Source organism: Berghia stephanieae, chromosome 1 (genome assembly GCF_034508935.2).
Source record: "Berghia stephanieae isolate SIO BIC M18660-M18661 chromosome 1, UCSD_Bste_1.3, whole genome shotgun sequence".
Lineage (NCBI taxonomy): Eukaryota > Metazoa > Mollusca > Gastropoda > Nudibranchia > Aeolidiidae > Berghia > Berghia stephanieae.
Window position 1 is genome coordinate 135808731 of NC_088360.1, and position 107500 is coordinate 135916230.

General features: G+C 36.9%; 3 protein-coding genes across 4 annotated transcripts; 1 reads left to right on the top strand and 2 right to left on the bottom strand.

Annotated features, from left to right (window-relative positions):
• Nucleotides 1-31677: 31677 nt before the first annotated feature.
• Nucleotides 31678-57119, bottom strand: LOC144963283 (protein KRI1 homolog). The gene is made up of 17 exons (XM_078897165.1): nucleotides 56972-57119; nucleotides 55449-55501; nucleotides 54114-54210; nucleotides 53107-53194; nucleotides 51521-51607; nucleotides 49824-49917; nucleotides 46985-47065; nucleotides 46448-46548; nucleotides 44184-44313; nucleotides 42653-42751; nucleotides 41826-41987; nucleotides 41235-41340; nucleotides 38608-38720; nucleotides 37513-37621; nucleotides 36560-36672; nucleotides 34742-34908; nucleotides 31678-33971 (listed from the first exon to the last, which is right to left on the bottom strand). The coding sequence occupies exons 1-17, from the start codon at nucleotides 57087-57089 to the stop codon at nucleotides 33041-33043; spliced, it is 2649 nt and encodes an 882-aa protein (XP_078753291.1). The 5' UTR covers nucleotides 57090-57119; the 3' UTR covers nucleotides 31678-33040.
• Nucleotides 57120-61328: 4209 nt separating this feature from the next.
• Nucleotides 61329-81234, top strand: LOC144963285 (solute carrier family 35 member F6-like). Its single transcript, XM_078897169.1, has 14 exons — nucleotides 61329-61423; nucleotides 62391-62482; nucleotides 63535-63602; nucleotides 63987-64042; nucleotides 64875-64936; nucleotides 66506-66589; nucleotides 67264-67395; nucleotides 68460-68554; nucleotides 70720-70764; nucleotides 71272-71452; nucleotides 72651-72733; nucleotides 73256-73298; nucleotides 74029-74126; nucleotides 76016-81234. Exons 1-14 carry the CDS (start codon nucleotides 61329-61331, stop codon nucleotides 76124-76126), a joined length of 1245 nt encoding a protein of 414 aa, XP_078753295.1. The 3' UTR covers nucleotides 76127-81234.
• A 5136-nt stretch (nucleotides 81235-86370) lies between these two features.
• On the bottom strand, nucleotides 86371-100510 carry LOC144963284 (very-long-chain enoyl-CoA reductase-like). Of its 2 annotated transcripts, none has more exons than XM_078897168.1 (12): nucleotides 100486-100510; nucleotides 100281-100331; nucleotides 98743-98794; nucleotides 96939-96983; nucleotides 95409-95512; nucleotides 94805-94917; nucleotides 93905-94010; nucleotides 93312-93384; nucleotides 91333-91376; nucleotides 89885-89942; nucleotides 89068-89202; nucleotides 86371-87588 (listed from the first exon to the last, which is right to left on the bottom strand). In XM_078897168.1, exons 1-12 carry the CDS (start codon nucleotides 100489-100491, stop codon nucleotides 87461-87463), a joined length of 915 nt encoding a protein of 304 aa, XP_078753294.1. In that variant the 5' UTR covers nucleotides 100492-100510; the 3' UTR covers nucleotides 86371-87460. The 2 variants fall into 2 exon arrangements, with proteins under 2 accessions (XP_078753294.1, XP_078753293.1); XM_078897167.1 differs by lacking the exon at nucleotides 100486-100510 and adding an exon at nucleotides 100456-100485.
• Between the last annotated feature and the right edge of the window lie 6990 nt (nucleotides 100511-107500).

Sequence of the window (107500 nt, forward strand, 5' to 3'; positions counted from 1 at the left end):
GCTCATTTGGTAGAGTTCCAGTTATCCGATGGACTGGCAGAGGCAGAGAAATTTAATGTGGTGATGAGAAGGAAACAGGGGGTCCCAATAAATAGCTCATTTGGTAGAGTTCCACTTATCCGATGGACTGGCAGAGGCAGAGAAATTTAATGTGGTGATGAGAAGGAAACAGGGGGTCCCAATAAATAGCTCATTTGGTAGAGTTCCAGTTATCCGATGGACTGGCAGAGGCAGAGAAATTTAATGTGGTGATGAGAAGGAAACAGGGGGTCCCAATAAATAGCTCATTTGGTAGAGTTCCAGTTATCCGATGGACTGGCAGAGGCAGAGAAATTTAATGTGGTGATGAGAAGGAAACAGGGGGTCCCAATAAATAGCTCATTTGGTAGAGTTCCAGTTATCCGATGGACTGGCAGAGGCAGAGAAATTTAATGTGGTGATGAGAAGGAAACAGGGGGTCCCAATAAATAGCTCATTTGGTAGAGTTCCAGTTATCCGATGGACTGGCAGAGGCAGAGAAATTTAATGTGGTGATGAGAAGGAAACAGGGGGTCCCAATAAATAGCTCATTTGGTAGAGTTCCAGTTATCCGATGGACTGGCAGAGGCAGAGAAATTTAATGTGGTGATGAGAAGGAAACAGGGGGTCCCAATAAATAGCTCATTTGGTAGAGTTCCAGTTATCCGATGGACTGGCAGAGGCAGAGAAATTTAATGTGGTGATGAGAAGGAAACAGGGGGTCCCAATAAATAGCTCATTTGGTAGAGTTCCAGTTATCCGATGGACTGGCAGAGGCAGAGAAATTTAATGTGGTGATGAGAAGGAAACAGGGGGTCCCAATAAATAGCTCATTTGGTAGAGTTCCAGTTATCCGATGGACTGGCAGAGGCAGAGAAATTTAATGTGGTGATGAGAAGGAAACAGGGGGTCCCAATAAATAGCTCATTTGGTAGAGTTCCAGTTATCCGATGGACTGACAGAGGCAGAGAAATTTAATGTGGTGATGAGAAGGAAACAGGGGGTCCCAATAAATAGCTCAGTTGGTAGAGCACTCTCTTCACAATCAAAGAGGGCAGTCGAGATTTTCTTTTTCTGACACCCCCCCCCCCTCCCATTATTGTCCACCCAGAAGTAATTGAGTAGCTGGGTCTGATAGATTTGGCGGCGCGGAAAGTACTTTGCGATAGACTAGCGTCCTATCCAAAGGGTAGCAAGCAATTGTTATTGTCCGTTTCGCGCTATAGAAACCGGGATAAACACCGGCTCCATGGGACTAATGGTTTTTTTTTAAGGATTAAGCGCGGAAAGGAAAAGGTGGAAGTGAACTGGGCATGACTTGAGGAGAGGGCAAAGAATCGATTCTGCCTTGATTTTGGGATGGATTCTGGATGGAAAGAGAGGGAAAGGAAGGCCCCAAAACAACATGGTGCTGGATGGTGGAAGAGGAGAGAAATGAAAAAAAAAAACGTGCTCAATGCGCTTTACAAAGGCTCTCTGAGGACAGCAACACGTAACATGAATTAAATGGGCATGTCTGTCTTGAGGAGAGGGAAGAGGATCGATTCTGCAGTGACATTGGGAATTTGATTCCAGATGGAAAGAGAAGGAAAGGAAGGCCCAAAACAACATGGTGCTGGATGGTGGAAGAGGAGAGGAATGAAAAATAAACAAACGAAACGTGCTCAAGGCGCTTTACAAAGGGTCCCTGAGCACAGCAACACGTAACATGAATTAAATGGGCATGTCTGTCTTGAGGAGAGGGAAGAGGATCGATTCTGCAGTGACATTGGGAATTTGATTCCAGATGGAAAGAGAAGGGAAGGAAGGCCCAAAACAACATGGTGCTGGATGGTGGAAGAGGAGAGGAATGAAAAATAAACAAACGAAACGTGCTCAAGGCGCTTTACAAAGGGTCCCTGAGCACAGCAACACGTAACATGAATTAAATGGGCATGTCTGTCTTGAGGAGAGGGAAGAGGATCAATTCTGCAGTGACATTGGGAATTTGATTCCAGATGGAAAGAGAAGGGAAGGAAGGCCCAAAACAACATGGTGCTGGATGGTGGAAGAGGAGAGGAATGAAAAATAAACAAACGAAACGTGCTCAAGGCGCTTTATAAAAGGTTCCTGAGCACAGCAACACGTAAACGGATCGATTCTGCAGTGGCATTGGGATTTTGATTCCAGATGGAAAGAGAAGGGAAGGAAGGCCCCGAATGGTGCTGGATGAAGTTAGTGTGTTTCTACAATGCCATCCATGTCTTGGAACCGTCATCGCTGTTATTGAGCTTTATTATTGGGCTTTTATATAGCGCAATATCCACTAAACGTGCTCAAAGCGCTTTACAAGGGGTCCCTGGGCAACAGCAACATGTAACATGTAGGACATGACGCATGTTAGACGATATTACAGGTTTTTTTCGGACAGAGACAACGCTGTTAACGGCCAGGTACTCATTTTACACCTGAGTACGGTGAGAGAATGTGAGAAAAGAGCCTTCTCCAAGGACTCAACTATGCGCCAAACGAGGCTCGAACCCAGGACCTTCCCATCCGAAAGCGAGTGTCATACCACAAGACCACATAGCCGCACATGTTACATACCTTGTAGATAGAAAAATATGTAAATTCTTCTATTAGACCTAAGGGGGCAGCGTGGCTCAGCGGTAAGGTTTTTGCCTCGCGCCCGAAAGGTACAGAGTTCGATCACCTACCGCTGCGCTGTTTGGCCTTGAGCAAGTCACCTCACCCTAGCTCAATTTGCGGCGCTGCACTGCGGCTGACGCCTGGGTTATTCCTGGAATAGACCCTAGAGATAAATTTCCCCTATGGGATGAATAAAGGGAATTTTATTGATTTATTGTATTTACTTGGTAGACAGAAAATGATGTAATTTCTTTTATTGGATCTTAGAAGTTCGTCCGATTAAGATATTTTAAATGCTTAAATGAGTTTTATATAGCGTAATATCCACTTAACGTGCTCAAAGCGCTTTACAAGGGGTCCCTGGCCAACAGCAACACTTAACATGTAGGACGAGACATGATGTCTGTTAGGCGATATTACAATTATTTTCCGACAAAGACAACGCTGTTAACGGCCAGGTACTCATTTTACACCTGAGTACGGTGAGAGAATGTGAGTAAAGAGCCTTCTCCAAGGACTCAACTATGCGCCGAACGAGGCTCGAACCCAGGACCTTCCCATCCGAAAGCGAGTGTCATACCACAAGACCACATAGCCGCACATGTTACATGCCTTGTAGATAGAAAAATATGTAAATTCTTCTATTAGACCTAAGGGGGCAGCGTGGCTCAGCGGTTAGGTTTTTGCCTCGCGCCCGAAAGGTACAGAGTTCGATCACCTACCGCTGCGCTGTTTGGCCTTGAGCAAGTCACCTCACCCTAGCTCAATTTGCGGCGCTGCACTGCGGCTGACGCCTGGGTTATTCCTGGAATAGACCCTAGAGATAAATTTCCCCTATGGGATGAATAAAGGGAATTTTATTGATTTATTGTATTTACTTGGTAGACAGAAAATGATGTAATTTCTTTTATTGGATCTTAGAAGTTAGTCAGATTAAGATATTTTAAATGCTTAAATGAGTTTTATATAGCGTAATATCCACTAAACGTGCTCAAAGCGCTTTACAAGGGGTCCCTGGCCAACAGCAACACTTAACATGTAGGACGTGACATGATGTCTGTTAGGCGATATTACAATTATTTTCCGACAAAGACAACGCTGTTAACGGCCAGGTACTCATTTTACACCTGGTTACGGCGAGAGAATGTGAGTAAAGAGCCTTTTACAAGGTCTCAACAATGCGCCGAGCGAGGCTCGCACCCAGGACCTTCCGATCCTAAAGCGAGTGTCGTACCACTAGACAACATAGCCGCGAGATTTTCCCTAATTGAAGAGTTTCATATACAGAGGTTAGATCACAGTCAAACGTTCCCTAGTTCAACATTTATCTTTATCTTTCCTATTTATCGGGCGGTCTCGATTAAATTTCAATAGCCCGAGTTGACGTCAAACGTCCCCTCTAACATGACGTCAACCGGATGACATCACGTGATCTATAAGTTGTAACGGATAGAAGGAAAGAAAAGCATTTAAAATCATGGCATAAAGGTAGGGCAGTGGCTTGTGGTTTTGATGGTTGTAGTTTTAAATAAAAAGCTTCCATCCGAATTACTTTTTCTACCATCTCCAGAAACTCATTTCTATAGATAGTTCGAAGTTGCCGTCACGCAGGTCTGTGTCATTGTTTTTTGCCACCCGCGTTTATGAGTAATTCTCACTAAACTGTATTAACCAGACTATAAACGTTCACGGTCACACATAGTTTTGTGTGTTGATCCGTTATACTTCCGGATGGCAATGTTGTGAACTTCTTCGCCAAGCGCATACTATCTATTGATGCAATGCATATAGTTTTAAAAAGCTCACAAAATCCACCAGTCGGATATAACGTAACAACACACGAAACTATGTGTAACCTTAAACGTTTATAGATAGTATGCAGATGACGTCACTCAGGCCTTTGTTATTGTTTTTGCCATCCGCGTTTGTGAGTTGTTCTCACTAAACTGTATTAACCAGACTATAAAAGTTCATTGTTACACAGAGTTTGTGTGTTGGTCCGTTATACTTCCGGGTGGCAATGTTGTGAACTCCTCGGCCAAGCGCATTCTATCTATAGATAGTTCGAAGATGACGCCACTCAGGCCTTTGTTATTGTTTTTGCCATCCGCGTTTGTGAGTTATTCTCACTAAACTGTATTTACCAGACTATAAAAGTTCATGGTTACACAGGGTTTGTGTGTTGGTCCGTTATACTTCCGGGTGGCAATGTTGTGAACTCCTCGGCCAAGCGCATTCTATCTATAGATAGTTCGAAGATGACGCCACTCAGGCCTTTGTTATTGTTTTTGCCATCCGCGTTTGTGAGTTGTTCTCACTAAACTGTATTAACCAGACTATAAAAGTTCATGGTTACACAGAGTTTGTGTGTTGGTCCGTTATACTTCCGGGTGGCAATGTTGTGAACTCCTCGGCCAAGCGCATTCTATCTATAGATAGTTCGAAGATGACGCCACTCAGGCCTTTGTTATTGTTTTTGCCATCCGCGTTTGTGAGTTATTCTCACTAAACTGTATTTACCAGACTATAAAAGTTCATGGTTACACAGGGTTTGTGTGTTGGTCCGTTATACCTCCGGGTGGCAACGTTATGAGCTTCTTAGCCAAGCGCATTCTATCTATAATCTGATTGATACAATTTAGTGAGAACTACTCATGAAAATGGCTGGCTAAAAATAATAACAAAGAGCTGAGTGACGTCAATTTCTTTCCTTCCATAATAATATGAGGGATGTGTGGTAAATAATGCTTACAAACGATGGGTCTTTTATCTTGCCTAATCTTTGTCTTCTGGGGGTCCCAATAGCTCAGTTGGTAGAGCACTCGCTTCACACGCAAAGGGACCAAGATCGATCCCGTGTACAGTCGTTATTTTTCTGACCCCTGTCCACACAGCAGTGAATGGGTAGTTGAGTCTGTTAGATTTTTTGCGGAAAGTACTTTGCGATAGACTAGAGTCCTGTCCAAAGTATAGCAATCAATTGCTATTGTCCGTTTCACGCTATAGAAACCGGGATAAACTCCGGCTCCATGGGCCTAAACGACCAATATCCTATCATCTAAAAGACTAATAAATATCAATGCTGCATACTCTGGAAAAAAAATATTTAAAAAATTTGGCTAGAAAACCCGTCATTCAAATATCGATCGATATAAAAGAGTCATTTAACTCAATCGATATTTGAAGGACGATTTTTCTGGCCAAATTTCTAAATATTGTGTTTTTCCAGATCACGGCAGAATGTCTTCTACGTGACACGACATTGAAACAATCTTATTACTTCACACATACTTTGTTTTTCATGTGACAAACATTAATCATATTCCAACCTTAATGAATAGGCATGATCTATATTAACTTTCCATGGGCTCGAGGTCATTGGTCACATTGCAAAATGTGCTCAAAGTGACCCACTTAGTGAAAAGTGTTGACAGCTTTTAAAATATCACGACTGGTCATTTGGTTCAGCTTTACACATGGGTATGTTTATAACATTTGTAAACAAAGCAGCGTGTTTACTTTTGTTAAGAAATATCCAATCGTTGGATAGCAACAAATCATGTGATTGATGACTCGGTTGGACGAAAACATGAATATAGATCGCTCCCATTGAATCGTTTGTCGATCAATTTATATAGATCATAATCCACTAAACGTGCTCAAAGCACTTTAAACGGGGTCCCTAGCCAACAGCAACACTTGACATGTAGAACGAGATGTGACACCTGTTTGGCGATACTTATAATGGGCATGATCTATATTACATTTCCATGTGCTCGAGGTCATTGGTCACATTGGAATATGTGCTCAAAGTGACCCACATAGTGAAAAGTTTTTGAAATATCTAATATCACGATTGGTCATTTTATTCAGCTTGACATGTGGGTATGTTTACAACTTTCATAAACAAAGCAGCATGTTTACATTTCTGAAGAAATATCCAATCGTTGGACAGCAACAAATCATGTGATTGATGACTTGGACGAAAGCATGAATATTATATATTACTTTTTGTTTCAACAGAGACATCGCTGTCAACGGCCAGGTTCTCATTTTACCTCTGAGCACGGTGAGAAAATGTGAGTAAAGACCCTTTTTATTTTCAAAGGAGTCAATAAACCATGTGCCGCTCAGAGCGAGACTCGAACCCAGAACCTTCCGATCCGAAGGCGAGTGTCTCGATCATTTAGCAGGACACTGCATCTATCAATAAACACAAAACATCGGCTCTCAATGCTTATAATATTATTCTTTTTTTTTTCTCTTAGCTCTGCGGTAAGTCACGTGCAATTGCAATAGATAGTTCAAAGATGACGTCACTCAGGTCTTTGTTATTGTTTTTTGCCATCCGCGTTTATGAGTAATGCTCACTGAACTGTATTAGCCTGACTATAAACGTTCCTGAATACACACAGTTTTGTGTGTTGGTCCGTTATACTTCCGGATGGCAATGTTATGAGCTTCCCTCTGGATACGCGTTTATGCTCGTCGGAGAAATATGTCATAAGGGCGTCCGCCATTGTTCCGATAGTTTTGAGCCAGTTACTGAGTTACCATACGTCATTAGGAGGGAAAAGACGTTAGGACTGTCGAAGCGTATTGTCTATTGCAACAATAATAAGCCAAGCCCATAAATGCGTCCAGAAAGCACAAGGACACGTCGGCCCAAACAAATTTGGGTTATCAGACCTGTAAATAAGTTACATTTCGGACTTTACAGGATAAATAAATTAATCTAATTAAATTTAATTATATTTTTATACAGCGCATTATCCACTAAACGTGCTCAAAGCGCTTTACAGCGGGTTCCTGACCAAAATCAACAGGTAACATGTAGAACGAGACATGACGACAGTTAGGCGATATTACATTTTCTTCCGACAGAGACAACGCTGATGACGTCCAGGTACTCATTTACACCTGAGTACGATGAGAGAATGTGAATAAAGAGGCTTTTCCAAGGACTCGACTTTGCGCCGAGCAGACTCAAACCCAGGACCTTCCGATCTGAAAGCGAGTTTCATACCTCAAGATGACATAGCCGCACATTTATTAATATAAAAATATACAAGGTCAATGACGATAGCTCGACGTAAGGGCCAATAACGGCCAGGGAATGGGTTAACTAGTTAACAGCCGTACTCTATTAGGCATGGATTTAAAGATTTGGCCAGAAAACTCGTCCTTCATATTATATCGATCGATTTAAACGATCCTCACTTGGCAAAAACTCTCAAACCTGGGAATTCACGAGGTCTTGATTCAAGTTCCAGGTATGAGAGTTTTTGCCAAGATGAGGATCATTTTTATCGATCGATATTTGAAGGACGAGTTTTCTGGCCAAATATTTAAATACGTATCTTTCCAAAGTACGGCAGTTAACTGGTTAGTTGTGGGTTTAAAGTTTAAATATTCTATTATAATACATCACTGATTGGTTGAAGGCATCACATGAGATGCTCTGAGCATGCGCACAAGTCAGTTCTGAACATCGTTTTCAAGTCAACTGGTCGTTGTTTATTTCTATTCGAAAGTTTTCTATTCTGTTGTGAAGGCAAGGAGGCGTTACACATTGATAATAACAGATGATTAAATCTTTAATAAACTCTTCTTTGTATTTGTGACACTGGTTATCCTGGTTTTTTTTTCTTTCTCATTTATTAGACTGGCAGAAATAATTTCACTGGGTTTAAATATTCTATTAACCAACCACAACACTCAATGACGTTAAATTGAGAGTTTAGTAATAATATTATTTATTATACCGGAGCCAAAACCATTTCAAATCCAATATAAAATAAATATGCCGTAGTCTGGAAAAACACGTATTTGAAATTTTGGCCAGAAAACTCGTCCTTCAAATATCGATCGATTAAAATGAATCTCATTTTGGCAAAAACTCTCAAACTTGGATCTTAAGTGAAGTCTTCGCGAAGTCTCGGGTTTGAGAGCTTTGATAAGATGAGGGTCATTTTAATCGATCGATTTTTAAGTGGAGTCTTTTTTTTTTTGGCCAAAATTTTAGATGCGTGTTTTTTTTTAGAGTACAGCAGAAATAACAATGATATAAAATCAGCAGACGTTGTCAATTTTTATTTTTTTAATTTTTTTTTTTTTGCGAGGGAATAATGCCAAACACTGGCAAAACGCTTTTTTTCAATTTGGCCAGAAAATATTTGATCTTGATTCTGAAAGCGATGGACGACAATTAATAACCCTCAAATTTTCATTAAAACCTTAGTCTGAAACTTCAAAAAGTCTAAAAATGAAGTATCGGGTTCTCGAACTCCTGGTAAGGCCAAATGCATCTTCATTTGCCAATATTTGAAGTAACAATTTCTGGCTAAATTAATTTAAAAAATTGTCTTTTGCCAGCTAAGGGTAGAGAAGTATTACCGTACTCTGAATTAACACGTTTTTTTTTTTTAATTGGCCAGAAAACTCACCCTTCAAATATCGATCGATTAAAATGACCATCATCTTGTCCAAAAAAACAAATTCTCAAACCTTCGGCTTCGCTACCAATATTGAGGGTCAATTTAATTGATCGATATCATTTGAAGGACAAGTTTTCAGGCTAAATTTTTTTCATAACGTGCTTTCTCAGAGCACGCCAGATCATACACGAAATCCCGGGAAACCAAATGAAGCATACATTCTGAAGGGCATACTTACGGGCAGTTTTAAATGTTTTTTTCCCTTCTCCGTCACTTCAAAAGCTGGGATCGGGGTGAAATCAGGCGTGCCTATTATCAATAGGATTCATTATGGTTTTCTCCACAAAGTATTGGCTACATTTTTACGATTGGGTGAGCATCGACACACGATTAACACTGACTGTCGAGTCATAATAACCACTCTCGAAAATATGGTTTGATAAAATACTCTCTGATGAATGCGCTCTGAAATTTCGACATGGTTCTTCTATGTTGTGTGGGTTTTGGAAGAATGTAAGAATGTTGTAAAAATAGATTTTCTATTCACCAGGCTTTCTGGTCTATCTTTTAAAATGAATATTGAAATGTAAAATATGTAAGTGACGTAGAAATTGTTATTAATTCAAGAATTAATATAGGGTGTGCGTCTTTAATTAATAAACACTTAGATAACCACGCCTTTCGGACAGTCGTCATAATATAAAAAATGGCAGTAATCGGTAAATATAGCGAACTACACAGGTTTTACTATTGGTATATGTGCCTTAAGAAAGAATGTACGAGGAGGTTAGAGGCATTTGAGATGTGAGTGTATAGAAGAATGTTGAGGCTATCATGGACAGACAGGTATACGAACGAGGAAGTGTTGGAAAGGTGAGAAAAGGAAGAATATTGATCGATACCATCAGAAAGAGGCAGTTACAGTTTCTGGGACATGTGTGGAGAGGAGACGGAATAGAAAATTTAATAACATCTGGGATGATCGAAGGAAAGAGAGCTAGAGGAAGACTTATTTAATTAACCTAAGAATGGCCAAATGTGATTTTAAAAGCAACACAGATTCCATGCGCACCGCAGAGGATCGTGATTCGTGGAGACAGCTGACCGGCAACGTGCTCAAGAGCACAAGCCACGATGGATGAGAAGGATATGTGTCTAAGTTAAATACCAACTGCTCTACCACCTGATCAATAGAACCAACACAGAAGACTCTGTGTAAACTGGGACGTTTATAATAATATGATCAAGAAGACCGTGTGATTGCCATCCGGAAGTATAACGGACCAACACACAAACTCTGTGTAACCATGAACTTTTATAGTCTGGTTAATACAATGTAGTGAGAACAACTCACAAACGTGGATGGCAAAAACAATAACAAAGGCCTGATTGACGTCATCTGCATACTATCTATAATAAACAAAAAGAGAGGGTAAATTTTAATGGGCGATTCATCTAATGAAATAAGATTGAACGCAGCACGACATTCTGGTCTATCTTTAAACATGAATTGTGAAATGTAAAATATGTAAGTGACGTAGAAAATGTTATTAATTCATGAATTATGATAGGGTGTGCGTCTTTAATTTATTGTTTCGTATTATCTTGAATCAACAAGAGAGGGTAAACGATTTTAATGGGCTATTCATATAATGAAAGACAAGCACGTTGAACGTAGCACGACATTCAAATCACGATGTTTGAATGTAATGCGTTCTCAAACTATTGAATAGATAATATAAACGTGAGCTTTTATATACACATTGTCCACTAAACGTGCTCAAATCGCTTTTGCATTGGGTCGCTAGCCAACAGTAACGTGTAGGACGAGACATGACGCCTGTCAGGCGATATTATACCTTTTTAGAATAGAGTCAAAGCTGTTAACGACCAGGTATTTGCTTTACATCTGAGTACAGTGAGAGAATGTGAGTAAAGAGTCTTTTCCAAGAACTCAACTATGCGCTGATCGGGACTCGAACTCAGGACCTTCCGATCCGAAGGCGAGTGTCATAGCACATAGCTGCACAGATAACAACCACATTATTCACGACGTGTGTGCATGTAGTGGAGTGTGTTTAGGATCCATAATATCTAATTTTAGCGTTTGTTTAAAGAAAAACATTATCCACAAACACAGACTTTCTTTCCGCTCAATGGGAGCGATCTATAGATAGTTCGAAGATGACGTACTCGGGTCTTTGTTATTGTTTTTTGCCATCCGCGTTTATGAGTAATGCTCACTGAACTGTATTAACCCGACTATAAACGTACATGGATACACACAGTTTGTGTGTTGGTCCGTTATACTTCCGGATGGCAATGTTATGAGCTTCTTCGCTAGCGCATACTATCTATATTACCTTACAATGTGCTCGAGGTCATTGGTCAAGTGTGCTCAAAACGACCCACATAGTGAAAAGTGTTCACAATTTGATAAATATCCAGCATCACAATAGATAGAATGCGCTTGGCCAAGGAGTTCACAACATTGCCATCCGGAAGTATAACGGACCAACACACAAACTCTGTGTAACCATGAACTTTTATAGTCTGGTGGAGTTGTCGTACCAATAAGGTCGCAGGTTCAAACCCCACCACCGCCGCGAAAATTTTTTATTCTCTATTGTCTTCTGGCACTTTTCTATTCACTTCATATCTTGTTGTTACCAACATAAGTGCCTGCTCCACTCACTTTTCTGAATTAAAAATTCACCCCATACACCGGAGCATACTCAATGTCTCAATCGTTTCTATGTTATATGTTTGTGTTGAGAATATTGGCTATTAAGCTTAACTGCTGGTCAAAATTATTCGCGATGGTGGTGTACGAACGAATCGGCGGTCTCAAGAAGTGGGTGAGAGAGGGATCTAGTAATGACTTTGAGTTTGAAACGAATATTTTTGTGTTCGTGGATAGCTCACACGGTAGAGCCACACTCTCACCTGCCAGGCGGAGTTGTCGTACCAATAAGGTCGCAGGTTCAAACCCCACCACCGCCGCGAAAAATTTTTTATTCTCTATTGTCTTCTGGCACTTTTCTATTCACTTCATATCTTGTAGTCAGGTTAATACAGTTTAGTGAGAACAACTCACAAACGCGGATGGCAAAAGCAATAACAAAGGCCTGAGTGACGTCATCTGCATACTATCTATACGCTTCAACAGTCGTAACGTCACTTTCCTCGTAATGACGCATGGTAACTTAGTAACTGGCTCTAAACTATCGGAACAATGGCGGACGCCCGTATGAAATATTACTCCGGCGAGCATAAAAGCGTATCCAGAGGGGAAAAAACATAAATTTGATCCTGTTTTGACTTCTACACATTCTGATCACAAGGCATATGAAAAGTTCTAGCCAGCAAGAAGAATAAAAAGTAATGATTTTCTGTTGCCGGGCGGCGTGACATCAAACTACTGAATCCAATTGGTCATTTTGCTCAGCGTGACTCATGGTAATGTTTACAACTTTCATAAACAAAGCAGCAGGTTAACATAATTTATTGAGAAATGTCCAATCGTTGTACAGCAACAAATCATGTGATCGATGACTAAAAGACGAAAATATGAATGAAGATCGCTCACATTGCGAAAGGTTTATGGTAGAAAAAATTTCTGCATTCGATTTCAAGACAATCCTTTGTTAGATATTTTATCGAGATCAAGATTTACCAAACAATTTATAAACCTGTAAAAAATTAACAAAAATGACGTCACCAGCTCTTTTTTCATTGTTTTAGACAGCCATTGTAATGATTAGTTCTCACTAAATTCTCACTAAACTCAGGTGTAAAATGACCACCTTGCCGTTAGTAGCGTTGTCTTTGTCCGAAAAATTGTAATATCGCCTAACAGGCGTCATGTCCCGTCCTACATGTTAAATGTTGCTGTTGACTAGGGACCCCTTGTAAAGCGCATTGAGCAAGTTTAGTGGATATCGCGCTATATAAAAGCTCATTGAAAAAAATCTATTAATCAGAATATAACCATTCAAGGTTACACATAGTTTTGTGCGCTGTTACGTTATATCCGGCAAGCGTATATTGTGAGTATTTTACCAAAAGGCATGGCACTAATAATAACTTGCCAGTTTGATGTAGGGACCTTTATCAAATCATTAAAAATTTCGACAATAGGACTCTGCCGACCACCAGACTAACATCTTCTTTTTCTTCAAGTACCAAGTCTGTGCCAGACATCGGTGATCATGGTACGCCATTCATCTCTCTGATCAGATAACCTCAGAAAACTAATATTACTCCTCTCTTTCTTTGTCACCCAGCTGTTCAAATTATTCAAATATATTTTTCTTGGTATACCTTTACTCTTTTCACCTTCTATCTTTCCTGTGAGAGCAAGATGTTCAATTCATTTATGTCGATTTAGATGCACTAAAAATTACATTTGTCTTTTTCTTATTGTACCAATTAATAACCTTTTAGTTTCAGCTTGCTCTAATACTTCTTCATTAGTTTTCTTCTCTGTCCATGAGATTCTTAACATCCTTCTAAGGAACCACATTTCTAACTAACATGTTGATTATTAAATTGAGAAACGAGGGATTCTTTATTGTAGTATGTTATAATTCATACGAATGAGAAACTGTTGGCGAAGGTGAGAAATGGAAGAATATTGATCGGTACCATCAGAAAGAGACAATTATGATTTCTGGGACATTTTTCTGATATATATATATAATATATATATATATATATTATATATATATATATATATATATATATATATATATATATAAGCTATATAATATATATATATATATATATATATATATATATATATATATATATATATATTAGTTTGAAACATATGGTTACGTACGCACTCGTAGGCACAGTTTTTGAAAATATGATATTCGCATGTCTGTCTATCGTTCTCCCTTCTCCCTTTTTTTTTCTTTTACCGCTCCAGCAGTTCTAGGAACAATTTTACTTCAAGTTCTACAGTCAAAGGGAAATAACAATGAATTAGGAGCACAGGACAAAACTGTTAAAAAAAGGAAAAAAGGTAGGAAAATATGAATATTTGTATAGCCAACTCCCACGGATACGTACATGATTCTCAATGCACTTCACTGTCCATCGTCTTCTCCCCCCACTTACCCCCCCCCCCCCCCACCACCTCACCCCGGCATGCTATATGGATCTACATTTCCAATTCATACAGTACAAGGCGTCTGCCAGATACTCATTCAAAACTGAATTAAGTGATTTAATTTATTGTAAATTGTCTCACCTGAGGTGTTACACTGTCTAGACCAGAGTTTTGATATCACTGTCACATATCCGGTCAATGACAATGAACAACATTTCTTTATTTAATCTTTAGCATGAAGGGAGACCCGTACCACTGAGCCAATCTCTCACGCTGCATCTAACGTGTTTGACTTTTGACGAAGAACATGGGTAAAGCACGCGGAGCAATACTAGAACACAGTTTATTGTTGAAAAGAATAGAGATTGTGCCAAAATATACGGCACTCATCGCCATGTCGAGAAAAACAGTATGCATGTACATACAGCATTTCGGAAATCCACCGCCATCGAAAAAAAAAAAATAAAAAGACCAAAAAAATATGGGTAATAATCGTATGTGTTTAAAAAAATCCCTATTTTTAGAGGGACAAAAATATTTTTATAATATATATATGTTTTTACATTTGAACGAATAAATTAATTTAGCTATTTATTTATTTATATTTTGTATATCCCATGCAGTACAAATTGTCTGTTATGCGTTCATTTTGTAACAGCACTCTTTATTTTTTACTATATCGCCAGTCTCTACAAATTTAAATACCCAAGCACTTATTCACTCCAGAGTCGAGTGGATGGGTTTATGTAAAATGCAAGAGCATTGTGATCTATCACCAGACAAACCACCATTATCGCTTGACCCTGATGGGAAAACCACACAACCAGCAAAAAAGTCGAGCGACCATTATACGCCTACACACTACTAAACTCAGAAGGAAATAAAAACACGTTTTTAAAATTTTGGCCAAAAAACTCGTCCTTCAAATCTCGACAGATAAAAATGACCCTCGTCTTGACAAGCTTCTCAAACCTGGCACTTCGTGAAGTGAGGTCTCAGTCAGTCCCAGGTTTGAGAGTTTGTTTCCAAAATGAGGGCCAGTTTAACCTATCAATAATTGAAGGGCGAGTTGTTGGGGTTTTTTGGCCAAACTTTTAAATACGTGGGTATTTTTCGTCAGAAGATGGCAGTATACGCCTACGCACCAAGAATAATTATAAATGGCGACATAGACATTAAATAATGATATCTGATTGGACGTTTCATACAGGGGAGGTAATCCTTGGCTTTCTTGGACAGTCTCTCATGAATATGGTCCCATGATTCAGGCGATGAGATAACGTCGTAAGTCGTTGACCAATCGATTGATGAATTTATGATATCGCCGGTAACGTGGTGAGTCATCGTGTCTGACCCGACGTGTACTTTTTAGTGCAAACATCACAAGGAAAAATAACCAGTAATCAAGAGGTCTGAAGTTCGATTCCCAATCGAGGAAGATTGAATAATTGGGGGAGGGGGATTTTTTCTTGTATTTATTTTTCTTTCTTGCTTTGTCTGGCACTGTTTCATACACACTTTTTCATATCTTTATCTTACACCAGTGCCTGCTTCCTGATTTTTTTTTAATGCTGTGGTTTGAATGCCCTTTAAAATGTTAGTCATTGGGCAGTGCAACGTTAATCGTGAGAGTGCCAAAACTTCAAGACACCAAGAGCAATTCATTGCGTTATATTGTCATAATTTACTTTATCATTTGGTTTCGTTGTAGTTTTTTAGTTGAGCTTTTATATAGCGCAATATCCACTGTCACTGAAGGTGCTCAGAGCGCTTTACAAAGGGTCCCTGACCAACGGCAACACGTAAGATGCCGAATGAGACATGAGGCCTGTAGTGATGTTGATGTTACATCGCTTAGTATCTCTGTCACTCGGGTAGATATAACTTGCGATCTGTATATGTATAGACATTTTAAAATCAAATCAACAGAAGCAATAGCGAGTTGTTGTTTTTTTTTCCAAATGAGACAGGCTCTTTCAATGACCCACACAATCGCCCACTTGTTAGATACATAGATAGACAAAAGATAGATAAATAGATAGATAGATAGATAGATAGATAGATAGATAGATAGATAGATAGATAGATAGATGGATGGATGGATAGATAGATAAATATATAGGTAGATGGATGGATGGATGGATAGATAGAGATAGATAGATGGATGGATAGATGGGTGGATGGATGGATGGATAGAACGATAGATAGATAGATAGATAGATAGATTGATAGATAGATAGATAGATAGATAGATAGATAGATAGATAGATAGATAGATAGATAGATAGATAGATAGATCGATCGATAGATAGATAGATAGATAGATAGATAGATAGATAGATAGATAGATATATAGACAGATAGATAGATACTGGCAACAGACAGATAGACAGGCAGAGAGACAAACAGACAGACATATATAAGAGGTTAAGTGTGAACTGTTTAATGATAAAGAGGAAATGTGGTAAAAGATGTAATCATGAAAACACACATAGTTGAGATGTTGAAGGCTGTCTCTATAGACAAGAAGGGGGATGGGTGTTTAACTCATTTAAATTCTATTCTATCGAAATTAAATCGATCCTTGGGGAAAACCCTGCAGAGAATGATAAAGAAAAACATTCTCAAGCATGCTTGTTTACGACGGTGTGAAACGGGGTTAAGGAGATAGATGGATAGATAGGTATATAGATAGATAAATAGATAGATAGATAGATAGATAGATAGATGGATAGATAGGTATATAGATAGATAAATAGATAGATAGATAGATAGATAGATAGATAGATAGATAAAGAGAGACAGTGAGAATATATATATATATATATAATATATATATATATATATATATATATAGAGAGAGAGAGAGAGAGAGAGAGAGAGAGAGAGATAGATAGACATAAAGATAGATAGATAGATAGATAGATAGATAGATAGATAGATAGATAGATAGATAGATAGATAGATAGATAGATAGATAGATAGATAGATAGATAGATAGATAGATAGATAGATAGATAGATAGATAGGTGGATGAATAGATGGGCGGATAGATAGATGGATGGATAGATAGATGGATAGATAGATTGATTGAATGAAAGACAGATAGATATGTTTTTCTCTGATAAGGTGAAAGTAATTTTAATCGATTGATATTTGAAGGGCGAGTATTCTGACCAAATCTATTAAAATGTCTTTTCTTTTCAAAACATGACAGCCTACGTGTCTCTATGTATGACGTCACACTCTTCAGGGAAAAAAATGTTGGTTAACAAGATTTGATGAGAAAAGCATGTATGAAGGTAGCATGCATTTCCACACCCATGATGTTCTATACTCTTAAAAATGTGTAGTCCTTCAGAGAGCCATTGGATGCATGGAAGCCGAGATTATCCCGGTTTCTATAGCGTGAAACGAACAATATCAATTACTTTCTATCTTTTGGATAGGACGCTAGTCTATGACAAAGTACTTTCAGCCAGATCTAACAGGCCCAGCTATCTCCTGATTACACCGATGACTGCTCCCTAATTTCTCAATTTGATAAGTGTGACAAACGATTTTCTTTCACTGCGTGATTTCTTTATCATTCGTCAGTGTCTCATTCAAAACCACTTCAAACTTAGTGGACAATATATATTTGCCAAGGCAGATTAACACCTCGAGTTAAAATACTTAAAACATGGACAGTCTTTTCTCCAATAAAGCTCTAAATTTTGCAAACGGAAAATTTGGTCAATATGTGGGAAACCTTTCCATTGTATAACGGAACACTCACTTTCAGCTTAAGGCTTATTTACCTGTTCAAATTGTATGCCCATTGTATCCATACCTCCTGCTAATTATCTTTTCCAAACAAGATTCCAACGTGCATATGCCCTGAGGTTCTTGTCTCGTCCAAGAGTAGCTAAAATTGCAATTAACGTTCTAGCTCTCCATAATTCTTTCTTACCAAAGCATCTGAATATCATTGGCTATCTAAAACAGGAACATTCTTCTGATTGGTTATCCCCATAATTCCAAAGCGTCACTTTAATTCACAAAATCAAATTCATCTCCGAATTGAATCATACACACGCTAAGAATCCCAAGAAAGAAAAGCTATCCCTCCAATTTCAAACTTGTAAAAGTTTTTCTTCTCTCGGTTGAAGGTAAAATGAATTATTGGTTAACATTCAAAGTGGAACGAGATATTACTGTGGATTCAATGCTTAATCTATCATTACTATTATAGTTTGTGTATATATTTTAATTGTGCTATTCCATGGATGTTCGTAAGTTGGAATACCTGTACAAAACTATATCTATATGTATATTATACTATAGTTTACATTTGTTTATGATCTATGCTATTATTTCATTTATATTCAATATGTATATTGCTTGATGTCTGTACTCTACCGCCAATCCCGGCCACACATCATAATAATCACAATTATAATTGATAAAAATAAATAAATTATAAAATATAAGGGACACATTCCTATTAAATTCTCATCATGAATGATAGTTCAAACTGTCACTTGATGTTTGATACAAGTGCAATAACTAACCATTATCAAGGAGTTACTGCTTCTCCTTGCCTTTGTCGGCAAATAAAAGCTATTATGATGTGTCGCTCAAGGACGACCCGGTGGCGAAAGACAAACTCGATTGGCTCTAAGACCGTGTTGTTTTAACTTTAATTGAAGGTCTTTGTCCTTGAAGCACCCAGCCCGTGCCGAATCCCTGCCTCCCAGTCCTTGTTTAGTGGTAAAGCCCTGATGTCAGTCATCGCCGACACCAGAAATTCCTGTCAGCCCATAACTACAACACACTGTTGTGAAGTCCAGAAAACCCTGCAAGCAGGAGCCAACCCTGGAACTAGCTGACACATTTGCCTCAATCAAGCAAGCCGGCTGGATAAAGATAAGCCAAACGGGCTTATACCATTAACAAATGTATTTTCCACAGACACAAATGATTACAAACTAAATAAATCAATAAATCATAAATAAATCAATAAATAAATCAATAGATAAATAAATAATAAATTAGATCCAATCAATTAGAGCTATTGTTCCTGATATTTTCACCGGAAAAACAATCCGGTCTAAAGTAAAAAAAAATCCGGGTTACGGGCAACTTCCGTCGAATTCCGATGATGTTTAATTGTTCCAAGAATACCCCCGTCCCGTCCAGTCACTACTAATACAACCACCACCGCAACATCATCTTCATTACCACTACAAGCGCCGTAAAAACCCTTTAAACAAATTTTGCTCAAATCTCTCTCACTCTCTCTCTCTCTCTCTCTCTTTATCTCTCTCTCTCTCTCTCTCTTTCTCTCTCTCTCTCTCTCTATCTATCTTTCTATCTCCCCCTCTCTCTCTATCTATCTATCTATCTCTCTCTCACACTCTCTCCTTCTGTCTCTCTCTCTCTCTCTCTCTCTCTCTCTCTCTCTCTCTCTCCACCTTCACACAAACACACACCCACACACATACACAAGCACACATACACAAACAAATCAATAAATTGCGATCATTGGATTAATTTTTATGTTCACCTTACTCCCCTTGCCAGTAATAGCTAATAACAAATACTTTGACCTCAAACTTTATCCTCTTTGGTTTTTAAAGTTCGTGTTGCTCTACTTATCACTTGATGCACTTTTAGCACAATCTCTCTCTCTCTCTCTCTCTCTCTCTCTCTCTCTCTCTCTCTCTCTCTCTCTCTCTCTCTCTCAAACACACACACACACACGCACACACACTACAACCACCACCACCGCATCTTCATCACGACCACTACTACTACAATCACCACCACCACCACATCATTATCACTACTACTACTGTTTTGTGCGGCTATGTGGTCTAGTGGTATGACACTCGCTTTCGGATCGGAAGGTACTGGGTTCGAGCCTCGCTCGGCGCATAGTTGAGTCCTTAGAAAAGACTCTTTACTCACATTCTCTCACCGTAGTCAGGTGTAAAATGAGTACCTGGCCGTTAACAGCGTTGTCTTTGTCCGAAAAATTGTAATATCGCCTAACAGGCGGCATGTCCCGTCCTACATGTTAAATGTTGCTGTTGACCAGGGACCCCTTGTAAAGCGCTTTGAGCACATTTAGTGGATATTGCGCTATATAAAAGCTCAATTTTTTTTACTACAACCACCACCACCACATCATCATCACTACCACTACTACTACAACCACCACCACCACCACCACATCGTCATTACTACTACAACCACTACCACTACATCATCACTACTACTACAACTACCCAAACCACATCATCACTACTACTACAACCCCTGCCACTACTACAACCACAGTCACCACCACCACAACCACCACCACATCATCATCACTACCACTACTACTACTACAACAGCCATTATGACATCATCATCATCACTACTATTACTACTACTACTACTACTACTACTACTACTACTACTACTACTACTACTACTACTACTACTACTACTACTACTACTACAACCACCAACACAACATCATCCTCACTACCATCATTATGTTTTGGAGCTTTTCTTCACTTGAAATCAGGAAACTTTGGGATTGTATTTGGCAATGTGTTCATATATCAGAAAATATTTGTAATCAGTTATCTATTTAGATCTATACAATATGTAAACACAATATCAAATATCATCCCAATTCCCTTTTTGTGTGTGCGGAAATTCCTCTTTCGGCATTGAAATTCCTCCGAGTGGTGTTTGAAATTTATGTGAGTCAAATTAAAAATTGGCGTCTCTGCAAATTTTACTTTTCTCGTGAAATTTTCAATGCCCGTATCTGAGGAGTTATCTTTGCCCATTGATTTGATTATCTGTGAAAACGGTGCCTCACTTCAAAGTCGATTTTCTCAAAACTTGGTTTTTACACTCTCCCTACTTCAAACGGTCATAGTTGGGCAATGAATAATCAGAATTTTATAAATTTGGTATCAAAATTTTAAGCATAATATAAGCTATGATTGGGTACCAAAAACCCAAAATTGAAAAATCAGACTTTATACCGTTTCGAGGCGGAGGGTCACATATTGGGGAAAATCCATACAAGCAGTAAACAACCTATTTCGCTTTCTGTGCGGCATGTATCGTCGCCACGAAACAGAATGTGGTGAGAACTGATCACCTCTGTGGCTGGCAACAACAAATAAATACTATCAGAAGGAACAAAATTGACGTCACTCAGCTCTTTGTTGATGTTTTGAGCCAGCCATTTTTATCACTAAATTGTATTAATCAGACTATAAACGTTTAAGGTTTCATATTGTTTTGTATGTTGGTACGTTATAGATAGTATGCAGATGACGTCACTCATGCCTTTGTTATTGTTTTTGCCATCCGCGTTTGTGAGTTGTTCTCACTAAACTGTATTAACAAGACTTTAAAAGTTCATGGTTACACAGAGTTTGTGTGTTGGTCCGTTATACTCCCGGATGGCAATGTTGTGAACTCCTTGGCCAAGCGCATTCTATCTATAGATAGAACGAAGATGTCGTCACAAAGGCCTTTGTTATTGTTTTTTTTTTCCACCATGTTTGTGAGTAATTCTCACTAAACTGTATTAACCAGACTTTAAACGTTAAGGTTACACATAGTTGTGTGTGCTGGTCCGTTATATACTTCCGGATGGCAATGTTGTGAGTTTCTTAGCCAAGCGCACACTATCTATCTGGGGGATGTTAAGAGTTTGTTTGTTATTTTAAGGGGGGGGGGGGGGTTGGGGTTTTTTTAAACTCAGCGCAGAGCATCAATACGGTATGTAACGTCGATACTATAAATAGAATGTGGTGAGAACCGATCACCTCTATGGCTGGCAACAACAAATAAATACTAATACCAAACATATTATGACGTCAACCACAATCCTTTCAAGTGGACGATCTCATTCATTCGATAACAAAGCTTCCGTACTCTGGGAAAAAAAAACATATTAAAAAATTTGGCCAGAAAACTCGTCCTCCAAATATCGATCGATTTAAATGACTCTCATCTTGGCAAAAACTCTCAAACCCGGGACTTCGCCGAAATCCCGGGTTTGAGAGTTTTTCCCAAGATGGGAGTCATTTAAATCGACCGATATTTGAAGGACGAGTTTTCTGGCCAATTTTTTTAAATATGTGTTTTTCCAGAGTACGACAGAAAGCTGGAGTCTCTTGAAGACCAATGAGTCAGATAGCCCTTGCGAATGGGGGGGGGGGGGGGGGGGGAGCCCAGCCATAAATCATACCTATACACTTGTAGTTCCCACGTGACCGGGAAGACAAAATGGCTGTCCCTTAAATTGTTAGATCCAGACCCAAAGGGCGAGCACTGGGACCTTTGGATGAGGCTCTTCGGCCTTCAACTCGATGCAAAATGGCGGCTGCTGCTCCATCACGCCTGGCTACCGTTTCCGCACGCATTTGTTTGGCTATTTCAATCGACACTCATTTCCAGACGGTGTCTAATTTTTGGGTTTTTCGCTTCTTTTTCGAACAAAGGTAGATATCTATCTATCTAGTTGTGAAAATAATGTTTATGTGATAAAAACCAGCCGGGAATCATTGCATTCCAATTTATTATGCCAGTATTTTTAGGAAAAAAGGAAATAGTATCGCTGTAGTTAACTTCACAGATTTAACAATTTTCCATCAAAACGATTTAATAACACTTCCAAATCCTCTCTGGCATCCAAGTTTCATTTTCAATAAGTTTAAATGACTTAGAAATGACGATTTTTTCGTAGTAGTAGTAGTAGTAGTAGTAGGCAGGTCTGCCTTCGGACCGACAGGTCCAGGGTTCAAGTCCCGCAAAATTGAGTCCTTGGAAAAGCTATTTACTTACATTATATCATCGTACTTTTGAAACCAATATATAAAAAACTTCCAGCATATCCACAGACACCAAGTTTAAAATATTTAACACTAATTTTAAAGCAGCCCCAACTAACCAATCACTGCTGGGTGTACAGGGAGACCAAAACAAACCCCCCAAAAATTCGGTCCCTTTGCAAGTGAAGCACGTATTCCCTCTCTCGTCTCTTTACATGTCCGAACCATTTCAATCTATCTTCTCTCATCTTTATTGATACATTATTCACTTCAGTCGACCTCCGAATTCGTTCATTTCTCACTTCATCTTTTCTTGTCCAGCCAAGTGACCATCTCAACATCCTCATTTCTGCCACCTCAACTTCCCTTATCGTGTTTCTTTGTTGTAGCTGTTGTCTCCATATAACATTGCTGGTCTTACAACTCTCCCTGTAATGCAATGGCTGGTAAAATAATGTTTCAAAGCTAGTAAAATATGATTCAAATCAGTTTATGTATATAGTAAAGCATCTGTACGTCAGTAATAAGAGACAGTTGTCCAAACATTTCCAAGGGGAATTCTCGTGTAAAACGATACCTAATGATGATGTCTTCATTTGATAAATTAGTGTAGCGTTTCACCAATGATACATCTAATCTTAGGTTATACCACACACACACCCACACACACACACACACACACACACATATATATATACACTCTCTCTCTCCCCCCCCCCCCCACACACAAATATATATATATATATATATATATATATATATATATATATATATTATATATAAAGATATATATATGTGTGTGTGGGGGGGGGGGAGAGAGAGAGAGTGTGTGTGTGTGTGTGTGTGGGTGTGGGTGTGTGGTTGTGGGGAGTTAGCTGGAACCACGTAGAGTATTCAACAATTTCTTGGAGCGAATTATTTACAGAACACAACAAGTTTCCTCCCAGACACTAAGACTTTTAAAGAACCTCCCTGAAGATTCCAACGTCACCGGAGAATGTAACAGAACGAGGTGAGAATATATATATATATATATATATATATATATATATATATATATATATATATATATATATATATATATGTGTGTGTGTGTGTGTGTGTGTGTGTGTGTGTGTGTGTGTGTGTGTCCATTTTGTAACATTAACAGAGAAAGATGATTTGCAACATATAATCCGATAGGAATCTTCTTTCACTTTCAGAAAAGAAATGGAGAAATCGAATAAGAAATTATGAGGGCGGTGGATTGGGGGGGGGGGGGGGGGGGAATGATCTACTTCTATATTTTCCTGCATCAACAACATCGTCATCATTAAAATCAGAGGTCAATCATACTATACAACCAGGACACTACAAAGTCGCTGGAACAAGAGGGTTCAACAGTCGTGACGTCACTTCCCTCGTAATGACGCAGAGTAACTGCTTCTAAGCTATCGGAACAATGGTGGACGTTATTATCTCCATCACTGCCTATATGAAATACTTCTCGGACGAGCATAAAAGTGTATCCAGAGGAGAAAAGCATTATAATTATAAATCTGATCATGTTTTGACTTTTATACAATCTGACCACATAACATGTGAAAATTTTCTAGCCAGCATGAAGAATAAAAGGCACCGATTTTCTTTGTTTAGAATCAAGCTGCTGGTTGCTGGGTGGACATCCATCTGTTTGTTTGGTTGGGTTTTACGGCGTTTGCGACACATTGAGGTCATATCAGTGCCAGCAAAAAGAAGAAAATGGAATAGTCAAAATATTCTAGATTTACAATCAAAGCACCCAAGAAATAGTAAAACTACGGGGAATTGGTTCTAATAGGGAACAGGTGTAGATTCCAAGAGCATACCATCAATGTACTTAGCTAGAGATCACCTAAAAGTCTCATCCAGACACCAGCACAGGATCCCAATGTTTACAGAATACACAACTAACAATATATAACAAGAGAGGTGATTTACAAGGAAAACAATATCATCTCCCAAAACTATAACTATACATTTGACTGCTTCCCTCCCAGTCAAGGACTCCAGCCAGGGCTGGGACAAAACTAAGTACATGTAATGCCATTCCAATACAAAGAGATAAAGTAACTCGGAAAACAGATATAGGGGGCTAGAAGACACAGCGTGACCTCCTGCCCAGCATGGGAGGTCAAAGGACCCCGCCCAGCCATCCATCTCTGTTGATGGCCTTGTTCAGTAGTTCTTCCACCCTGGGACATACTGAAATTAATGTAAAGAATAAAATAGGAACAAAATAACATATTAAAAGTATCAACAATTTTATTCACTAATGGCTAACAAAGGAATGAAACAAGAAAATGATGGTGATGATAGTGATGATGATGATGATGATGATGATGATGATGATGATGATGATGATGATAATGAGGATGAAGATGATAATGAGGATGAAGATGAAAATAATGATGATGATGAGGATGAGGATGATGAGATGATGATAGATAATAATGATGATGATGATGATGATGATACTGATGATGATGTGTCAATTAGGAACCAACAATAATTATTATCAATACTTGAGAAAAAAAAAAGTTAGTAATCTGTATTTATCGTAAGGTCTAGGGACGAATCGTCAATAGGCAGCTCATGCCCGAATGTGCGTCTGTTGACTAGTGCTAGGCGGGTACCCGGATACCCACGGGTAATAAAGTTAAACCGAGTACTCGGGTAAAAGGGGCGGGTAGCGGGTACCCGCTTCAACAAATGGAAACCGAACTGAAAGTGATAATTGGATGTAACACAATTTTGATCTACATATTTACATTTACATGACAGTTTTTCAAAAGATTTTCCTCCTTTATTTTTCAATTACATTGATTTTTTTGTTTTGTTTGTTAACACACATTTGATTCAATTTTGGAATCAACAGATTAAGACTATATTAGTTCTTGTCTTTTAAAGGAATCTCAGGTTTTCTTTTTTTTTTTTGGTTTCATTGTAATTAATTATCCTTGATTCTTACTTACGTTTCGTGTCATCTGTTGTAATAAATAATAACTAATTAATAAATAAAAAAAATTTAAGAATAAAAAAAAGACCCCCCCCCCCCCCCCCCTTCCCACTTTCACAAAATCATTCTTTTGGTCAAAAAATCAGACCACTACCCGGGTATTACCCGGGTAATGATTTGGGCGGGTAATCCCAGCACTGCTGTTGACCGGTATCAATCAGTGGTACAAATTTTGTTATAATGTCCATGTTTTTATCTGGTCTCATGCCATGTGGTTTTGTTCTAGAACTTTGTTCCGTGGTCAATGTGAAATGTTTTCTTATGAATTCGAACTCTTTTTCGTCTTCACTATACCATGACTTGTACCTAGAACATGGAGTTTGATCCCGTTTAAATGAAATAGTCGATAAATCCGCAAGGTAAAAGGTCTGTCCGTAGCTTTTTAAAGTTTATACTGGCTTGTTCCTGATTGCCAGTGAACAAATTGATCGTGATTCATAACTATAGTCTCACATCCAGAATTTTTTGCGCAACTAATGAAATCGTTAAAATCAAATATTTTGCCCATTTTTTTTTCATTTCCCTCTCTATTGAGTGATGGACAGAATCTGATGACATGAATGTGTGTCCTGGTTCAAAGTAACGTAACACTCAAAGTAACGTAACACAATTTCATCAGTATTTATAATGTGGTCGGAATTGACTGCAGCAGCAAGCACGGTGATAAGAGTCCAATTCTTATTCTGACCACTGCAGTTGTCCAGCCAGAAAACCACCTTTTTAGCATCCCTATTGTTTTTTAGAAACTCCCAAAACGCCGATGCGATGTCTTCATCCCTTCGTCCACTTATGCCTTCGTGCCACAAGTAAACTGTATTAATTCTATTTGCCCCTGGAACCGTCTTGCTTTCACCCATGTAAGCGAATGTTTCATTCATGGCTGATATTCTCCTTGTGAACAGCCCACTTTTATACTGATCCAAATGTGGGAGCATTATTATCTTTTGAAGGTCAGCTGACACAATTATCTCGGATTCGTTCTTTTTTTTCTCTGCATCGGCCCTATAATAAAGCCTTGCTTGGGCTGATCTTTCAATATGTTTTTTAAGTTTTATGTATTCCGCGCATTCATTATTTTCAACTGTGCAGCTGAGTTTGTGATTGTTTCCTTTTGCACATTCTTCACCACCTAATTCCGCAAAAGAGATGTTCATTTCCTTGACCACACTGCGGTATAGCTCATATGTTATCTTCCTGAGTCTTGCACTATGAGCCGTTTTTACAAAGTTTTGATGCATATCCACAATGGTCACATCAGAGGAAATATAGCGCCGATTTGGTGCGGGCTCTCTTCGATAATGGGGAACCGCCGGATTGTATTTTTCAATATGTTGCATGATGATTGCGTGGTCAACTTAACACGCTGGTCCTTAGGGCTTTCCTGGACGCTTTGTTTGTCTTCTTTGACAGATTTAAAACACTCAGTGATGATACTGTCGTTTTTAGGTTTGAAACCTAACGTGGTTAAGAAAACAGACTTTATCATATAACCCGTCTGGTTTCCTAAGATTGTAGCTAAATGTTGCTTTTTTCGGGAGGTTTTTTTTTTCCGGTTTGTAAATCACATGTTTTTTTTTAGAAACGCACTGAAGAACAAACATTCTTCTCAGACTTCAATCTAAATCCCAGAAATCTGAATTGATTTACTGTCTTTCATCCCCGGAAAATCTGTCACAGCATTTTTTCTTACATATTCTAGGGCACCCCGGTTTGAGAGAATCTTCCCTTAACACTCTTGTTTGATCTCGTTCCTTTACAGTTTTTCTTCGCTTTTGTTTTGGCTCTTGATGCCTATCATCAGACAAGATTAGATCATCACGAAAGTTTTCATCACATAGGTTAAAGTTTGAGTCTTGATCAGAATTCGTGTTTTTGGTAGGAGCCGAAGCTGATAAGTCAGGGTCAGTTGGAATGTAATATTCACCATCATTACTATCGCTTTCAACGTCCAGTAGCGCTGGTTGCACGTTCACAAAACGTTTCTCGGCTTCTTCAGCACTTTTCCTCTTACTGGGACGCTTATCATATTTCCAATTCGAATTTTGATTATCTGTGCAACCGTCCGCATTTGAAAAATAAAAATCTGGAGCACTATCAATAAATCGCATAATTATTTCAAAATCAATTGGTGATTCGCAACCATTACCGAAAGACGTCGTAGGATCCAATGCTAACGAAGGCATTACACTGGTGGTGGTCGTTACAAAGGTATTAAATGTTGTGGTGGTCACTGCGGGCATGGTGAAGGTGGTGGTCGTTGAAGGCATGATGGAGTTGGTGTTGGTCACCGAGGGCATGGTAGTGTTGGTGGTGGTCATTGCAGGACTGGTGAAGACAGTGGTGGTCACTGAAGGCATGGAGTTGGTGGTGGCCACTGAAGGCATGATGGATTTGGTGGTGGTCACTACAGGCATGGTGGTTATCACTGCGGACATAGTGAAGATTGTGTTGGCCACTGAAGGCATGATGGAGTTAGTAGTGGACGCTGCGGGCATTGGGGAGTTGTTAATGGTCACTGAAGGCATCGTGGAGTTGTTAATTGTCACTGATGGCATGGTAGAAATGATGCTGGTCACTGAAGGTATGGTAGGGTTGGCGCTGGTCACTGAAGGCATGGTGGAGATGGTGGTGGCCACTGAAGGCATGGTGGAGTTGTTCATGGTCACTGCGGGCATGGTGGAGATGATGCTGGTCACTGAAGGCATAGTGGAGATGGTGCTGGTCACTGAAGGCATGGTAGGGTTGGTGGTGGTCACTGAATGCATGGTGGAGTTGTTAACGGTCACTGAAGGCATGGTGGAGATGGTGGTGGTCACTGAAGGCATGGTGGAGTTGTTAATGGTCACTGAGGGCATGGTGGAGATGATGCTGGTCACTGAAGGCATGGTGGAGATGGTGCTGGTCACTGAAGGCATGGTGGATATGGTGGTGGTTACTGAAGGCATGGTGGAGTTGTTAATGGTCACTGCAGGCATGGTGGAGATGGCGCTGGTCACTGAAGGCATGGTGGATATGGTGGTGGTCACTGAAGGCATGGTGGAGTTCTTAATGGTCACTGAAGGCATGGTGGAGATGGCGCTGGTCACTGCGGGCATGGTGGATATGGTGGTGGTCATTGATGGCATGGTGGAGTTCTTAATGGTCACTGAAGGCATGGTGGAGATGGCGCTGGTCACTGCAGGCATGGTGGATATGGTGGTGGTCACTGAAGGCATAGTGGAGTTGTTAATGGTCACTGAAGGCATGGTGGAGATGGCGCTGGTCACTGCAGGCATGGTGGATATGGTGGTGGTCACTGAAGGCATAGTGGAGTTGTTAATGGTCACTGAAGGCATGGTGGAGATGGCGCTGGTCACTGCAGGCATGGTGGAGTTGTTAACAGTCACTGAAGGCATGGTAGAGTTGGTGGTGGTCACTGAAGGCATGGTGGAGATGGCGCTGGTCACTGCAGGCATGGTAATGTTCTGGTGGTCACTGAAGGTATGTTGGTGTTGGTGGTGGTCACTGTGGCATGGTGGTGTTGCTGGTTGTCACTGTGGCATGGTGGTGTTGCTGGTTGTCACTGTGGGCATGGTGGTGTTGCTGGTTGTCACTGTGGGCATGGTGGTGTTGCTGGTTGTCATTGCAGGTATGTTGGTGTTGGTGGTGGTCACTGTGGCATGGTGGTGTTGCTGGTTGTCATTGCAGGTATGTTGGTGTTGGTGGTGGTCACTGTGGGCATGGTGGTGTTGCTGGTTATCATTGCAGGTATATTTTGGATCGAAGAAGATCCAAGTCTTTTTAATTCTATTTGTCTCCTCAACTGTATCATTTCAAGAAGAGGATAATCCAGAGTCATCTGAGCTGGACAAATAGTCGCTCTGAAAATATAGTAGGATAAAACAATAACTCATGTAATGAACGCATTATTCTGATTAAAGTTTTTATGGTTAATACCCCCTCCCCCAAATTTAAAAAAAGCACATAATGCAAATCTCAGTTGTCTCTGTTGGAAAAAAAGCTCAATTAAAATCAAAAATAAAATTAATAGATAAATGAAATATATAATTGATTAATTCCTTTTAAAAAGGATTAAAAACGTTTATCACATTTACCGACATAATAGGTGTTTACTATATTTCATTCCGTGACAGAGTGTGTATTATAAAATGTGTGAAGTTATTGTCTTTGAAATTAATAGGAAGATCAAAGACCTCTCCACGTGTTTTAGCATTGTACTATTTCTTACAAGCGTATGACTAAATAATGCTAAACAATAACATTATTTAACTTGTCAAGCAAGCTAAAGTTGATGACTATCATTGTACATACAGTACAGATACTACTGTGGCAAAGCAATGGTAGATATTAATATCAAATTGAAATCAGAAATATTTTTTAAGACTTGCTTACCTCCATTGTAAAATCAAAGTATATCCAATGAATTCCTACTTGAATCTTGAAAAACACGGTTTCAAAATAAAACAAAAGTGTCGAATGCAATATCTCCAACAAAAGGCAACGATACGAATGGCAAATTGTAGGTAGTAGGTATTAATTTCTTCCTTATTATATACCTAGCAGCTCATAATCAGATTGATTATTAACACCCCTACCCCTTCTCCCATACCCCCTCCTCCTGTCCCCTTCTCCCATACCTCCCTCCTCCTGTCCCCTTCTCCCATACCCCCCTCCTCCTGTCCCCTTCTCCCATACCCCCTCCTCGTGTCCCCTTCTCCCATACCTCCCTCCTCCTGTCCCCTTCTCCCATACCCCCTCCTCTTGTCCCCTTCTCCCATATCCCCTCCTCTTGTCCCCTTCTCCCATACCCCCTCCTCCTGTCCCCTTCTCCCATATCCCCTCCTCTTGTCCCCTTCTCCCATACCCCCTCCTCTTGTCCCCTTCTCCCATACCCCCCTCCTCCTGTCCCCTTCTCCCATACCCCCTCCTCTTGTCCCCTTCTCCTCCTCCTGTCCCCTTCTCCCATACCCCCTCCTCTTGTCCCCTTCTCCCATACCCTTCCTCCTGTCCCCTTCTCCCATATCCCCTCCTCTTGTCCCCTTCTCCCATACCCCCTCCTCTTGTCCCCTTCTCCCATACCCCCCTCCTCTTGTCCCCTTCTCCCATACCCTTCCTCCTGTCCCCTTCTCCCATACCCCCTCCTCCTGTCCCCTTCTCCCATACCCCCCTCCTCCTGTCCCCTTCTCCCAATTCTCCATCATAACCCCTCTAATCTCCCCTTCCCAAATACACGTGTCCTTGATTTTCTTGGTACAGTATCCCCACCGATATCAACAACATGGAAAGAAACAGTCCGTTATATCGCTAAAGATTTTGGGCACACCACATTTTTTTTATGTTAACACCTTTAAAATTTGAAACTGGTTTAGTTCAATTTCGAGAAAGATCAACTATTCATTTGTATCAAACAATCAAGCTGCATTAAAACGACTAATATTCTATTATGACACGCTGTCAAGACGCTGCAACGGTCAGAAACCCTCTATAACCCCATTATAATGGGTTTTGTCATTGCATTAAGGCAATACAACGACAGACAGAACCCCGTATAACATGACATACAGGTTTTTTCGCTGCATCAGCTGATAGAAATGGCAACATACAGTGTTTTAAATTTTTAAAACTTTTTTATTTTTAAGAACTGACTTTTAATATTTTGTGAGTAGATGCAGGGTGTCATTCTGATCACATTGATATAAAAATGTCTGTTTGACCCAATTTCGAAGATACGGGGTTTTGTCGCTGTACGGCAGAAATCTGGTGGAAGGTACTGTGAGATACGGGAAGCGTGGCTCAGCGGTACGGGCTATGTTTCGTATCCGAAATGTACTGAGTTCGATCACCCGTCGCTGTGCTGTGTAGCCTTGAGTAAGTCATTGCACTGCAGATGACGCCTGAGTTTTCCAGTTTTCCCTTGGAATAGACCCTTGAGAAAAATTTCCCCTTTTGGGAAGAATAAAGGGAATTTTATTTTAGACTAGCATCCTATCCCAAGGGTAGCAAGCAATTGCTATTGTCCGTTTCATGCTATAGAAAATGGGATAAACTCCGGCTCCATGGGCCTAATGGCTCTGAAGGACTACATTTAAAAAATCACAACAAAACTTATTGTAGTCCATGAGTGATATGATGTCACTGCATGACGTCATCCGTTTCATTTATTCACTTTTTATAACAGCAAATACCACATGGTAATTGACAATGTTGATTCATTCTTTGAATAGACAATCAAAGGGATAAATACCACATGGTAATTGACAATGTTGATTCATTCTTTGAATAGACAATCAAAGGGATAAATACCACATGGTAATTGACAATGTTGATTCATTCTTTGAATAGACAATCAAAGGGATATATACCACATGGTAATTGACAATGTTGATTCATTCTTTGAATAGACAATCAAAGGGATATATACCACATGGTAATTGACAATATTGATTCATATATATACCACATGGTTATTGACAATGTTGATTCATTCTTTGAATAGACAATCAAAGGGACATTTTGTAATAATCTTTTTTTCCTTCCATGAAGGACAGAATATGTCACTTTCAGCAGCCAATATAATTTTATGGTATATGATAAAATAACCTGAATCCAATCTAAATATAAACCAGTTCTGTCCTTGGGAGCATCAAGACACTCATTGTAGATGTATACCTTTCACATCATTTTTGTTTACCCACTTACACCTGAGTAGAATGAGATCACAAAGTAAACATTGACAAATTCAAGTGTGAAAGTAACCACATAATAGATAAATATAAAAATGGAGATTTTAGCTGGGAGTTTTGTTTGTTTTTAAGGGTTTTGCAGAGCTTGCAACACATTCAGGTTATATCCACTGTAAAACTGTTTTCAGAGGACAAGGATTGCCATTTGTGATATTTTGTATCTGAATTGTCATCGACACTGATCGATGATAACAATGTTGAAAAAGTTACAGATATTTTTGTAAAATTTAATCTTGTTCTTGTTGATCGTCTTTCTTCTTCTTTTTTCCTCCTTTCTTCAATCCATAGGAACTCAATCTAGATTTGGACATCACCATTCTCAAATTGCGATTCACCTCTTTCTTATCGGTCCCAGAAGGACGAACATCGGTGGAGTCGGACACGTCTACGCGTAAGTCACTGAAGTTTTTCCTGTATTTTTTATTTTTGTGCTCAACGGTCCCACTGGCCCCAAAGTTTTTCAATTTCTTTGATTTCTTTTTCTTTTTCCCGTCAATCAGCTCACTTTCTTCCAATTTAATTTTCTTCTTAGATTTTTCTTCATGTCCTACATCCAATAAGGAATCTGTCCATGCTTCCAAATCATCGTGTTTTCTTTTTCTGGCCTTTTTATTACTTTTTGTTTTCTGAGAAGGATCTGACGATGCAACTGCATTAGATATTGAATTTTCTAGATCTTTTCTCACAACATCTCCCCCAAATCCGTTATGCAGTTGTTCCTTTTTCTTTTTCTTCTTGATTAATTTTGTTGGGCTGGCATTGCCTTCGTCATTTTTTACTACAGCTGCCTCATGTTTCTCTTTCTTTTTATCTTTCTTCTTCTTCTTCTTCTTCTTCTTCTCTGATTTGCTGGTGTCTTGTATTAAATCTTCTGGTTCCGTTTTTAAAATACTTTCCATTTGTTTCATTTTCTTTTCCTCTTTCTTCTTCTTCTTCTTCTCTGATTTGCTGGTGTCTTGTGTTGAATCTTCCGGTTCTGTTTTTAAAATACTTTCCAGTTGTTTCTTTTTCTTTTTCTTTTTTTCTTGCTTTTGTGTTGCATCCGAGTCTTCTATTTCATTTTTCGCAATGGTATCTTCAGTTCCACTTCTTTTGTCTTTCTTTTCCTTCTTCTTTTTGGGCGTTTTTGGCCTTGTAATGTCACTGGTTTCCTGAACTCTGCAATCAAAATAATAATATGATTAAAGAGTGTAGTCAGAGAAAGCAAATGAAAAAATGAAAAATTGCAAATTTTGAAGAAAGAAAAAAAAGATTGAAATCAATATGACTGCTTTAAATCTTCCACCTAAACTTTACTCTGGTTTTCAAATTCAAAATTTAATTTTCCTTAATTGAGTACAATAAGAGATCAATATCTACCACACAATAATCTTAATACAGAGTATTTCTACAGTGCATAAGCATGACAATTTCATGCTGTATGCGCTTTACATTGGCAACAATACTATGACATTAACCCTCTCCTTACCAACCACAGGAAAATCATCACATTCATTACGATACAACCAACATTGTTTCTGACTTAGATTTGTTTTTTAAATCACAATATTTAAAGAAAAGGTGTTGTTATATTTACAAGAACTTAACACTGTTTTGTGCACTTAAATTTGAGTTTAAAAATTCAATTTATGTATTGGGTAGGTATGAGATTTTAGTAAAAGTTTCAAGAATTGTCGGTAAGGAGAGAGTTAAATCAAACATCTTTGCCATGCAACACTTTTATGGGATTATTGCTAACAGTTGCTTTATCTAAAATCATTGAAAGTTCAATCCAATTGAAGATTTTCTCATCAATAACAAATGCTTCATAAATTTTGTAAACCATCTAGCATCACATAGTGTGTTAAAAATGTGGTTTGTAGCTGCAAACAATTAATATCGCACTTGAATGAAAATGTAAATGATTTTATACTGTTGTAATCCCCTACCTTTGTTTTGGACCAAGCGATGGAATCACTTGATATTTTTTGTACTGGTTTTTGGCCTTGCGTTGATATTTCTTGAGGTCATACATCTCGCTGTCATTGGTACGATACTGACTCATCCTTTTCACAGAAACCCAAGCATTGAGTTCCTTGTCTGGAGCTGATAAAATCTGATTGAAAAAGAAAAGGAAATTTGACTTATTAAATGTTACAGTGAAGGACATAATCAGTCGGATGGTGAAAAGATTTGAACTGAAATATTGCCAAGTTTAGTTAGAAGCTCAATCTTTATCAAAAATGAGTTCTTGTCGTAAATGATTAAATCTTCAGGAAATATCAAAGCTTAATTTCTCTTCTAAATATTTTTTACAGCTAGTCAAGTTGAAAAAGTATGAAATTTGAGAAAAGTTGCTGGATACCTTCCCCATACACCTGACCATAACTTCATGAAAAATCACCTGATTTACTTTTTAAAAAAAAGAATAAAATGCTCTGGGGAGCATATTCTTTCAGAAAATGCAAAAACATGCAAATCCAAAATTTTCACCTTCCGACTGATTATTTCATGCATTGACACAAATCATTGAATCAGAATTCCTTGCACGTTTTCAGCCTAAGAGAGATTTAAGACCAAACTGACATCTTGAAATGCCTGACATGTTGGATGAGATTGACCCTTGAAAAAAGGCATAGTGAGTACAGCCATGTGGTCTTGTGATATGACACTATCCTTTGGACTGGTTCAAGTCCTGCTCTGAGTGATTGGCGCATAGTTGAGTCTTTGGAAAAGGTTCTTTACCCACATTTTCCCACAGTACTCAGGTACCTGGCCGTTAAGAGTGTTATCTAAGTTTTTTTTTAAATCTAATTATGTTTAGAAGGCATTTCCTGTCTCATCCTACATACTAAGTGTTGCTGCTGGCTTGGTATCCTTATAAAGTGCTTTGAGCATGTTAAGTGGATAATGCACTATATAAATGCTCATGCATGAAACAGGAAATAAGTTTAGTATAAAAATATTTCATCATTCATGCTCATTTTGTCTTTTGCATAGAATACAACTTGTATTATCAGTACCAGTAATTCAGCTGTTTAGCGCCAAATCTAATTTAGAAATCGAGCAATACAGTACTCACTGGATTCTATAGATAGAATGAAGTCGACGTCACTCTGGTCCTTGTTATTGCTTTTTGCCATCCGCGTTTATGATCTCACTAAACTGTTTTAACCAGACTATAAATGACCAAGACTGCACAAAGTTTTGTGTGTTGGTCATTATACTTCTGGATGGCAATGCCGTGAGCGTCTTAGCCAAGCACATACTGTCTATAACACTAAATTCCAGTACACTCTGCAATGCAACACACTGGAGATGGGTGTTTGAATTTCATCTGTGTAATGAGTCATAACCTTCCATGAGCATCAGGTGACTGCACGCTCGGATTCTAGCACCCTTTTTGGATTCTCCCAAGAGCTGTACTAGAACCCAGCAAGTACTGTATAAATTATGGTCAGCGACTATAAGGGGAGACAATTATATTCACAGGCAATTTGGGGGCAGCGTGGCTCAGTGGTACGGTCTTTGCTTCCTACCCGGAAGGTACCGAGTTCAATCACCCGCTGCTGCGTTGTGTGGCCTTGAGCAAGTCACCTCACCCTAGCTCACTTTGTGGCACTGCTCTGCGGCTGATGCCTGGGTTATTCCAGTCCCCCCTTGGAATAGACCCTAAAGACAAATTTCCCCTTGGGGATGAAAAAAGGGAATTTTATCTTTTTATTATATTTTTTAAAATTCAAGGGAGAGAAAAAATAAAAGCTTACTTCATCTGTGGAGAGACCAAAATCATTGGGAACCACTTCTCTGTATGTAAAAGGCAGTCGGTTGATTTTATCCTTCAGGTATTCGTCCAAGTACTCGTCAAATGTCTTTGTGGCTGAATGGAGGGGAAAGAAGATATTGAATGTTAAATATTTCATGTTTGAAGGTCACAATGGCTCAGTTTGTAGAGCACTCAACTCACAAACAAGGGAACTGGTTTCAGCCCAAATGTAGACGGGGCTTTGTTGTCTTATCCCTCTGATATTCCAGTAGCATTAGATCTGATGAAAAGTACATTGTAATAGACTAGTATCCTACCCAGAAGGTAGCAAGCAATTGCTACAATTGTGACTGTCCATTTAATGTAACGGAAACTGGGTTTAACTCTGGCTCCATGGGACTTATGGCTCTGAGGGATTATGTCAGTCAGTTTTTCTTACTTATCCGAACTAACGACCACCTTCAGTCTTGTGCCATGACGTAGAAGTTAGACTGCAGTAAAATTATAAATATTCTAATTTTCTATTTGATTAAGCAACTGAGTATATTTGTTCTTCAATGTTGTGGCTATGTGGTCTTGTGATATGACACATGCTTTCGGATCGAAAGGTCCTGGGTTCGAACTTCGACCGGCGTATAGTTGAGTCCTTGAAAAAGGCTCTTTACCCACATTATCTAACCATACTCAGGTGTAAAATGAGTACCTGGCCATTAACAGCATTGTCTATGTCTGAAAAAATTGTAATATCGCCTAACAGGTGTCATGTCTTGTTTAGCATTGCTGTTGGCCAGAGACCCCTTGTTAAGCGCTTTGAGCAAATTTAGTGGATATTGCGCTATATAAAAGCTCAAATTTTAATCGTTGAAAAGCACAAGAAATCTCTCAGGAGAGGGGACAGCACAGAGGTAGAGAGGGTTAGGGTGGAATGAGTAAAAGGAAGCAATGAAAACTTACTGGGATCAAAAAGTGGTTTATCGGGTTGTTTTTTTGTTTTCTTTGCCTTTTTCTTTTCTTTCTTGGATTTTTTAGGAGCCACTGTATTGGGATCATAATCTGCATCCATCTGGAAAAATAATCAAGACAAATCATTACAAATCATAGACATTACTGGTTGTAAAGCGCTTTGAGCACGTTTAGTGGAAATTGCGCTACATAAAAAAAGCTCAAGCTCAAGTTCTGATATGAGGTCCCAAATAGCACCGTTGGTAGAGTAATCGTCTCACATGCAAAGGAATGTGATCGAATCTGAACAAAGTTAGGATTTTTTTTTCTGATTCCCCCTGTAGATCCAGCAGTGATTGGGTAGCTGGGTCTGTGATTGGGTAGCTGGGTCTGTTAGATCTGGTGGAAAGTACTTTATGATAGACATCCAATCTAAAGGGTAGCAAGTAATTGCTATTGTCCATTTCTCGCTGTAGAAAGTAGGATAGACACCTGGCTCTGTGAGCCCAATGGCTCTGAAGGACTAATACTTTACTGGTTCATAATAATCGTTAAAGTCACATAGAGAAATTTTAGGATGTAGGAGTTCTGAAAAATAGAATCAGAGAATATAAATCTATCAATGGCTAACTTTTCAAAAAGAAAAAAATCCTGCACAATCACATATGGCTAAAACCAACTCTATACTAAGAGTAGTCAATAATTAAGTGCGGCTATGTGATCTAGTGGTATGACATTCGATTTCGGATCGGAAGGTCCTGGGTGAAACAGATTGTTCATTACAACAATGTTAAACAACAGACCTGCCGAGCACTCCGAAAAATTCGTAGAAATACGAATTTTTTTGTTCCTCTGCAGAGCTTGAAATGTATCTTTGACACAATAAATCTTATTGAAAAGGAATATGCCATTCCAGAGAACCTATATTTAGGAGTATTTTTTGATCATTTTGAGGGTAAATTATAATTTGTAAAGCTATTTCTATGTTAACTTTTCTTTTTTCCCATGAAAACTACAAATTTCTGAAATTTCAAGTAGACAGCTCTGAATCAAGCGCATGATTGTGTTCAGATATCAGTACAATCAAAATAAATAAACATGGCTTACAACAAATCCAGGGTCATCAGCATAAAGTTCCTCCTCCTCCTCGTCTCCCCCCTCCTCCACCTCCATTTCCTCCTCATTTCCCTGAGCTTGTTCCCGTTCGTGCCACCAGTCATCTGAAATAGAAAACGACAACGCTACAATTTTGTTTTGTTTTTTTGCTTTTTTCCAAGGACTCAACTATGCGCCAAGCGAGGCTCAAACCCAGGACCTTCCGATCCAAAAGCGAGGGTCATAACACAAGACAACACAGCCGCACAATTCACAGGTATGTCACAATCTGCAGAGTTGCCAACCCCAAGAATCAGAAATAAATGTGTCGTTTGGGAGGAAAACAAATGTGCAATTTTTTCCACAACAAAACGTGTAATCCAATGCAGTCCTCATTTCATGAGTAAAAACTGAACACACCAATCACTGACTGTGTGGCTATGCGGTCTTGTGGTATGATACTCACTTTCGATTTGGAAGGTCCTGGATTCGAGCTTTGCTCAGCGCATAGTTGAGTCCTTGGAAAAGGCTCTTTACTCACATTCTCTCACTGTACTCAAGTACAAAATGTAAAGTGTACCTGGTCGTTGACATCATTGTCTCTGTCAGAAAAAATTTGAAATATCGCCTAACAGGCGTCATGTTTCGTTCAACATGTTACGTGTTGCTGTTGGTCGAGGACCCCTTGTCGCTTTGAGCACGTTTAGTGGATATTGCGCTATATAAAAGCTCTATTTTTTAAATTTTTTTTCAAAAAGTCCGATCACAATGTCATGGTAGAAGTATAAACAGAGTTGCCAATTCAGCAGGCAAAAAATTGACTGAACTTTAACACAAACATGATGACAGACCTCTTTTCTGAGCACTCAACTCCTGTAAAAAGACATTATGTAACTACCTTTCTTTCGTTTATCAGGTGATTGGAAGATATACTGAGGGTTTATTACGTACTGAATTCTGTAAACATACGGAAAATTGGCAAGCCTGTATAAATATTCTTAACCGCAAATTAATGCGAGAAAAACGGTGGCTTGATAAAAATAGGTAATTTTCAAAGATTTTCATATCTTTCATATGGCACCAGGGGCCAGCGTAGCTCAGCGGTACAGTCTTAGCTTCGTACCTGAAAAGTAGCGAGTTCGATCGCTCGCCGAAGCACTGTGACCTTGAGCAAGTCACCTCGCTCTAGCTCAATTTGTGGCGCTGCACAGCGGCTGACGCCTGGGTTATTCCAATCTTCCCTTGGAAAAGACCCTAGAGACAAATTTCCCTCATGCGACGAATAAAGGGAATTTTATTTTTATTTTATTTTATTTTTACGTAAACGATTCGCAATTTTCGTTATAGTTGGCATCTCTGCAATTTAATTACAAATAGTTTGAGGAAAGTGTGAATATTTTGTATCAAGTAGATAAGTAAATAACAGTCTTCATACTTTGGAGTAGGTACAGCAAACCCTCTTATCGAGTCATGGCTTTATTGGCAAACCGAGAATCTCAACTCAAATCGTCACTCTCTTTTTCGCATTTTCAGTCCGTTAAATAAAATGTGTTTGGTATCAAATTAAATCTCAAATCTTCATCTTTTAAAATATGTTTATGCTTTTTTCATAGGAGTTGCCGTTATTTCATGGCTTTGAGTTGAAGAAGAGGAGTCAACTCCGATTTTGGAACCGGCGCTCCGCTACTCAAACACTGTAACTGACGGTCGTCTTTTCTCTCCGCTTGGCTGATCGCATCAGCACTATTAATAGTAACGTCGATGGTTGCATCAGAAAGAAAATTGAACAAGCTTTCATCCGATACCAGATTCGCATTTTTATTATTTTTTTCAAAGTTTGAAGTTTCAAGTTAAAAACTTGATAAAAATTGATTAAAAAATTAAGAAAAATTTGAAAATTTGGACGATTCTGGTATCAAAAGAAAGTTTAAAATCTCAGCTTTAAAATGATGTATACGAAAGCAAGATTTATAGCTTTGCATTCACCAGCCAACTGAAAACGAAACTACAACATTTGCCGTATTCACTTCACTCATACGCCGGCTCAGGCAAGGGGCACAATCGCTGATATTTCGTAACTTCGCGTTGAAATTGACAATTTTGGCTTTTCCAGCTACTTTGGGGGCAAATTATTTCTATTTTACTTAGAGTTGAGCTCAGGAAAAAAATACACATATTGTTTATAAAAAGATGTGTATTGTTAGAAAGTTAATTTATGAAATACGGCATTTTGAAAACAGACAAAAGGTTGCTTTCAAAGCAGCCCAAATTTGGGCGATTTTCTATAAATTTCGAAATAACATATCTTTTTAAAATTTAAACCAATTTTAATAATTTTTATACCATTTTAATCAGAAAAAAAAGTTCTACCTATTGAATGCAACTTAAAGACAACAATTATATAATCTAAATTTAGGTTTTCCATACCTATTTGGAGCAAGGGACATAACTCTGGAAATTATAAGAGGCGTCTTTTAAAAGCAAATCACAGTGAGAGAACTTTATTAATTGATGTCTTTTAAATTAAACTCTTTACTGATAAGAATTGTTTGGTCATTGCTCATATTTTCTTTCCCAACTTTCTGGATAAATAGAAAATAAAAAACGGTGATTAATAAAGTAATATGGTAAATTAGGACCTGTGGCATCTCCATATGGTTTATCATCCATGTCCTCATCAGCCTCAAAAACTGGTTTCTCATCATCGTCATTTTCATTCTGATAGTAGTCATCATCGTAGTGTTTCTGAAATAACAAGAAGAAAAAAAACACACAAAAAATTAAGATATAAATTCATTATAGTGTTTCTGTAATAACAAGAAGAAAAAAAACACACAAAAAATTAAGATATAAATTCATTATAGTGTTTCTGTAAAAAAAAAAAAAAAAAAGATAAAATTAAAGAAATAGAAGGAAATGAATACAAAAATGGTCCTAAACACACCAGCAATATTCACAGATCGGCTCAAGGCAAGGCAGTAAACAAAATATCTAGTAATAAACAAAAACGATTATAACTGCTTCAACATAGAACAAAATACCAAACACGGAACGTTTCGGGCTCTGAACCCTTCTTCAGCCAAAAACATAAAACAATAAAGACATAAATGCATGTTCTTGCAAGAAACATGGCCAAACCAATGTATACCACTAGACTGCAAAGCTGGACACAATCAATACAATATTTTTTTGACTTAATTCTGTTTCAGAATCAAAGATAAAAATTCCACCTTCATCAGTTTGTCGTGTTCATCGGGATCAAAATCAGTTTCCAAATATTTGATAATGTCTGGATTGTCGGACAACTCCTGCAACTTTTGGAGCTTCTCTTCCTTTTCTTCTCTTTGTAACCTTTGAAGCATCTTCATCTCCTCCATTCTCTCTTCTTTTTCCTGTGGATTACAATAGAAAAATACGGTACTCAAAATTAATGCCCATTTTCATACAGAATTGTTCCCCTTTGATATTTGTGTCAATTTCATACATTTATTTGTTTCAGAAACATCTCAATCCTGAAATTGCATTGTGTATGTTAGCGTGTTTGTGTGTCCGTAAATGAGTGAGAGGGGAGGGGGGAGGGGAAGGGTTGAAGGTGCAGAGAAAGATGGTTGCTAAATGATAAAGAAAGAGTGAGACAGAGAGAGAGAGAGAGAGAGAGAGAGAGAGAGAGAGAGAGAGAGAGAGAGAGAGAGAGAGAGAGAGAGAGAGAGAGAGAGAGAGAGAGAGAGAGAGAGAGAGAGAGAGAGAGAGAGAGAGAGAGAGAGAGAGACAGAGAGAGAGAGAGAGAGCGACATTGATTGGGCACATCAATGGTATACACATTGAAAAGACATTTTGAACAATTTACTCCAGCAGGGATTGACTTGATGGGTATCTTAGATCCAGCAGATGGTACTACTTAGTGATAAACTTGTGGTCTATCGAAAGGGTAGCAAGCACCTGTTACTGTCAGTTTAATGCTAGAGAAACAGGGATTAACTCTGATTCCATGGACCTTATGTCTCTCATGGGCTGCTACTATTGACATCAAATTTAGACTTGAACTTATTAAAGTTACCCTTTGCTTCTTTTCAGCCAATTTTTTCCTTCTCTCTGCTCGCTTGTTCTCCGCTTTAGCTCTGACTGAAGTTTCAATGACTCTCGGATATGACTTGATCTGAGGAAATGATAAGTAGACATTAGGTAACTTCAAAAACAAAAGAATTCATAGAATTTGTAGATGATATAACAACAATGGTAAAGATGGATTTTATGTTTCCTGACATTATCTATTTTCTGAAACAGTCAAATCAAGAAGATGGAGATGGATTGGCCATGTTTGTCGAATGAAGGATGGAACAATCCAGAAAACAGCTCTCAGATGGACACCGCAGGGTAGTCGCAATCGGGGAAGACCACTGGAAACTTGGAGAAGATCGGTGGAAAGAGAGATGATATCCTTCGGTTGGACCTGGGGTGAGGTCCGGAAGCTGGCAGAAAACAGAAGTCACTGGCTCTTTTTTACTGTCGATCTTATGTGTTTATGAAACACCAAAGAGGAGTAAAACATTATGTATTTCACTTGTTCCAATCACCTCGCTTTTCATCTTTACCATTGGTTTCCCCCCTCCCCCCTCCCCTCCCTTCCACTTTCCCAGCATTTCTAAAGCAAAAGTCATTCTGTTTTCTACAAATTATTCTACTCATTCAAACAATGTTTCAAATGTTACCACTCGAAAATATTTTTTCTCACTAATATTCACAGAAATAAGATATTTTTCCTCATTCAATAACTAACATGTAATTCATATTGACCAGTCTATTTGTTTTGTTTTATGAATTGTTCAGAAGAGCATTATATTCCTTATTCCTTCTTCTTGCAGTCCCCTGAAGTAGATCAAAGCTGGATTCGGACGATGGTAACTAATTCCACAGTCCTCTGAAGGTCATCGGCATTGCCTTAGAGTTTCATAGTGATATTTGTGTATTAATATTAAGACCAACATCTGTTTCTATCCATAGCATAAAGCGAGCAAGCCTGGAGTGTTGTATTTCTTCATTATTTCCCTGAGTTGAATTAATGAGTGAAAAATTATCTCATCAATAAATTGTTGAAATGTATTGACATCCATGATTTTATTTCTTTCATTAACTTCTTAACAACTACCTGTAGGGCAGTCTGAGGGGGGGAGGGGGTCACAAGCAAAGGGTCCGAGATCGATCCCGGGGGCAGTCGAGATTTTTTCTGACCCATCTGTCCACCCAGCAGTGATTGGGTAGCTGGGTCTGTTCGATCTGGCAGAAGTACTTTGCAATAGACTAGCGTCCTATCCAAAGGGTAGCAAGCAATTGCTATTGTCCGCTTCACGCTATAGAAACCGAGAAAAACTCCGGCTCCATGTGCCTGGTGGCTCTGAAGGACTACTAAACCATTAGGGCACTCTGTCTCTATCTCTATATAACAGAGTCTCTTTCTATTCCGTTTGGGTCTGGCTACGGTGCTTGCAAAGGCGACTTACCTTTAGCATGCCTTATCCTCTTTGCCACATTATGCTCTCTTTAAAATTAAGAAATCCTAAATCACATCCCATCCAAGTATTTTAACATACCTCACAACCTCCTGGTTCCTCATGACGGAAATTGTAATTCCTTTCATAAGCATCCGCCTTATCCAGGAATTCTTCATCTTCACTAAAATCGACGTCATCGTCATCCTCATCTTCTGATGAATTCTCATCCCTGTGAATTAAAAAATTGAGCTTTTATATAGGGCAATATCCACTAAACGTGCTCAAAGCATTTTACAGGGGGTCCCTGGCCAACAGCAACACTTAACATGTAGGACGGGACATGACGCCTGTTAGGCAATATAATTTTTTCTGACAGAAACAACGCTGGTTAAGGCCAGGTACTCATTGTACACCTGAGTACAGTGAGTAAAGAGCCTTTTCCAATGACTCAACTATGAGCTGAGTGAGGCTCGAACCCAGGACCTTCTGATCCGAAAGCGAGAGTCATACAAGACCACATAGCCGCACAATAAATAGACAACTGATTATCCTGTGGACAACTTGAATCATGCCTATGAATTAAATAGACAACTGATTATCCTGTGGACAACTTGAATCATCCCTATGAATTAAATAGAAAACTGATTATCCTGTGGACAATTTGAATCATCCCTATGAATTAAATAGACAACTGATTATCCTGTGGACAACTTGAATCATCCCTATGAATTAAATAGAAAACTGATTATCCTGTGGACAATCTGAATCATCCCTATGAATTAAATAGACAACTGATTATCCTGTGGACAATTTGAATCATCCCTATGAATTAAATAGACAACCGATTATCCTGTGGACAACTTGAATCATGCCTATGAATTAAATCGACAACTGATTATCCTGTGGACAACTTGAATCATCCCTATGAATTAAATAGAAAACTGATTATCCTATGCATGGGCAACTTGAATCAAAATATCTAATTTTTGTACGGAAAAAAAGCTTTCCGGGTGTGTTTGTTTTTTTAAATCAAATTTTGTCACAAAGTAGATGAAATGAAAGACAAAAGAAAATTGAGGAAATTCAAATAAGTAAAAAAACAAATATGTTTGAATGTCCAGCATTCATTTTAACTTTCTCTTTGCCATTCATTTTTCATGATTTTTTCCAGAAAAAAAGCAACATTCATCACAGACAAAGAACGATATTTTTTCTACTCAAATTCAAAGCAACAACTTTTTGCTATAAAACACATAAATCATTGAACATTTTTTATATGTCAATAATAAAATTGTTTCTTCCTTCTTTTTCTTTTTTTCTTAGCTTTTATCTGTTTCTCCCTTGTTAATATTTTTACCTCAAAGAATATGCAAAGTGTAATGCCCAATATATTATTCCTTATGTTTTAAGGGCATCTAAGGAACCCTTGATCCATTTTAAAGCCCTATTACTGATATTATATGATACAATAAATGTGTTAAATATTATCTTGTTTAGCAATGCATTCATGGCACAAGACCGAAGGGCTAGAGCTCAGGTGGTCGCTGGTTTGGATAAGTAAGTAAGTAATCAATGCATTCCCTACTGCAGAGTGTGAAGTTCTAATAAATCTAACAAAGACAAATCTCCTCAAATTGTTTGATGAACCAAATTGACCCGATAAAGATTCATCCTGGTTCTATTGCGACGGAGGGTCCCAATAGCTCAGTTGGTAGAGCACTCGCTTCACATGCAAAGAGACCGAGATCGATCCCGGATGCAGTCCAAAAAAAAATTTCTGACCCCCCTTGTCCAACAGTAATTCGGTAGCTGGGTCTAATCGATCTGGCAGAAAGTCTTTGCGAAAGACTAGCAAACTGTCCAAAGAGTAGCAATCAATTTCTATTATCCGTTTCATCCTATAGAAACCGGAATAAACTTCAGCTCCATGGGCCTTATGGCTCTCAAGGACTACCGTTGTAATGAATGTGACGATTTTGCCTCTGTTGGTGAGCTCGGGATTCCTTTGCATAGAGGATGGATGCTATGATCTTCCACAATTCTCTGTCTAGCGCCATCTCCGAGAAGTCCTTCATCAAACTCCCAGTCATTTCTCTTATATTTCCCAACCAGCTCTATCGTTATCTCCCTCTCCCTCTTTTCTCCATTAATCTTTCCTTCAAGCATTGATTTCTGACTGTTGTGGCCTCGTATGTACGCCAGCTTTTAGTGCTTTACAGTCACCAGAAATACTTTCTTTCTTATATTTAGTTCATCCAATTCCATTCTGTTTGATTTTTACTCTTTCCATGACACCTTTCCCATTCGTCTGTAGACTTGTTGGTAAAGAGATATAATTTCTCAATGCTGACCAAAACCCTCACCTTCCCTCTTGGTCCATGTATCCGTTATTGAGAATATAATCTCTTAAAACTTTTTCTTTATGCGTCAAGTCTGGGTTACTCCAATAAGCTTTCAGTGGGGCCTGGTGAATACAAAATGGAAATACAACACATGTGAAAATTTCTCTCAATTATTAATCATAGAATAAAGAAGGAAACATTCAAACATTACCCCTAACGCAGCGTGCACTAATATGCAGGTCTGATAACCCAATTCCTTATGGGCTCATTGTTGTAATGGAAATCTCAAAAAATGATGCAAAGTATTGTCCATTACAACAATGTTCAACTCGGCCCATAAATGGATTCAGAAGTCAGACCTGTATAGATGTACATGTCACTCTAAAGGCTTTTATCTAACAAGTTTTAAAATTCAGAAAATTTTTAATGATGATTAGAAATGAAAGAACTACTTTCTCACATAACTTTGCGCAATACTGTATATATGTAACAATTTAAAAAGGTAAAATTTTTTTTTTTTTTAAATTGACATTCCATCCATATGGACTCCAGTCTTACCAACTCTTTAGAAGCTTCTTTGTCTTCCAATTCTTGTCTTTCACCTTTCAACCAAGCGATGTAGTCATTTTCTTCTTGTTTCTGGTGATGGCAAATGAGAGGAAAGAAAAAAAAATTGACCATTTATATAGCATATAGCACATAACATAATTTCCATTAAACGTGCTCAAAGCACTTCACTACAAAAGTAACATTTAACATGTAAGACGAGACGAGACGTGATGACTGTTAGGTGATATTAATTTTTTTTTTTCCGACAGATACAACATAGTTAACAGCCAGGTTATTTTATATTTTACACCTGAGTATGGTGAGAGAATGTGAGTAAAGAGCCTTTTTCCAAAGATTCATCTATGCATTGCTCAGAGCAGAATTCAAACCCAGGACCCTCCGATCCGAAGGCGAATGTCATACCTCAAGACCACATAGCCACATGAAAAAAGTGTGTAAAACATAGACAATAACATTATAGCGTGGCTCAGCGGTACAGTGTTTGCTTCGTACCCAAACGGTACTGATTCGATCACCCGCTGCTACACTGTGTGGCCTTGAGCAAGTCACCTCGCCCTAGCTCAATTTGCAGCGCTACGCTGCTGCTGATGCTTGGGTTATTCCAGTCTTCCCTTGGAATGGACCCGAGAGACAATTTCCGCTATGGGATGAATAAAGGGAATTTTATTTTATTTTATTTATATATATAAAAGATCTAATATTTTTAATACTATTATTATTATAACTTCTTCATATCAACCAAACAATCAAATAGTTGAACTCATGGAATGGAATCACTTCAATAAAACAAAAAAAACTTGAGCTTTTATATAGCGCAATATCCACTAAACGTGCTCAAAGCGCTTTACAAGGGGTCCCTGACCAACAGCAACACATAACATGTAGAACGAGACATGATGCCTGTTAGGCGATATTACAATTTTTCCAACAGGACAACGCTGATAACAGCCAGGTACTCATTTTACACCTGAGTATGGTGAGAGAAAAAAGTAGAGAGCCTTTTCCAATGACTGAACTATACGCCGAGCAAGGCTTGAACTCAGGACCTTCCGATCCAAAAGCAAATGTCATACCACAAGACCACATAGCCCCACAACATTGACAAAAACATTATAAAAGAAAACTAATATTTTTAATACTATTATCAGTGATGATACTCACAAAAAGTCAAAAAGGAGGAAAAGTCTCGGAAAAACGGAAAACTCACCTAGAACATTCTTGCACCACAGGAAAGTAGGCAGGATGACTTCTTTTGAGTACTAGTGTGTTTTGGGCCTCTTTCTAGGTGGAGGCCCAACCTGTTTGGATTGCTTCTTTATATGAAGCTTATAGGCTGTTTTAATTGCCTCCTCCCGGACTGCCTTTGCTTGCTTTTTTGTTTCCGCCTTTACAACTGCTTGATCAAACATTTGTCTTTTTCTTTCTTTTTCCTCTTTCTGTTTTTGCAACTCAGCATGATACTTGCTGCGAGATTTTTTAATGCAACTTATCAGGACAGGATCAATTTCACTGTGATCATAGCCTCCATATTAGCAGTCCTATCATTTATTGGGATAAGTCTTTCAGTCACTTTAGAGCTCTTAGAGGTAACATCAGTCACTTCAGTACCATCACCAACAGCTTTCACAATTTGTTTCTTAAATAATGGAAAAAAAGGCAGTTTCTGGTTTTTTGAATTGAGAGCCCAAAGTGTAATTGGTCTTCCTGTGATCAACAAAAGCTACATGCTTCCCTGATTTTACATGATCAATCAGAGCAGTTTTTCCTTTGCTCCCATAGCTGATAACATCATTGCAATATGTACACAATGCTTTACCAGCAACATCAACTTTAACAATGCTGTCAATGAGTTGGATGTCCACATCCCCGGCATTTTTACAAGTCACTTTAACAACAGTTTCAAGCCACTCAAATCTAAATTTGTTCTTTACCTTACAGTCGACCTCTCTGGCACGGCTAACTTCACTTTTACCTAAAGGCTTCATTGTTTCTAAAAGTTTACTACAAAGTCACGATATCTAAAAAAAAGAATTAGAATCCAGTCTAAGTCTAGAGCCCACGTCCTCATAGAATGAAACAAAACAAAAAGGGGACACACAACAGTCACAATATCCAAAAAGAATTAGAATCCAGGCCTAGATCTAGATTTTAGACCAGATTTATCTAGTCCATACCGTTCTGTGAAACAAGATAATGAAATGCGAGATCGTTCTGGCTGAATTTGAAAGAAATTTAATTCCTGGATGGGTATCGTAACTAGACTTCATAAGCAGAAATCGAGTTATTGACTACACGACTACTGTAGGAAAGTTCGCATGTCCAAAAGAAGCGATATCGTGCTAGTTTTATTCTTCGATACTTAGCTTACCACATCGAACGAATAAACATGGTCGATGAACACTTCCGCAGTGGCGCAGTGGCGATGAAGCCCCGCAGCTGGATCGTTCAATTTTAAAACGCCCGGAGTCCAGTAAAAGGAGGAAATTATATATATATATATATTTTTTTTTTTTTTAAAGGAGGTATTTTTTAAAGATTTATTATATAAAAAAAAAAAAAAGTAAAAGGAGGAAATGAAGGAAATATCCGCGGATCGAGGATCTGAGGAGGAAAACCGAGGAAAGGAAAGAAAACCGCGGATTTCCGCGTATCCGCGGAAAAGTATCATCACTGTATTATAACTGGTTCAGGTCCCTTCTCTTCATATCAACCAAGCAATCAAACACTTGAACCAATGGAATATAGTCACTTCAATCAAGACATGAGTACGTCCTGAATTCACATGCATAATTTTCATCTGACAATAAATATAAATACTATCAAATACCTCCTCCTGCTCAGATTTCTTTTTCACAACCAAAAGTGAGTCTTCATTATCATCATCATCATCATCCTCGAAGTTTCCTATAGCTTTCTTCAAACTGTGGAGAAAGCAAAAAACTTTTATAAATCAGCTTCATGGGAGTAAAAATCGGATATTGGTTGATTTTCATTAACCTGTGAAATGGAGCAATAATTAGCGGCTATATGGTCTAGTGGTATGACACTCGCTTTCAGGTAGGAAAGTCATGAGTTCGAGCTTCGCTCGGCGCATAGTTGAGTCCTTGGAAAAGCCTCTTTACTTATATTCTCTCACCATACTCAGGTATAAAATGAGTACCTGGTTGTCAACAGCGTTGTCTCTGTTGAAAAACTTGTAATATCGCCTAACACGTGACATGTCTCATTATACATGTTACCTGTTGCTGTTATGACCCTTTGTAAAGCGCTTTGAGCACGTTCAGTGGATATTGTGCTATATAAAAGCTCAAGTTTGTTTTGTTTTTTTGGAGGTTTTTTTAGATGCAGAGCTGCCAACCTCTCCTGACAGAAAGAGGAAGATTGGTTGCCAAAAAGAGGAAGATTTAAGGAAAAGGAGGAAGATTCACTTTCCACATTGATTTCATTGGTAAATGTGAGTATTGAGTTACAATCATTACTCAACTACATAAAATTAAATATTCGATACCACAGGAATAGTAATGGTATATAGTAATATATTCTGGAATATACGGTATCGATACCAGATATTAGTGTAATCGCACAGCACATAAAATATGACTTGAATTGAAGTGAGTAAAATTATTTTTTTTGGGCCACGCAATATACAATTGACTAAATAGCCAATCCGAGACCGACAGCTGAATAAAAAGCGGACAAAATGAGGAAAAAAGCGGAAAAGCGGACCATCATGTGAAAAAGCGGATAATTCCGCTTTTTTGGCGGTAGGTTGGCAGCTCTGTAGATGCCATCTCTAATAAAAAGAATTCTAAAATCGATATACTCCCCTTGCTTTCTCCCAGTCAGTATTGTATTAATGTTTACCATGATTTATGTATTGTCCACATGATAAAAAAAGATTCTAAAATCGATACACTCACCTTGCTTTCTCATAGTCCAGCCTGTATTAATGTTTACCATAATTTATGTATTGTCTACATGATAAAAAAAAAAAATAATGAAGAAGTTTAATTAAAGCTCCAATTTCATTGCCACAGAAAAATAAGGTGAACACTTTGGGGTTTCCCCTTTTATCACAAAAGTAAATGGTGATAAAAAAAAAAAAAGCCTCAGGTGAATGTATTAATTTAGGCCGACTTTTGTATCTGTGGGGGTCCGATAGCTCAGTTGATAGAGCACTCGCTTCACAAGCAAAGGAACCAAGATCGACGCCAGAGTTTTTTAGTCAAGGTTTTTTCTAACCCCCCTCCCTGTCCACCCAGCAGTGAATGGGTAGCCGAATCTGTTTGATTTGGTGGAAAGTACTTTGCGATAGACTAGCATCCTATCCAAAGGATAACAAGCAATTACTATTATCCGTTTCACGCTATAGACACCGGAATAAACACCGGCTCCATGGGCCCAATGGCTCTGAAGGACTACTTTTGTATTTGTATCTTTCTACATTGCACAATGATACCTAAAGCCAATCCCATGAGAAGGATACCACAATCGTAATTACAATGTAGATTCATTAATATTTACCTTCTTTTAATTTCCTCTTGTTCTTCAAAATAGCTTGGCCCTGCTTTTTGTCGTTTAACTTCCTCTTCGTCTTCATCGCTGATCACACTAGATAAAAAAGAGAAAAAATAGATTTCTTAAATAAATCCTTAACAATCCTTTTTAACAATGCATGGGTGCAAGCAACTGGACCTCAAAAAGCCTGCAAGTCTACTTATAACCAGACATATAATCTGAAAAAGCCTGTAAGATTCACTGACGTACCTCGTCATTTGAAATACTAATGTTGAAACACAGTCTAAATTTAATAATCATTGAAGGGTATACCATATAAGACACAATTGATATGATACAAAACACTTAAGCTTAAAATACTGCAATCACTTGTCAAACACAATTTGCAACCACACAAGATAAAAAATCAATCAAATCCAAATCGCAAAAAGCCGGCGACGTTATTTTCAGTAATCCAATCGGCCAGCAGGCCGGCTGTAGCCGGCACTCTTGCACCCATGACAATGTGTGACTGATTGCTTCATTCCAGTGAATTATCATCAGGGTTGCCAATTCAGGAGGCAAACATCTACTGAACTTTTAAGCAAACACATTGACGGACCCCTTTCTGAGTGCTAAATTCCAGTAAAAAGACTTTATGAAGATACTTTTTTTTCCCATTTAGCAGGTGATTGGAAAATATGCTGAGGGTTTATAACATACTAAATTCAATGGCATCTCATGGCAAATGCCCAGACAACTAGACATCATTCTAAACCATTGCTTGCCTCCAAGGTGTTATGTATTTCCCTTAAAGCTTTAAATATTAAACAAATTACCCGATTCTCGAAGATCAACTGGAATACACACTAATCAAGAACTCAAATTAGTCACATCACGTAAAAAACATCATATTATATTTCTGTTGTTTTCCATACGACCAATAGATAATGGATGGGATGGATGTTTCTCGTAAATTAATTGATGGATTGACTGAAGGTTTGGGTGGATGGAAGGACGGGTAGATTAATTAGAAGATCTGGCTAAAAGTAAATACAAAGATTGATAGAATAAACCAGTAAATGAACAACAGTCAAAGCCATCTGTCAACAAGAAAAAATGTTAATATCATTTGTTTCTCTTCTTTTTTGTAATATTTTCATATCAGCAAGATGAAATAACAAATTTGAGACATTTTTTAATCATTTAAAAGGATATCTATGTTCAACTTTCTAGGAGATCACTTTTACCTCACGTTTTCAATTAACTTTCATAAATTTTTAAAATTACAAAATAAAAAATAAAATAAAGTTCCCTTTATTTATCCCATAGGGGAAATTTGTCTCTAGGGTCTATTCCGAGGGAAGACTGGAATAACCCAGGTGTCAGCCACAGTGCAGTTCCGTAAATTAAGCTAGGGCGAGGTGGCTTGCTCAAGGCCACACAGCGCAGCAGTGGGTTATCGTGATCTCTGTACTTTTCGGGTACGAAGCAAAGACCGTACCGCTGAGCCACGCTGCCCTCTCAAGAGAATCAAAAATTGACTTTCAAGCTCAGATCTGAAATTTGGTTTTGATTGAAATTCTCTCCATTTCAAAGTAAGTCAGCCTTACCCTCCTTTTTCCAGGAGAAATTTTCTCTCCTGATCTTTCAATGTGAATTTCTTTTCTTCAGTTTTCTTTGGAATAGGTTTTACTTCCTCTGAAAACAAAAATTAAAATTGAATTATATATAATTCTATAGCACAAAGGAAAATAAACACCTTATATCACAGCACAAAAATAAAAAATAAATAAAAATAAAATTCCCTTTATTCATCCCCAAGGGGAAATTTGTCTATAGAGTCTATTCCAAAAGAAGACTGGAATAACCCAGGCATCAGCCGCAGTGCAGCACCGCAAAGTGAGCTAGGGTAAGGTGACTTACTCAAGGTCACACAACGAGGCATTTAGTCGAACTCAGTACCTTTCAGGTACGAAGCAAATATCACACCACTGAGCCACGCTGTCCCTGGCTGAAAATAACTTTAGGCTTTCTTCCGAGTAAAATTCTTCAATATAATTTTTTTTTTATATAGATATAGAAAAATGATAGCAATGACAATGCATAGAATGGGCTTTTATTCACTTACAAACTGAAAAAAATAATAATTTATAATTATATTTTTTTTTGTTCCTATCACTTTAAACAAGTAAAAATAAATTCCCTTTTTATGCCACTGCAATTAATACCATACATAATCATTTTTATTCCAACTATCAAGAGCAAAATTCAGGATGTCGCCAAGAATGAATTTCATTAAATGCTGTAACACAGGAAAAAAACATGCTTTGAACTATTCAAAATGGTCACTGATATGATATGGTATGATATAAGTGATAGCGAAAACAAAGCTGCTACAAGTTGGGGGTTGTAGAAAGTGTTGAACAAAAACATATTATGATATTAGTTGTTGCTGTTGTTGTTGTTGGCTGAAGACAGGCTTTGACCCCAAAATGTCATGTGTTAACAAATTTGTTTTATTGAAGAGCTGCAAAGCCTGCACTCAAAGTCTTAAAATAAAATAAAATAAACCATTCTGACCAGTTTCAACGTGTACATTATGTTTGTTTTTTCTTACCATTAAATAACTTTTCTCCTGAATACAGTCGAGGTTGATTAAAACGTACAACTGCGAATGCTCTTAACCATTCTTTATCCAATGCTGGCGTGGTTCTCTGAAATTAACATAACAGTTTCCAATATAATAAAAAATAGTGATACGATTAATCAATTTCCTTTGGGAATTATCCATTTTGACTTATTGATTTATCTTATCTTTTAATCAACAGACACTCTCAACACTAAGTCAGAGTAAGAAATATTCTAATACCAGGATAATTAATAGAAAAGCCAATGAAATCAATTTATAGATGTACAATGAAATTTTGCTAAGCTAGTCTCAATGGTTTTAGATTTGGTGTGCTATATTTACCAAGTGATAAAAATCAAATGACCTTAGACTGTCCTGAGTTGTTATGATTCATCAGACCAACACAAATCTCCATACTTGTCTGTCATGAGTTGTTATACCTCTGAACCAACACAAATCTCCATACTTGTTTGTCACGAGTTGTTATACCTCTGAACCAATACAAATCTCCATACTTGTCTGTCATGAGTTGATATGCCTCATCAAATTGACACAAATCTCCATACCTGTCTGTCATGAGTTGTTATACCTCTGAACCAACACAAATCTCCATACCTGTCTGTCATGAGTTGTTTTGACTCATCAGACTGACACACATTTCCACACCTCTGTCATGAGTTGTTATGACTCATCAGACTGACACACATTTCCACACCTCTGTCATGAGTTGTTATGACTCATCAGACTGACACAAACCTCCACACCTGTTTGTCATGAGTAGCTTAATTCAAATGACACACTCAATATGTACTCGAGATCAAATTATTGAGACCTCTGGTAATAATTAAAAAATGTTTTTTTTAAAAACCCTTTAATTTGTTTCTGCATTGAGCATATGTTAGAATAAATTACTTCCCCTATACAGGTAATGGTAATTATGACGTCATAATTTTGGTCAAATGAACATCAGTCCAGAGAAATAAGCTATTGATGTTCAACTATGGTGGTGATTCCAGCAATGACTCATGATATGTATGTGTTCTTTTCAATCACCATTTTTTTTTTAATGTATTTTATAGTCAGCTGGTAAAAACATATTTTTGATGACTTTATAATATGGCTGGGATCAATCATAAAATACAAGAAATTGGACAGGGGAGGAGGGAGAATGGGAGAGATAAGATCATTTACCCAGGTTGCCGTAACAAAAATAATAAATGTTAATGTGTTTAATGTCTGTATGAATTAAATGAAGGGGGGGGGGGGGAGCAAAGAGAGAAATTAAATGACCTCCATGGATTTAATACACATTAATTTACTTACAATTTCTTCTTCTTCTGAGTCAGAAGCATCGGGGTCTCCATATTTATCAACCACTGAAAAGAGATTTTCAAAATAATTGAATAAATAAATAGCCCTCTAAAATAATGGACAATGACAATCCATTTTTACAAATAAAAACAAAGACATATCAAGTCGGACAACAAAGCTATTAATACTATTAATAAAAACTTCAGAAATGGCTTATTAAACAAGTTCGTTTGTTTGACAAACAAAACTTTTTAAATCAGTTTTTCTTTTTTGACTTTGAATTCCAATCATATAGAAAAGTATTCAAATTTTGAATAAAATGGAAAACAATCTGTCTTAAAAGGCAATCTTTTTTATTTTGTAGACATCAAACCATGCTCACAACATTTTAAAGTAATTTCAGTTCATTAATTTTTATTTAAAAGGAAGACAGTAACTTAATACAAAAGGAAAAATGGATAGAGGATCAGTGCCTGAATATGAAATTTCTGCTGATGGTGACTTCTATGAGAAAAAAAATATCAGAAATTTCCCAATAATTGCAGGAGTATTAGAAGTAGGACTAGAATTGTTTGGCAGGTCTCTGGTTATTGAATTGAACTGAATTGACGTGGATGGTTCAGCCAAAGTTTTCAGTTTTGCCATTTCATCTTTCTCTCATGAATTCAGTTCAGTCTGTGTGGTTGCACTGCAGATCATAAATTTGTTGGCAACTCCTGTCCAACTCAATTTTGAAAGCGCTTACACTTTCAGCATTCACAACTCTCTCTCTCTCTCTCTGGCAAATCATTCCATGTATTAATTGTTCTAACTGAAAAAGTAATTGCTTCTTGTCCTAAGTCTGTTGTGTTTCTAACTTCACTGAGTGTCCCCTGGTACAGGTACAGCCTTGGTTGTTGAGCTGAAATGCTGGTCTCTTGCACAAACTTGAATAATTCGATCATGTCACCCCTTTTCCTCCTATGTTCAAGGCATGGAAGTTTGAGTTTCTTCAGATGTTCTGGGTATGGCAGGTCTTTAACTACTTTAAGTTTAAATGAAGACAATACTATTGTGGCCCGTCTTTGGACAGCTTCAACTTCTTGGCACAATGACAATGAACTTGGTTGCAACATTGAGTTTCCATATTCCAGGATTGGCTGGACAAGTGCTTTGAATAGGAGGACAAGTATTTCCTTTGTTAGAAAGTCGAATGTTATTCTATCACTATATCATATTTGAGTTTGAGTCCATAGTCTCATTGTCATAGTCATTCATTGTTGATCACTGATTTTGATTTTGACGAAGTCTCTGAAGTGGTGTTGAGGCTGAGGATGAGTATGAGGAAACTGAAACACCGAAAAGAAGAGCGAGTAGCAGTTGTGTTAAGTAGACAATTGGCATAGTAGAAACACAGCTGGCTCTCACAATGAATGAATGCCTGATAAGCGAGAGAGTTTTGATTGTTGAAGCTGAAGATTGAGAGAGAGAGAGAGAGAGACTGACTGAGACTTGAGACTGATAGAGTCAGAGGTCTATGGCCAATTAATACTTACATCTTTGTTTCTCCTCTCTTTTACGAAATCTTTCGTATGATTTGGCGTATGCTTTGTTGATTTTAAAACCACCGTCTTTCTTTTCAGAGTCAGAGTCAGATCCTGACAGAAGGTCCATGTTGAATTTCGAAGCGAGAAAATGAGATAACGAAAGTAGCCGTATCTAAAACAATTGAGATTGATCTCCCTTATTTCGTAATGTTTCTCTATCGCCTAAAAACTGGTAGTCACGAGGAAAAAATATATCATATTTTTTAAAATCCGGCAAAGGTGAAATGTTTATTTAATTTTTTAGACGAAACTGGTCAATTTGAGCAAGTTAATCAAAAAAAAAAAAAAAAAAAACATTTTAAAATTTCATTCACTGTACCTAAAACGATATCCTCCATGTATCTCCCATCGTGCCAAATGGAACCACAGCTAGGACTTCATATATATATAGATGTCGCTGAACCACAGACTACATAATTTCCATTTCATATAATTTATAATAAGATCATCCTTATTCTTATAATTTTATCAACCCCCCCCCCCCCCCACTCCCCCGCGCGTGCCATAGCTAGGTAATTATCCACATTAAATTATTAGTATTAGGGTAGGGAAACTGTATATAAAGTGCCTGGTCAAATACACAACGCTTTGACGCAATTTTAAAAGACCATCCTCCATCCGTCACAAACCAAGTTCTAATGCATTATAGCATTTTATTTTATTAGTTTTCCACGTCAATTTGTTTATTGTTGTGCTGACGAAGGGTTTGTACCTACCCGAAACGCCAAATGTCTGTATTGTTCCATCCGAATCATCTCCATGTTCACCCTTTCGTTAGTATTTTCACGATTCCAGGCTTCAGGCAGCCCCCACCGTTTTCTACTTATAACACCAATGATACACCACACCACAAGGCGAGCCTCTTTTTTAAAAATATTTATTTTATTTTATTTATACAAAATTGCATTTAGTGTGTCCATATTAAATGTTAATAAATAATATGAAATTGAATGTAAGCTTCAATTTCATTACAAGACAGATCAAATGAACGTTTCGGGTTTCCCCTTTATCAACAAAACAGGATGAATGAAACGCTACAGATTAATGAGATAATGTGGTAGTGGCGTTGTTACGATGAATTAACAAAACATTGGTTGACAGAAAGTATTGTTACTCCTTTGTAAGGAAGCACACATTAAAATAGAATGATAGATATTTCTAAAAGGGGCGCAATTAATTAAGTAATGTAAATGTTGCTGCTCGAAGCTCGAAGAAATAAATAATAATGTGAAATTGAATGTAAGCTTCAATTTAATTACAAAAACAGATCAAATGAACGTTTCGGGTTTCAACTTTATCAACAAAACAGGATGAATGAAACCACAGATGGATGAGATGATGTGGTAGTGGCGTAATTAAGATGAATAAACAAAACATAGGTTGGCAACAACGCCACTACCACATCATCTCATCCATATGTGGTGTTTCGTTCATCCTGTTTTGTTGATAAAGGGGAAACCCTAAACGTTCATTTGATCTGTTTTTGTAATTAAATTGAAGCTTACATTCAATTTCACATTATGAGCAATTAATTAAGTGAAAAGAGGGGAAGCGGAGAGGAACTGTGTAATGCAATTTAGAAAGTTAAATATTATATCAAGAGTGAAGTGTTTCGCAAAAATATTGTTTTGTGTGACAGCTGGCCGTAACGTAAACAAAAGAGATTTTAGGTTGGGTATGTGGCGACGTGTAGCCTACATATTCAGGTGAACGCAATTATGGGCTTTATTTAACATTGACTTGATGGACGATATTTCGCATTGGTTTGAGAGTATTTCCTTTACAACAATGAGCCCATAACGATTCAGGTTATCAGACCTATAATGTGCACGTCGGTGGAAGTAGTAGTAGTAGTAGTAGTAGTAGTATGTAGTAGTAGTAGTAGTAGTAGTAGTAGTAGTAGTAGTAGTAGTAGTAGTAGTAATAGTAGTAGTAATAGTAGTAGTAGTAGTAGTAATAGTAGTAGTAGTAGTTGTAGTAGTAGTCGTAGTAGTAGATGTAGTAGTAGTAGTAGTAGTAGTAGTAGTAGTAGTAGTAGTAGTAGTAGTAGTAGTAGTAGTAGTAGTTAGTAGTAGTAGTAGTAGTCGTAGTAGTAGTAGTAGTAGTAGTAGTAGTAGTAGTAGTAGTAGTAGTAGTAGTAGTAGTAGTAGTAGTAGTAGTAGTAGTAGTAGAAGTAGTAGCGTATGGCTACACCTCCAAATTTCATTTCGTCAACCCAGCTTCTTAAGTCTTCCTCCGCCCTAAGGACGGTCCCGTATCCACCTTCAAGTTTAGTAACTGGACAGTGAGGGACGATGTGATCGCTGGTCTCTGGGGCTGCCTGACATTTCCGGCAGGTGTCACTGTTTCTAAGTTTCCATCTGCACATATTATTTTATGCAGTTCTGCCATGTCCAGTTAAGAGACGATTTGAGGAAACCCAGTATTTCCTGGCGTTATGAAATGCAGGCACTCTTTAAGTTGGATCTTTTATGATATTTCTTCCTCTTGGTGTTTCCCTGTTCCACATTTCCCTCCAGGGGGAATGTTAACAATAATATCTTAGTGTAAATATCAAATTGAGAAATTAGAGAGAAGGCACTGGTATAAGATGAAGTTCTGAAAAAGTGTGTGTGAAACAGTAAGCATGCCAGACAAAGCAAGAAAGAAAAAAGACAAGGGGAAAAAAATACCCCCAAAAAATCGTTCCTCGACTAGGGACCGAAGTTCGGACCTCTGATTTCCGACAATTCAAGGGGGGAAAACAGTCAAAAACATCAGTCTTCCACGACCGGGGATCGAATCTCAGACCTCTTGATTAACGGTGTTTTATACAAATTTGTTACAGTGAATGACATAATCAGTCGGATGGTGACAAAGTTTTAACTGAGATATTGCCAAGTTTAGTTAAATGGTCAATTTTTATCAAAAAATGAGATCTTGTCATAAATGATTACATCAACAATTTTTTTCATCTTCGGGAAATATCAAAGCGTAATTAATTTCACTTCTAAATATTTTTATAGCTAGTTAAGTTGAAAAAGTATGAAATTTGAGAAAAGTTGCTGGATACTTTTCCCATACATCTGACCATAACTTCATGAAAAATCACCCGATTTACTTCAAATAAAGATTATTAGGCTGTGGGGAGCATATTCTTTCAGAAAATGCAACATATGCAAATCCAAACTTTTCACAACCCGACTGATGATGTCATGCACTGACACATTTGTTAAGATCTGTATTCTAATGCACCCTAAGCAAAGCTGTTGCCATAAGGATGTTTTAATCATCTCTCGAGTCATTTCATTTTCACTTTTATTTCTTTACTTATCTTTTTAAAAAACATTGTTTAATCACCAATTTGTCCTCAGAACGGATTTATAGACAAAATCGGTTTTGAAAAGAGAACAAGGGCATCTAGATGTCTTCTCTTGTCCTCCTCCCCCCCCCCCCCTCCCCCCCACTCCCCTTCTTTTTTTTAAATTAAAAAAAGGTTTGTTTGTTTAAACTCCAACCTACATGAACGTAGCCGCCAACTGAGATTTTTAAAAAAAAGAATTAATAAATCTGAAAAAAAAATAATCAAATACAGTCAAAGCCGGTATTTTGAACGCCGCTTTATTGAAACAGTCGCATAATTGAAACGGTCCGTCTGTAACAAAAGTTTTTCTTTGTAATTTTTGCTGGTTAATCGGAACGTATACCGGTTAATTGGACAATGTGACCCTCAACAAATGATTTAAGATTTTTTTTTCTCTTTCCGCGTTATCTAAAACATGTGTATTCCCATTGAAAGGAACAGGAATGGAGTCATCCGTATCTTCAAATTAGAAAAAAAAATACCGAGTCGGTTAATTAACAATGGACTTGAGTATCACCAGCCATTCCCTTTAGGATAGTAATGCGCTATAATTTATTCATTTGTCAGTCTTGGTGATCAACAACTGATTAATGACAGCACAGGTAACGATGCAATGGTTGATTTGATGTTGACGATTCATTTTTCATCTTTTCGAGGTATTGGTGTAGTGAAAATACAGTGTGAATATGAAGTGATAAGAGGAAGATAAAAGTGTGTTCTCTATTACTGAATATAGATATATTATTATAGCCACTGCAAAATATATATGTTGTCTTGATCGGTTGTCCCAACGTAGGCCATAAGCGAAATCGGTTAATTGGAACGCCCTTTAATAAGAACGATTTCTGCGTAAGTGTTGTAAGTGACTTGCACTGTAATTGACACATAATGCGAAGTTTTCATAACACTTGGCCTCAAGCCTTGTCACGTGCCTAAATTTCATATGATCATTCAAAATACAAAATGGCGTTGACATGTAAACAAATTCTGTTGATGTTGGGAATGCTTATAACTGGAAGTATAAATACAATCACGAAAAAAGCCCAACTTCAGTGCTCGTAAGTGCCGATTTATTATGTTGAACAATCAATGTTGTTTGTTTACAAAGCGATTACAAACGCTTGAAAAAGCGGACAGCCAATCTCTCGAGTCATAATAACAAAGGCGAAAGTCAAGATGCAAGAAGTTCAGTGAAGTAGGCACCAACTACAAGTTCAAAGGTTTATTTGAGATGAGCATTTAAAAAAGGTTATCAGCTAATGGATAAAACGAAGATTATTCATCACTTGTATCACCAACGCGTTATAACCAATTCAGGCTTCAGGGCGAGCGTTCAATTTAGATAAAGATAGTGAGAGAACTAGCTAAGTAAGTTTCAGTTTCAAGTTTTTTTAGGCCAGGCAGTGTCTAACACGGTACACGGTAACCGGGCACCTAGCCTCAGGACCTACGTACACGGTAACTGGTTTGCCGCTACAATACAAGCAATAGATGGACCTCGCTCTGTATGTGTGTGTGTGTGTGTGTGTGTGTGTGCGTGCGCTTGTGTGTGTTATTTAAAAAAATCAAACGATTTATTTAACCCATTGTAAAGGCGAGATTCAAGGTTACCATGTATAAATGTGTAACCGTGTACGTAGATCGTGAGGCTAGTTAGTAACGAAAATAATGATACCAAAATATCTGTGATATTCCTCTTTTTTTATAAATGCATCTTTAATTGAACCCTCCTAAAACTGTTTGTAGAAGCGAACGGCAATTTCAAGTCATAACTTTCTTATGGGCGAGTTGGGTCACAATTTGACTCCCACTGCTGCTCACCAAAATGCCTAAAGTTACTGTGTACGTAGACACTCCGTTCAGTTTAAGTTTAAGTTTAATGAGCAGCAGCAGTGGGAGTCAAATTGTGACCCAACTCGCCCATGAGAAAGTTGTGATATATATCATAGATTTTTTTAAAAAATGGTGTTTCCTTTTTTATGCATGGAATTCTTAACATGTTCCCTTGTTGTTTCTTTATTTCAGAGTGAAAGGTTATGACTATGGGAATGGAACAGATTCCGATAAAGCTCATAACTTTGACCATCCCTGGTTCCAGACATGGATCATGTTTATTGGTAACCACCATATCTGAAATAAGATGTTCTAGTGAATCATTTGGATTTTTTTGTTCTTTACAGAATCAAAAAGAGTTTAACAAAGTTACATATATATCTTTACCATAATAGATAGCATTCCACTTCCACAAATGAGTTAACATTAACATCTCCATTTTCTATGTAATTCAAAATACAGATGGATGAAATAGATTTTATCGCGCTATGGAATGGAATGGTTCAGTCGGAAGTCATAGGCATTTTTTGGGTTTAGTTTTTTAGTCGTCATCCGGTATTATTTTTTATTGGTTAATTGTGCGTTCAACCATTTCTTGCTCCAAGTTTTGTTTTGAGCGTAATCACTTGTGTCTTACTTGCCTTGACTTATGCCTCTCGGCTCCTGGCGAAGCATAGGGCCTCAACATCATTCTTCCATCTTCTTCTGTCCTTGGCACAGACCTTTGCCTCAATCCAAGTAAGATTGGAGATGCACAAATCTTGGTGAAGGCTTCGTCTCCAAATATGTTTTGGACGACCCCATTTCCTTTTTCCCTGCAGGTTCAATTCAAGAGCCTGTTTGGTTATATAACAGGGCTCTTTCTGCAGGGTATGGCCAACCCCTCGCCACTTTCTGCGTCTGACCTTGACATCCATTTGCTCTTGATTTGTTCTTGTCCAAAGGTCAGTGTTTGGCACTTTGTCAAACAATTTCAACTTGAGATAATAACTAGTGGCAGAAAAAAAAGAAGATAATGTTATGTTGCCATAAGTAGCAGGTGTATGTTTGCTTGCGCTTCACAAGTGACAATATATAAAGTGAAGATGAAAAAAATGATCGTAAGTTAGATTCAAGACAAAATGTTTTCTCTAATGGTATGATATATTTTTCTAAGAGGAAACTGGTAGATTGAAATCTAAATGATACAAAATCATAGAAGACAAAAAGCATTTTTACATGTTCTTCATGTTTGTTCAGTTTTAGTTTTGCTGTTTGTTTTGTTTTGTTTTGTTTTTGTTTTTGTTTTTTCTTCAGTTTAAAAAAAAGTTAATTGTCTTTGTTACAATTTTTCCAGGAGAAAGTACTTGCTTGATAGGACTGTTTTTTGCACGTCGTAGAGAACGGAAAGAGAGGGAGAAAGTGGTGAGCCTTTTAAATTTTTTCGTCATCATAAGCATTATTACAATTACTATAATAATAGTAATAATAATAATAATAATAATAATAGTAATAATAATAGTAATAATAATAATAATAATAATGATGATGACGATGATATTGTTATTATTGTAATCATTTTTTAATTAGACGGGGGCTTCATCATTTAAACATTTAAAACATATCATGGCGATTTTGTAATTTTATGTCACCAACAAGGCGTCATGTCTCATCCTTTATATTAATTTACATTAAATATTGCTGTTGGCTCGGGTCTCCTTGTAAAGCGCTTTGAACATGTTTAGTGAATATTGTGCTATATAAAAGCTCAAGGGTTGTTTTTTTGTTTTTGTTTTTTTTTTTTAACAGAGAGCTTGGTCAGCTAAAGTGGGTCATAATCTGCCAGAATTTCCCAACCATCCACGGTAAGTTGATTAGTGAATTCAATTATCAAGGACTTTTTTTTTTGTTAACAAGGGTAAATTGTCACTTTGCAAACACTTTAAAAGATATTTTACATTGAAATAAGTGTTCATATGTCATTATCCAAAATATTATTTAAAAAAAAAAAAAAGACTTCTGTCAACAGTTTAGTCAATACCGAAAGTAGACTGAGCGACTGCAAAGACTTAGTAGTGATAAATTAGGAAACAGGTGCTGGTGTAGGATAAAGATTTGATAAAGTCTATTTGAAGCAGTGCCAGACAAAGTATTAGTAGTCCCTCAGAGACAGTGAGCCCATAGAACCGGAGTTTATCCCGGTTTCTGTAGCGTGAAACAGACAATAACAATTGCTTGCTATCCTTTTGATAGGACACTAGTCTATCACAAAGTACTTTCCACCAAATCTAACAGACTCAGCTACCCATTCATTGCTGGGTCGACAGGGGGGTCGGAAAAAATCTCAACTGCACCCGGGATGGATCTTGGTCCCTTTCTGTGTGAAGCGAGTGCTCTACCAATTGAGCTATCGGGACCCCCAGTGCCAGACAAAGCAGAGAGAGAGAAAAAAATACGAGGCAGGCTGATGGGTTTTTTTTTTTATCTTGTATTTTTCTCTCTGCTTTGTCTGACACTGTTTCATTTTAGATCTTTATCAAATGATGATGAATTATAATATATAACGTCAAAAAGAAACAAAGAAAAACACCAGATTTAAAAGGAATTGATGGGAAAGAGGATAACCGTTTAAAGATAAATATAACGAATATTATTACAGTTGCCTATGATTGATTTTACCCCACCATTTTATTCCAGGGTGTGGCAATGGATTTTGTTTATACCAACCTTCTGTGATCTGCTTGGGACATCCCTGGCTGGTAAGAGATTTTATTTATTTGCGGCTATGTGCAGATGTATGGTCTTGTGGTATCACTCGCTTTCGGATCGGAAGGTCCTGGGTTCGAGCCTCGCTCTGCCCATAGTTGAGTCCTTGGAAAAGACTCTTTACTCACATTCTCTCACTGTACTCAGGTGTAAAATGAGTACCTGGCTGTCAACAGCAGTGTCTCTGTTGGAAAAATTGTAGCATCGCCTAGCAGGCGTCATGTCTTGTCCTACATGTTACGTGTTGCTGTTGGTCAGGGATCCTTTGTAAAGTGCTTTGAGCACATTTAGTGGATATTGCGCTATATAAAAGCTCTAAAGCTCTGATTTTCTTTGATAATTGGTTTACTTTGAACCATTGCTGAAAGTTTGTGTCAATACTGGCATTTTGATTATAATAATATTCAACTGCAGGATTTGGACTTGGACTCTTTTCGTTAGCTAGGACGTTTATTGAGTTTAAGATGGTGGCTATTTGTTTTGAATTAGCATCTCTTTCAGGTAAACGGGCTTCACTGGTCTATCTCTCAGACAAATTGATCCTTCTGGGTGTTCATCCATGATTTGAATTGAATAAAGTAAACCTATTTATTTTAATCATAAAAAAATTTTCACGGACTACATTCATTTTGTCCTCTAATCATGGATGCAAGAGTGCCGGCTACTGCCGGCCGATTGGATTACCAAAAAAAAAAACGTCGCCGGCTTTTTGTGATTTGGATTTGATTGATTTTTGTTTTTTTGTTTAGGTCCCAACAATCGGGTCGGGCACGTCCATATAATTAAGCGAAACTTTTGAATCACGATGCTACTGTGACCCGGAAGTGATAGTTATATTATTAAATTTGAACCGGAAGTTGATTAGAGAAGAAATGAAAGTTGACCCAGACAAAAACACAGTCCGTGAATTTTGCAGGCTTTTTCAGATTATATGTCTGGTCATAAGTAGACTTGCAGGCTTTTTGAGGTCCAGTTGCTTGCACCCATGCCTCTAATAATCCATAGATTTGTAAAACAAAACAAAGCCTGTATGACACATGAATATCACTGAGGTCGGTTGTAAAGAAATGTTATGCATAATTAATTCATAGTTTCATTTACAATTGTGACATTGCTCAGTCACTTTGTAAGCCCTGTACTTAACATAGGGTGCCTGACAGCTTGTAAGCCAGGGGATCAGTTTTGATGCTGGTCCTCTGGACCCCTCTGTGTGCACCTGTTACCTATAATAAACTTGTTGGGTCTGTTAAATATGACTCTAAGTGATTTGCAATTGTCTAATGACTAATGTCTTTCTCAAGGGTAGAAAGCAACTGTAATTGTCTGTTTACTGTGACAGAAAGTTGGATAAACCACGGCTCCATTAGACTCGTGGCTCTTGAGGTACTACTTTTAAAATTATTATTTTATATCAACCATTTTTTTTTTTTTTTTTTTTTTGGGGGGGGGGGGGGGGGGTTTATACCAGAAACTCTTTTTTAATTTTTTTTTTTTTTATACCAGACACTCTTTTTTTAAATTTTATTTTTTCTATACCAGACACTTTTTTTTTTGTATTTCAGGTATCGGCCTTGTTATCGTAGATGCATCGGTCTGGCAAATGTTGAGGGGAGCTATTATCATTTTCGCTGGTATTTTGTCTGTAAGTTGTCTCAAGTGTTTCACTTCTTCATAGTTCCAGTTTCTGAAGTTCCACATTCTTATGTTCCACTTCTTAAAATTAACACTTGCTACTACTTTCTATTTCTAAGTTCATCATCTAAAGCCTAATGCTATTGTTATAGTCTTTCCAGTTTCCTATTTTTGTTAGTATTTTCACAATCCTAGGCTTTAGGCAGCCCCCACCGCTCTCTACTGTTATATACGAGAAGAGTAGATTTCCAAAACTCCCTAACTCCGTTTTTCCCCTGATTGAGAAATTGAGGATTATTTCCCCTTAAATTTCTCATGCATTCCATTATTTTATCATATTTAAACTTCAAATTCATACAAATCATGGGAAATTTTTCTGCCAAATGATGCTTAAAATAAAGTTTATATTTCAATATATCTCAAAAAGCAGAAAAATCGACTTAACGAGTTTTGGAACGGCCTTCATTATATTATATATATATAAATATATATATATATATATATATATATTTATATATATATATATAAATTATTATATTATTAATTTGATCTTTGCTTTGCTTTCTAGTTTCTGAATTGATAAAGTTATAGGTTGAAACATTGTTGTGATAGTTTTGATATTTGTATTCATTAGCTTTTAAACTTCCTGTCTGATTTTTATTTATAATGCTGTGTTCTCTTATGTCAGCCATCTTTTTGAAGCGTAAACTGAAGGGTGTGCATTGGTTGGGTATGCTATTGACAATGTTTGGGTTGGTGCTTGTTGGATGTTCCAGCGTCTTTAAGAGCAAGAAAAACGAAGGGTCAAAGGCCATCATAGGTAAGATCTCACTTTTAAAATCGCATTTACCCATATAACCTGATTTAACTTATTTATTACTGTTTACATTGTTTTTGTTGATGGCTGATGAGGGGCATGAACCCAAAGCGTTCCTTTTTACCTTTGTTTTTTTTTGGGTTTATTTTAAACTTCGTTAAAATATTTTTCTTTAATCTGTGTATTTTGTTTATTTTGTATAGAGACATATTCTTTACTATTTATTGTCTATTATGATTGATTTATTTTGTTGTTGTTTTGTTTGGGGGGGGGGGGGGGGGGGGGGGGGGGGGGAGATTGGTGAGTTTTTAAAAACTGTTTTGTTTTTTAAAATTTTGTCTTTTTTTTTGTTTTCTTTGTTGGTTTTACTTGTCATATATGATAAAAATATTCCCATTTTGCTGTGTTAGCCTCAACAGATTGGCCTTGGGGATAACTTGATTACCTTTCCTGACTTCTTGACTGTTCAAATTACAAAGTTTTCATCACTTTGACATGTTAGAGAAGAGAAACTGCTGTTTTCTGGTTTTTTATTTAAAAGAGTTAATCATAAAGTCATTGCATAGTTTTGGTGTCTCAGCGTCACAGTGTCTGATTATGTAACAAAGTAAAGGGATGTTAAGCACTTTCAGTAACTAGATGGGTGACATGGCAATGGATTGAAACTTTTAATGAGAATCAGCTTTGAAAAAAAAAAGAAAAATTCCTTTAGATTTATTAGGCTCATCGAGTGGGATTTTATCTCGGTTTCTATAGCGTGAAATGGACAATAGAAATTGATTGCTATCCTTTGGAAAGAACACTTGTCTATCACAAAGTACTTCCCACTAGATCTAACAGAACTAGCTACCTTATCACTGCTGGGTGGACAGGGGGTTAGAAAAGAAATCTCAACTGCACTCGGGATTGGTCTTGGTCCCTCTATGTGTTGGGGCTAGTACTCTACCAACTGAACTATTGGGCATCTCTATACATTTATTTGTTCTCAGTCGGTATGAAATCATTGATATTAATAGATTATTTTTTATGAATTTTAAATGTCTTAAAAATGTTTTAAATGTCACCAGGTATTGTTTTGATTTTGGCATCTCAATTGGTAAGCGCCACTCAAATGATTTTGGAAGAAATGTTCTTAAAGAAAAGGAATTTTCCTCCTTTACAGGTAGGTGGTATTGGTGAATATGTGTGGCTATGTGGTCTTGTTGTACGAACACTCATTTTCGGATTGGAAGGTCCTGGGTTTGAGCCTCTCTCGGTGCGTCCTTGGAAAAGACTCTTTACTCACATCTCTCACCATACTCAGGTGTAAAATTAGTACCTGTCTGTTAACAGTGTTGTCTCTGTCGGAAAAATAATTGTAATATCACCTAACAGGTGTCATGTCTCATTCTACATGTTACGTGTTGCTGTTGATCAGCGACTCCTTGTAAAGCAGGTTGAACACGTTTAGTGGATATTGCTCTATATAAAAGCTCAAGTTTGTTTGTTTGTTTATAAGGAATTTGTGGTTGAGCTGTCAAAAGTCAAACAATGTTGAGCATCCTCAGTGGCTGGAATGGTGACATTATTATTATAAAATCTCTGCCTTTGGTACTGTATCTTAAGATAATGCACTTTACACACATTGAAAATGACTTCGTACGTTTTGAAAGTTAGCTACTCATATGTAGCAGTGGTTCATTTTCCATGGGTTAGTAAGTTAGGGGTAAAATTTAGCATGCAATCGAAACTTTTAATGAAAATCACATTTGGGCGCTTTTAGATAGAATGAAGTTGACGTCACTTGGGTCATTGTTATTGTTTGTTGCCATCTGCGTTTATGAATAATTCTCACTAAACTGTATTAACCAGACTATAAACATTTAAGGTTACATATAGTTTTGTGTGTTGGCCCGTTATATTTCTGGATGGCAATGTTGTGAGTTTATTAGCCAAGTGCACACTATCTATAAGACTCCTATTAGAAATTATATCTTACTTGTTTACTTTCTTTAGACATCATGGGTAATTCCTTTTGACATCAGATATCCTGTTTGATTCTTCTTCTTCCAGTGTCATCTCATGGATTGAGGTCGACTTGAAATGACACGCCAATCTTCCCTGTTGACAGCTTGCTGACTGCATTCGGCTGCCGACAATCCTGTCCATGTCTTCACATCATCTATCCAAGTTCTTGCTGGCCTGCCTCTTCCTCTTTTCCCCTCAACTCTACCCTCAAGAATGTCCTTGTTGACAGTTTGATGGCGTCTTAGGTGTCCAAAATACTTAAGTTTTCTTGTTTTTATTACTTTCATTAGGGTCGGTCTGATATCAAGGATGTCACAGACTTCTTGATTTGTTTTCTTTTCTTTCCAACTGATTTTTCCAAGGCGACGGAAAGTCCACATTTCAAAGGCCTCAATTCTTTTCTCTATTTGTTTGTTCAAGGTCCATGTTTCTGAGCCGTAGAGAAGTGTTGAGTGGACATAACATTTGAGTATTCTTATTCTCGTTTTCATCTGCGTTTGTTGCGAAGTTAGAATGTTATTCAGTTGACTGAACCTCGACTTAGCTATAGCAATCCTGTTTTTCACTTCCAGCTCATTCTTTCCTTGTTGGTCATCGTCTGTCCAAGATATTTAAAAGAATCTACTTGTTCGATGTTTTGATTATTAATTTGGACTTTTGCGCTTTTTTCAGGCTTCTTTGACATGACCATTACCTTCGTCTTTTGAACATTCATCTCTAGACCCTTTGCTGTACTGTTCAGGTTTACTTGATTTGCAAGGATCTGTAGATTTGTCTCGTTCGATGCCAACAATACTGTATCATCTGCATATCTCAGATTATTTATCCTCCTACCTCCAATAACAATACCTGGAATGTGCTCGGTTTTACGGAAGATAAACTCTGTGTACAGGTTAAATAGATATGGAGAGAGGATACATCCTTACATCCTGTTTGATGGATTATCCATATTCCTTCATGGAATGCCTAGGCGACGGGATCTATTGCTCCGTTGCGAAAGGGCATAATTTTAAAAAGATATTTACTTAGTAATTATTCATGGTTATGCAATATACAAGTGCTATATATTATTATCATTTTTATTATTATTATTATTATTATTATTATTGTTATTATTATTATTATTATTATTATTATTATTATTATTATTATTATTATTATTATTATTATTATTATTATTATTATTATTATTATTATTATTATTATTATAATGTCTAAGTCTTCCTTAAGTATGTACCATCATCTAGGTTGATTCATAGAGTATATAAATTTTAATTTAGTTTTGATCAATTTCTACTTTTATCCCTTTTACCTTTCAAGGTTGTTGGCATGGAAGGAGTCTTTGGGTTTTTGACCATGACAATTGTAAGTAGTGAGAATGTTTTTTCCATATTCCTAATGAAAAATTGAAGTACGTTTAAATAGACTAGCGATATCATGAACTGCAGTTTCTCTTTTATTCTTGCTTTCTTTTTTATTTTCTTCCCTCTATTTTTCTTTATTTCCTTCCATCTTTCTTTCTTTCTTTATTTATTCATATTTTTTAAAAATTTCCTTTTATCTTTCTTTATTTTCTTCCTTTTCTTCTTTCTTTATTTCCTTTCTTTCTTTCTTTCTTTCTTTCTTTCTTTCCTTTATACTTTTTTCTTTGCTAGGTTACGTCTGCTACAAAAGTTTCAAAGGGTGGTACACTCGACTTATAGCAGGAACTATGTAGAAAGATTATGGCTAATGTTTTTTATTATTATTATTATTATTTTATTATTATTATTATTATTTTATTATTTATTATTATTATTATTATATTATTATATATTAATATTATATTATTATTAATATTATTATTATTATCATTATTGTCCTCCATCTCAGGCCGTGTTGCCAGCGATGTATTTCATTCCAGGCGATGGCGTCCATGGCAGTTATGAAAACAGTTTGGACGCGTTGTACCAAGTAGCCCACAGTCCTAAGCTCCTCATCCTGTGTCTTCTCTACCTTACATCTATAGCATTCTACAATTTCTTTGGATTGGCTGTCACTAGATCTCTTACAGGTACCACTGATGAATTCGTCCTTGTTTGGATTATCTATTAAGGTTGTCCCTAAATTAATAATAATAAATAAATAAAATGAAATTCCCTTTATTCATCCCATAGGGGAAATTTGTCTCTAGGGTCTAAGACTGGAATAAATCAGGTATCAGCCGCAGTGCAGCACGGCAAATTGAGATAGGGCGAGGTGACTTGCAGCGGTGAACAAACACTGTACCTTTCGTACTGCTGAGCCACTCTGCCCCTAAATTTGACGAAGATAAATAGATAGGAATATTTGTATATCACATTGCCATGAATGGGGTCCTGATAACTCAGTTGATAAAGCACTCGATACACAGTAAAGGGACTGGGATTGATTGGGTGAAGTCTAGGTCTTATTCCACCCCCCATCCCTGTCCATCCAGCAGTGATTGGGTCTCAGGGGTGTCTATAACATCCAGTTGAATTACTTTGCAATTGACTAACATCCTATCCAAAGGGTAGCAAGAAATTCTTTTCCATTTCATGCGATAGAAACCAGGATTATCTCCAGCCCCATGGGCCTAATCTAATGGCTCTAAAGGAACACATGCAATGGATTCACCATTCTTCATCGGAAGATATGTTTAAAAAGCATCTTAATACTTTGTTATTTTCCAAATTGACATCATATCCAAAGGGTAGCAATAAATTATTTTCCATTTCATGCTATCGAAATTGGGATAAACTCGAGCCCCATGGGCCTAATGGCTCTAAAGGAATATATGCAATGGCTTCACCATGCTCAATAGGCTTCACAATGTTTCATTTATCCCCAAACATTTCTCTGCAGTCAATCTGGTTTGTTGTTTTTAGTAATATTTATGTTTTCATTGGGCTTTTTTTGTTGTTGGCTGAAGAAGGGTTTTGAGCCCAAAACATTCTGTATTTTGTATTTTGTTCTTTTTTTAAGCTGCTATATTCATTTTTGTTTATTACTTTTAAATCGTGGACAAAGTAATTTTTGTTGACCTTTATTCTCCTCTTGTTACATTGACAGCTGTTCACAAAACTTTGTTTTATTGGGTTTTTTTGTTGTTGGCTGAAGAAGAGTTTTGAGCCCGAAACGTTCCGTGTTTGGCATTTTGCAGTTTTTGTTTTAAAGCTGTCATATTCATTTTTAAGCGTGGACAGTGTAATTTTTGTTAACCTTTATTGTCCCCCTTGTTTCATTGACAGCCGTTCACAGAACTTTGATAGATGCTTGTAGGACGATACTTGTGTGGTTGGTTTCCTTGTTTATTTATTATGCCATCGACAAGGTGAGTACAAGTACAATCACTGGTCATGTTTTAAGACATATTAGCAATAAAAGGAAATGGAAGCTTTGATTTAGTTAATGAAGAGAGATGATGTGGACGTTTTGGGTTTCCCCTTTGTCATCAAAACATGATGAATGAAATGTATCTGGAATGTATTATATCCACTTTATGTCCACTTTCCAAGATTTTTCTACCGAGAAGACCTACAAAATATCTCTGCCGTTTATCTGGAATTTAGTAATGTATTTATGTCTTTATTGGGTTTTTTTTTGTTGTTGTTGGCTGAAGAAGGGTTTTGAGCCCAAAACGTTACATGTTTGGTATTTTGTTCTTTTTTGAGATATTTTATTCATTATTGTTTATAACTCTCCACACTTTTGCATGGGTATCAATGTTTAAATAAGATTGTTGATCAGTTCTCGTGTAACGAACATGCATCGAGTTGTTGCTTATAATTTAGGTTGTAGATGAGCGTTGGATTTTTATTGGTTTTAATTGTCCTCTATTCTTTGCTGTTTTCAGACTTTTGGTGAAGCTTTTGATAAACAATATGGATTATTGCAATGTAAGTATAACAACTTTCACTCCTTATTTATATATGGCTTTCAATGAAAGAGTAACTCTCAAGAAAAGACAAATTAAACCCAGGCATTATCCGCAATGCAGCAAAACCAAGTTAGCAATTGGAGCAAAATTTCTTCCTCAAAATGTTCAGATTTTATCTTACACCGGCGCCTGGTCATTAATTTCTTAATACATGAGAATAGGATAGTACCTAGTTTTATTCAATATCTATTATTACTACCCTGTTAATGGCGTTCACTCCGTTGGATATAATTAGGGGACAGAATTTGTGGTAAATGCATTCACCTAACAGTCAAAATTATGAGGGGCTTGGTGAAGCTTTTGATAAACAATATGGATTATTTCAATGTAAGTACAACAACTTTCACTCCATATTTATCTATGGCTTTCAATGAAAGAGTAACTCCCAAGACAAGATAAATTTAACCCAGGCATTGGCCGCAATGCAGCACCGACAAGTTAACAATAGGAGCAAATTGTTTTATTGCAGAAAATATATATATATATAATTTCTTAAAACTGACTAAAATTTATATTTCTTGTCTTTTTAACCTTAAAATCTCCTTTTGGTATCTGGTTCATCCCAGCATAATACTGATTTGAAGTGATGAGTTACAAATGTGACCCAGTGATCCTTGAAAATAATTATCTATTTGACATTCACAGTGACTAACTATCTATCTATCTATTTCTATTTTAACAACCAACAGTGGATGGCTTTGCTTTCCTACTTATTGGAACTGCGTTTTACAATCACCTCATGGATGTCCCGTGTATGCCTTGGTGTTCTCAAGACAAGGAGATGCAGGTATTGTATTGCTGCTTACTTAACTATCCATGGGCAGGGGCGGGGCGGGGGGGGGGGGGGGGGTCTGCTTAACTATCCATGGGCAGGGGGGGGGGGTGTGTGCTTACTTAAGGGGGGGAGCGACATTAAAAGTGATGAATTTTTACCCAGTTTGCTGAAATTAGATTTTGGTGGTATGTTGTCATGTGACCCCCGTTTGTCTGCATAAAAAATTGCATGAGAACTTCATCTTCAGTTTTTTTCAACTCAAAATAACGTATTTTGTGACCCATAGTATGGTTAAATCCTGCCCATTTTTAGTTCCAGTGGACTGATTTAATGAAAGAATATCAAATAGTCTTTATAACTAAGTAAAGGCAAAAACATATCAATGAAAAGTAAAAACTCTCCTCTATCTTCAACAACCAATCACTTTGTTCTTAATTATGTCATGTGGTCACAATCCAATCAGAGAGCGAAAGGAGAGTATTTCCCTAAACTCATTTACTTTGACTTTTAAATGCGTTTTTCTCAAAACTGCAATTTTCGTCACTATCCTCCCTCAGTTTTCAACCAATCTTCTTCAAACTTTCTACAAATGAGTGTTATACAAATACGCAGGTCCTCTAGGAGCCGGATTTTAAAAAAAATAAAAAATTTATGAGTAATTTGAAATTATGTAACTTTTTTCAAGGGGAATAATCGAGTAATAACTTTGAACTTTAATTTTTAAAGTTTCTAAGTAAAAAATTAAAAATCAGGCTCCTAGAGCCTCTTTACTTTCCTTTTTTTCTACATCTGGCCAAAATATTATGGCAATCAGTTGATAAACAAAAAAGCCTTTGACTTTTTACGGTTTGTTTTTTCATTTTTCAATATGGCGTCATTTCCATAGCAACGGGCAACTTTTTTCGTAAAAAATTATATGCAATTATCCTTCCTAAACATATACATTATAACTGTGCATAGATGTTTAGGATATTTCATCAAATAAAAAAAATGACCCTCTAGTGTCGCTCCCCCCCTTAACTATCCATGGGGGTGGGGGGGGGGGGTGTGCTTTCTTAACTATCCACGGGGAGAGGGGGTGCTTACGTAACTATCCATGGCATGGTGGGGGGGGGGGGGGGGTCCCGATATTTCAGTTGGTAGAGCACTGACTTCACTTCGCACACAAAGGGACCAAGATAGATCCCCGAGTGATATCAAGTAATTTTTTTTATTGCTATCTAGCTGTGATTAGATAGCTGGGTCTGTTACATAAAATTAATTGAACCATTTCTTTCTTTTTTTTCATCATTTTTGATTACTTTTTTTTTAACGATATAAGAGCCATTTTACGACTTGGAATTTGATTGTGTATAACTCTAGCCAGTGCCTGCTTTTTGTTTAATGAATCTATACCAACCACATCTAATGCTTTGGAAGTCAATATTATGCACAATAATGTAAGTCATTGAATTTATAGGCAGTGGTGAACTATAAATTTTAAATTAAATTGAGTTTTTATATAGCACAATATCCACTAAAGGTGCTCAAAGTGCTTTACAAGGGGTCCCTGGCCAACAGCAGCACTTAACACGTAGGACGTGACACGACGCCTGTTAGGCAATATTACATTTTTTTCAGACAGAGACAATGTTCTAAATGGCCATGTATTCATTTTACACCTGAGTACGGTGAGAGAATGTGAGTAAAGAGCCTTTTCCAAGAACTATGCACCGAGCAAGGCTCGAACCCAGAACCTTCTGATCTGAAAGCGAGTGTCATACCACTAGACCACATAGCTGCACTAAGATAAGTGGTGTCCGATGGAGAAGGTATTTTTTTTTTTTTTCTTCTTCAAGTAAATATTGAATATAATCTGTGTTCTCAAATCAATTTTTTTTTCTTCTTTGGCTCACCCACAGGCAGTCCCTCCAGCGATACGACCAAACAACCAGGAGGAATCCCATGGATCGGATGTGGATGAAACATCTCACCTGTTGAGACACGACAGTGGAAGAACTGTTCAAAGTTAATCTTTCTATATAGTACATATCATAATGATTTAGTATACAGTATTTAACTCCCTCGTGTTCATGTGAATGGGCAATCAAATCAAACATTTGAACAAATTTGTTTGATTTTCATTCATGTTGAATGTGATAGAGTTAATTATGTAAAATGTGTAGCCTTCAGATAGAGCTAACACAGCACTGGTTTAAAGAATCGTTCTTTAAATGGAAATTAATGTAGGGCAGAATTTGAAGTTAGATTTGCTGAACGGTAGAACTTGGAAACAATGGGAGTAATGAGACTTGCAGTTATTTTCCATTCATTATACTTAAATATATTTGAATCTTATTGCTTGAAATTGCAGTGTTCAAAAGACAAGTTCACGATTATTTTTATCAGATGCAGAAGTCAGTGATATTCTTTTACTTAACTAGTGTCAGGTATCCAATCTTTCTGTGAAAAAATGTTTTGATCAGTTTCAGAAAAAAAAAAAGGTTAGCGGTGCCCAAATGAGCCAATTACGATGGGTAGAAAAATAAAGTGAGTAAACGTGGCTCATATGTATTATAAAAATAAATGTCATATCACCTAACTGGCGTCATGTTTTGTCTTACATATTAAGTGCTATTGCTGGCTTGGAATCCCTTGTAAAGTGCTCTGAGCACGTTTAGTGGATATTGTGTATATATTATGTCAGAGAATGATCATAAAGAAATTTATTTTTTTCTTTCTCTCTCTTTTTTTTTTTTTTTCCTAAAACGATTACTCCTATGTATTCTGAATAATATGCACAATATTTCCAACAATAAAGAATGTTTTAAATTGAATTGCGCTATATTAATGCTCTAATTTATAAGATTGATACAAAAGGTGCCAACATGAGACAAACATTCTCTTTTTTATGAGTCATGTTTACTCACTCTTTTATTTTTTCTTTCTTTGTTTTTTTCATTGTAGTGTCATTTTAATTCTCAGCCTTTCACCAATGATATGACCCGTAAGTTTTTCATCAATTGAATAAATTAAAAGGTAAATGCTCCTCTTTAGTATGGGTGCGTGGATTGTGGAAGAAAGAGGAACAATGAAAGAGACTTATAAATGAATGAGTCAGAGAGAGAGAGAGAGAGAGAGAGAGAGAGAGAGAGAGAGAGAGAGAGAGAGAGAGAGAGAGATTTGGATGGGAGTGAGAGTATTTAAAGTTTCAGAGCTTCCTCATCACGATAAAAATAAACAAGAAATCCAGATATCGTTTGCATGACCAAGTTTCAATGTCGGTGTCTTCATAATGACGGTTATTGTTTATATAAATAGCGTTGACGCTGCCTTTGAGATTTGTAAAAAGCACACTTTCAATGAAGCATGCAGTGGATTGGAACATACAATCTGCATGAGGTCAGCATTCTTAAAGTTAACTTCTGCTTTAAGTCAACACTATTTGTTGGTCCCAAATTTTCTGTTCTTTATCTAAGTGTATTCTATTAATGATGGATAAAGTCAACCTTGCTTAAAGTCAACCAATCTTTCTGGTCCCGTAGTGTGTTGGATTTATCAGGATTCCACTGTGTATATTTAAATGTTAAGATGATTTCAATGCATTTTAGGAATTAAAAACATCCAATTCATCCAGACGTTTGGAGACACTTGGTAACTACTTATTGCTGCCACCATACTGCCGTTACCTGAAAACAACCCATTTAAAAAAAAAATTGGCCAGAAAACTCAACCTTCAAATACCTATTCATTAAGATGACCCTCATTTTGTCCCCCCAAAAAAACCCCTCAAACCCGGGACTTTATGGAAGTACCAGGTTTGATAGTTTTTGACAAGATGAGGCCATTTTAATGAATTGGTATTTGAAGGTCAAGTTTTCTGGCCAAATTTTTAATATGGATATTTGAGTAAATCATTCTTTTTCTGACTTTTTAAATCCATTGCTAGGGTTAAGACAAATGTCAACATAAATAAAATCACCTATTCGTCTATACGCCTTGACACATACTATCCCGTGCACCAATAGCAATAGCAACTTTAATTTGCACCATAAATTATCATCATCATCATTGCCTTTTTCACCCTGGGTCAGGGTATAGGCCACAGACAAACAGTTTCTATCCTGAGCTAACTTTTTTATCTTGTTCCACCATAAATACCTATCCTTATTTCTTAATTATTTTTGTGGCCAAAACACTCAGTTGCCTTCAATTATTATTCAATGCCATATGAATTATTAATTTCATTTTTCATTCTTTGTTGATTTACTTCTTATTCTATTATTAGTAACAGGAGTTGTAGTCCCACCAAATAGAAAATGAGTACTCTATCACAAAAAAAAAAACCCAAAGAATCGAACACGTGTGCACAAAAGGTGCTGGACAAAGCAAGAAAGAAAAATACAAGAAAAAAAAAAAAACCCATCCCAAAACATCAGCCGAGGCTGACAGATTTTTTGGGATCTTTTTTTTTCTTGTGTGTTTCTGTCTTGCTTTATCTGGCACCTTTCGAGCACACTTGTTCGGTTCTTTGTCTTACATTGGTCCTGCTCCTTAATTTATTTATTTGATATTTTCTATAAAAAGCCCTCTAGCCATAAATTTTGAAATCATCTGCAATTCCTGTAGTAGACATAAATTAGTTTCCTCCCCCCCCCCCCCCCCCCCCCTCTTGTTTTTTTCCTTTTTTTTTTGGTATTTATATATGGTAATATGAGTATCAAAAGGTGATATATTTGAAACATTTGCATATTTATGCAAGTCTAACAGCCTAACGCAGCAGAAGGCTTAATTTATCAAATGAAGAATAGTTTGAGATTTTATTTTCATTATAACAAAGAGGCTTTAACTTGGGTTGTCAGGCTCTTATACATACTTAGGACAAAGCCTACCTTGAGCTAATGCATGCTAGGATAGCCCCTAGAGCATGCATAATATAGTGGGATAAGCTGTGTTTAACAAATGTGGATTATTATATTTTTTTAAATTTATTTTTATTATTATTATTAATATAATAATAATAAAAATAATAATAATAATAATAATAATAATAATAATAATAATAATAATAATTATTATTATTATTATTATTATTATGTCGGGATATTACTTGGCATTGCAGTCAGTCTAGAAACACATACCAAGGCAGGGCAATCCACCCTAGAGCCTGAATGACTCATGCTCATGTCATCCCAGATCCACAACTACATGGTTCTGCTTATCTCCCAATAATAATAAATAATAAAGTGTTCTTATATAGCGCTAAATGCCAAAGCCTCAAAGCGCTTTACAATATACTTATCAAACCATAAACACACTCCTATCGAGCCAAACAGACAGACACACAACAGTCGCACACACTAACAATAACTATGCAAGTTTTACAAAATGAAATTGACATTCAACAAAATGGAATCAAAAAATAAAATGTATAATTTACTCATCAATAAGAAAATGCCTAGGATACAAATTTCTGGCAAAGATGAGTCTTTAGATTTTTCTTAAAACTTTCTACTTTCAATGATTCAACCAAAGTCATGTATAAATTAGTTATTTTCCCGTCTGAGTTTTTAAGTTTTCTTTTAGTTTTTGTTCTTTATTTATTTCTGTATTATCAATGATATTATTATTCATTCATTCTATATTTATAAATTGCCAACTAAAGTGTGTACTATAGTCTATGCAATACCAAGCTGCTAGAAGCCTTGTACTATAAAGGGTAATTCACAAAAATGAATAGAACAACTTGGTAATAGAAATAAATACCAAGCACGGAACATTTTGGGCTGAAAACCCCTCTTCAGCCAATAATAAAAACATAAATACATTGTCATTACTTAAAGAATGGAAATACGGCGGAGACAAAAATTCTTTCCGGTTTTTAAGTAACATGTTTATGTTTTTATTGTTTTTCTTGTTGGCTGAAGAAGGGTTTTCAGTCCAAAACGTTCCATGTTTGGTATTTATTTCTTTTTCCAAGTTGTTCTTTTCACTTCTGTTTATTACTATATATTTGCCATATGTCATGTGGCCATACTCCAATGTCTGATTAATACATTGCCATTGTATATTTCCTGGGTGAGGTTCCTGACCTCCCATAGTGGGCAGGGAGGCACTTACTGTGTCTTCTATCCCCCTATATCTGTTTTCCAACATACTTCTGTTTTTGTATTGGAATGAGATTACTTGGTTTAGCCCTGGCCGGATACCCTTGTTGAGATGGAAGACAGTCAAATGTATAGTTAGAGTTTTGGGAGATGATATTTTGTTGTCTTGTAAATCATTTCTCTGTTATGTATTGTATTATTTTTGTTTTACATATGATTTGTAAACATTTGAGTGTGTTCCTCTTACCATCTCTCTGTTGTTATGTATTGTTATATTTGTTATTTTGAATGTATAATGTAAGCATTTGAGTGTATTCCTCTTAGTGGGATCTTGCGCTGGTGTCTGGGTGAGACATTTAGGTGATCTCAAACTAAGTACATTGATAGTGTGCTCTTGGAATATACACGTTTCCTATTTGAACTAATTCCCCTTTGTCTTACCTTTTCTTGGGTACTTTAATTGTAATTCTAGAACTTTTTACTATCCCATTTTATTCCTTCTTACTGGCGCTGATATGACCTTAATGTGTTGCAAGCGCCGCAACTTCCTTACAAACAAAAACTAACAAAACATTGTATATTTCATGCTAGAAATGTCTATACTAATTCAAATGAAGGCTGGTTTTCCAAAACTCATCAAGTCGATTCTTCTACTTTTTGAGATTTTCTATCCGTGAGATAAATTGAAAAGTAAATTTTATTTTAAGCATCATTTGTCGCAAGAATGTCTGTATATTTGTATGAATTTGAAGTTAAAATATGATAAAATAATAGACCGAATGAGAAATGATAGGGGAAATAATCCTCAATATCTCAAATTTCTCCATTTTGGGGAAGAACGGAGTTAGGGAGTTTCGGAAAACCACTCTTCAATTATACACTCTCTAGTCTCACCCTCTAATACTGGCATGGCGTTTTTTTGCATCGCTTGCGGCCGCAAAAAAATCGCAAAATATCACTGATTTACAATGGGGCCGCAAAATCTGCAATTATCTGCAAATTTTCGAGATTTTGCAAAAAAAAAAAAACAAACATAAAGACAATTCTTTTTTTCTTTTAATTTGATAGCTCGTGTAGAACGTTTCTTTTTACTATCTCATTTTCTTCCTTTTTACTGGCGCTGATATGACCTTACATTTGTTCATTTGTTGCAAGCGCTGTGAAACCCTTAAAAACAAACAATTCCCTTCTCTTTCATGAACTAATTATGGATTTTTAGGAAAATTAATCGCAATTTTTTTGCAAATTTCTTGTAAATTTTGCTGTTTTTAGCTTCCAAAATTTGGGATTTATTTTTGGAAAAAAAAAACGCCATGTCAGATAATACTTCCATTGCTGATCCTCCATTTTCAATTGCTTTTTCTTTTTTTTTTCAAAATATTTTATGAATTGTTATTCAAATATAATGGAATTGATTAACGAGGAATGGAAAAGAACAAAGAAAGTCGGCTCACTTATTGGAGACACCGAGGATGTACAAAGAAGAAGACAGCTATCAAACGCCGCACTCAGTAAACTCACCAATGTATGGATTAGAGGTGACAAAATAAAGAGAAAAACCAAACTGAAACTGTACCATGCTCTTGTAAAACCGGTACTTCTGTATAACTGCGGCACTTGGGCGTTGACAAAATCCGAAGAAGAACATCTGGATGCCTTCCATCGCACACAGCTAAGAAGGGTACTGGACATCAAATACCCCAAAAAGATCTCAAATGGATCACTCTATAAGATCACAAAAGAAAGACCAATCTCCCTTGACATTTTACAACAACGATGGCAACTTTTCGATCACATACTACGCAGGGACAAAAACATACCAGCAAACCAAGCCATGTCGGGATACTTCCAAAAACACGGGAACCTTTTCAGAGGAAGACCGATCACAACACTCCCCGTGATCCTAAACAAAAACCTCACAACACTTGGACAAAGCATTAGTCTCATAACGGCAGGGGACCTTGAAAATCTGAGAACCCTAGCAGAGGACCGGCAATATTGGAGACACCTCACACAGGAAATACTGGAAACAGCCAAGGCGACCCGATCTTTCGGTCGAGACGCGAAAGGCATCTAAGTCAAGTCAAGTCAAGATTAACGTGCTATGGCTGGGATATAGGTACCAGGGCTATTTGTCCATGCGGCTTACATCTTCTTGTCTGGTCATAACAAGGATATTGATACCAGGGCTATATGCCCATGTGGCGTACATCTTGTCTGGTAATGGCTGACACGTAGATACCAGGGCTACATTATATCATGTCTTTTTGTCGTATTGAATGGGATGATGTGGATTTGTTCAAATTTTAAAGATTTCAAGCACAGAACAATGTGTGACAAATTTATTGAGACAGTGCAAGATTGAGGAATGGTCTATATCTGTTTTCCTTCAGAGCCATAAGGCCCTTATAACCAGAGTTTATCCCCGTTTCTTTAGCATGAAATGGATAGTAGCAATTGCTTGCTATCCTTTGGATAGGACGAGTCTATCAATAAGTACTTTCCATTAGATATAACAGACCCAGCTACTGCTAGGTAGACAGGGAGGTCAGAAAATTTCGACTGCACCCGGAGTCCCTTTGTGTGTGAAGCGTGTGCTCTACCAACTGAGCTATCGGGACCCCCGTGAGGAATGGTACCCATGCACCTGTTTTAAAAGAGAATGATTTTCCCTTGTAAATCATTTCTGTTTTTAGATTATGGTACTGATTTTGTGTGGTGACTATGGGAGGTATTGACTAGTTTATAATTATTGGTTTGTCAGTCTGAATAAAGCCATTGTGATGTTTTATTCTCATTCTGACCACAGACAGGGGCAGATTACTCATTCCTTTCTTTTTCTGTTCTCCCTTCTATCTAGCCCTTCCATCTTACTTTTATCTTGGCGCTTATATGACCTAATTTGTGTTGCAAGTGCCGTTAAACACTAAACAACAAAACGAATTACTATCGTCAGCCTAGCATAACGAATTGATTTTTATTATTTTTTATTGCTTTATTTTTCATGGTTTAAATGTTTTATAGCTTAATATACCGAAAACCCTTTCTTTATAGGGGAAAGCAATGCATATTTTTGATTGCACTTCACTGCGTGTTTGTTTGTTTTGTTTTTGTTTTCTTTAAAAAATAGCCCCGAGAACCATCTTTACGGGACTGTAAAAATAGCCACTGCATTTTTTAAAATATAGTATATGCAGTGTTAAAATACCAAAAGAAAAGAAATCCTTTATCTGTTTCAAATACTGAGTTGTTTTGATTCACAAAACAGTTGCTTTAATTGTAAATGAATCGATGATATTACCTTTCTATCTTTAAACTAAGTAACCTATTCACACGCAAGCAGATTCTTGTATTTTAAAATTTCCTTTTTTTCATACCAGACCCTCCAGTGTGTCATGAATATGGCTCAAAGACATAATATCGCATTATTATTATTATTGTTACTGTTATTATTATTATTATTGTTATTATTAGTATTATTATTGTTATTAGTATTATTATTATTATTAATATGACATGATATGAATATCATTTGAATTATCATTTGTTGCGCCAAGAGATGAAATATACCCATATATTTGAATACAATTTCACTCAAAATTTAAATATTTTGTTTTGCCGATATCATGTGTATATGAATATAAAATGACGTACCATAAATGCTACTGCACTGTTGATATTTATGCTCTGTGTAAATGGGTTGAGATGAATAAAGCCTTTTAGACATTTTTTTCAATTTAATAAATGATACAAAAATGCAATGAAATGGGTTATGGAGTCTTTCAGTTATAAATGCATTTTGATTTATCTCTCATCTTTTTTAACCCACCCTCCAAGGTTTAAACTAAACTAGAACTTTTATATATCACAATATCCACTAAATGTGCTCAAAGTGATTTACAAAGCGTCCCTGACCAACAGCAACACGTAACATGTAGAACGGGACATCTTTGGCGATATTACAATTTTTTCCGACAGAGACAACGCTGTTGACAGCCAGGTACTCATTTTACACCTGAGTAAGGTGAGAGAATGTGAGTAAAGAGTCTTTTCCAAGGACTCAACTATGTGCTGATTGAGGCTCGAATCCAGGACCTTTTGATCCGAACGCAAGTGTCATACCACAAAACCATATAGCTGCACAAGGTGATGGTTGTCCCTGAGTTGAGTCCACCAATCCACACCCTTTCCATCTCCTCAAACTCAATCCCCCTTATGGGTGGGGTTCCTGACCTCCATAGTGGACAGGGAGGTTCATACTGTCTTCTACCCCCTATATCTGTTATCCAACATGCTTTCTGTCTTTGTCTTGGAATGAGATTACTTGATTTTGTCCTGGCTGGGAGGGAAACACTCAAATGCATAGTTATTGTTTTGGGAGATGATATTTCTTTCCTTGTAAATCATCTCTCTGTTATGTATTATTATATTAATATTTGTTTGTTTTTTTAATATATAATGTAAGCATTTGAGTGTATTCCTCTTTGTTGGATTTTGTCGTAGAAAACTGGAATTTTTTGTCATGCATTTAGTGACTTTAAGAGGAAAATACCAGTCTTGTTTACCTCATAGAACATAACAATACCTACCCTGTACGTTTTGTAACTTCTCGAACTTTCTCTCTGGGTGGGGTTTCGAGACCTCTCATGGTGGGCAGAAGGTCACTTGCTGTGTCGTCTACTTCTATCCCCCGATATATGTTTTCCGCGTTTGCTTTCTGTCTTTTTCTTTGAATGGGATTACTTGGTATTGTCCCGGCTCTGGCCGGAGACCTTGGCTAGGAGGGCAATAGTCAAATATATAATTATGTTTTTGGAACATATTTTTTTCCAACTCTCTGTTATGCACTGTTATACTTTTAGTTTTGAATATAATATGATGGTTTGTAAGCAGATACCTTTTGGTGGGGTCCTGAGCTTATGTCTGGATGAGACTTTTAGATAATCTCAAACTAAGAACACTGATAGTGATAGAGTGCTCTTGGAATCTACATATTCCCCTACTTAAACCATTCTCCTTCGTCTTACATTTTCTATTATGCTCTTGGTTGTAAATCTATAAAAAAAAAATTACCATCCTATTTTCGTCCTTTTTATTGACACTGAAATGACCTCCCATTATTTCTATCACTTTGTTGTTACTGAGATGTGTGGCTATGAACATCGTTGATTTCAGGGTGGCTTCAGTTGAGTCAAATTCAAATAGGGAAAAAAAAAACCCAGGGATTTTCAAAATTCAAAGTATTTGTTGAATCTGAGGTTTTATCAGCTCCAACTCCAAGGTCGCAGTATCCCAAGTGCACCGTTAAATATAAGTAATATAAAAGCATTTATATAGCGCAATATTCACAAAATATGCTCAAAGCGTTTTACAAGGAGTCCCTAGACAACAAATATAACGAGACACGATGCCTGTTAGCCGATTTTACAATTATTTTTTCGACTGAGACAATGCTGTTAACAGTCAGGTACTCATTTTACACCTGAGTAAGGTGAGAGAATGTGAGTAAAGAGCCTTTTCCAAGGACTCAACTATGCACCATTCAAAGCGGGACTCCCAACCCTTGACCTTCCTATCCAAAGGCGAGTGTCATACCACGAGACCACATGGCCTCACCGGAATTATGGACAATCCACACAACTGGGTGGGGTTCAGGACCTCCAACAATGGGCAGGGAGGCACTTACTGTGTCTTCTATCCCACTATATCTGTTTTCCAACATGCTTTCTGTCTTTGTCTTGGAATTAGATTACATGGTTTTGTCATTATCTTAGCTAGGAGGGAACAGTCGAATGTATAGTTATGGCTTGGGGATATTTTTTTCCTTGTAAATCATCCCTCTGTTATGTAGTTATTTTTTATTTTTAACATATTATTTGGAAACATTTGAGTCTATACCTCTTAGTGGGATCTTGTGCTGGTGTCTAGGTGATCTCAAACTAAGTAGACTTGATAGTGTGCTCTTGGAATCTAAACGTTTCCTATTTGAACCAATTCCCCTTTGTCTTACCTTTTCTTGGGTGCTTTAATTGTAATTGTAGAATTTTTTAATGACCCTTTTTCTTCCTTTTTACTGGCGCTGATATAACCGTAATGTGTTGCAAGCGCCGTAAAACCCTTTTTTTAAAAACAAAATAAAACAATCCAATAAAGATAGAAACACATTATTATCATTATGTCATTTTTAACTTATATTTCTATAACAATCTTTTAAAGGATGATTCTATTTTTTTTTAAAAACAATTGACAAGGAACATTATAAAATCACATTTTACAATGTACCAAGAAAGTTACATGAAACTTGGAAGAAATAAAAACATCAAAAAGATAAATGAATGAAATCTCCATTGTGCTTGTACATAGATTCAAGTCCCACAATTGATGTCACAAAAAAAAAAATTGATACCCTGTTGCTCACTTTAAAATTGGAAATTTAGAGAGCATGCACTGGTGCAAAACAAAAAATATGAAGAAAAAGGTGTGCAACACAAAGCAGATAAAAAAAATACAAGAAATGATCACTTCAAAACGTCACACTTACTCAACTTTCTCTCTGGAAAAAAAGCTGTTTTATTTCATCTCCTATTTTTTTTATGCTTTGTTTTACACTGTCTCATACACACCTTAAAAAGGATTTTCGCTCACTTGACATGTGTAGCACTGTAGCTTACACCAGGGATATTTTGGTCTCTTCGGTAGTAAGATCATGAAGACAAATTTTTTCCTTGGAATTAATAAAGGGAATTCCTTCAGTTGATATAAAAACACATCATCATTTTGACCCCCCCCCCCCCCCCCCTCCAATTAGATTAGGGAACAGACTTTCCGATCGATGACGTCGCACAAGCTGCTTCCCATATCGATACGTTTAGACAAATGATAAAAGTCTGTCACTAGAATGAAATGATAAAACTATGTGAACTGTGGACTGGTCCCCAATACTCAAGTTGACCACAGAGCTGATGATGAAGATGTCATCAATAAAAATAGTATTGCAGATAATTTTCATGGGATGAATGAATGGAATTTTACTTTTTAAGTAATATGTAATTTAACATACTGAAAAAACAGCTAATATCAAAATTTCTGTGAGAAAATGACTTCAACAAGCTACACACATCAATCACATTTTTCATGAATTAATAATAATTTTTTTTAAAAAACGTAACACACTCAACCATACACACACACACACACACAATCTAAAGTTAAACTCAATCAAAATCCAAAATGAACACCATCGTGTCGGATATGCCTGGATTAGAAAATAAATGGAACAATGGATCGTCTTAGCCTTGGGTAGTCTTTGAACTCCTTCAGGTAGTTTCGGTGCTTGCCCTTGGCCCAGACAGCCATTTGATAGAAACCGGCGAGACAGAACAAGGCAGCTGGGGATATTGCAATCATTTCATTATCACGTGTGTCATAAGAATACAATGAATGATACTTGATAGTCATTCCTAAGAAATTATTGTCAAAAACCCCTTTTCTTGTAACATGTTACCCCTATAACTCACTGACTGCCACGACTGACACATGTGCGTTAAAAAAATTTTGACCTTTGACCGCCATGGCCGAACTGCCTCAGATTTATACTTTATTTATTCTTTATTCTTCTCTACTTCATCTTTTTATATTTCATTTCATACTAATGAAGGGGTAATTTTTAATCTTGACATTCTTTCTAGCAGGCCAAAGTAATAGATAACCTGGTATTTTTTCTTTTAGTTTTCAAACATAAAGGAGAAACGAAATCAATTATTTGTATTTCTCGAGTGAAAAAAACAATATGAAACTACTTTTTTTTGTTATTATTCTGATTATGTTGGTGATGTTTTCTGTTCAACGAACATTAATTTTTCCAGTTTTTAGTCAGAACAGTGGTCAAAGGCAGTGTTGACTCCAATCCAATTATTTTTTTTTTGGGGGGGTGGTGGGGGGGGGAGACATAAAATTGTCTCCTTTTCAAAATATTACTGTGCAATCCAGAATTAAAATGCAACAATAAAATAGTACCATTTGAAAGTACACCTGCAGGTTTGTTTGCTTTTCAAACTATTTTATTACCATAAAAATTGTGAACAATAATTTCCCAGTGATTCCCCTCCATTTGCATGTATTTTTCTCTAACTCCAAACATTTTCTTGAAGACAAATCTAAAAATTTATTTTCCGACTTTTCCCCAATTTGCCAAAATCATTCATCCCACGCTACATCTTCAAGCAACTCTCGTAAATTCCTAAAAACAAGTAGGAAAGAAAACATTTTAAGATTTCAACCCAACAAACAGGAGCGGGTTACAATCAAGCCATGGAATTTCATCTTCTGGTGACAAAAGAATAAAAACTTCCAAGACCTACCAAGTTAAATCTGTTTTATGGGATAGGTTGTGCTAAGTACATGAACACTATTACAGTGTATAAAGTCAACTTCTGCTTAAAGTGAACACTTTTAAAATCAACTTCTGCTTAAAGTGAACACTCTTAAAATCAACTTCTGCTTAAAGTGAACACTCTTAAAATCAACTTCTGCTGAAAGTGAACACTCTTAAAATCAACCCCTGCTTAAAGTGAACACTTTTAAAAACTTAAAGTGAACACTCTTAAAGTCTTAAAGTGAACACTCTTAAAATCTTGAAGTGAACACTCTTAAAATCTTAAAGTGAACACTCTTAAAATCAATTTCTGCCTAAAGTCAACACCTCTTGTTAGTCCCCAAAAATTCTATTCTTTATCTAATGGTGTTCCATTGCTAATGGATAAAGTCAACATTGCTTTTAAAGCCAACCAATCTTTCTGGTCTGGCAGTGTTGGTTTATCAGGATTCCACTGTATTCCTTTTAAAAGAAATAATTGGACACAACCTACCAGGTGCACACTGTGTCATGACAGCAAACGACATCCAAGATATCGTCTCATACGTGTAGTTGGGACAAGAGACAAGTCCAAACATCCAAGTAAATGGATTAGAACCAGCAAAGGGAATACGTCTCACTTTAGAACCTGGTAAACAAACAAAACAAAAAAAACAACAAAAATGAGCATTTTTTAAATATAGAGCATTTAAAAAATGTATCCACTTAATGTGCTCAAAGCGCATAGCAGACATCAGGATTCATTTTTGTATTCATGATCAAAAGAGATCAGAGGCGCGTTCCTATCACGTAGGTCAAAGCGGGACAAAAAGCTAGCTGAGGTGTCACTAAGAGTTGTACAACAAGTGTTCACCTTGGCGCTCGTTGATGCACCAAAGGTATTATAGTTTTTCATGTGCCACAGTAATTGGCTAGTGAATGCTTGAGTAACTTGCAGTGCCACCAAAGCCTTCTGTTTGTCTCTCTTTGTCCCATCTATGGAATGCGCCTCAGAGATAAAGATAAGCGTGTTGATAGCAATGAACCTTTTACACGACAGGCTCCGAGGGGAATGGATATAGTGAGTCTGTCAATCAAGCTATTCAAATTAGTTACATGACCAGAAATGTCATCTTGAAGCAGCTGAATAGGTTATCGCCATGTCACTATATAGGGTTTTTCATTAAAATGTATTTAGTAATAATGAGTATTTTATTGCTAATGATCAAGAAGGGAAAAAATCGGGACTTGGGCACCATGTCGCTATATAGAGAGAATGTCTTTATAAGTGGGCTGAACAATAAGTTTGTCTAAGTGAATGAGTAACTTACCAGCTGGTCTCAGATTTCTCAAAGCCACATGAATAGATAAGTTGCCAATCTCACCAAACTGAAGGATAAAAACAAATAAAATAAATATTGTATTCAATTGTGAAAGTGAGTTATAGTTATATTCTAAATCCTAATATCAACTTCAAAAAGATCTGAATAAGTGTTTATAAAATGTGCCAGACAAAGCAAGAAAGAAAAATGCAAGAAAATATAAACCATCTCAAAATATCAGTCTACCTTAACTAGGGATCAAACCTCAGACCTCCTGATTACCGGTCAGACATGCTATCATTACACCACAGAGGTTCCCTGCTTTCTAGTTTCCTAATAGTAACTTCTAAAACTGATGCTTTAATCAATCTAGAAAGTCAGTTTTGAGCCTCATATTCAAAGGGTAGCAAGTACACTGCATCACGGTTTCCTCAAACTCATTTGATTGTCCCTAATGTTTTACATATTATTCTTTGTTATCATTCCATTCCTTCCTCGAACGAATTTTTACCCCGAACACCGAGCCAGCGTAAAAAACTAGATTAATTGAAGGATTTTTTTTAAAATGCGACCTGTGAATTCGACCACTGATAATTTACTGTGCATGTGACATTGACCTTTACGTATGTGTGTATCTATTTACACTGCATGTGTGTGTATACAATATGATACACAAACACATGTACACACACACAAACACTCACGCACTCCATCGCCATGAGCATAACTGACACCTCTGTGCTCACTCTTACCACTTTCCCATTCGTTTTTATTTCATTATCATGCGCAATGATTTGTTAATGCTTGGCTATGACAGTAAATGAATGTTGTGATACAGTAATACCCCCTAAACACACACACACCAACTTCATGTAACATGTTCTGTATAAAGTTATCTCCCTCAATATAGGCAATAAAGTAAATAAATAATAAAGTTCCCTTTATTTATTCTCAAGCGGAGATTCGTCTTATGGTCTAATACAAGGGAAGACTGGAATAGCCCAGGTGTCAACCGCAGCTCAGCGCCGCAAAATGAGCTACGGAGAGTTGGCTTGTTGAAAGCCACATAATGCGGTGAATATTCGAACTAGGTATCTTTTGGGTTCGAAGCTAAGACCATACCATTGAGCCTCACTGCCCCCCTCCCCCTCTCTAACAAGTTGTTTTGGCAAGGCACGGTTTTCTCGAACTTTTTTGCATGTCCTGAGAAGTGTAATTACTATTGTCATTTTCACATTATAGAAACAGGGATAAACTCCAACACCATGGATCTAATGACTTTGATGGACTACACTTTGTATGGCACACTGCCATACAAACTTGTTCAGAATTTCATCTCACATCAATGCCTGCTCTCAAATTACTTGGATGCCAATATTGTGAAATAGCCATGACACAAGAATCCTAATTGCTCTTTTTCAATGTAGTTTCCTTTCTTATGTTAAGTCTTTACTTACAATAAATCCAGCGAGCCCACCATAAACTTGCATGTCACCATAGGCTGAAAACAACAAATAAAGACACAAAAAATATTAGGATTAGGACCCTCACCACATAGGGAGCGTTCACATATTACGTCATCAAAAATTTGCCCTTTTTAGACCCCCCCCTCCCCCAAGTCATCACTTATCATTGACCTGACCACCCCCCCCCCTCCCCCAACAGATGATGACGTCATCTAATTTAATAAAAACTAAAAGATAACTTTAATTTCACAATATTTATTATTCATTTTTCAAACCATAAACATTGATTATCAACGTTTGATAAAACACATTCAGACATTTTATTAATTTCAGAAACTGTTGATAATTTATGTTTTACGATACAATGGGGACATAAAATTTAAATTTGCAAAGATAAAATCTAACAAACATTATTTAAATTAGGCTACTTGGTGCAGGTGCTATTAAAAAAATTTCAGAAAGTGTAATTTAAAATAGTATAGGAGGCAAATTATTTTATAGCATATTAGTCTTTTAGTGGAATGAATTTCTGTTTCAATTTCCAAACATAAAATTAATTGATTCAAAAATGTTTCTGCCTTGGACCTCTGGCAATGTACTATAAATAGTATCATCAATTTCATCTTCATCGTCATCACTTTCTCCCATTTGCTGTTCTTCTTGTATGCCGCATTTTCGTGAATGGTCTTTCATTGCTGTGATCGAGGAGTGATACAATGAACATTTAGGGCAAGTTCGCCTTTTGAGAAGTGATACCCCTTTCCCATCTTGTTTCTTAATTTTTCACCTTTTTGCTAATTTATTTGGAATGCCATTTTTGAAGCTCTTGCATTTAATAAAATAGGCCTAATTTGCCTATGTTTTGATGACATCATCTTGGGTCTGCCCCCCCACCCCTCCCCCATGTCAACACATGTCAACATTTGGTAGACCCCCCCCCTCCCCCCCTAGCTGATGACGTAATATGTGAACGCTCCCATAGCATGATGAAAAAAAATCGTTGTCTATTTTTAAACATTCACTTAAAACATATCTGTTTCGATTTTAGTAGATGATATAAGAAGCAAGATAGGCATCTGGTTTGTGTTGTTTTGTGTGCGTGTGAATGAGTATGTTTCAGCCAAAGTAATTTGTAATTTAAACGCTTAGTGTCTGGTGTCTCGGAGTTATAGCATTCAGCATTATTATTATTATTTATTATTAAGATAAAATTCAGAAAAAGTGTAGAGTGGGCACTTATATCAATAACGATGAGAAATATGGGCTATGGAGAAGTGTCAGATCAAAACATAAAATAAAAATATTATCACGGTGTCGAAAGTCAAACTCGTGATCCAACCAACACATTACCCTCTGCCTGAGCTGGATGGCTCAGTGGCTAGTGCTCACATCTCTCTCTCTCTCTATCTCTCTTTTTTTAGCCAGGCGGAGGATGCCACATCAGTTCGATACCGAGTTTGGCACTGACCCTGTGACTTTTTATTCTCTGTTTTCATCTGGCACTTCTTCATACCCTATATTTCTCATCATAATTGATACAAGTGCCACTTTTTCTTTTTAAAAATTACTTGCAAAGCCCAAATGCTGCAGAGTCAGAATAAAAAAAAGTTTCCACTGCACTCAAGACTTTAGATGGTGGGGCGAGAGCTATATCAACTGAAATATTATTGAAACTGTGGGGGTGAAGTGGCAGAGTGGTTAAGACGTTGCACTGTGATCCGGAAGGTCTCGGGTTCAAGCCCCGCTTCAGAGACTTTCAGGGTTTTTTTTTCGTATTTACCCCCAATTTGCTCATTTGGAAAACATGGGTTATTCCTGTTGACATCAGACATCTTGTTTGATGGATTATCTATATTCCTTCATGGAATGCCTAGGCGATGAAGCCGTGGCAGAAGGGTGTGATGTAAATTTAATATTTAGACTGTATTAAAATCTGAAATAGACTAGAATTGAGATAACCATTTGCCTACCTGGAGGTGTGTACAGGGGATGGTTCACAAAGTATGCTACAAAGGCAGCAAATCCCCAGTAGTAGACTGAGTTCTGGTACATTAAAAAGAAAAAAAAAGAATTACAAAAAGAAAGGGAAGAAAAATCATATAAATCTGATAATCTCACTAAAAAAAAAAAGGGTCATGAAAAGTAATAGAGTAGTAAAAACATTAAAATATTTCTTCAGACATGCCTTAATATAATTTCCATGTTTTGAAGAGTCTAAGATTATGTAGATAGCTGAGGACAGATCTGGCCCTTACTGCAAAGTCAACTCTCATCCAGGACAAAGATATAGAGTAAGCTGGAAGAGGAAAACATAAAGGGGAAATAAAAGACAAGGCAAAGGTGACCTCCTCACCCACTTTGGGAGGTCAAAAAAATACAATCTGCATCGTTGTAACTAGGCTCAACCCCATCGTTAGCTCACAGCCTGACACAGACCAACAGCTCAACACCCCCCCCCCCCCCCCCCCCAACAAGAAATAGTACAGCTTGTGATCAGTATAAGACTTAAAACGACTGAAGAGAAAAAGAGAAAAGAAAAATTATCAAAATTTTGAATTGAGACCTTGAAAATGTTGAGTATGGGCATAGTGGCGTGGGAGAATCGATGGACAAATACGGTTTCAAACAGTCTTTTGGCATAGTGAAAAGTCCAGCACCCTGCGGCAATGCTGCAGAAGAAAAAAAACAAAACAAAAAAGAAAGAATTCATAAAATATTGACATTGGTATAAATAAATAGATTTTTTTTCCGGAGTGATTAAAATTAATTTGCATTGATTTCTATGTCTCAGGGGAAATTACTCTCTACTGGAAAATAAATTGGGCCAATCATTTTTGTGCCTAGGAAGAGGCACTTTGACTAAAAGGGTTTCCCTGCAGTTAAAAATCGGAGGTATAAAAAAAAAATTTAAAAAACAAAACAAGAGAAAACAATTCATTATAGGTCTATCTTCAAAATGTAGTTGACGTGTGATAGGACTATTATATTCATAATCAGGGTTGCCAATTAAGGAGGCAAAAATTTACTGAATTATTACTCAAACACATTGGCTGACCCTTATCTGAGTGCTGAACTCCAGTAAAAAGACATTTTAGCAGGTGATTGGAAAATATACTGAGGGTTTATAACATACTTAATTCCGTAAATATACAGAAAATTGGCAATCTTGTATAATACAATATAGATTTAGAGCTTTTTCTGTTCATCCTTGTTTTAATTTGCCCGTTAAAAAATCATAATCCTGGGACATGCAAGGGTAATTTTCGTACACATAAAACAGTCCATTTTTCATCTTTAAGTTTTCTCAGATTGGTAAATCAGGACAGTTGCAATTTTATCTGGACAGTTGGCAACTACCCTAATGTAATTCTGTGGAGCCAAACAATCGTTTTTATACAAACTTTTAATAGCAGTTGGCAGGTCTATGAAGGACTATGATTACAAAAATAAATGGTTGACTTACTCAACCACAAGAGCTCTGGGTGAAGTAGAGGCTGTTGCTCCATATATAATGGCAGGCCTGATATAAAATAGGAGGTAGATGACTAAAGGGCCCGCATATTCAGTCAAAAATACCTGAAAAATAAACACAGATAAAAGGGCTATGAGTAAAAATATCAAATTTAAACAGCACATTGTCATTTATTATTAAAACTAGCCCTTCTTTTCCTTGACTGTTTGTCTAGCCACCAGGACCCAAGAGCAGACATAATATGAAATCTTTTTTTTTTTTGGAATAAAATCAGATTTATTTCCAGAAAATCGTATAACAGGGAATGGTCATCCATTTCTCTATTTCTCAATTATAACCTTCCTTACTTATCCGAACTCGAGACCAACTGAACTCTAGCCCTTCTTCAGTCTTGTTCCATGTCATAGATGTAGATATCTTTCGTAGTTGCTCCAATGTGTTACTGATACTTCTATTGGCTGGCAGGAATATGCATCTGAGGTCTTCGTAAGGTTGACAAGATCAATTATAACCAGATGGAGCACATCAATTTCACAAAGAAAGGTCATAATAAAAAATGCATTTATAAAAAGTGGGAATGCGAGTAACAACTTACCGTCGTCCATCCAACCTGAGGGCCAAGATCCTTGAAATAAAGATTGCCAGATGGCTTCACTCCTATCGATTCCAATGTCTGATCATCTTTCAACATTTTACCACCTGAAATGAATTATTTAAATTTAGGAATAAGAGACCATTTGCCCGCAAAAAAATTTCCGAGGTTTGAATAGTATTGATTTTACTTATATAAAGATAAAAGTTGCATTTCATATCTGAAAATCTCAAATGAAGTGTGTATGTCAAACTTTATATGTATGAAAATTTATATGTTTCTATCATGTCACCTCTGATAGGTCTATATTATGGAATGTTCCAATCAGGTATGAAAATAAATCTGATTATCAGCCAGTCTTTTAATAAATTTAAACATTATAGAGTTTACCCAATTATTTTGATACTTTTATTCTTCAAAAATAATATGCAATTATACTTTGAACTCCATAGCTGCTATTAAAAAAAAAAAAAAAAAAAAAGATCATTTAACATCAAAGCTAAGAGAAGACAAGAGATAATTCATAAGACATATTTTCTGCTGTATTCGGCACTGTCTGTGAAATAGCTAAAAATAGATGTAACTGTGATATCAGACTTATTCCACACAAATCTATACAAGTGGCAAGGCCAAATTATATGACAGTGACAAAACAGGGAGCAAGAACTGATGGCAGATAAAGATCTGAAAAAGTGTGTATGAAACAGTGCCAGACAAAGTAGGAAAAAAAAACACAAGAAAAAAAAAAAAAGAAAAAACATCCCAAAAAATCACCCTGCCTTGACTGGGGATCGAACCTTAGACCTTCTGGTAATTCAGATCTTTATCTGAATAACATAACTAGGACATAGAGAAATTCACAATAAACACCTTGCTCTAATCACTAAACTTTAAAAAAATATCCTAATGATAGAACAGTGTGCAATTAGCATAACGCAGGTTGAGCTTATTGACAGAAAGATTGACACTGCTTTTCATAATGAGAGGGACCTCCGAATCCACATAGGACTACAGAAAATGTGTGCAAAAAATACGTTCTCTAAGCGTATACAGGTATCTTGGGGGGGGGGGGGGGGGGGGGGGGGGGGAAGGGGGCAAAGTGACCGAGTGGTTAAGGCATGGCATTGTGACGTGGAAGGACCCGGGTTCGAGGCCTGCTTCAGGCACTTTAATTTTTTTCCCTTGATCAAGATTATTAACCCCCAAATTGCTCACTTGGACAACATGGGTGGTTCCTGTTGACATCAGACATCATGTTTGATGAATTATCTATATTCCTTTATGGAATACCTAGGCAACGATATCTTATGATGTTGTGGCGGAAGGGCATAATTTTCTTTTAAATACAGGTATCTAATCATTGACTTGAATCCTGGGACCTAACTTCAGCTACGTTGTCTGTGAGTCCAAGACGATATGGTACATTTACATAAATAAAGGAATATTCTGTTTCATTAGCAAAAAATAAACTGAACTTAACTCAATTGTTTTGGAAAAGTGTTGATTATTAGTGAATAAAACAAAAAGACTCACGTGGATCCAACTTGAAGCCCTGGCGGTCTGGATAATACTTTTTATCTGAAATGTAAAGACCAAATGTTTTATTCATGTTGAGTGCAAACAAGAGTTGAATTATTTTACACAGTGAGCCATGTCTGTGCATTTGTTTTTTGAGAACTTATCAGTGCTTCCATCACTGTTGGGTGCCATTTAACCCTCTCCTCACCAACTACAGGAAAATTGTCGCACTGTTTATTATACAATATACATTTTTTCTTATTCAGATTTATTTTGTACATCACAAACTTTGAAGTTTGATCTTTGTTTAATAAATTAGAACATATTGTGGTTTTGTAGAGAGCTTGTTTGAGTTATAAAAAATCTATTTTTCTGCTAGGTAAACCTGCCATTTTGGAAAAATAGTGAAAATGATCGGTAAGGAGAGAGTTAAGAACCAGCTTCTCACTGTCATCCTTGATCTTCAATCTGTTAAGATTGATGTTATTTATCATAATCCAAGTGTAAAGGTTCGGATAAAATCTCATAAGTTGACTTTTAACAGGTAAAATTCTAATTACAATAAAAATTGTTACCATTTGTGCTGGAGATCGTACTGCTGCAAATATTTAAAAACTGTTAATGGATCAAATGACTATGTGGTCTAGTGGTATGACACTCGCTTTTGGATTGAAAAGTCCTGGGTTCGAGCCTCACTCAGCGCATAGTTGAATCCTTGGAAAAGGCTCTTTACTCACATTCTCTCACTGTACTTGGGTGTAAAATTAGTACCTGGCTGTTAACAGCGTTGTCTCTGTCCAAAAAAATTGTAATATTGCCTAACATCGTCATGTTCCGTCCTAAATGTTAAGTGTTGCTGTTGGCCAGGGACCCCTTGTAAAGCGCTTTGAGCACATTTAGTGGATATTGCGCTATATAAAAGCTTAATTTTTTTAAAGCGCTTTGAGATGCAAATGCAAAGAAAGTGCTTCACTAAATGTGAATCATCATCATTATTATATTATCATTATTATTATTATTATTATTATTATTGTTATTATTATTATTATTATTATTATTATTATTATTAAATGACACAAATATGGACTTTTGACAATGAGTAAAGTCTTGTGAATGAATACCTCCATCACCTTACAAAGCATCTTAAATATATAACTCTACACAGTTCAAAATTTTGAATCATATGCATAAAATCCTGAGAACGTTTTAAAATCATTAATGGATCAATCTTCAATTATATCACCAAAGCACCTTTTATTATATATGTAACCACATTTCAACACCTTAAATCATATGCATTAAATCTTGACAGTCTTGCATCCTTTTGATTAAACTATCACTACAAACTATTATCATGTTTTATTTATTAGTTGTGGTGGGATTCGAAATAATCTCTTTTGATATTTTCCAGGCGAGCATTCCGTTTCAACATTATAAATTCTAATACTTATGCATATGCTTATCACTTTTAATCTGACACATTCACTGAGCATTAGCTGCATTCATTCATTATTCTAATGGGAAAAACAGATCCATTAGGCCCAGTTTCTATAGCATGAAACCGACAACAGGAAGCTAGTCTATCACAAAGTACTTTCCATCAGATCTAACAGACCCCGCTATTCAATCATTGCTGGGTGGACAAGGGGGTCTGAAAAAATCTTGACTTCACCTGGAATTGATCTCATCCCTTTGCATGTGAAGCAAGTGCTCTACCAACTGAGCTATTGTGACCCCTTCATTCTCACGGAACTCCATATCATCAAAATTTGAATCTGTTTCTTTATAAAAACTTTTAAGAATCCACAAAGACACTTACTTTGGCTATGGAATTTTTGCTTGACATCTTGGATTGTGCTTTTTGAATTGAGCTGTAAAAAAAATTTATTATAATTGGTCTAAAATGGTTTTGACAGTTGCTTATCGTGGACTTATTACCCTTTTATTTACTTCCTAAACTGCAAATGGTCTGCTGAGGAAATAGATATATAACAGTAAAAATTGTGTCCCAAACTGAGCATGAAGTAAACGTTGGGAAGGCGATAAACATTCACTAATTTGTGTTAGTTTTTCTTCTCTGTAAAAAAAATTTGTCGTATTTGTCTTTAGAAGCCCTTTTCCCTAAGAATGAGCTTGTCGATGAATTACTTCACTATTCATGGGTATCTGTATCTGTGAAGTACTGCGTAAACCTCCTAGTGGAGTATCACACACAGGTGGTGGTGCGCACAAGTGCCTGCGTGTTGCTAGTATTTGCCTACAGTGAGTTTAAGGCATCCACAGTTTTATAAGTGACCACACTGTCATCCTCTTTACATTTTCATTAATGATTTACCAAGTGTCCTATCTAGCTCATCCAAGTGTTCAATATGCTGACAACACCAAGATATATAGCAAAGTGAACAAATTAAGCGACAAGCACAATCTGCAGCTAGTTGATTGGGCAGATCAATGGCAACTAATTCTCAAAGCACATTGAGATCCAAGAATCTCTGGACTCATTAGAGGGTCCTTTACATTTCCCAAATTTGGAGTCCATGAGAATGCTTTTTAATGCTTTAGTTCAGCCTCACCTAGAATTTAGCAACTCGGTATGGTCACCCAAATATGAAAAGGTCAAGAAGCTGTTAGAAAGTGTGATCAGCAGAGCAACTAAGATAATACCAGGTGTAAAAGATAAAGGCTATGAAGAACAACTGAAAAATGATTGGACCATTCCATAATATAGACGTATCAGAGGTGACATGATAAAAACATATAAATTTACACGCGACCTGACGATGTCCAGAAGGGATTGTGTTTGCTGACATTAATACCAGAGCCGCAAATACAATTGAACAAAGCCAGATGTAACACATCACTCAGGCAGCATTTCTTTAGCCAGCGTGTAATTGAGCGATGGAACAACCTTCCAATATCAGTCGTGGAGGAAGCTCCAGACCTCAAGCCTTCAAGAGACAATTTGTTGACAGCCTCTGTTTCAACCATAGATTCAGCTTAGTTGAGCCCCCATCAAAACGAGATGACTGCAAATTATCTTCTATACCCTAGATCAGCAAAAGGCACTGAAGGCCTGATTCGCTGGACACACGATACTATTACTATACTATAAATATTAAATTTAATTAGACCCGGTCACAAATGCCGGCTTCACGTCCCCAAGCCCAAGCCCAAGTCTAACTCTCTCTAATACGATTTTATTACCAAAAAGGATGGACAAGTGATTGTGCGAAAACATTAAAATAGACGAAGACAACATTTTCCACGACCTTCTAATGTGTAAGAGGTCTTGGACGAATAAAAATGATCTCAAGACTGGAGTAGCGGTACAGTTAAATGAATGAAAATGTAACTTACCCCGGACAAGGTACTCAAAGATTTCCCAGACTTCGAATGCAGAATTATGACCTGCAAAATGAATGATATATTTATAAAATTAAGTGCAGTAATAAAAATAGAATAATAAGGTTTCCCACAAGAAAAAAATGACAAGAAAGTGTGATTTATAAAGCAATAAAAATGTTTTCCTTACACCACAAAAGAACATTCATGTCTCTCTTACCTCCATCTTGACAACAATAAACAACAAGATCAATACTCGATACTCAAACAGGACTCAAAAAGACAATGACTGGATTTTCAGACAGACAGGATAAAAAATGAAGTTGCATTGCAATAAATATCAATATTTCAAAAATAAGATTATTAAAATCATTGCTCCGTTTATTTTCCAAACTAAGACTTCACCATAAATTTCTAAAAACGCTTTTTAAATAAATAGAACATTAGATATTCGATTACATTTGCACAATTACGCAAACCCGAGTATGACGGCTACTCTTCGTACTGAAATCATGCGAATTCATGATCCAAAGTTCAATGGATCAATCAGCGGCCCCGGGGCATTGGGGCATTGTCATTGATGATAAAATAATTATGATTATGGATTTGATGGGAAGGTGTAAGTCCAGTCAATCAATACAACAAACCAATTTATTGTAAAGCGAGGCAATAGTAGCTGAAAGTGTGTGACGGTGATTTTGGTGATGATGATGATGATGATGATGATGATGATGATGATGATGATGATGATTATGATGATGATGATGATGATGATTATGATGATGATGATGATGATGATGATGATGATGATGATGATGATGATGATATCTCTGTAGTGGTGGTAGTGGTGGTTGCGATGGTGGTGATTACGATGGTGGTGATGCTACTGCTGTTGGCGAGGACATTGTAATGACGAGGAAAGGGTGGTAGTAGTAAGAGGAGGAGGAGGAGGAGGATGATGATGGTGTAGGGAATGATATCCCTTTTTATGTTGTGTGTTTGTGTGTTGGTGTGTACTATCTCGATCGAGGCTGTAGTGAGTTGTTGTCATGGTGTTCCGTTTGTGATTATGACGTCATATCTTGTTTGCCATCGTATATAGATAGAATGCGCTTGGCCAAGGAGTTCACAACATTGCCATCCGGAAGTATAACGGACCAACACACAAACTCTGTGTAACCATGAACTTTTATAGTCTGGTTAATACAGTTTAGTGAGAACAACTCACAAACGCGGATGGCAAAAACAATAACAAAGGCCCGAGTGACGTCATCTTCGAACTATCTATAAGCGGCAGTCACCGCTTGATCGCTCTCTTTGACTATTTTGAATTTCTATTAAACGTTTCGTGTTACGAACAACCAAGATCTAGGTATGTGTACTTTGTAAATCGCGTTCTACCCACTTCGGTTGAGATACATGCCTTGTGCATAGTATTTATTTATTTTATATCTCATCGTGAATAAGATGTAATAACCTATAGATAGAACGAAGATGACGTCACTTAGGCCTTTGTTATTGCTTTTTGCCATCCGCGTTTACGAGTAATGCTCACTGAACTGTATTAACCTGACTATAAAAGTTCATGGATACACACAGTTGTGTGTGTTGGTCCGTTATACTTCCGGATGGCAATGTTATGAGCTTCTTAGCCAAGTGCATACTATCTATTCACGACAATGGTGATGATGATGAATGATGATGATGATGGTGATGATGATGTATGATGATGATGGTGATGATGATGATGACGACGACGACGACGATGATGATGATGATGATGATGATGATGATGATGATGATGATGATGATGATGATGATGATGATGATGATATCTCTATGAAGGTGGTAGTGGTGGTGGCGATGGTGGTGATTGTAGTGTAGTTACTTTTACGTCCGTAATTGAAGGGAGTTAACCTATAAACCAAATATGTTGGAATAAATATCCTGGGTGACTTGCCTTGTGAGAAAAGAATGTGGGAATAAAAACATGGCTACCAGTCGTAAACACAATGAGTCTTGAATGTTATTGTATATTTATATATCGAATTACTGAACATTACAGTGATTACGATGGTGTTGGTGCTACGACTGTTGGCGTCAACGGACGTGCATAAAAACACTACGTTAAAAGAAGTCACCCCGGTCCATCAACCATCCCACCTGGCCTTACTCTTACTCTGAACACTTCGCAATATGATATCAATATGATGATGGTGACAATAATATTTTATTCAATAATCGATTTAATCACACAGTAACAATACGAGTGTGATGTATTTTAATGCAAGATCAATTCGTAATAAATCTCACGAAATTAACACATTAATTACCGATTCGAAGAGCGACCTCGTATTTATTGTTGAGACATGGCTCAACCCAGGTGGAGACGAAGTTATATTACATGAAATAACACCACCAAATTACAAGATCATCTCTGAACCCAGGATTAACGGCCCCTGTGGTGGAATTTGCGTTTTACATAAAGACCATTTAAGGATTAAGAGCAATAATATAAAATATCCATCAATGTAATTCCTGAAGGTTACAACACTTAACACTACCTTTGTCTGTATATTATATCACCCCCCACCATCAAGTAGAAATTCGTCAACGCACAGTGCATTCATCCAGAATTTAGAAGACCTTATTGAAACTGAAACAAATCTTTGTTATAAATTAGTTATCCTTGGTGATTTTAACCTTCATTTCTAATCAACTTCAGATCACTTCAGTATATCTGCAAAAACCATACTAAAAAAAATCACAATTTATATCAGTATGTGAGTAAAACCAACACACATCAAGGGTCACAACGTTGACTGGGTAGTTACCGGGGGAATTAATATTTCTAATTTGTCAGTGACAGAAAGATGCATTGCTGACCACCACGTGATCACATTCTCTTTCTACAGTCCACAACCAGGTAGAGTGAAACGCGTAATAACATCTCGTAACCCGCGGGCCATCGATATTGCTGCCTTCAATGACCAGATCAAAGAGGACCTTGAAAATGGTCAACACCAAGAACACAATAATCCTGCTGAAATTTACAATGCCTGCCTCTACGATCTAGGATTGTGTCAGATCGACCTTCTGCGACGTGGATCACCGCTGACGTACAGCATTCTAAACAGCGTTGGCAAGCAGCAGAAAGGAGATGGCTTTAAACAAACAACCAAGATGACCGTGTTATCTATAATCATTGTGTTAATGACGTAAAAAAACCAAAATTATTTCTGAAAAGGGATTGTATTATAGTAGTAACATTAACGCATGTTCCATTCTAAATTCCTATTCAATGTTGTTAATGAAATAAGTGGTAAATCAAAAACAAATGTAATGCCAGGCAACATTGATAGAAATATTTTACCAGAAGTGTTTGTAAACTATTTTAAAGAAAAGATTGCTAAGATTAGATGTAAGCTTGACTCATGCCAAAATGAAGCAAATTTGATTGTCAGCATGTCATATAAAGGCACTCTTTTTACTGATTTTAAAACAGTTAGTTCATCTGAAGTACGCGGTGTCATCAAATCGTCTCCTCCTAAGTCCTGCTCATTCGATCCTATCCCAACAAAACTTCTTTTAAAATGTCTTGACTCAATCTTAGATATAATTATCTCTATTTCAATCCCTTAGCTCTGGAATAATACCTATCTGCTTTAATAAAGCTTGTTTTAAAACAATTAAAATCACATTTATTGTCTAACAACTTAATTGAAAAATATCAGTCTGCTTTTAGAGAACATCACAATACTGAAACTGCTTTACTGAAAATTATCAATGATTTATTACTGGCTTGTGACAGAGGAGAAGTCTCCATACTTACTTTACTTGACCTGTCAGTAGCTTTCGACAGAATAGATCACACCAGTCTATGTAACAGTCTTTTCTAGAATTTTGGAATCAGTGACACCGCCCTTCAATGGTTTAAGTCATATCTAAGCAATATAACACAGTCTGTCTTGATTGATGGCAAACAGTCAATCGATTTACCATTGAATTGCGGTGTCCCACAAGGCTCGGTCCTAGGTCCAGTCCTTTATACTCTGTACACTATGCCCCTTGGGCGCACCATTGAGCCCCATGGAGTGAATCATCACATGTATGCCGATGATACGCAGCTGTATAAGTCTGTCGACCCGTCTAGCAAGCATGTGGCTTCGCTTCATGTGGAACAGTGTTGCGCGTCCATAGGGCCCTGGATGCAGAGTCATAAACTAAAACAACGAAGAAAAAAACTGAAATCTTATTATGTGGTAGTATGTCTATTTTAAACACCCACGTCTCCCTAACAGATGGAGGAAAAAATCTTGGACGACTCTGTAAGTCTGGAGCACCAGATTAACCAGATGGTGAGGACCATAAATTTTGAATTAAACAGATTGCAAAGAATGAAACGGTTACTCCCATCCAACCAGCTTAAAGCAGTTGTCTGCGCTCTCATTCTTTCACGCATCGACTATTGTAAGTCGCTGTTGTTGGGCCTTCTTGACAAGAAAGTTGACCAACTCCAAAAGGTACAGAAAGGGCGGCCAGAATGGATCTGGTCATTAGTCGACACGAGAAAACAAGTGTAAAAACTATGCTCAGAACACTACACTGGCTGCCCGTTCGAGCCAAAATCGAATACAAAATTGCCCTTTTTTTCTTTCAACGCACTAAATTCCCGATCTCCGAGCCTCCATTCAAGAACTTGTAGTCCCCTACTCCCCGATTCGCCAGCTTAGGTCATCTTTTATATAAAAAAAAGATCTATCACCGAAATAAGTAAGCCGTGTTTTTGGCACTTTTAGTAGCTGAATCTACTAAGGACCTACCATTTGGAACTCGCTTCCTTTGTCAGTAAGGCTCTCGGGCAGCGTAGACAATTTAAAGAAAAATCTAAAGACTCATCTTTGCCAGAAATTTTTATCCTAGGCATTTTCTTATTGATGAGTAAATTATACGTTTTATTTTTTGATTCCATTTTGTTGGATGTCAATTTCATTGTGTAAAACTTGCATAGTTTGTGTGTGCGACTTTTGTGTGTGTCTGTTTGGCTCGGTACGAGTGTGTTTATGGTTTGATAAGAATATGGTAAAGCGCTTTGAGGATTAGGCGTTTGGCGCTATAAAAGAACATTTTATTATTATTATTATTATTATTATTATTATTATTATTATTATTATTATTATTATTATTATTATTATTAGTGGTGGTAGTAGTAGTAGTAGTAGTAGTAGTATAGTAGTAGTAGTAGTAGTAGTAGTAGTAGTAGTAGTAGTAGTAGTAATAGTAGTAGTAGTAGTAGTTGTTGTTGTAGTAGTAGTAGTAGTAGTAGTAGTAGTAGTAGTAGTCAGTGGCGGTTCTAGCCTATTTATAGTGGTCGGGCAAAGATGAGTCGGTCATATATATAATATATATATATATATATATATATATATATATATATATATATATATATTTTTTTTTTTTTTTTTTTTTTTTTTTTGTTGTTTTTTTTTTTTTTGTTTTGTCTTGTTTGTTTGTTTGTTTTGTTCGCCTTAAAAAAATTATTTCAACCACAAATAATCACATTCACAATGCAATGACAATACCAGTAGATTTTAATTATTCCAAACGTAATCAAAAATGAATCACGAAAGAGAATACAACAAAAAATTAAAGCGAAGAGACATAATGCGACAACACCTTGACAATAGAAGTTCATTCCGTTCATTCGAAAAATTAAAGAGATGCTTTAATCCCTCAACGGCGAGATTAATATTGCTTTTACATTACTGGTTTTCAGTAGTACGTAGTAACTGTAAAGTTTTTATCGAGAAGCAACAACAGCGATATGACTCGAGTTTCATTCAGAGCTCAAATTGCATAATTTTACTGCTCTCTTGGTGGTTAGAATGATTGTGCCGGTGGTGGTAGTGGTTGGAATAGTGGTAGCGGTGGTGGTGGTGGAGGAGGAGGAGGAGGAGGAGGAAGAGGAGACGGTGAGGGAGGATGTAATTATGGTAGTGGTTTTGATGGTGCTGTTGGTTAGAATGATAGTTGTGGAGACGATGACGGAAATTATATGATGATGTTGATATTGTTTTTATTTCTATTGTAGTACTTGATGTTAATGTTGTTGTTGTTGTTGTTGTTAATGATGATGATGATTATGATGACAACGACGATGTCGTCGACAATGATGATTACAATACGATATTACAAAGTTTATTCAATCTTAGGCTTTCGCCAATAAATCATAAAATTTGATGACAACATACATGAAAGTGGAAAAAAAATGATAAATGGAACCAAACAATAAACTGATACCATTAATAACCACACAAAAAAACAAAAAACAAAAAAAAAAAAAAAAAAAATCGTAATACCACCAATACGTACAATAATAATAATAATAATAATAATAATAATAATAATAATAATAATAATAATAATAAATAATAATAATATATATAATAATAATAATAATATAATAATATTAAAATAATGATAAATAATATAAAATAATAATACATATACATATCATATAATACAACAAATAATACGGTTTACCAAACATTTTACTACTTTTAAATAATTATACTTTAACGTATTTCCGTGATTTTGTTAAAGGATAGTTAATAACAAATTCCGTATTTTTTAAACTGTAAATACTACGATTTTATTCCTGATAATAGGATTCTTGCTATTTAGTATATTCATAGCAAAAAAAGACAAACAAAAACAAAGTTTATTTAATCTTAGGCTTTCGCCAATAATTCATACAATACAATTAAGACAAAATATTGCTACTAATCTCTCCTCATGCATTCGTTAGACGATAACAATAACGACCGTGTTATCTTTACTCCTTACCCAACCAACCCCTAGCTTCCCGCCTCTTCATCACGAACTATCTTATGTATGTATTAGCTTTAGGACGGGCAAGTACGGAATCTGCCCACCCTTCCTTTAAACGTATCTATTTCCTCTTAGAATTCAACTCTCTCTTTTCTCAGAAGAGTATTTCTCGTATACTAATTCAATTGTTGAGAAAACCAAAATGGTGGTTGTATTTTATATATTTATTTAGTCGTGACCTTTGAATAAAAGTGTTTTGTTTTATTAGAGGAAATGCAATAGAAAATTACATTGTTTTGCAAAAATATTTAGTATGGCAATAAAAATACAGCGGTAATTACTTTAAGAATTTGAAGAAAAAAAAAAGAACAAATTAATTTGTTAAAAAATAAAAAAAAAAAAAA

What these genes read in the sequence shown, in the direction of transcription:
- LOC144963283 (XM_078897165.1), bottom strand. Translation starts at nt 57,089, where the DNA reads ATGGACCTTCTGTCAGGATCTGACTCTGACTCTGAAAAGAAAGACGGT. An exon ending in AGGAGAAAAGTTATTTAATG is followed by an intron (nt 53,195 to 54,113) that starts GTAAGAAAAAAC and finishes TTTTGTTTTCAG; the next exon opens with AGGAAGTAAAACCTATTCCA. An exon ending in AACACGACAAACTGATGAAG is followed by an intron (nt 41,341 to 41,825) that starts GTGGAATTTTTA and finishes TTGTTATTTCAG; the next exon opens with AAACACTACGATGATGACTA.
- LOC144963285 (XM_078897169.1), top strand. Translation starts at nt 61,329, where the DNA reads ATGGCGTTGACATGTAAACAAATTCTGTTGATGTTGGGAATGCTTATA. An exon ending in AAAGCCCAACTTCAGTGCTC is followed by an intron (nt 61,424 to 62,390) that starts GTAAGTGCCGAT and finishes TCTTTATTTCAG; the next exon opens with AGTGAAAGGTTATGACTATG. An exon ending in GCTTGGGACATCCCTGGCTG is followed by an intron (nt 64,937 to 66,505) that starts GTAAGAGATTTT and finishes TTTGTATTTCAG; the next exon opens with GTATCGGCCTTGTTATCGTA.
- LOC144963284 (XM_078897167.1), bottom strand. An exon ending in GCAAAAATTCCATAGCCAAA is followed by an intron (nt 96,984 to 98,742) that starts GTAAGTGTCTTT and finishes TTTACATTTCAG; the next exon opens with ATAAAAAGTATTATCCAGAC. An exon ending in GTGGGCTCGCTGGATTTATT is followed by an intron (nt 89,943 to 91,332) that starts GTAAGTAAAGAC and finishes TTTATCCTTCAG; the next exon opens with TTTGGTGAGATTGGCAACTT.